Below are 122,932 nucleotides of genomic sequence, written 5' to 3' on the forward strand. Positions count from 1 at the left end.
AAATCTTTGCTAGCTCTAAATAACTTCAAAATTAGTCCAAGAGGAGCTAAATTAACTGACACGGAATGTTGCGTTAGCAACATATTAGCCATCAAACAGCTAATACGGCTAATTTAGCAATAAACTGAAATCAGAAAACCTAATTTAACGTCCTAAATTACATACGCATGCACAAAATATTTATTATAAATGGAGTACTTACAGAAAATGTTCTGATCAAGGCATTTGGATGTAAAAGATGTTTGGTCATATCGTGCTAGCATGGGCAACAATGTCAATTAAACTGCAACTGCTGTGCAACTGCGGGGTTACTACTGGCAACAGATCATTAAACTGAAAATAACTGCTGAAGTAATAACTTACATATGTTGCGCAGTAATAATCAAAGGTGTCGCTAACTCAGTGTTTTATTTTGAAGGCAGAATTGCCTGATTTCCTGTCTTAATGTGTCTGTCGTTTTCTGGCTTGAAGCTGCTCGTGGTGCTGAATGCAGCCAGTGGTTGAGGCGGGCCCTCCTCCCACACTCCCCATCCCGTCTGCTGGACCTGACCTCAGGCGGACAGGCGCTGCTGGAGGAAAATTATGGTCTCTCTGATTTTCCAAGTCAGTCAGTGATTCTTGACAGTAGCTACAACTCGCCTGTCACATTAGCAGAATCTATTATACTCTTGAGTTAATGTGATTTTATCTGATAAGCGGAAGACAATATGTCCAGCCCCTAGGGTGTGTATGACTGCCTTGAAGAACTTTGTGGGATATGCATTTAAGGGTAGAATTTTAGTTCTCTACAATCTAGAGTAGACTACTACTCCTTTTTCTCTCTGCAGTGACATACCTTCAAATTAGGTCTATTAAGATCAGAATCCAGACACGATCTAGAGACACACAGACGTAGGCGTTCCTCTGTAGTTTCCAGAAAGCACATTTCTCCTGCACTGATAAAAGCGGGAGGTAAGAGGGCATTGGCCAATTTACAGCACCAATACTCTCAAAACAAGGGTTCTGAAATGATTCTTCCTGTAGGACTGATGTTCTACCCTGAATCATGTACTTCTGAAGAGCCATTTTTTTGAAGAAAGGGTTTGGTATGGGTTCGTTGTAAGACTAAGGGTTCCACCAAGAACCCTTTTCATCCAAAGAAAGAGTTCTTCAAGGATTGTTGAATCCTTGAACAACTCTTTTTACAAGGGTAATTTGTACTATAATATAAGAACGGTTCTTGCTACAACCTCCTGCGTGGGTTCTACACGAAACCACTGGAATGCAAAAGGGTTCTTTGTAGGACCTCCTGGGTAGAATATAAAGAGCTTTCGGTAGAACTCTTTGGGTGGGTTTAAATAAAACCAATGGAAAAGAACTGGGTGGGTTCTAGATGAAACTACTGCAATACAAAAGGGTTCTCAGGAGAACCCCCTGGTGGGTTCTTGTAACAGCCTTAGAGGGTGGAAAGATTCTTGATTGAAAACCCTAGAAATGGTTCTGGGTGGATTACATAATAGTGGGGTCCTTCCTTAGAACCTTTCATTAGGGGTTCTGAAATCTTTTACAGATGGTTCTAAATAAAACTCATTATGTTGGGTTCTTGGTTGAATCCTCTGAGATGGCTCCAAAAGTAACCTTTATAAAAGGTTCTCCCTGGAACCAAAAAAAGGTTCACTTATAAAGACAAGCCAAAGAACCCTTTATGGTCCTAGTCAGTCCCTTTAGTTCCAGGAGTGAATAGAACATGGAGATAATTATTCAGTCATTTCTTAATTATTTTTGAACTGCTGAGTCAAAATGTTCCTGCATCTAAAAAACACTATGGACTTCATGAACTCCATGTTTTCACTTCTCCTTAAGCCTAAATGAAGATAAGCAAGTTGGGATGAAACAAGAGGGAAAGTTATTGTGTCCTTTACTTACTTTTTTTGCATTCCTGTTATCACAGTTTGGTGTATGTATGTATGTATGTATGTATGTATGTATGTATGTATATAGAAATCTCCAACAGATCTTTTCTTCCCCCTGTGACTTCAGGCTGTTTAGCTTGCTGGAGTTTCACTGCCTCAGAGAATGGCAGCTATAGGTAATTGTTTTGTTGCGCCGCTTTGGGTCCCTTGAGCCAAAGTGTCACCATCACTGTAAGATGTTTTGTTAATGTGAAGGAAACTGGGGCTTCTATCAGTGAGACCACTGAGAAATCAGCAGCACGGATACTCAAGTTACAACATCAAAGGATATTTTCAGCGTGTCACAGTGAAAATAATGGTTATGACACTGGGTTGTTTAAACTGAACAACAAAAGCTATTGAGCAAATATTATGGATAGTCCACAACGGTCTTGCTGAGCAAGTTGAACAGGACCATGAAACCTACCAGCTGGAATCAAGCTCATAATACTTCAAAGTCAGCATCATTATTTATTATTATTATTGTTCTCTGTACATGTATTCATAACAAGCGATTTTCAACCATAATTTCAGACAAAAACTGACCATTGACCTACTACTGCTGCTGTAAACCTCCTACCTCATGGGCCTCTATAAGGATGTGTCATGTGTCAGTGATTATAGGATTTAGGAGCACTGTGTTGTCATAGTATACTTAATCCTGAAAGGAAACAAAGGCCATCACAATTGACATGATGTGCTGAACTTAACTCTACGTGAGGCAGCAACAGCTCTTCAGGATGAACATCCTGAGAGAAGCTGAACACCCTGAGGTGACAGGGTGATCACACTATTTCTGAACACTTTGCAAATAACGTCTTTCACAACCTTAAATTTGACTAATAGATTTGAGAAAAGCGGAGCTGTTCTGACACACGTCGGGACATGTTCCTGAGTCTGCTTCGCTCTGGATCACTGCCCACAGGAAATACTGCAACAATGGATTATCTTGGTTAGAAGTAGCTATGTCATCACTGAACCACAAAAAGACCTATATCTAGAGAACAGAGACAACAGTTTATTTCTCTTTTGAAAATTATTGCATAAATATTAATTCTGCACAAATACTATAAGTTTTATGGCAAGGACCCCTATGTGAGACACCAGATGTTGATATGCTTTTGGGACAGACTGGCCAGCTGTTTGCTCACCACTGCTGCATAGTGATAACAGTGGCTTTGATCAGAACAGCTGTTTCTTCTTTCTTAAAATAAATAAATAAATTAATAATAATAATAATAATAAACATCTTACCAAGGATCCCGAGGGTGACCCTTATGAGTCCATGGATCCCAGTTTGGACACCACACCGGTCTAAAGAGACAGTTCATCCCAAAATCAAAAATATATATTTTCCTCCTGGTCTGTAGTGCTATTTACCCATCTAGATTGTTCTGGTGTGAGTTACAGAGTTTTGGAGGTATTGTACAGATGTCTGCCTTCTCTTCAATATAATCACCAAAAAGTTCAATGGAAAAAAAACACACACACACACACACACACTTGAACACACAACCCCAGTGAAAAATACAAAACAAAAACATTTGAAAAACTAAACAGCAATGTCTCTCTACAGAAGTAATGAACCATTTACTCAAGATAATCCACAGACCTTGTTGTGAGCAGTTTCATAGGAACTACTTTCTCTCTTTTAGAAAGAATCATGATTTCTGGAAAGAGACATTGCTGTTGACTTTTTCAAATGTATTTATTTGGTGCTTTGAGGGCCACAGGACTAGTGCCATCTCATTGCATTATATTGTTTACATCTTTATGGTTGATATTTCCAAAACTCAGCAACTCACACCAAAACAGTACAGATGCATAAATAGCACTACAATGCGTATCTTTGATTTTAGGGTTAATTGTCTCATTAAAAATCTGACACTAGCCCAAAAAAGCCATAAGAAAAGGTTCTGGGTGAAAACAGCGCTGACCTTTCTGTTTACATTTTACAATTTATACAAGGTGTTGTCAGGTTTAAACAAGTAAAACTGAAGACTTAAATAGGATACACGTGATTCAAATGTAAACAAAGGTGGAGTTTGGCTGCCCAACATAAAAACACAAAAACAGAGGATGTAGACTGTTGTAATAATTCCTTGCCTGATATCAAACAGAATTGTCAACTGGTCACACTATTTCTATCTTCACAGAGAATCAGTGGAGTGGGCGGATTCAAATGTCTGGACGCAGGCAAAATATTTCCTGTTGGACCTGACTGATCCATCGCCTTGCTGAGGTGATAAGCCAATATCGGCTTATCAGATATATATGTAAGGGTGTTTATGTTGGCTATTATACAACAATGTAATGGAATAGGCCCACGTAAATACTGAAAAAAAGCTTGAAGTAATTTTTAGAGACTGTGTTACATAATTTATCAACTGCAGAGCACTATGTACTTGTTACAACAATGTGATGCACCAGAATTGGCAATCATGCAATGAGCAGATCAGTAATATAACACGTCTTTAATATGACATTTGGGGAGTCTTGGTAAATATGTTTGTTAATGTGCATGTGTTCATGTGGAAAAATCATGACGGCCAATGCATCCCTTACTGTCTGTCTTACTCTCACTTATGAATATTTCATCCTCACACATCCTCAAAAAACAAAACTGTTATTATACTGTGAAGTTTGTTGTTGACATAAAACTATTGATTTGAATAGTGGCTAATAAACACAATGCAGGTTTTCCATTTATGAATCGATCTGTTCCACTGTGACCATGAATGTAGGTCAAATTTGTATGGTTAAAAAAAACTGCTGAGAGACGTCATTCACAGCAGCCATTTCGACATGAAATAGGGTAAACACAGTTCACTAATGATACTAGTAAAGGTTCATCCAACAGTATAAGGGCGCTGCTATTATTGGTTCATAGAGAAGATCTACATTAAATGGAGCAGGACCTTCACTAGTATCATCGGTAACGCCGGTTTTTACCCCTCTATTATATTTCCCACCTAAATTATTTTTGAAAATGAAATGACCTGTGCAGTAAAACATGGCATGTCTTATTTATGACTCGTCAACAGTCAATACAGACACAACAAAATGTTTAAAATGATTTAAAAAGTTAAAGAGCAAGTAACAATGCTGAAAATCTTAACGTATTTACCCAACCGCGTCTGAGACGCCACCACCAGAAGAAGACCACATTTCCCAGGCTGCAGTGCACATCCTAGTTGAAAGGTCGATGACGTCAAACTCATGCTGCCTGGAAGTGGAACAACAACAAACTGTTGAATTAGCCAAACGTTAACATTGCGTTTACATTTAGTATTTTTTCCGTGGTGGTACTGTAGCTCGTTGTTGGCAGACATGTCCGGAAAGGCCAAGGATATTTTACAGATGGACCTGTACGGGTTACTCGGTATTGAAAGCACTGCTACAACGAAAGAGGTGTGTAGATAAAGCTAACTATTAGCTAGCCGGTCGTTAGCTGCTCTATAATAAGATCGAGAATGCTTCTTTTTGCAGACAGTTTATCCAAGTGTCAGCTAACATAAAGGTTAAAAGCAGTTATGTTCATACAAGGGAAACTGTAAGCCTGTGAGGAGATTTTTGTCTGCAAACAGGAGACCATAGATTGATATCTAATGAGGCATTAGAAGTGTGTGTTTATAATGTGTGTGCGTGCACAATAACGTGACATAAGATGTATTTCTGTTAAGAGAAGCATCAGGTAAGTAAAACGAGAGCTCAAATTTTAGCTAGGTCCAGTGAGACTTCAGGTAGCAGAAGATAGACAAACCTGCGTTAGGCTGAATGGCAAAGGTGTAATACATGTAAATGACCACTAAGTGGTGACGTTGCTTCACTTAAGTCTTTAGTGTGAATTCACTATGTGAATATAAAGTCTAGGGCCGCCGCTAACTACTTTTGTTTTAACTATTAATTAATTTGCCTTTGTCTGTTATTTTCTTGATTTATCAATTAATAGTTCGATTCATGAAAAAAAAGAAAATGTCTCACAATTTTGCAGAGACCAAAGAGACGTCATGAAATTGCCTGTTTTGTAAAGGTATTCAACTTACAGTAATTTAAAACAGAGAAAAGCAATAAGTAATCACAATGAAGAAGCTAGAAGAATTGTTTGGCGTTTTTATTAAAAAAAAAAATGCTAAAACCAATCAAGCGATTATCACAATTGTCGCCAGTCTTCAGTTACTCGATTAATTGATTATTTTACCTCTAATAAATACAAAAATAGTAGCAATAGCAGTAATAACAGTAACTTTATTTACATAAGCAGAGTGTTTGTTTTGACAGGCAAAGCAAGGTAGGGTAGTCAGAAAGCAATATAACAATTGAAGCCAATTGAAGGCATTTTGAAAAGGTTATTGTTTATTTTTGCCAGGGATAGTTAACTTTAGGGTGTTTTTGATACTGATAGTGATAGTGCTTATTGATACAAAAAATGTAGATCAATATCACTACTTTCATTGATATTACTTGTCATAATAACAGTTATTATCTGAATTTTTTTTTTCAGAATTAATAAAATTAATTGTTTCCTGAGTTAACATTGTGCCTTGTCAGTTGTGTATGTAACGTTTCATAAATACCAATAGCAGTATTGTTTTTCCAGGAGCTTATCAATATTTCAGTATTGACCAGTCAGGAACTGGTACAGGTTTAGTATCCGCTCTTGATACCCATCCCTATTGTTTGCACATGTCTGACTACAAACATAATTTTGCCTGAATGACATTTTATGACCACATGGATTTTGAATCAAATCTGGGAAGGTTCTGGGACCCTCCTCTTCCTTTCCCAGTACAGAGCAGTTCACCATGTCATCCTGAAACCAGCCTTTTCCTTACAACCACCTCTCCTCACTGTTTCCAGCATTTAGAATCCACAAGTCCAAAGGGGAATTAAAATCGCTGCCAAAATCATGGGAAGAAGTTAATTTCTTAATTGGATTTCAAAGTCCTGTCCTCCCCAGAGGATTATCCTGGAGGAAGTTAGTGGTTGTGGCTTGGGTAGAACTGAAACTCTAAAGTGCAGAAGGCTGGTTCTGTGAGGTCTGTTGATGGTCGAGGGAGATAGTGAGGGTTTGTGTGTGTGTGTGTGTAGTGCATTGAGTCTGCAGGGGCTCAAAAATCAATCAAGTGTGTGAAGACAGATGTCATCAGATGGGCTACTTATCCCAGTTGTTTGGCCCGTTGCTCGACCACCACTATCAGGCATGTTGTTTATCACAGAGGGATGGGAAGAAGCTCATCCCAGAGCCTGTTTATGTGGGCTTAGCCACAGCTTGTAAAACATTGCCTTGACGTAGAGGATTTGCGTTATGCATCTCCTCCTGGTTCTATTTAGCATCTCTTTCTGTTATCACTGCTGTTGACCTTCTTCTGAGCTTGGCTGTCTGATAGAAGCTGGGGAAACTGGCATGTCCGAGTCTGTGATTTAATGTCTATGGGTGCATGACTGGGGTTTACTTCATCCTTGTTGTGCTGAGGGAGGCTGTTGCTGAAGGCTAGCCACAATTTAAAGACTTATGCTCATGCATATCAGCGGGGCTTAGGTAATAATCGCCTAAGTGTGTGTTTTACCTACCACAGATTGCTTGGTGAAACAGTGTCAACAGCCAAGACCACACAACATTTCTTGTGGTTTATTCAGCTACTTAAATTGTAGTGTACCTGATGTGCTGCAGTGTATGCATTAACTAACATTCCTGCCTGGATGATTTACTTACAGACTGAGCATCCTAGGAGAGAAGACGTACATTACAATGTAACAGTGCATTGTGAGATCATTGCTCTTAATGCTGAATTACTTCTTTGAGTGTCTGGTTGGTCAGGGCAGGTAGATTAAGATTGCTATTGCATCATATGGTGCACTGGAGCATGTAATCAGTGATGCAAACTGTTGGGTGTTTCAGACAGCATCTCCCTGGTTATTAATGTTTGATGCCTTTATCTGTTCCATACTTATACAGTTTTATATCACATCAGACAAACCTCTTCACATATGATGTAAATATGAACCTGAATAAGAAATATATTGGGTAAGCCACGCTTCCACCCAATCACATGGAGTTTCAGGAACTACTTTTCGAAGAACTAAAATGATCCTTCACCCTGTTGTTGTCTGCGTTTTCACCACGGTCTAAAGACAAGATTTTGTAGCCTAGGCCATCTATGAAGCACTACAGTATCTCATTATAATGCTGTTTTCTCATTTTTCCCTTTCAAAATATTGCAATTTGCAAATCTGGTTCTGCGATTTGGATATTGCACTTGGTCATATTGTGATTTTATTGGAATTGTGATTGATTGTGCAGCCCTAGTCAAAATAATTGCAGTATGATTTTTTTTTACCAAATCATGCGGCCCAGTTAACTTGGAAGAGATTCAAGTTGTACTGCTGTTGATTGTGATTTAAAATTGTGAAAATATAGTTGGGCTGACGGACCATGTCATCGTCCATCGTGATGGCTGACAGCCATCGACCACTGAGCCCTCTGTAACTTTGTGATTTAAAAGGAGAGAAAATGAAAAGCATCTGTTGCTGCTGTTCATTGCACTACATAACCATGTCCAATATTATATTCCTTTTAAACACAACTAAGCTACAGACATGTGGTGCCAAGATGAAAACCCTTTCAAACCCAGCAGCTGTATCATTGTCCATCGCAATATTTCACTGTAGACATCGTCATATGCCAATTCAGTAGACATTGCCTAAACCTGCTGGAAAAGAGACTTTAGAAGTAAAGTGGATTCAAAATGTCTGAAATGGTAGACTTATGACGTTTTCACACCTGCCTTGTTTGGTCCAGTTAAAATGGACTGTGGTCCGTTTGCCTGTGTGGTTCATTTGAGCTGGTGTAAAAGCTGTCAATCAAGCCCTGGTTCAGACCAAAGATGCAGACTGAGTTTGCCTAAAAAGGTGGGTCTCAGTGGGGTTCTAAATGAACTCTGGTGTGGTTCATTTGTGGTGTGAAAGCAAATGAAGCAACCGCAGGATTTTATGATAGCAGATGTGACTTAGCATGATTTCAAAAACTTAACTGCTATTAAAGCCATATGCTGATTGTTAAATCTGTTCAGGAGGTGATTTATTCATTTACTAACAGGTAAGCACTTCCACGCAGGTATTTTCCTGGATTAACAGGCCAAAAGCTGTTAAAACTGCTAGATTAAAAAGAGTGTGACAGTGATCCTACAGTAATACAACTGTATGTCACACACATGAAAAAGTCGGGTGAAAGGCAGATGCGCTCCCTCCTCCTCCTCCTTTTCATTCTGTTTCTATCTGCCAGTTATTGTTTAGAACATTTTGCGATTTGCTAAATAATGCTTATAATTCATTATTTCTTTGTGAGCCCAAATACACACATCTGAAACATTAAAGTTCCTCAAAAGGTTCCTAGTCCCTGGGGAATGTTCTTGTGATGGAAAAGTGGCTTTAGATTGGAATCAGCTCAATCAACAGAACTTTTGATAGCAATATCAATTCAAATCATTTCAAGATGATGCTATTCCATTAAAACTTAATAAAGTATGATTAATTCCCAGTTTGGCTAGAGGTTTGATAAGGTTCATAAGTACATAAGCACATGGAAAGTCAATCCCAGTGTCTCACTGTTTCTCTTCATTATATCCACTTGTTCTTCTTGCTTTTAGCTCTCCTTTTCTCTGTCATGTCCTCTTTGCCCCTATCCTTGCTTTTCTCCTTTCTCCTCCCTGTTGTGCCTGTTATTGTTTTCCTCCAGCTGATAATGTCCCGTAAATAGCAGAGCATTGTAATTAAAAAGGATGGGCCCATGGCAGATCAGGCAGCTAATCAGCCACATAGGCTACAGGCCCTACCCAGCCTGTGCTGCGGCTACACTAGGACCAGTTTGTCAGCTATAATTGGCACCAAAGACTGGCGTAATGAAGACAAGATGTGGGCATGCAGTTAAGACGGTGGCAGGCAGGGATCAGGGAGTCACAGAGAGTCTGTTTTTTCACCAGGCATTAACCATTAGGCTACTGTTGGCCTGCTGCTGCAAGATCAGAGTCTCCTTGTTTTCGTGGTTCCTCCTTCCGCAAACTGAAGTGTGGGAAATAGCTGAGATTTCTGAATTTCAGTTTGTCATGTGTATGAGACAGGGAAAATGGCCATGCGACAATCTGAAGTAATTAGAATTGGAAGAAAGAGAAGCGACAGCAGAATGAAATACCAACCTTTTTTCTCATTTGTAAACACAAGGGACAGCAGTTGGTTTTAGCCCAAGAGTCCTTATTTTTTCTCTTCACATGGTCTTACTCATAATTGATTCAAGAGCCAATCCTAAAAGGTCATGATGAACTGCACAAGGATAATTGCTGCAGTAATTGACTGGATTAGTCCTGTAAGAAGATGCCACTCTATCTGAGAGCTTTTATTCTCACATGTGCTCACCTCTTCAAAAGTTGGCCTGCTTTGACTTCTAGTTTGTAGGACCAAGGGGCTTCAGGGTCTTCCAGCATCAATTAAGGCTTGCGTGTCACGGCATTGATGGGAGTAATCATGTATTATTTAACAAAACAGCACTGGAGGCGCAGTAGAGACAAGATATCATGAAGGATGCGAGAGAGAGTGAAAAGGGAAAGACAGGAAGAGGAGAGACATAAGAGAAAGGGAGGTCAGATAATTAACTGAAATATATGGAAGTACGTGTGTTAATAACATGAGCCATAACTGAACTCAGTGAGAGGAAGATGATGACGTACAACATGGCTGCTGTCCGCCAGATCAACATCCGTGATGACAGGTTGTACTTGTCAAACAGCTCAGCTGGCCAGACTTTTGTCCTGATAATGTCAAAAACATCTGCTATGTTTACAGCAGATGTGCAGACATGTTTATCTTGTCAGCTGGATGCAGGTGATGAAGAATGTGAGAAGTGAAGTGAGTGTGAACTGAGGAGACAACGAGAGCCCTTAAAGTGCCATGGCAGCGGTTGTAGCCTATTTCATTTCAAATCACACATACTTAACTTCACAGCTGCAGACTGTTACATTGTTTTAGAAATATTAATATATTTTTCTACTTTTCCAATTTCTGTACGGTTTAGAAATGCTTCCACACCCTTCTAAAACTTCCTTGCCTGTGCATTACAGTAAGGGTGGCACAATATGGCAAAGATATATTGTGATTATTTTGACAGACACTGCAATTGCCTTGTGATTCACGATTAGTGGGAATGATCATTTTTGCATCACAACTTTTATTTTCACTGGAGAACAAAAACCTTAAAGTCATGTTGATGTGACATTTGTTGGGGCCTGTGCCAAACATATTTTTTGTAAGTCAGTACTTCATTTTAATGCTGTTTTATCACATTTTGTTCAACTGAATGCCTGTGTACAGATGAATGATAATAAATTTGAACTTGAGCTTGACATTTCATCTTCTGGCTTGTACCTTACCAAAAGTCTTCAGAGAGAATTAGGCAAAGCTATGACATCAAGCACAGAGAAAAGAAAAGGGAGCAGCAGTCAGAAGGAGGCTAAAAAGGAGAAGGAGTAGGCTTAGGCCAACAGTAAGCATATGTTTTTGGAACCAGTCCACAGCTGTGTGTCAGTCTCAATCTGTAGGAAGAATGTAGGATCTGTAGGGTTCTGTGTGCCAAGCAGCCAGACTAAATATCTCTTAATGAAGTCTAGTCTCTCAAAGCTCTCTCAATGAACCAAGTTCTCATTTACTTTTGGAACTATAATGAGAAAAAATCTGATGTTGACCAAGTGATAAAAGAAAGCACTTGTGACATTTAGGAGCTCTCTGAGCCATGATAATCTCCAGAGAGCTCACTGGAGGCTTGTTGGTTTCATATAATCGTCTACCTTGGTCTATGGGCATCCAGCCTAATGTGTCTAGGTTGACTGTCATGGAGACTCATTGGGGTTGCCGTTTAAAAGGCTTGGACACTGATGGATTGCACCATTCTGCTCTCTTCCCTTAGAGTCGAGTTTTGTTTTCCCCCCAGTAAAGTCAGCCATGTATGTTTTGGCGTGCATTGGAGAGATAAAATTGTGCAAAACAACACACGGGGAAACACTGCATATGCCAGAGGACAAGGCGTCCAATGCAAACGTTTCCCAGACATGAAGAAAGGAGCTCCCAAATTCTGTGGCCCGTAGCATACTGGCAGGAGACTGATTTGCGCAAGGGGGGGTATGTGAAAACACGCAGAACGTTGGCATGGCTGATTAAGACTGGTGAGAAAGTGTATGTCAGTACGTGTGTTTGTGTCGGTGCTTGGAGGTACGTGCCAAGTCCTTAGCATGCAATGCATACTGTATATATGAGTGTGTGTGCAGAAAGCTTAAGCACTGCACTCTACAGCCCCCTCTGGTCTCCACGGAAAGTTTTCCTGCTTCCCTTCTTTCTCCAGAGGAGCAGAGATCTAATGAAAACCACCTTGTCATTAACTGGTCCCTAGAAGGACCAATGAATGGTTAACATTCCAAGCAGTGACCCAGAGTTAAAAAATCAGCTATAACTAAAACCTCATATGACATTACAATACTCCAAAGTATTGTTTAGTTTTTCCACTTTGGTTCTCTGAACCCCCCAAAAGTTCTGGCTACCAGCCTAAGATATTAATGGCAGCCTTCTCAGATTTGTTATAGACAATGGCACTCTGTTTGTGTATGTTATTGTAGCATTTTTTGTAAGTTTGAATAAAGATGGACTAATACAAGGCTGCAGCTCAGGCCACATTTATCTTGCACACTGGCAATAGGCCTGAGAACAGTTTGGAATTCTTGTGCAGATAATTCAATGTGCGGTATGTGCCGTGGTGGTTAGATTCCATTAACAACATGTCGAAAGGACACGAAGCAGAGGATCAGCTCAGGTGTTGATTTGATCCAAACAATACAATCCTTGATTTTTATTTAAATGCAGCCCACATGTTAGCCCCCTATGCTTTCATGTCAGACTGTTACCATTTGTGCCATTATTTCAATAGGACCATCATTTTTTATTCAGACTTTGGTTTTCTGGGCCAAGGACGACAGGATAAAGATAATTGGTACTGAGAGTAAGAATTTAACTTTCACATGGCCAAAATCTGTGCTTAAGTGGATGATTTTGTTCTCTTTGTGTCCTAATCAACATTTTCCACTCTACATAACTTTAGGGGTTCTTCTGTTTTTCTCTTAGATTAAGAAAGCTTATCGACAAAAAGCCTTGACATGCCATCCGGACAAGAACCCAGACAACCCAAAAGCAGGTGAGTGAGCCAGTTAAGCTCCTTTTACACTGGACAAAAAAACATCCACTAACATCTGGCTTTTGTCTTCAAGGGAAGGGGCACAATTAACATTTATCCCTCAGGTCAAATGACTCTGCAGTAGTCATGGGTATTTGTCAGCTCCAGGACCAGTCGGCAGTGTTGGAAACATGACCCCCTGTAGAACATGCTAGTTTTCAACCCTGTCCAACATAGGCAATGAAGGCTTTTCACCTCTGTCTGTAATTTCTATGACGCTTTTGCTCCTTCTTCATACATGAGCTGCTTGGCTTGATTTGGTTTGACTTGGTGTATCAGCCCAGCACAGTGGAGTTTGCACCTGCTTGAAGGTGTGTGTTTACTGATGGTGAGTTCGTCTTTAGCTGAGCATCTGGACAATGGATGAACATTTTATTTCATTTAATTTTTTCACAATAATTTCACAATATCTAAAAGCTTTTAGTATTAAGTAGCAACATCAGGAATCAGAAGTAACTTAAAATGGCTCTGAAAGCCAATATGAAATGAAAAAAGTAAAGCAGATAACTGAAAGCACAGCAGTGCAGGAGAGAAATTTAACTTCAAACCACAGAGATTCAGTTTGGAGCTACAGAAGTACTGAGAGCTAAATGAAAAGAAAACTCCTTTCTCACACATCAGAAAAAAACAAAAAGGCAAATTTGGCAATGTGAAAAGCGTCAACTACCTATTTTTGACAGGTTTAATAAACCTGCATATATGCACTAATTTTGGTGTAAAGACGGTATTAATGTGTTTATCAGTGTTTGTTTATTTTCACCTTCTCTGCACTCTGAGTCACACACACCCCAGTCACACAGTAGAACTGGAACAAAATTTAATATTTGTTTATGCAGTTTCTTCATTGTTTTCTGAAGAATTAAGGTTAAATCATCTGATCAAGTGATCATCAGGCTTCTTGACCAAAAATGAATATTTACAGTCTCAACAAGTTATACCATGCCAGACAGCATAGCCACAGTGCTCTGTAGGAAGTCTAAGCAGTGCCTGTCTCACCCGCCAGCTTTCTAGCCAGACAGGAACAGCCAAACACCACCGTCACCACCAATGTTTCCACACTTTGTCCCTCCTTGGCTTTATGAGTCCTTCCACGGCCTGTCGCCAGCCAGCATGTCAATAATTAGACCAGGAAATCTCAGTGTAGCTTTTTGTCGGGAGAGGGAGGAAAAAAAGGCACCTTGGACAAAAGACTGGTCATGAGGCATGTTTTCAAGTGAGGTTTATGTGGTTGCTGGATGCTTCAGACAATTCCTGATTATGTCAGGGGGAAAAAAAATGGGAAATTGGTAGAGGTTGGGGGGTTGAGAGGGATAATACAAAAGCAGGGGGTCGGTTTCCCAGAAATGGAAAAGAAGTGGTTTGGAGGGCCTCAACACTTGAACCCGCACATGGACAGACTTTGTCTCTATCGCACGAGAGCGGAGAAAGTCTTGGGACGTCCTGGCCCTCAGGGGAAGGTTGTATGCATGTTAGAGGTGACTCGGGGGTCATGATTTCTCACTGAATGAAGACGCCCCCCAACTATTCCCTCATTTTCTTAAACCCCCCATGTTGTGACACTTCGAGCTGCCTAGTAGGCATGGCAGGTCTCCCCCAGTTGGATTTCATTCCAGCCTATTATATGTGTGTAGGTAACCTGACCGCCTCCGCTGGCAGCATGATCACCAGAGCCTCCTGTTAGTGTGCACTGCCAGTCCCCAAAGGGAGTAACAGTATCGGTCCGTTAGGCCTCCCATAAGTGAATGATTAAGCCTGGCTAGTATAGTGCAATAGTGTGGTGGTTCTATGATGGGGAGTGGAATTGTGATACATTTGTGTGTGTGTGTGTGTGTGTGTGTGTGTGTGTGTGTGTGTTAAATGACAACGGGGGGCGGAGTCCTGCGTGGTGGTGGTGATTGCGGCAGCGGCCCCTTGAGATGCTCTAATGGAAGATAGACGTGGAGGCCAAGGGTTCTGTGAGGGAATGCATGGCTGTGTCATTGGAGGAAACAGGTTTCGTGAGACTTACGGCAGCTTTTAAAAGCTAAAATGTCTCAGTTTGTCTCAGCCCCGTGTCCCAGCTTCAGCTTGAAGATATCATGCCGTGGACGTAATGCCTCTTTTGGCATAAGCCTCCTGTCGATGTTATGTTCCCCTCACTTTCATGTCAATATCATCCTCTCTGCTGTCTCTTGTGTGTAAGGTGTTACACTGACAAAATTCCCAGTGTTATAGCTTTGTGAAATCATAGCCATATTTTTGTTTTTCAAGCTCATAAACTGTTGAAAAAGTAGAGGAAATGTGTTATTTCAAGGCAACTGTCTTGCCTTCACTAGATTTTTGAGTTTTGAACTGATAATCTTTTTTTGAGATAATTTACTTTTCTTGTTTAGATAATAATGAATCTTTGAGTTTTAGAAAATTTGTATTTCAAATTCTGTCCACAGTGAGCTGTGAACTGGATTTGTCATAATTATCTACTTGAAAATTAAGTGGTTGCAAGTGAAAATATTGAATGATCCATTATTCACCCTCATGTCAGAGTTTACTCAGTGTTTGGGATGCCAAGTTTTGGGGTTTCTAAAGCTCAAATATTCAAGTTTATCTCAAGTAAATTATTTCAACAAAGTTAGTAAAGCTTTTTCACAACTCCTTTAGTGTATTCCACATGTAAAATAATGTATTCTGAAGCAATAATATAAAAACTTGAACTGAAAATGTGTTTCTGTGTGTATTCAATATCAGAAATTTCTGTTTTCTCACTTATCTCATCCCTCTCTTCTAGCTGAGCTCTTCCACCAGTTGTCCCAGGCTCTTGAGGTGCTAACTGATGCTGCTGCCAAGGTAAACCTACTGATGCCTCCAAACCTGTCATAAATGTGCTGATACATTCACACACACACACACACACACACACACACACAGTTCAACCTGGTGTCTAATACTGTTTTCAGGCTGCCTATGATAAGATTTGTGCTGCCAAGAAGCAAGCAGAAGAAAGAAACAGGAAACTCGATGACAAGAGGAAGAAAATTAAGCTTGGTGAGTCACTTTCTCACAGCTTTTCAAGGCTCTTGATGTACTCTTTGTTAAAAATAGTTGGAACGTGAATATATTTATTTAAATCTGTTTCTGTTGTCATCCATGTTCCAGTATTCCAGAAGGAATGTTCTGTATGATGTGAACTTACAGGTCCATCGTATAAAATTTAGTGGGATCTATCGGCAGAAATGGAATCTAATATTCACAAGTTATAATTAATGTATAATTTCCTTAGAACCTTAGAACAGAGGTAGCAAACATACACACGTTCTTTACTCAAGTAAAATTATAGATATTACTGATACTTACTCAAGTAAAAGTGAAAAAGAACAAGCTCTGAAATGTTCCTGAAGTATAACAGTAAACATAATTTAACAGACCTCTTCTACCAGCTGTTTCTGTGCAACACTAATGGAACCTCATCTTTCCTTGCTGATCACATCTCCCTCTCTTGTTTCATCTTGTTAAGTCTTTTACATCATTTTGCTTTTCTTATGTCTGTCCCGTGTGATGATGGATGCACAAGGAACTGTCTTTTCTAAGCGTTATTGTCCTCTCCATTTAGGCTGAAATTAGTCTTGATGTTGGGAAGGCAGCTCGCAATGGTGCAAAATAAATATGATCAATGATTTCCCTCAAATTCATTAAAGCTAAAGTAACGAGCCTGTCTTGAAAATGTAAGGAGTAGAAAGTGCAGATATTTGTGTTAAATATAGGGAGTAAAAGTAAATAGTTATCAGAAGAAAAATACTCAAGCAAAGTACAGATACCTGAAAACTCCTAAGTACAGTAGTAGTATTTGTTACTTCCCATGTCTGCCTTAGAATGAGCCCTTTATATCTAGAGAGGGTGCGGGCCCTCTCCCACAAGGGCTGCCATTTTGAACCTCCATGTTTATACAGTGGCCCAGAACAGGCAGACCACAAACACTAGCTCTAGATAAGGACTTTAGCGTTCCGCACAAGTTTGACAGTCACTGTAGGTTCTCCTACACACTTGGAAGGCGAGAATGGGATGGCGTGTTTGCATCATACAAGCTCACTAAATTCTACCCACTTGTCCGTAAACACAAGGACTTGTTTAAGTGCAGAGGACAGCTGCATGGATTGTCCAGCACGAAATAAAATAAGAGCAGCTGTTAGAAAATAAGTAGTTTATTTAGAATAGTTTTGTCTGTGTTACTGTGACAGAGATTCAGTTAGAGTACTAGAAGGTGATAGGGACTCATGTATGTGTGTGTGTGTGTGCTCCTATGACAGACTTGGAGGCCAGAGAACGACATGCAGAAGCTCAGAGCCAGGAGGAGGTGCAAATCACTAGAACACTTGAAGAAGAGGTAGGAGAATTTATAGAAACCATATGAGAGACGATACAGCACCAAACACTGCCTGGAGAAGATGTAGAAAATTAAAAATAAAAATATCACTATACTACAGGCCTCATCTGTGTGCTGGGAACAAGGTATTCCCGTGCATCCAGGAAACTCTGAAGCACAACCAGGTGCTTTTATTCTGCTTTTCGTCAAATACTCCCTCCTGATTGAATTGAAATCTTCCAAAGACTTGGGTCAGGAACAAAGGCTCAGTCTGAGAGAGGCTTTTTTTCACTGCTATATCATAATTATCAGTACACCCATTAGGTGATATTGCATGACTTGATGCACTTTGTTCAGAAAGCCAATGATAAATAAAAATGGTGTGCGTGCTTCCATGGTGAGTAATGGCATGTGCTCAATGTGCTTAATGCATGTAAATACATGGCTGTGTGCCTTGTAAGGAGGAAGTAACCAGTAGGTGGCAGTGTTCCATTTTCTGTTTCATCCCAAGGTGTTTATTGCCTTAACTGAAGAAATAAGGTGGTCTGCACGCTCTCCTGGAAACAAAGAATAGCAGAGACAGTGTCTTAGAATGTGAGAGCAACACAGGTGTTGAATTACATCAGTGTTTAATGAAGACTAAAGATGTATAATTTCCTGTCCCTCAAAACCACTATGTCTATATGTGCAAATTACTGTATCATATGTGTCTTTTTCCACCAGATCGCCAGATTGAGAGAGGAGGGATCCAGGCAGCTTGAGGAAGAACAGAGGCTCATCAGAGAGCAGATCCAGAGAGAAAGAGAAGCACAGCAAACAGGAGGCAACACAGAAAGATGTATGTCCACTTCCAATATTTATAGTTTATGTTGCATATCATATTATACAGTTTAAACTATTTGAAGTTGGGATGTATGAGGTTCTTATCAATAGTTAGTGTATTAACTGCGGTAGATGGGGGTTTGCACGCCCCCAGTTTGTGATGCAGCGAGGGGCACGATTAGAGAAGCTGAGCGATGAACTTCTGTGGACAGGATCAGCAGAAAAGCATTTTAGCCACTTAAGAAATGGTCCACCCAAAAACATCCATGTCAAGTATCAGACAGCCTTTTCCTGCAAGAAACTGCCATTATATAAACTTCTTATATACCCTTATACTCCTTAGTTATTGCACCACGTCATTGTCCACTTTGTTTACATCTGCTTCCCCATGAGATCACGTAAGATCGTGCTCCCTCTGGTGCGATAGTCTTGATAATACCCTGTGCTGTGTGATGAGCCATTATTTTTGAATCTTGTAGTGTGTACATATTTGAGACTAGAGAGAGAAGTTTCTCCTTATGGGCGTGATGTAACCAGATGTAAAAATTGGTTTGGGATTTAAAAACTCCTCCGTCTGGTCTCTTTTGAGGAAGTGATAATTGGCTGTCTGACAGCAAGATAAAGTGGTGAAAATATTATTAATATAGTATACAATCAAACTGATATTGAATTTTTGGGGGTGGACATTTTTTAAGCGGCTATAGTTCATATTGTTGATGATCCTGTCCACAGCAGGACATTGCTTATTGCTTATAATAGAGTATTGATAAGTATATGATACAACCCTGTTTCAAAAAATTTGAACTATCCTTTAACCTAGTCCAGTCCGCTCCAGTCCAGTTTAACTGAGCCATTTCACTGCAGTCCTGTTCTGCCTTGATAAATCAAGTTTGAGTCATTTTACTATCCTGAAACCTCAACTGTGTGAACCCAGTGTGCCCCAACTTTCATACTGTCAGTCCAACCGCAGCAGTCACCAGGCACCCTGTGGTTCACCAGATATTATTCACATTAAAAAAAACAATAACAGTAACTGAATGTATATTTGAATTTATGTTTTTCTTGAAGACTTTGAAGAGGCCTATTTTAAGTTTCTTGGCAGGGAGACATAGTTGTCCATCAGACTTGAAAATAGTTTTGCATTAAAACCTTGGTGCCTCCATTCCGGAGACATGAAAAAATCAAGAGTCTTGTAAATAAGACTGTGGAAGTGTGGGTATTTAGGGGAAGTACTGATTCTTGGCCCTAGACGAGACCCCTTTTTGTGGCTGGACAATTACTCATGCGTAGTCAGCACGTCTTTTGAGTCTCTCTCATTTGCACGCAGGCAGGCCTCCCCAGCCGTCCTCTGGATCAACACTCACAGTCTGTTCCGTCTCGAGAGGCACTCAGTGGATCATCAGATTGTAGCAAAAACCATACAGTGCATTTACCATATGACAGCTGATTTTAAATGGCTATCCATCTGTACAAGTCCCTCAACTGTTATCTCAAGTTCCCTATTTCTTAGCTCAATAAAACAATTGTTTCATTGTCTTTTCATCGAACCCATCCCGTCTCTCCCCTCGTGTTTTTTCTCAGACTCAGGAGTGGGGCGATGTTCCAACAGCAATGTGACCCCCAAATTGAAGGTAAGGCTTTTTAACTATGGGGCTTTTTAGACAGTGGATGAGACTGGGATGAGAGGTTGGGTTGATTATTCTTGGAGAAGAACGTAGGAAGATGGAAAAGAGGAGAGGGGCAGCATATTCAGAAGGAACTGCCCCATTTGAGTAAAAGTGCAGGCAGAACCTCAGCGAGGATTTTGATAGAAATTTATACATTTGTAATTCATTATTCGGAGACCACATACGCACCACTGAGCACACAGGCTATTCTAACGCCCATTTCTCCAGAGTAGGCCCGACGTCGTCAGGAGACCTGTAACTGTGCCAAGAAAACGCTTATTATATTTCCTCCTGGAAACGGCCTAGCCTACGCATATTAACGGACACTGGGGATGTTAGCTAATGTGTTTAGACATTAAATCTGGTTTTAAAATTTGATAGCCATCTAGTGCAGCACTGTGTTCCACGACATTTGTGTATTCAGCTAGAAAAACAAACAGCAGCCGTTAAGACTGACAGTATCATGGGTCATATTCCAGGACATGGGAACATAACTGCAAAGATCTGAGATCAGTATCTCAAAGGCTGTTGAGTCGTGACTATTAAAAAATATTTTTATATTATCTTTTGTGAACAGTTTTTTCATTAATGGCTTTTGTCTGTTGTCTTTACACTCAGATTGACAACAGTGTTTTTATTTGTTTTTTTCCTGTAACAGTAGTATATCTTAAACTTGGTTTAAAATTAGGGATACATATCAGGGTCGCTAATGGGGTTACAAGGTTCAAATAATAACAACGACTAAAGTTAATTGTCACTAAGCTAACTATGATGTTAAATCTAGAGCTGCAAAATCTGTAAATTGTCAGCAAATTATGGAAAATGTCCATCCCAGTTTTTCAGAGTCCAAGATAATGTCTTTAAATGTCTCATTTTATCCGTCTAAACTCCAAATTCAGTGCCATTTTGCATGAAAACTTGATAGTCAATTGTCAAAATAGTTTAATGGTTAAATTCTTGTTTTATCACTTGTCTGATCAGGCAAGTAAGTTGCGTGATTTACTAGTCCAACATGGCATTTTATCTGTCCTGGCCAAGTGGGCAATCAGTATTGATGAACCCTGATTTATATTATTATTTATTATTCCGATAACAAAATTATAGCTGTTAAATATTGTATGTCTTAGAATGCAAAAATGTGGAATCATCACTTATTGGTATTTCCCATGAGAAGCAGGTAATTACTGGTTATCAGTATCAGCAAAAAAATATATAAAAATTATATGATGCATTCCTATAGAACCTGATTCTTAGTTTATGTCAGATCTCTGGGACTATTACCTCATTGATGGATTGGGGAAAAATTACAATAAATCTGATGTTTGACATTATGACAGCACTTTGAAATTTTATAATATTCAAGATAAGTGAACATCAAAAGCAGAAAGAGCCATTTGGTTTGGTTCCACTAATGTCTTTCCTTTCTGTTTATTTATTTAAACTGGGAGCAGGAGAATAATTCAGTTTGTCCGTGTTGTGGGCTAAAACCGTAGACATCACATCATGCAAAAAACATCTTATTCGAAGATTAATGGGTAATAAGGTTATCAGCGGGTACAGGAGAATGCACTTGGAAGGAGAATACACATTTTCAACTGTAATTGTTGGTAAAAGAGGCTATGTAGACATGAACATTCCCAGAAATCCTGTTCCTCTGACAGTGAGCAGAATGCTGGAGCTGAATCAACACTTAGTGCTTGCCATTTATAATACTACTTAAAGCAGTTAGTGTGATATTGGCTCGACTCTATGAGGAGTTGCACAATATCTCTTTTTAGGAGTACGGGAACTCACATCAGCATTTTGTGACAGGACTCCATGCAAGTCAAAAAAAGTTAATAAATTATCTTTTTGTCTTTTGTGGAATCTGTTCATAGGAGCCGTTTTGCTCTTGTGCAGGAAATAGTTTTACGGTAATTTCTGCTGTGCAATATGGCAAGCATCATGACTTCAGTAAAGGCACAGAAACATGGTTACACAAGCAAATAAGCTAACCACAGTTCAGTACATTCCAGAGGAGAACTTCCTCTCTTTGGGCTTTGACCTGCTTTGGATTTCTTAGTCATTATTGTGTCTGGTGTTATGCTTTATTCTGTGGAGCTTTAGTTAAACAGGTGAGTCACCGTGTATTCTCTGGTCCAGAGCTCTGTGTGTTAATTTTCAGCCTTTTTAGCCATCCAGCACCCTCGGTATGAATGGAAATTGACTGCAGGTGTCACAGGTGGTGCTGGAGTGATGTTCCAAGATCAAGATCGTGAACAATGTCTTTCTCCTGTAGCTCCAATCTCCCCTGATGGTTATAGTAATCTGTGTGTCATCAGAGCCAAGCAGCCTGCCTGGCACGCTTTGTCTCCTGGTCAGCTGAGTTTGATCAACTGTACTATGCTGATTATACATCATCGTGCACTTTTTTAATTTTTGAAAGCCCTTGTGACTAACAGAGGCCTCTCCTTTCTGTCTTCTTTGCCATTCCAGTTGAAGTGGAAGTGTAAAAAGGATGACGAGACGAATGGAGGCTACTCTCAGGACATTATTTTCAGACTTCTACAAAAGGTACACACCCTGAACATTAAATAAATAGTGTCACAATTATGAAAGACTAATCTTGTGAGTTGTGGACCGGGATTCCTTGTCTTCTCAAGGTAGTGGTCTTAATGTTCATCTACTGTGGGGGTCCTTGATATGAAAACATTTTGGAACCCCCAACTAACCATTTAGAAAGCAAAAAACTTTTATTGGCTTGCTTGAGGACTTGTTTTTTTCAGGACTGAGTTGCAGTAAGGAAACATTTGATTTGGGTAATATAGTAATAATAATAATACTAATGATGATAATAATAATAATAAATAAACAGATATATTATGCTGTATAAAAAACAATACAGTGCACAAAGCAAAAATAAGAATATAAATACATTTTTAAGGAAGTCCAAAAACAACTAAAATAAGGGAAGGCTCTCCTTAAAGGAGATCACTGACTCTTCCGACTTTAGGCAGACTGATTGAGAGCCTCAGTTCCCTGACTGTAAAAGCTCTTTCCCCTTTTATGATTCGCTTTTATGGTATATACCTTTAGACTACTGAGGTAGCTATCCCTTTAAGATATCTGGCTGTGTTAGGACTTCACAGGCAATGCTGAAAACTAATGAGCAGGACTGATTTACAGGAATTTTGCATCAATGTGATGAAGTACTTAAGTATGTGAGGTCTTTAATTGACTGGATTAACCAAAAACAGACATTCCCATCTGGGTATTTAATCTATGAATTGTTTCTCAATTACATTTTATAGAAATTCACTATATTAGGATATATATTGCTATTTCAGTATAAAATTACATATACTTAATAATGATAGAATTTTATCTCTTTCCCTGTCCCAAAGCAGAGCTCCACAGTAACAAATCTGCCTGCAGAGTCCGGTCATATTTGAGGTCTGCATGACATCAGCCCTGTAGATTGTTTTATTCTTCCCCTTAAACAGGGCCCATTAAGTTTTGTTGCAGTGAAAGTGCTGAGGGCAATGTTGTAGTGCCCTTTTAAAGCCGTGCACGCCATTGTTTGTGCCCCTCTTACCATGTGATTAAGCAGTGCCAAGGGAGGCATTAGGAAATGTGCTCTTCTCATGCAACCCAGTACCACCTTACGCTATGATCAGTCACACGGGATTTTTGGTGGAGCATAGGTTGGCCTGAAATGAGGAGAGGGCAAGTGTCGCTGACGTCAAGCTGTGCGGAAAAGGGCGTTTGAATTTCTCCTCTGCACGAACTCAATCAATAGGGCAGGAGGGCTCTGTTATAATAAACTGTGGAGAAAAAAAGTGTTGTTCGTTTTTGCATTCTTCAGCAAAGGGAATAATTTTTAGGAAAAAAAAAATTTGTTTGAGATGGCAAGGTCCAGTGAGTGACAGTGAAGGGTTTGGGCAAGTAGACATAGCTCCCGCTGCGTGGGAAAACAAGTATAGTATGTGTATACTTCTGCATGCGTACGTGTGTGGACTTGTATACTTTGGCCGCTTAAAATAATACATCTTCATTTAACAGGGGGGAAAAACATGTTAAGATATTTATATTTTATGAAACAGAGGCCTTTTGAGAGTCTCTTTTGTCACTGTTGGCATGCTCCAGAGTGTCCTTAGTAAGCATTAGCATTCCTGGACTTCCCCGTTCCCAGAAAGCTACATTTACACAGGATGAGATTGTCAAAGGCCATGTTCCTCCTTCTCTTTACTCCCAAGCCCCTACTTTAGGTGGGGAGAGGTTAATGATAGAAGGAACTCACTTACAGGTGATACAAACCGTGAGAAATTTAGAAGCACATTGCTCTGTTACTTGCTGTTAAGATGTATTTCTAGCCTTCTTTCTCTCCTCTCTGTCTCTGTCTGAGACAGACTGAGACACTCTTTGCCCCACTCCCCATTTTGGACAACCTTTCCTCCCAGTTCTGATTCATGACAGGGAATTGGATGAGAGCTGTATCTAATTTCAGCTTCCATGCCAAAAATATTGTTTATCAAATGTTGTCACTGCACAAGGAGTAGCTGAAATCCTGACATCCAGTACTGCCTCTCTGAGAAATCACAAAGGTCTCACTGTTGCACAAACCCCAGTTCCCAAAAAGCTGGGATACTGTGTGAAACCTAAATAAAAACAGAATGAAATGATTTGATAGGAATTTTTTCAGCTTGTATTTAATTGAATACAGTGCAAAAACAATACATTTATTAATATTTTGTTCTGATAAATTATATTGTCATTTGTAAATATACAGTCATTCTGAAGTTGATGCCTGGAAAAAGTTCCAAAAAAGTTGGGACAGGGGCAACAAAACACTGGGAAAGTTGTGGAATGCACAAAAAACACCTGTTTGGAACATTCAAATGATAAACAGTTTAACTGGTTGCAGACAATATCCTGATTGGGTATAAAGGGGCATCCTCAAAAGGCTCAGCCGTTCACATGCAAGTATGGGACCAGCTTCACCACTGCATGGTGAAAAACTTTGCTTGAGTGCATTTCATTCATTTCATTTCAACATTCTTAACACAGAATTGCAAGGAATTTAGGGATTTCAGCATGTACAATAAAATATATCATTAAAAGATTAAAAAATCCTGAAAAAACTCGTAAGGAGCAAGACTAAAAACCAACATTGAATACCCATGACCTTGACCCTTCAGGTAACACTGTGTTAAAACCCACATAATTGTATAAAGGATAATACTACATGGGGCATGGAAGCGAAAATGTTGCCCGTAAACACAGTTTATCTCTGCAGATGGACTGATGGAAAGTCGAAAAGGACAAGTCCACTCTTCAGATTGTTTTTGGAAATCACTGACGTCATGTCCTCTGGGCAAAGAGGAAAATGACCATCTGCTTTGTTAGCATAATCTTCAAAATCCAGCATTTGTGATGGTATGGGGGCGTGTTACTGCCCATGGCATCATGGGCAATTGTCACATCTGTGAAGGCCCTATTAATGCTGAGAAGCACATATGGGTTTTGTAGCAACATATGCTGCCATCCAGACAACAGCGTGGCTTTGCTGTAAATGGGTTTGGGTACAAGATGGACCTGCTGGCAGACTAGAGCTGTCTCATACTGAAAATGTATTATGAAGCACAAAATACGACAGCAGAGATCCCTGACCGTTGAACACCTGACGTCATTGTCAGGCAAGAATGTATGAACGCTTCGCTTTCAGAACTTCAACAATTAGTGTTGTCATTTCTCAAATATTTACAGTGTGTTATTAAAAGAGAAGGTGATGAATGACAGTGGTAAACATGCTCCTGTCTCAACTTGTTTGGAACATTTTGCACGCATCTAATTCAGAATGAGTGTGTATTTACATAAAACAGTAAAGTTATCTTGTGTTTGTACTTTGTTCAATTGAATACAGGTTGAAAAGTGTTTGCAAAGCATTGCATTAACTTTTACATAATGGCCCAACTTTTTTGGAATTTGAGTTTGTACATGAGGTTACTTGACTGTTGTTTGCAGTATTCTTGGCTCTGTGCCAAACATACAAACCCTATCATTAGAGATTAGGTTTAATAACGAAACGCATATTCAGTCCTAACTTTTACCCCAGAAGTCTGTTATATTCACCCTTGTTTTGAGTTTTTCAGTCTGCATATGCTTTGTGTTTTTGTGGTTATGGGTTGTGCTGTGAAAGGAAATACTAATTTGAATGTTCTGCATGTCTCCTCTTCCTCCATTTGACTTTTATTTTATTCTCCCATTTCTTACCTCTAGTACGGGGATGTTTTGAATGTGATTGTATCAAGCAAGAAGAGAGGAAGCGCTGTGGTTGAATTCGCAACAGTGAGAGCAGCTGTAAGTACCTAACTCTTCCCCTGTCAGTGTCCTCATTCTGTTTGTTCAATAATGAAAATCTTTGCCAAAGCAGGCATTTGCATAGAACCACATTTGTTTACCACGCGAAGTCTCAGGTCACCTGCTGAGTTTGATTATTACTAAGAATGACACCTGTCATAGACTTCCCAGCCTCAGGACAGTTCCTGCTGTTTTAGTCATTCTGTAGTGTAGAGATCTTTGGGCTGATGGGAACCATTGGACGGAAGGACTTGAGCTGCCTCATTGTTCCACACTGTCTGGATCCTCAGGCCGTTCGTCGCGATGGTGTACTTTTTTGTTGTGGCTTCCTCACCGCAACAGCGTGTGGTTTCCCTCCAGAGAACATGTCTGCCAGTTTACAGGGATCTGAGCACAGGTTCTGTGGTCTCTGCCTGCCCATATCCAGGTCCCTGCCTTGCTCTGGGAGTTGGCCTAGTTACAGTCCACCTTTATCCCCATTTACATGTGTTTTCCATACATATTTTACAAAATGAGGAGTGTATTTGCAACAACAAATAAACCATTATTGAGATGAATAAACCAACACTGGTTTGATTAATATTCTCTGAGTACACAATGAAAAGGTAATAAAAAAGAGATTTTTACATCAAAACAAGCCTTGGACCTGTTTGATATTCCTTTGAATGCACAAAAAGACATGATTTACAGAAATAAACAGAAACAGAGGTATCTGTTTTTGCAAATGTAACCTTCAACAGTTGCTGTACAAATACCCAGCCTTAAGATGTGTAATTTTACGGTTTTCAGGAAGAGAAGTTTTTTTTTTTGTCCCAGAAACCATCAGAAGATCCACTCTGATTATTTTGTGTTTTTAGGAGCTGGCAGTAAAAAATGAAAGTGGCCTGAGTGAAAACCCCTTGAAGATTTCATGGCTTGAAGGACAGCCCGAGGTTATTGCTCCAGCATCTCAGCTCGGCCAGTTCGTGTCTTCACAGGTACGAGCAACTCAGAAATGCATTGCTGTAATTCCCTCCCTCTCTCATAAAGCATGTCAGCTCTATGTTACAAAATCTTCCCATGTACACAGTTTCCAACACAAATACTATTGCCTAAACATTGTCCCAGAAAGAGAGGTATGTAAACCTTCTGAGGTCTTATTTTTGTATCAGTGGTGCAAGTATTGCCCCAGTGATTGTGCTCCCCTCGTCTGGGATAGAACATTGTGTTTGGTGAAATGGACCTCAGTTTATTTGCTTTGGAGTGGGGAGACGCTGGCCCGGCACTGGCCCAAAGCCCCTGGTCGGGTCGCTCATTATTGGGCCTGACCTGGGTGACTCCAGGAAAGCTGTGTTTTAGATAGCAGCTCAGAAGTGTGAAATAATGTCAGCCTGGCACGTGAGACTGACTAAATGCCTGCATTGGTGCCAAGTAAGCCTGTGTCTCTGTTGCTATTGATTGATTGATAACTTAGATTTTTGTTTCTTCCATTTTGATTATTGAGTTTCAAGAGATAGTTTGGGTTTTTTTTGAAGAGTGATTGTATTAAGTTCTTTTTTGTTTTATTTTGTGTTTTAGATGTTTCAGAGGGTTAGTTTTGATTCACTAAAGTTACACAAGAACACAAATAAACTATCCAGTCAAGGCAGCATTAATCCAGCAACTCCCATGTTCAGCAAGGTAAAATGACCAATTTGCCAATTTGGAGAGAGCAATATTTGACTTATGTAACGGACTGCCTTAAGGTCTGGTCTACGGTGGCGTGCTAACCACTATCTACTGTAGGTAATACACTGACTATGGAGTTAGTACCTCATACAACTCGATTTAAAAAAAAATCTGAACTATCCTTTCCATATCTCCAGTTGCTTGGTTTGAATTTGAAGAATTTACTCTCTGCAGGCCAGAACTGTGCTACACAAAACTAGCTGTCTTAAACATTTTCCCTGTGCATTGTTGCCTCTTGTGATTTGGAAATCACAGTAGTACGTTTTGCAACCTCAACTTTTTTTTAATTGATTTTGCACAAGTAATATTTTGTCTCTTGCTGCCAGCACACATGCAGACACCAAAGGCACATTAACTGTTTTCCTGTCCAAGGATAATCTCATTTCAGTTATATCCACTGAGAGTGTAGTTGTTCTTTCTTGTCACTCAATTAGTATGAAGTAATGTATTTTTCCCTGTGTCCATTTTACTTCTCCTACGTTGTGATCTTTACCTGTGAGGGATTACAGATCAGTAGACTCTCTCTGTCCACTTATCTGTGTCTCCAGAGCTGCTGCTGAACTGTGTTTCACCTCTTAGTCCAGTGCAGTGTCTCAGACCCCCTAGTCAAGGCTAGCATGTGAGATTCAGCCTGCACACTGGGACTTGTCATACTAATCTCCTTAAATGTTATTATGGTAACCCGGTTTGTCTTGCAGATATCCAAAGCTGATTGCTTCATCTTTTTTTTTTTCAGTCCTGCCCCTGAGAATGAAAACAATACTATGGCTGGGTAATTTTTGCATTAGCCCTCAGTGCGAATACTTCTCGCTAAAGAGGCCCCACATGACATAATGGCTTAACCAGGGTAGATATTAGTAATGTTGTTCCACATCTGGCCGAGGTCAGTGGACATGGGGGGGCATATCAGAAAGAGAGATAGAGGTAATAAGAAGCCAGAGCAGTGGAGGTCCTTCTACTTGGACTCAATCTGAAATCTAAAAATCAGATTCCCCTCCTGTCATTTACCTCTCCATCACTCCCCCACACCAGCCAGCTGCAATCACATAGGAGCAGCTTGGGTGAGGACTTGCTTCTTTAACCTCATCAATCCAAACATAGTGCTCGGAGAGTCAGGGTCTCACTGCAGGGAGCTCAGAGACACAAATGTATGACTTCAGCCTCAGCTTCAGTTCCAGCTCTGCTGGGCTTAGCAAATTAATCTGGATCCAATGTGAAAGACAAACACAGTGTAGGGTTCACACACCCATGAAACTTCTGCAGATTCAAAAAAACAAACGGATGGCAAAACAGACAGACAGACAGAGGACCCACACACTGCACTGCATAATATGTCAATATTTTTAGGCTTTTCCACGACATATGATGTCTATATATATATACATATCTATATCTCTATCTCTCTGTCTCTCTCTCTCTCTCTATACATGTATATATATATATATATATATATATATATATATATATATATATATATATATATATATATATATATATATGTATATTAAGTAACATACAATAAATCCTTAAATAATGCAAACATATGATCTTATTTTAGGGCTGGGTGATATGGACAAAATCACAACACAGTATTTTTGACTAAATACCTTGACATTCATTTTGAGATGATATTGTAGGGCTGAGGATTTTTGATGAATAATCATCAGTAATGCAGATATAATAACTAAGACTGTAAGGTAAATAATAAAACATGTTTCACCATGATACAGTTTTATATCAATTCTGCCACAACTACATGCTACAGCTTTGATTAAATTCATTCAGGGGCCTGCGACTGATATCAGACAAAATCATATGTCCATCTAACACATTCAGTTACATTTATGATGTAGACATGCCATGGGAATTTCAAAATAAAAGCGAAACTTATAGATGATGATATAGATAGATATTTTCTCTTTGCATCAATCACACTGGATCACTAAACATTGAATTGATAATTTGATCCAGATCAATGTATTGTTACAACCCTATTCCTGATATCTAAAACGATATCTAGTCTCATATCTCAGTTTTGATAGAATATCAATATGTTGATAAAACATATTAGTTTTAGTCTTATTTGCTTACTTAAAAATTATTAAGTCACTTTCTTTGTTTTGTTATGTTTTAGTCCAGATTTAGTGAGTGGAACTCAGTTTTAATTTTAGTCTAATTTTGTAGTTACAATTTTTTGTCAGCTTCAGATACTGTAATGGAATTGTTGAAGGATATGTCTCCTGACTTCCAATGACAAGTAATCATACTTTGAACTACCTGTATGTGTTCAGACATCAAGGCTAAGATTGTGTTACTGACGCATTCTTTCATAATGAAATAAAAAAAAATGAAGTCATGATGGACGCTTCATTTGAGTTACCAGACATGGATCATTTTCATTAGCTGGCAAAACAGATATTTTATATTATACTAAGGTCTAAATTTGGCATCACGTTTTACTCAGTTGACCTCTCTTTTAATAAATCGGCAGCAAAAAACTTTAAACAGTGTCTTTTATTCACTCTATAATGAGACAAAGTTGTTACCAAACAACTTATATAACTGATACTTACCTTGATGGACACTACAGGACTGTGTATTGGTGTATTTTCAGGTTTCTTTTCGAGTGGTTGTGTTTGTCCTGCACATCTTTAATCAACAAGGCACCCTGTCCTTATTTAGAACGACATAGCCTTTCTTTTGGTTTTAATATATGAGAAAAATGTCCATGGGTTGTCTTTCTTCTTTCTGTTCTTCGTACCTGACAGGTCGCTGGTGATGTAGCAAATTACTTTTGTCTTACTTAGGTGGTCCGTCTGAACAGAACAAACTATTTTACAGTTTAGTCATGAATTAAAGGGACGTCACTGAATACTTAGTGGGATAAAAAGATAAAATCAACACTGGTGCTAGCTCCCAGCAAATTTAATTTAGCAGAGCAACATTTGGATCTAACGGAGATCTTTGTCAGGCAAAGTCAAATAACCACCTCAAAGCTCTGCTCTGATTGGTCCAGACATTAAATTTGCTGCAAGCTGTTAGTGAAATGTGTGGATCCTTTGGCTGTTTTTGCCAACCTGAAGGGAGGGGGGCACAAAGTTCCCTTGAAGACCCCCCTCAGGTCCAGAGACCTTGAACATTACTAAATATACCACGGTGTATTAGATTTTCACTGCTCTCACAGACAGATACTGAGGAGACCTGTTGAACTGTTGGCTCTGTTTTTGTTCTGCTTGTCCAGAAAGCCGATATGACATGATTTATAACAGGGCCCCCACTGAATTCACCCAGTTTTTCTCACCATGGATATTAAAAATTTCAAAATAGGGAAGGGCCATATCTTCCACACCGTGTGGAATTGCTCCCTTTGCTCCTGACTTGATTCAGACCCCTCTTTTGGGAAAGGATCTAGTTTCATCTACAGACTGTTCTTTGTTGTTTCTGTACCCTTTGACATAATAAACCGTCACAGTGAGAGACGGGAAAATGGGCAGGTTTATGAAAGAAATGTTTGAGTCATTCTCATTAGTGCGGACATAGCTCGTAGCATTGTATTGTACACAGTTGCATTTCTCAATGAATCCTGAATGAGTCATGGTGCCTGAATGAAGCTGAAGTAAAGCTATAAACAGTTGTTTTATATTAATTGTGGCCTGCGTGTCAACAGAAACAGTACAGGGCTCAGATACTCTACATGTATGAGCAGTGATTAATGAGAGCTGCATCAAAATATGATTTCACATGTGTGGCCAGCTTTATGGATTCCACAGAGTCTGACTAATGATTCATATCTCACCTCCCAGATTTTCTCGGATAAGGAATCACTATCTAACCATGTGCTTTGTTTTTGCCTGATGTAAAGTTTGAGTCACCATATATGTAACACCATCATTAATCACTGTGTCGTGATTCATAGTTTATTGCATACTTCAGCTTACTATGTTATTTAGACTGAGTCTGTTGTAAAGGATTTAAATGTGAGCTTTCCACGCCTGCTTCTTCCATCTAGAACCATCGCAGGCTTGTCACGACACAAACCAGATGCTGAAGATCAACTATTCTGGGATTGTTTTTCCAACCCGCCGGTTTCCCTGTGCTCGAAAAGTGCACTCTCACCTAAAATAGCCCCTGAGTCTGGGAGAGATGCACTGTATGTGGCCATGTTGTTGGCATGATCAACTCTGGCCTGACCTCCTGTCTGTATGGAGATAACGGAGCTCTAGGAGGGAGGCCAGCAGGCCTCTGTATTTTGTTATTACCAGACAAAAACTGAGGAAATTTTGTTATTTCTATTTGTTAGTACCTGCTATTAAAATTGTGTTCCAGGTTTAAAGGGATATAGGAGAGAGACGGGCAGTATACTTTAAAATCTATGAGGCTGGAGCTGTTGATGATATATTTTTTATGTATAACCAGACCCTCCAAGAACAAAGGACCACACAGTTTATAGAAAAGATAAACTAGTTTAGGATAGCTTGAAATATATAGATGTGGTTTTGCATTTTTTCATTAGACACGGCATAATTTGCCTAGTGCAATAAAGGTGTGGTCAGATTTTCAAAATCATTATGTTACATCCAAATCACGCATGTCATGAGAGGGTTTAGCTGTTGTGAATTTGTTTGGCCCTAACCATCTATACCTTGATAATATGTTCTGACATGATACAGACAGCATAAACAATATCAGTTTCACAAAAGCCCTGTTTGTGTGTGAACCAATGTCAAACCACGCGGCATACTTCAGCAGCATCGTACTGGGAGGTGCCACTACAGCAGAAGGACACATCTCTTATTTGCCAAAACAATATTTTTAGTTTTTTAGTTAGTACCTGACAAAATAAATAAGTCATAAGAGCTACTCTTCAGTGAGATGACAGGGTTTCTTGGTATTCTGCATGACAGCAAGTTTAGATTTTTGGAAGAGAGAAGTGGTACCAGATGTGATTGGGATACTTCACAGCTCGGGCAGTTTGCGCAGCGCAGACAAGATAATTTGTCTTCAATTACAGGCTCTTTCTTCTCACATCCGTCATGTGGCTGAAAACTTGTTGAGCTTAACTTCATGTGATTCTTCACACCGAGAACTCAAAGTGGCCAAGGACTCTGGTCTACAGGAAAAAAAAAGATACTTTTTGAAGGTTATAATGAATTAGGATGGATTTTTATAAAACGTGTCAGTGGTTTTCTGGTTTTCTGTTTTTTAAAATTTGTGTTTTCATGAGTACTAAGACAACCTTAAAAAATAAAATGGCTACTCTGTAAGGAATTAGTACTTTTTCAATTTAAAACTGCAGTCAAAAAATTCTGGATATGCCATGTTGCTTGGCTGTCAACTCCATCATAGAGAAGTTTTTTCCTGTTATATTTGTTACATATATGTTCATTAGGATTCATAAAATGCACACCTAATGTTTGTTCTTTGTGTTATATGTGGTATGATATGTTGTTGTAACACAAAGACAAATTACATTACAAACAGAAATTATTATTATTTATTTCTTGACTGAAATACATAAAAGTTTTTGATTATACAGGTAATTAAATAATCTTAAAGATACGGTTCTGTCAGAATTCTCAAGAATGAGTGATAAATGTCTGTCTGACATTGCACAATTCTTGCTCTTGTGAATAAATAGGTTTTTTATTGTTAAGGGCAATTGTAGCAGGCGGGTGAACACTGTCCAGTGTAAAGTCTGTGTGCTTATCTGTAAAAAGTAGCCTGAATACAAAAAGTCTGACAAATAGCAGACACACCCTGGTTAGCCATTGATTGTCACTTCTTTATGATAGGTGTGCCTCAGAGCCGCTCATGCCTAACAACTCAGCTGCTTCAAAGTCCAGTTTACTGTTAAACAGTATTTGTGTCTACATGAAATCCTGCTTGACATGCCTGTTTGATTTAGGCTCGTGTGCCTCTCCACCTTGAAATGTTATTGTGTGTTGTGTTGGATAATCCAAGGCTGTAATTTCTCTAGAAGCTGTTCAGTTATAAGTGACTGACAAGGTTTATTGCCTCCACAGTGGCTGCTAATGGTTAAAAAGCCAAATAAATGTCTGTCCATCAGAATGTGTAAACAATGTCATACAAGCTCTCTTAAAATGTTGACAGTTCTATCCACAAAACCACCAATCGTGGAATTTGAAAGATATTTTTCTTTACTTCACCAAAATACAAAACAACATTTTTCAATGCAAAAAAAGTTTCACAATGTGTTATTGTCATAACATATACAACAAAAATGGGCAGTGATACCTAGTTTAAAATTGGAGATGCGAAAACAGATATAGAGTGCAGGCGTACCCACAAACACTGCTGTTTCTGTTTGGACATACATAGAGTTTCAAATCTATTGCAAGAAGCGAGACACTTGTGGTTCGTGCATTTTGCAGCGTGACCCGTGTGGAACGTAGGAATTCAACGGGTTATGGGTTTTCACCACAGCCTCTCATGGCAACCCCCCACTAAGGCACAGACTGGGGCTCTGTCCTGACTCTTGCCTCTCCGGACCCGGGGAAAATTGTCTCAGTGTGACCATGCGTGCTTGCATGTACATGCATGCGTGTTTCCCTTTACTTCTGTGCTAGTATATGTGAGATGCAAGCACTTATTTTTCACTAGGTAGAGGGAGGTCTGTTTGGTCAGAAGGTAGTGTTTAAACCCTCATCAGGACTTTTGCTGCCGTAATGGATGTCTCTGGTCCTCCTCCCTCGACACCCCCTGCATGTGTGGAAGTATCACATTACCTTTTACCACTTTCCCTCTCGTGTGCCACTCTCCAGCGCATCGGACTCTGATTTGCAGCTAAGAAAACAGCCTGCCCTGGACCTCTTGGACCTGTGGCCTGGCTTGGTCCACAGCCCAACTTGCCACTACTGGCGGGCTTTTATTGGAAGCAGAGCTAAGTGTTTGTTTTCATTGTATTGTTTGGAATGAGAGATGGGGGGTACCTTGGTCTACCTTTGAGTGGGGCCTCTGGGATGCGTGCGGAGGAAAAATTGCCCTCTGCACACAATAGATTGGCAAGCACGCCAAGAGCCAAGACATCACAGCTCGAGGACCTTGGATTCCAGCCGCAGCTTTTCTTTTCTTAAACACAACACTCTTAAGTCTTAACAGCCGTCGTCAGTGCTGTGCCGTGTGGTTTGGTGGATTACAATACGCAAAGGAGGAAAGTAAAAGAAGGTGAAAATGCCCAGCTTGGAGTTTGACATCAGACAGAGTTCATTTATTAACTTAAACATTATATCTGCCTCTGCAAGAGGTGATTTTTCAGAGAACATTAACTTTGTGCAGTCCTTTTTTAGTTTAACCTTTCAAACAAGTTGATGTTTACTTTTTAACAAAAGCTGTGGAACACTGTGAGCAAGACACAGTATTTAGTGTTTTATAAAAGAAGTAAGTAGTAAACTCTAGGATTGACATAAACACTGGCCCGTGGCCATCAAATATTCCATGTAGGTTTCCCCCGTGGCCACCAAATTTTATCCTTATAAGCCAACACAATGTTACAGTTCTATAAACATCTAGTGTGCTTCCTTTCCATTCTACGAAAATAGTGAATAATTATTGTACTACCAACCGATATGTTGAAGTAACTGAAGTCTGGGTTTACTAAGCCTACTCAAACTGCTAACACATTCCTTACAGAAGAGCCCAAAACACAAAAGGCCAGCTATAAAAAAATTAAATGACAACAAAAATTTAGTAGTTAATGGAGGCTTGAGGTTAAGTTGCAAGATTGTGACACATCTAAGGACGTAATGTACTGAGGTGTGTTTTGTTCTTCAACTAGCCAAGAAGTCTAGCTCATATTTCATTAGAAAAAATATATATATACTTTGTCCACCAAATATATGGACTTGGTAGCCCACATCTATCCCTGAAGCTCCTTATTCCAGAAATGTGCTGTGACATCTGATTCAAAAAGTAAAAACATTTACTGAAATACTTAAAAAGACCAAATTTTCCAACCTGTGTATCGGTCTTTTCAGTGTAGTAGTTAACCTACGTTGAAAGTTCTTTTCAGAGATTGTTTGTCTCTACCTTTTACTCGGGGATCATAACAGCAGATATTTCCAGTGTATTTGACCACTTGAGGACATTTGACTGTAAAAACAGAAATGTGTCCCACAGAACAGTTCTCCTGGGATCTCTTCTCCATTTTCCAAACTCTTTGTAAAGTCTTCCTTGGCTACTATCTTGTTTAGTTGTGGAGTTTGTCCATAACCTGGAGAACATCATCCAGGATTGAAGGGCCCAGGTCGAGGCTAAAGGAAAAACCACTGTCCTCATCCTTTTGCTGGCCGGCAGTATTGTCACAGGTGTCTGTGGAGTCTCCATCCTTGTCTGAACTCAGGCTGCCCCATCCAGGTCTGTGAATCTGACTGGAAGGAACATTACTCTCTCTTTGGTACTCTTCCTCCTTTTCCATCTCTTCATCTCCTTCCTCGCTGTCCAGAAGGGGCATAGAGCTGCATTTCTTTCGCTTCTGGGATGCGTTGTGGCTTAAATGCCAGTCAGGGCTCTCCGAACCCTCTGCCTCATCCAGGTTCAGACGTGGGGGTTTGGGTGGCGGTGAGCAGGCCAGGAAGAGATTCTGCTCACTCTGGGAGCTTTGTAGAAGAAGACCGTGGCCCATTTTCAAGAAGGACAGATCGCCAAAGCTGTCTGTATGGACGTCATTACCAATATGTGAGATGTGGCGGAAATCAGCCAGTGGTAGGCTAATCATATTGACAGACAAGACCTCTCGCCGCTTTCTGCTCGGCCAACGACCAGAAGATGGTTTTCTGTACAGCGATGCTCTAAGTGGCATCTTGGAAGATCTGGTCGATATATACTTCAATGTTTTTGTATATCCTTTTGTATTTCCTCCTTTGTTTGACAATGAATCCTTAGGAAGTGGTCAAACTCCAAGGTATAATGCCATCTGCAACAAAACACAGGAAAAGAGAAATTATATGTAGTCTATAAAAAAAAAATTCTAATTGTTTATTCTAGACCTCAGTTAAGTTCAGTCTTTACTGTCCTTCCTGAAATTTAGCTCGCAGCATAGCAATTCCAGACGCTATTCAGTGACTTTTCTGTACCGGCACTGTTTGCAGGTTGTTATTACAAAAAGAAAGAAACAAATTGTCAAATTGTGTGCCTTGGACTTTTGTTCTTTTTGTCATGGTATTGAAAGAAGTATTCCATATCATTCCATTTTTTTTACACTAGTGTTGGACTGAAGTTCCATTTTTGATCATTCAGGTTTCTCTCTCATCCTGCTAGAACATGGAGCAGGTCTGTGCTTGTCATGTAGTTCAGTGCCAGATGTAAGTATTGGACCATATCACTTGGCTTGATGTGAATCGGCAGCCATTGTTTGGAGATTGCACCTGCTCCCCTCATTTTTGATTTAATGAAATTCAGTGTTATTTGGCAGCATGTCTCAACAATGCTTTAAAGCTTTCATTTCTAAATATTTACTTTTCAAATCCCTGTTTTTTTCCCATAAGCGCAGGTGTGGTCTGCTCCCTGTCCTCTAAAGGAAATCTATTAGCTTACTTAAGACTTCCAGTAAAAATGCAGATTCCCAAATGGTTTTACCGTAACTCCTGTCAGAAATCATTCTGATAAATTGTCTTTGGAACATATGTTTATGATTTTGTGAAAAATACAAATAACTGGGATGCAGTTAGTTTATTTTTCTGTGGCAGATTTATGCAGTGACTCTTGATGTGGAAAATCATAAAATAAGATATTTTTTCTCCATAAATAACATTTCATTTCAGAACAAGTTATCCGTTTTGTAATGCAGTTTGGGGATTTTATATTATTAAAATTGCACTTCCACAACAAATCTTAAAAGGAAACGTCCTGGTCAAAATGAAACAATACAATTACAACAAAATTAAAGTTAAAAAAAAGAAAACAATTTTGCGTTCCGTGACCTGCAATCATTTTATTGAGTAAAATAGAACTCAGTTCATCAACGCTGGCATGTCGATTAGATAATCTGTTCAGTGTCTGTGATTTTACGGCCTCCCAAACAGCTTTGCCCATATTAGATCTGTGTTCGTGACTTGAAACACTCACTCTGTAAATTTGTAAGCCACTACAGCAAACAGGTTTTGTTGGCCTGTAAAGGTTTTACCGGCACTTTAGTAGCAGCGGGAGATTGGAGAGCATGGACACAACAGCATTCCTTTCCAAATATGTCAGTTTGGCCAAGGAGGAGTCTTTAGGATTTCAGCCATGAATCTTATGTTCAGGAAACACTTCATGGCCAAGTAAAAATTAAAGAAGCTCATTAAAGCAGATTGGCCAAGAAACTTTCTTTAAATTATCTCGGTGCTGCCATAAAGGCTCTAGCTTTGAAACGGATGAGGAATCTGTCTGATGAAAACTTTAACCAGGAGTTAAAACTAATAAATATTTCTTTGCATGCAGTTGTTTGTGTAGTAGCATAAATATCAGTAGAAAAATAAAGAAAGATTAGTTTGTTCTTACCTGCCTTGCTGAGCAGACACAGGGTTTTGAATCCCAAACATTAACACACGTCTCTGTCAGGAACCTAGGCAGTGTCTACCTGCACACCCTGACAAACTCTCCCTTAACATGATGAGGCTTGTTCAGCTGCTACAGAGAAATCCTCATTGCACAGCCCTGAGACAGAGAAAGAGAGTCAGTAAAAATGCTGTTTCCCCACTGACACAAACAAGTCAACTTTTACGTTAAATTGTCACATTTATCTTTCAAGAGAGTGTCTTACCTCTGCCTGTGCTCCTGCTTAGGTGTGTGCTGGCAGCCCTTGGACATTTGATCCTCCTTTTTTTTTTCTTGCTAATCTTCCCAGCTTGAAGTCCCTCTTGCAATGCACAGCTTTCCAGGTGTGTTGAAAGTCTTCTTTTGCTTAACAGATAACCAGGTGAGGTCAGAGTACGAGAGCGTTAAAGTATCCAGGTGGAGCCTTTTCTTCATTTTTTTTCCTTTAAGGCTTTTTTAAAGTTTATATTAGCAGCCATGCCCCTTTAGAATGGTTGCCAGCCGTCAGATGATATCATCCTGTTTGCTGTGTGAATCGGCCTTTTAGTCATAAGTGTTAAACTAAGTCCTGATGGTTGGTTGGCTGCACCCATTACCTGTAAGACGGTGGGTGCAGCACAGGAGCTGCTGATTTAAATCCTGTGATATTGAAAGAGACAGATACATGTGAGAAACTTCAGAGGCACACAGCTCGTTTCAAGAGCTGATTGTGTTTGAGAGGGGGCAAGAGTGAGAGAGTAGGTTAGTGATTGTATAGCACGTTGTTAAAGAGAGTGTGTGTTTTTCATAGATTGTGTGGTTGTGTTTAAAAGGAAGTTGTAGTCGGTGAGCAAACAGGTCGGTCGCTCAGTATAGGGGGTTAACTGATCTCTAATCTCCATGTCATTGTCCCTCTGCTCTGCTGATTTCCTGATTTCCTGCTTACTGTTTGCTTGTCTAAGCCCACTCCATTGGCCCGTCTGCCTGACTAGAGGCCTATCGCTTCTCTGTGTTATCAAAGCACACTATCGCGCACAGACATGTATGTACAGGCTTGCCGGGTTGCACAAGAAAGAGATGGCTTGTGCATTTCCAATTCTCACGCCTCCAGCTTGTTGTCATTGCTTCTGGAATGTACAGCAATAATGTAATAATGAAAACTGTGTCAAAACAGCAAACATTTTTTTTCTGCTCTTTGGGGTTTGTTTGTGTTAAATGGCACGGTTAGAGCATTATGTTGTGTTGTTACTTGGTTTGATCGTGCCCTTTTTGTTGTGTTACGCTTTGGAAAGAATCTTTTTTTGAACTACTACAACCTTTGTCCCTGTGTTTTAGAGCCCAACTGATACTGGATTTTTTTTTTTTGGGCCAATACAAGTAAAAACATTTTGATATCAATATATTAGGCAATATCCTTTATACAGTATATAATATACAGAATATATACATAAACATGTATTACACATATCAACTTGTTGAAAAGTTGGGACAATTTGACCTGAGTGATAAACAGACTTTACTCAGCAACAGTAATTGGTTGAGGTAACTTTATATTTCAACTTGAAGAAAAGAGAGAAGAAAATTAGTTGAGCATACTTCGATTTTTGAATTTAATAGAAGTTCACTTAACATTTTGAACTGTGTGCACATTGTGTCAGCAAAATGGTAGCGTTAAATATTAGACTTGGGCAGCAATTGTTCTAAAAACTGAATAAATTGAAGAAGTTTTGCAACTTGTTACTAAACTCTTTTTAAAAGTGGTTAATACTTGTGACAAAGATATGTAATGGAAGGAGGATATTTTACAGTTTAAGAATAAACTGATATCGGGGCACTGAAACAGTAACTTTTTACCTAATTATAAATAACTATAAATAAAAAACACCATGAGAGCGAGAGATATGTATATGTTAAACCTGAATTAATAAAAATGATCAGATATACACAGAATACTGCCTAGAAAGCTCACAAATAAAAACAATCAGCATTATGTTCTATTAAAAGTTTTCATGTATGCGCATATTTGACATATATGCCATACATACTGATAGAGCTGTGATAGGTCTGGGCCAGTACTATTGGTTGACCAATCCATTGGTTAGGCTCTATAATGAACACTGTGTTTCAGCAGAAAGGAGGACACGGCTGTGAATCTCTTTGTCCAAAGTCTCAATGCCTCTCCTTGTTCTCTAAATGTAACCATGCAGGGTGTGAAGGAAACATACAAATTGTATCTTTCACTGCTCCTCCAGTCCTTTCAAATTGATCCAATAAACAATAGGCGTGCCGCCTGATCCTCTCTTGTTCTCCCGCTCTGCGCTCCAGCGCCAGAAACCGTCTGCAAGACCAGACACAATTACTCACGCAAATGAAATTATCATAACATTTACTCAAGACTGAAACAGAACATTTCTGCACATTTCTCTTCTGAGAAACCCCCTCCTTCTTCCACCTACAACCACAAAACTGCTTTCATGCTAGGAGACAATCAGGGTGAAGAGTTAGTGTTATCTGCGGTATTTCAGAATGACCTCACAAGACCTGCCGTCTGACCAAGGTTGGGCTCACACTGTTAGTTGTGTTGTCATGCTATGTAGCCTCTGGGCTGATGCGTTTAGCCCTAGCTGGATTTCTGTATAAGCCTCTTTTCTAAGGCCTGACCATAGCGGGCAGTGTGGTTTGATGTAGCTATGCTGGGCCTGAAATCTGGGATGCTGCGTGTTTTTGTTGTTGCAGGATAAAAAGTGTTTCCAGATATTGCTTTGACTGGCGCTAGAAGCCCAAACTGAGGCTTTGGTGGATATTCTTCTGGCCCTTTGTTGTGTGTTCTCCAGCTTCCGCTATAGCGAAGCCCTTAGACAGCCAGCATTTAGACTAGATTTACAGCAAGAACTGTCTGATTCTTTTATATGAAAAACATTTTTGGATTATGGCAAACATAGGACACACTGTACTACTCTGGATAAAGTTCAGCTTTTAGTGCATCCATGAATTACGCAGAGTATGAAAAGCACAAGACTAGACAGTAGCTTTGTAATGTTCCTTCTGGTAAGAACACCCAAGTTTGCATTTGTCAACATCCTAACCATTGTCGTCACTGTTTGTCTCTATAGTTATGACTCAATGATGAGCTTTTTGAAGGAGCTCCAACAGAAACTTGGCAGTCTGGTTGCTCAGAGGAAGTAAAGACACTCACAGTTGCATGACTGCCACATGACAGAGATCTGACAACTGCCAAGGTCCAGGTGTTACATTATCTATACCAAAAGCAGACTCTTAACACATGACACAGCTTACAGAAGCCTCTAATCAGCAAAGTAAAGTCACGCCAGGTCTATCACAGTTAGGAGGTGAATAGGCTGGATAATTGAAGGACAAGAGAAAATTCTGATGAGGTAGTACTTATTGATGCCAAATATCATAAGAATATAAAACAGGTTAATTATTTCTGAGTTAAGTTTTGGAGAAAAATGTGTTGTGATGCCTTTTTGCCCACTAGCACCATCCTACATTATTAACCATCTAGAAATGAGCTTTGTTCAACAGTAGGCTGAACGGGATAGCTTGTATTATTTGAAGTGGGCTTGTATGAGGTGGTTGTAGATCGTCAGTGCACTACCTACAAAGGACACCAGGACAGAGGCTAAGCAGTAAATTGCTGTGGACGAGTCAGCAAAACACATTTTATCTACCTAAAATAAAGCCCACATTAAAAATTCAATATTTGTGTAAGTTTATAAGTTATATTTTGAATGTTTTCACCACTTAACCTTGTTATCAGACAGCCTCTCTGAAGGGAAACTGCTGTCATGTAAGTCAAATATTGCTCTCTCTATCTTATTTAACCAGACTCCTTTGAAGAAACAGTAATTATTCCTTGCAGAACACTGGAGTTGCCGCTCTACAGCTGCAAAATTTATGTAAAATTTCCAGTGAGAATCATGCTGTCCTCAGTTGGGGACTGTTTTTACAGAGGAGACAACTGTTTTAGAGCTGAATATGTCACAGTGAAGTTCACCTTTGACCTTTTGGATATAAAATGTCATCACCTCATCATTTTATCCTGTTAGATGTTTGTGTCTAGCATTTTTGTCATTTTGTGCCATCATGCAGAGAAATCTTATACTTCTAAAATATTTTGAGCTCTCCATTTAGTTTTATCTGGACAGAGTTAAAAAAAAAAAAAAAAGTAATGTACATATGCATAACTCATAACATACTGCGTTTTTTCCAGTGAATGTGGGCGGTCAGTCTAGGCAGAAAATGTACTGCTTTGTCTCCTGGCACTGAATTGTTAGTAATTATAAGATCATGGTTGGGATATTTAGATAACTTTGAAGACCGGGGATATGATGTAAACAGAGTGTTTGTTCTGCACATTAAATAGATAAGGAACCATGTTAATATGGGAACACATACGTGCATACACAAACCAAACAAACTTTTTTTTTTTTTTGTTTGGAACCTTGATTTAATTTTCCTTTTTTCTCCCCTCATAATGCCTCAGCTCTTTTTGACATCTCCAAGGTTCAGACTGCATTCTTACCAGTCCTGTGGCCTCTTTGTTTTAATGGGAAATCTGTTGCAATCAGAGGGCTTTTCCCGGAAGGCCAGGATGTGAAAGACATAATTTTGCTTCTACAGCGAAGTTTTGTTGGATAATAAAGAGGCCAAACCCCCACATCTCCCTATTCTAGGATCCCTGAGCTCATCCATCATAAAGAGAAATGCCAGGGCACCAGGAGTTCAGGTCTTTGCTGCCATTTCTCTTTTCACTGTTTATTTCCTTTACTTTAACAGTTTCCAAAGCCGCTCCGCGTCTCCATCCAACAGGCTGTCCAATACCGTGACCACATACAACCACATACGTACACGTCCACGCATGCATAGACACCTATGTACATGGCACTCATATATGGACTCAACGAGGATGAAGTGTAAGATTGTAGTGGCCAAAGTTCAAGGTCACTGTGACTTCAAGACTGTCCCATTGACGCAATTGCTTCAAATTGGCACAAATGTCCAGTTAGATGCTAGGATGAACTGATGAAAACTGGTGGCCAAAGGTCACTGTGACCTCACAAAAGATATTTTTGGCCATGACTCAAGAATTCATATGCTAATTATGTCAACATTTCACACATATGTCCTTAGGATAAAATGATGAAGTGATCATGTTTTATATCCAAAAGGTCAAAGGTCAACTTCACTGTGATATCATAATGTTCAGCTCTCTATCAGTCCTCTGTACTCGTGGAATCATACATGGCAATGTAGTGATAACTTATGTTTTGCCAAAGAATATACTTAATATATTTTATTAAGTTCCTACAAAGTCTACATACATTATATGAGTCTGTACACACATAGATGTAAACTGCATCTGGTTGGCAGAGGTATACAACTGTCAGGCAGTAATTCTAGTTTGAATAGCTGTTTTTCACATGCAGTGAACATGTTTCTCAGTGTAGTTTCAAGGATGTCTGTAAATTCTGGAACTTGGATATAAAATAATTGTCACAATCAGTGATCTGTAGACTAAATCTGCAGAATTTTTCTGTTCACACACATGAATCTCGCTGTCAAATAAAAGGAGGTCTTGTCTTGGAGTTCCATTCAAAAACCAGATGTTGGCAGGACACATGCATGTAAAGGGTTAAATACAGGAAGTCGATTTGGGCCTTAATCTCTATGTAGTGTTTGTTCTTCACTAACAAAAACAGTATAATAGACCAGACCTTTGGGGTTTTATGTCTGCCGAGTCTCATAATGAATGATGATTAATCCAGTACCATTTACAAAGCTTGAGTTTTGTCTGCACAGGAATTTCACCTTGGCTCCAGTGTTGCATGTGCAGTACCCCTCTCCTGCTGCCTGTTTGTTTGAGTTAGCTCGGGCACTCACACATACATACACATATATATACACACACATGCGCCCATTCTCGCACAAATGATCTCTAAATACGTGTTCGCCTCTCATAAATCACCTACGCCATAGCTCAGTGACATACACACACATATAGAAACACGCACTATGCCGCCACACACACTTGAAATGAATAGTTCCTTGATTAACTTCACCAGACTGCATTAGAGGCAGAAATGTTGCCTGGACCCCATAGAGTGCCATTTCTTCTCTTGGCAGCAAAGATCACTTCTTGGCTCAGTGACCACTGAGTTATAGAGTTAGAGATATCTTTAGGCTGATGGTGTTAATTAATGAGTAATTCAGTTATTAAATACAAATTGATAACATCACAGGCGGCAAGGTTAAGACACAATAAGCATGAAATGTCAAGTATATAACTTAAAAATGTTTTACAGGTCACTGCAGTGCAGTTTCAGTAATGCAGTCAGCCAAGAGGCACTGTTTAACTGTTAAATGTTTGTGAGAGGTGTTAACTTCGAGCTTTTAATGTTCAATTAAATACTTTGCTAGATTCTTTGTTTATCAGGTTGCTGCACACACACGTGTTTGTCATATGTCTCCCTCGCTGTTTATCCCTTGTGTTCATTTACATTCACATTTACATTTTAAGCATAGAGCTGATGCTCCTGCCCAAGCTGAGACACAGTCAGAACCAACACTACAATTAATTCAAATGTTAAGGGACAAGGTCAACAGCACTGTCACTAACAGTGCATAAGAAAATAGTCACAAGCTTTGTACCATGTGATTTTAATTAGTTAAAGTAAGGAAAATGAGCAAAAGGGTGTGTGTCTCCTTTTTCTGGCTGGCATCAGGGTTTCCTATTTAGATGTGTATGGATATACAGTGAACCCATTAATCTACAGTGTATATACAGGGTTTCCACAGGTCCTTAAAAAGACTTGAAACAACTAGAATCCAGTAATCTGAATTTTAGGCTTCAGAATGTCCTAAAATGTCTTAAATATAACTTTGACAGGTCTTAAGATTACAAAGTTAACTTTACTTATAGTCTTGCTTTAAAATTTTTGGAAAGAAAAATATTGATCATGCTGTAAAAAAGCTTCAAAAACAAAACCAACATGGAACCAATAACCACTAATTCAAATTGTAGCGTGATCGGAATTTATTGGAACACACCCAGCTAGAGGGTTGCAATGTGTTGTCTGGGATAACGTGACATAATATTCTTATTGAATGTGAATAAATTTGTTACTTTGCAGCTAATTCTGGGACTTTTTTTTTATCAGCCTTCATATCCTTCCCTTTTTGGGAGTGTGGACAAAAAAGGTGTTAAATTGCATTCATAATGGAAAGAAATCTCCCCGTTTGACTGTGATAATTTGCTTTTTTGTTTTTCCATTTAGAAGAGAGAGTGGCAGTCTCACTTATTTCCTCACTCACTTGCTCACACTCACTCATTCATTTACTCACTCACTCATGCTCACACCTTTACACATTCACACACGGCTCACACACACACAGGGCTCACACAGACACAGTCAAAGAAATGGTGTAATGTGCAGCTGATCTGACAGCTTGTGCTGGGGGAACACAGTGGCCACCTGCGCTGCGAGATGCCTCCTGCTGCGTGTGGGACGGCGTGTGAGAGTTTGCGTGTGTGTGTGTTACACTGCCTGACTCACAGCATTGGTGGTATTCATGATGTCATTCCTGGCCCCGGGTCAGGCTGGGCTGTGCTGTTTGGAGGCCTAGCCATGTGCTGATGTCACGTAGCTAATCCTCAGCTTGTTTGTGTGTGTGTGAGCATTTTACTACCATCCTACCTTTGCGGTGGCCCTGTGGCCTCCTCTCATGGCTTTGTACGGGGGCCCGTTGTTTGTGTTCTGCGGTTTCCTACTCACCCCTGGGCCCCAGTGTTACTGCTACACACACACACACACACACACACACACACACACACACAGGCATGCATACGCACACAACCAAGTGTTTAGTTACAGAATGATGCACTAGCTAAACATGTACATTTTAAGTTAACACCCCAGGCAAGGAAACATCCGTCATCGTGAGAAGAAATGCGTCACGCTGCCCATAAAGCACCTGTTAATGCTCAGAATTCCCCTACATCATTAGCCTGGTACAGTCTTCCCGTGACCACTCTGGCTAGAGCAGGGTTTTTTTTTTTTTTTGTTTTTTTTTTTCTCGTTATTGCATTATATTTTTAAATGCTCGTTCCTTATGATGTTGCTGAGAGGTGCTTCCTGACTCTCATTCCATTCTTTAGTTTCTTTTATTTTGCTTGAAATTGCAATTGCATCACAATTACAAATTGTTACCTTGCCGAGTTCGCTTTTTAGCTATGTATGTACCACAACTGTAAGGTATTGAAAAGCTTCAAAATGCACCTTAAAATTTCATAAAAAGTGCTTGACTTTGACTTTGTGTTTTATCCTCCATAACCATCTAGCGACCTTATGAAATTATTTCACGACCCACTTGAGGGTCCCAAACCCCAGGTTGAGCACCTGGCCTAGAGAATGGGTCAGACCAACACTGACTGAGATTTTTCAGGTGCACTTCAGCGTAGTGGCCAGTAGAGGTCAGGCCAGAGCGAAGACATATCTGCTGAGGAAGAGGGAGCATTTTCTCCAACTTGCTTGTGTACTTGCTTGTGTTTTGTTTAATTTGAAGATGCGAGAGTTGTTTATTTACCTAATGGTGTTCGCGTGATATTTCAGAGTTACATGTCAGACAAGGGCTTGAGCTCACATTACTGGAATGATAATAGCAGCTTTCCTGAATCCAGGGGCGGGCTGGAAGGGGGAGAGTGGGGGATAACTTCCCCCTCACCGACCCTCTTCTCTCTTCTTCCTTCCATACTTACCCTTTTTCTCTCAGCACATGGATGCTGGAGTCCCCATGATGTTTTCCAGATGCCTCAGCTCAGCGAGCGCATTGACAAAAACCTACCTCTCCTCCTCCAGTGTGCACACTCGCTCTCTCCCAGTCTGTCATGCACACACTCACTCGCTCTCTCCTGCAGCTCACTGTCTTGTTAAAGAGACACTTCCTTGGCCTGGCAGACTTCCTGGATATAATCCTATAAAACAATGGCTTACTTTGTGGACACATGGCTTCCCTCCCCAAAACTGGATAATAGTCTTTGTGAGTGCATATGTTTGTGAGTGTGTATATGTGTACACATATGAGCATCATCTTAGGTACTGGGAGAGAAATTTTATTCTCTTATGCAATATTTTCCTAAAAAACCCAAAACAGTATATAGGCTCATATCAACATAATCCCTCTCAATCATCACTTATGTCCCACTAGAAGTGTGTACTGGTGGCTGTATCTGCAGTCAGCAGATCTTCTCATGATTCTACTGTGCTCAGGACGCTTTATCAACCAAAAATGTTGGAGTTTGACATCCTGGGAATGCGACTCAACAATCACATATCTTTTTGGTGTGTTTTTGTCAATTCTACTTTTAAGAAACATGATTCTTTTTTTAGGATTCCTGAATCGATTTTTTTGATTGCTGAATTGATTTTGTTTTGAATAACTAATACAGAGTCTGTTAGCTTGGTGCTAGAGAATTTCCATGAATATGCTAATGGAAATTAGCATTGCAATTGTGGTAGTTAAGCAGATCCATTTTACTTCACATACTTAACATAAAATAACGTGTTTACTCAGACTTTCAGGCATATATTTCCTGTGCTCTGTGGAAACAAACTAAGCGTGCTGACTTCACATAGCTACCTCAATCTGCTACTATGGCTTCAACACTGTACACTGACCTGCGACAGCATCCTCAAAGGCTCAAAACTTGAACACAAAATTTCCAGTGGGTTTAAAAATACAGCCACCACTTGGAAATGACATTGCATGCCAGGAGAGGGCAGCACATATCTTTATATTTTCTAATGTATTTATTGTTAATTAAATGATGAGCAGGAACAGCTAAATGTAGCACTTTAATTCAAGAACTATATATTCTTATTCATCTAATTGTACATTTATTTGCCACCTTTATATACAGTCAAGTCCAGTGTTTTGAAATGACAGTTTTCAAGTTCATTTTTACAAAGATGTTCATTTAAAGGCTAGCACTCGCTTGCTGATCAGGAACAGCTAAATGTGGCAGTTTACTTCAAAAAGTATTATATGCAGTATAGCGATGATGCAGCCTAAGTAAACCTCAGAAAGACTGATCGTCTCGTAAATTTCTATTGTTTTTGGAAATATGACTCATAATATACAGTCTCTAGAAGTGTATGACTGAAGTCTTTTCCATGGTCTTGTGTTATAAAAGCAAACAAAAATCACAAATAATTGTAATATTACATTGCGATACTTAGAGAATCGTATTGCATATTGAACTGGCACACAAGTATTGTGATAGTAATGAACCAGGAGATAATGGTGTGGTCCCAGCCCGACTCGGTGCATACTTTATGTCTTTTTGCTTCGTTAGAGTCCTCCTTGTGCCTGGGTGTGTGTTGCATTTGTGACCACACAGATCGTGACCTGTGTGTGTGTGTGTGTAAAACATCTTGGCCTGTGTTCCACCCTGCTTGATTAGCCATTAGCCAGTGGCTGCCCTCTCCGATTCCCCCCACAGTAAGAGAATCTCTCACCATCGTCATCCAAAGCCCTTCAAAGAAATCACGCACACACACACACACACACAGTGAGATCCCGGGCCGCTGCCAGGCTTAATCCCAGCCCTCATTTTGGGGTTTAATGACCTCAGGCAGCGGAATTACCCTGTCACAGTTGCTCTGTGGGCTGCTGTCTCATGCATGTTCACCCTGCCGTCATGCTGATGTTAAATGAGATGAGAGCATCTGTTCGATTCTGCCTCTCCTCCGCTGAGCACCCACAGGCCCGGTTGTGAAAGCAAACACACAGTGGACAGTGACAGTGGTGTCATTTGCTCCATGTGCTGCCCTGAGTTGCTGTTGTCATGATATAAAATACAGACATGTTTGACTCTTCTATGACTCAGTGCCAGTGTCATGACTCATTACAAATGTTCCTTGTATATTGATTAAAGGGCCATTCCACTGGTTTTACACATCAAGATCATTTTTCTGCCATTGAGAACTAAACATCCTGTGAACACTGTCAATGTGATATTATAAGTGTTATCTCAGCTCAGGTTTAGAGACTACATTATTAACAGAAAGTCTGTCAGAAAGAAACTGAAGGTGTGGAGTCATTTTGTTTTTATTTATGCTTTATACAGTGTCCCAACTTTCTTGAAATTGGAGTTGTGTTTTTTGTATATTGTGAAGTAAAGCTGCTAATAATGATTATTTTCATATTTTGAATTCACTGCTTGACTGTTTGGTCAATAAAATGTGAAAAATGGCCATTACAATATCCCATCAACCCAAATTAATATCTTCAGTTACTTGTTTTGTCCAACCATCAACCAACAATCCAATGATATAAAACATATTTCTTATTGGAAAATGACCCGAACAATTAAACACTTATTGAAATTATAGAAAATTTAGGCTTCGTAAGCATTTTCGTAAGTCTTTGTAACATTTTCTGTGTCATAATAACCCTTATTTGACATTGTGTGTCTGTCTTTCTCCTGCAGGGCTCCCTGACACATGAGCGCGACTATGAGAGTGTGGTGATGATGAGGATGAGGCAGGCTGCTGAGCGACAGAAGCTCATAGAGCAAATGCAGAGAGAAGATGAAGAGGAAGCTGCTGGATCATAGAACACATAGCAGGAGCCAGTTTGGTACCAGCCTGCAACTATTAAATGAATACCTGTTTCAGGTTTTAGTTTCATAAAGCCTCTTAAGTGTTTTGTTATTATTTTTTGTATGTAATACACTGTAAGGCAAAATAAATCTTTTTAATATCTGTGGTTTTCATCAGTGAATATTGTCTTTTCCTTTATTGAGAACAAAGGATGACTGAGGGAGACACAGAGTAGAGAAGAAGTGAGGCGTCCTGCAGGATTCAGTGTCAAGCTGTGAGTCCCAGAGGAGGTAGGAGTTCAAGCTGCAGGGATGAATCAGTCGTCCACACTGTTTCTGACTGATACAGAATTTAGTCTCTTAGCTGTTTAGGTGCTGCAACTGAACTGAATAAGATTTTCATTTAAATGTATTGGAAAACATTTTTACATTTTCTTATTAGATTTACTGATACTGATACATTTTCAATATATACATAATACTCAGTGTATGTTAGAAATATTTCATCCTGGCTGGTGTATTATACTGTGCTGCCTTGAGATTTTTTCATGTAACTCGGGCTGAACAATTAACAAAACTTTTATCAAAATTGTAATATGGCCTGCTGCAAGTGCTAAGTTCAACAGCCAGAATCTGTGATGGTATGGGGTATGTTAGTTCCCATGGCATCATGGGTAACTTTCACCTCTGTGAAAGCCTCATTCATACTAAAAGGGACAAACAGCTTTTGGAACAACATATGCTGCCATCAGGACGTCTTTTGCAGGGACGTCCCTGCTTATTTCAGCAAGACAGTGCAGAGACACATTCTGCGTGTGTTACAGCGGCGTGCAGTCCAGACCTGTCTCCCACTGAAAATGTGTGGCGCGGTATGAAGCGCCAAATTACGCCAACACTGGACTGTTGAGGGACTGAAGTCGTATATCAAGCAAAAACTGGAAAGAATTTTGATTTCAAAACTTCAACCACCGGTGTCCTCACTTTCCAAACTTTACAAAAAAGAATAAAGTTTATTAATTTAAACATTAAATAACTTTCTTTGTACTGTACTCAAGTGAATATATGTCCAAAATGATCTGTAAATCCTCACATTTGTTTTATTAATGTTTTATGCAGCGTCCCAAATTTTTTGGAATTGGGGTTGGAGTTGGTAAGTTATTCGAGATTTAAGGAATCCAGTGAGTGTTCAGTCTTTACTCATAGTGTTGTAGAAGAGCCAGAGCAGATTGGCCGTGCAACACCACATGTAATTAAAATGGTATGATGTAATTTTCATCTGTCAGCCATTGTCTGGTTAGCTGTGACAACTCATTACCTCATTTATGTAGTCTACTCAGAGTAATGTCATGTAGTCAGTCCTTTTGTTGTCTGCATATGCAATCAGTAATTCTGTGAAATGAGTTGAGCATTGAAACAATCCAAACCACAGACCATGCAATGTGACTTTGGAAATCATTTCTCCCCCATGTTTAACCAGTAATCAGGCTGAGATAGGAACATTAGCTACCTAGTGTTCCTATCTCAGCCTGATTTTAAGTTTTTGTGGGAATTCTTGTGGCCTCATGTGATGAAAAGTGAAAATACTCTGAAGCCCCCCTATTATAGGTCTGGTGGTTTAGATGATTGTTCCCTAGGTTTTGTATACAACATATCGAAAGCTCTGCTTCTGATTGAAAGGCTTTGGAGACTGCAATCTCTATGTAAACCATTTACTTTACAATATTGTTCAATATAATGTATCTTAGATGTTCCCAATCTGGGGGGTCAGATGATTATGAAAGTGGCAGTAAAGGAAAAATATTCATGTTACAAAAAAAGGTTCATTTCCAACTTTTCTCTAATACTTGCTTTTTTTCTTGCTAAATACTGGACACTACCTCAAAACTTTAAAAATGGTTCAAATTAAGCAATTCAAGAATGATTCTTGACTGATAACCACACTAAGGTCATAACCTGTGGTTAGGGGTTACCTAGTGGACAATGGGCAAGGCTTCACTATAACCAATATCCCACAGAGAAAAGGTCTTTATAATAACTTAATATTGTCAAGTGTAACAATCTACATCCTACACATACTTAAATAGAAATAAAAATCCTCCTTCAGCACCAGCCCTTTATCATTAGACACATTATCAACAGAATGTTAAGAAAATTGATATTTATGTATTATGTTGCACAGATATCAACTGCAGTTAGCATGCTAACCATCTAGCCCCAGCCCATCCTGTCTTGTAGTTCCACGTTATACCTCAAGAGGCAATAGTCCATCAGTATAGCACTGCACCCACCTCCCATGTCTGCGTGGTACCCATAGTCAGAGTTCTGGTTGGATCCCCTCTAAATCACCTCTGTACTGTATTCTCTGTTGTCAAACTAGCCTCTGTTAGTCTCAGAGGCTGTGTTCTGTCCTTCTGTGTTCACTGGGAGGCTGCTGAGGCCGTTTCCGTTCCGTCCCCCGCTTGCCTGGCTCCGGCTCTGGCTCTGGTGTCCATTCCGGCGCAGCTCCCTGCTACCAAACACCTGAGAATCCCTCCCAAAGCCCCTGTGCTAGCAGTGTGAACACCATTACTTTCATGGTGCTCTATACTGGCAGTCCCAGCACAGTCAGCTACTAGGACCACTGGCTCCACAGCTGACTGAGCTAGTTAGCTAATGGCGCAGTTAGCAGTTACTCTTGCTATATGCTGCCACCAATTTGTTTGCAATATGCATTCAACAGGTGGCCAGTTCTTTCATGTAGCTGATTTACTTTACTTCACTAATTCACTAATTAACCAGTTTTATCTAGTTTGTTTAATCTCAAAACCAAACTGTATAAACAACATGATGCAGTTTGACAGGCGGTTAGGTGCTGAACTATTTCTTGGCAGGGAGAGGTGACTTTCTGGAGTCTTGTTGTCACCGATAAAATTCCCAGGCAACTAGTGGAGACTCCGGGAAGTCACCGCTCCCAGCCAAGAAATTGTCTGGCACATAAACTCCTGTACAACCACATCTGGCTCCAGCTTAAAATTGAGTGGACAGACATGAGAGTACTATCAATCTTCTCATCTAACTCTCAGCAAGTAAGCAAATTGCTTTTTTTTTTTACTTTGAAAAAGCAACAAACTATTGCTTTAATCACAAGCTGATCAGCTTTTGTTTAAGAAGTCCTGAAACAATTTCTCGGGGACTTCTACACAAAGCTCGAACAGTACATGAACATCCATTTTTCCTTCATGCATGATATTGCAGGAAAGCGTAAAGCCACAATTTTGCAGCGAGGGGTGTGCTTGTTTGGGGCAACCAACCCAACTCAGTGTTTCCATTTCATACTCTGCGGGCCGTGGGTCAGCTTACACTGAAGTACAAGCCACTTGCTTCAGAAATTGTCTGCGTTCTGTCCTCTGATACTGACCAAATCAAATGTTCTCTAAGTTAATCTATTATTGTTCTAAGCTGTTTCACAATACGCTTATGTAACAGATACGTAGAAGATACTCTGTGTTGCTTATTTATGTTCACTGAAGTGACATGCTACCACTCTGTGACCCACATTAAGTCAGACGTTACACTGCCAAACTGCTGCGGTCACCATGAATTTTGTAACAAGGTCCTCTGCCTGTGGAACATCTATCCATCCAAATAGTCTTATTTTCCTGTCCCTTGGGGGACTATGGCGTAATGGTGTGTCTGTATTTGTGGGCCTGTGTGGCGACGCTTTCTTCTGTCATTGTGTTATTTAGGAGCCACATGGCAGCTTCACGAGATCCAACCCAGTCATCCATCTCTCAGCGAGTCCTGCGCTGCCTCGCCGTGGCTCTTGTTACACAATGTCCAGCTGTGGAGCAGTGCGGTGTGGTGGGAGACATCTGCTCCTCTCCTCCTGCAAAATCCCCTCATCACATGGTTTTGTTTATGCGTAGCCTTTTTCATATCCCGGCAATGTGAAAAAAAAAGCCCAGAAACACACAAACTCTGTCCAAATGACAACAGAGGAAATACAATTACAGGAAACACATTCACCACCAACCCTGCCCTGAGCCCACAGTGGCTTGTGCTGCATGCGAACCAGGATGGGAGGATGAGCCCGTTGTAGGCTCAGTCCTATCAGCGATTACAGCAGAGCCTTGGAATCTTCACACCACCTTCTTCCTCCCCATTGTCCGTACATTGTCTGAGTCGAACCTGTCATGTTTATGCGGAATCTCCGCGGTCACAGAACGGGGAGGCACCAGCACCTTTTGATCCTCGGTGCGGAGGTGGAAGCAAAGTCATGTGTCAGGCAGCAGGACTGGTAAGAGTTTGGCTGTGAGCAGGTTGGCAGAGTTTCTTGGTTTGTGGGTTAGTGATCCGGGCTGGCCCCAGACATACACTGGCAGACTTGGGGCTGTAATGAAACCACCCAGTGTTTCTTGGCTCTCGTGACTCTTGCACTCTGCGTGCCTGCACTGCTTGTGCCTCATCTCTGGGCATGCAGCATCCCTGTAAGGTGCCACAGAGCTGCGATGTCTCCCAATAATCATCATGTTTTAGATGTGATGTTTGTTAAGTGACTGTTTAATGGATTATCATCATGTGTTCCATTTTGTTTGTGGTAAATATAATAAGGATTCCAAATTGTTTTCTTTTGGTAATAAGTACACAAGCAATCCACATCATTACAGCATTTAATCATGAGCATATGATACACTTACAAAAGCTTCTTTACACAGCGCTGTCAGTACAAATATATCTAGTGGTTTATTTACTTTATTTACTTATTTACTTGGGTGAGGCCTGATTTTTACAGACATGCCTTTAATTATGTCGTTCTGCCAAATGACATATTAACAGTAAAACTGGCCCTCACTCCCTATACTTGGTCACCAGCAGTAAATAGCAAACAATATAGGCAAGGACTCTTGTAAAGTCTCTGGAATGTAATTGAGTTTTCCCCTGAAATTGGTGACCTGTCACCAAGATAATCTGAAACCTTACGTGTAGGATAATCTCAATTTAAAGGGATTGTTAGGATTATTTGAAGTGGGGTTGTCTGAGGTTCTTATCGATAGTCAGTGTGTTACCTACAGTTGATGGTGGTCAACATGCCCCCAGATAGGAGCAGCAGTGAGGGACACCAGCACAGAAGCTATTTTAGCCACTTAAAAAAAAATCAATACCAGTTTAAAGTGTATGCTATATTTAGAATATTTTTACTACTTAACTTTGCTGTCAGACAGCTTTTTCTGACAATAGACCACCATTATATAAGCCAAATATTGCTCTTTCCAAACCAACCAAACTCCATAGGCAAAATTTGTAATTTTACCTCACAGGAACATGAGAGCTGCTCTTCTACCACTGCTTGGGTCTGTTAGTTTCTTTGTGTTATTGTGTGACAGTGTGATGTGTGATGTGTCTTAAAAGAATAGTTTGGAGTCACTGAAGTTACACACTAACACAAACTAATAAATCAAGGCAGCAGTAGACCAGCAACTCCCTTGTTCTGTGTGGTAAAATTACTGATTTCACCTATTAAGTTTGGTTGATTTGGGAAACATGTAATTGGGTTACATAACAGCTGTTTCCCACCAGAAAATGCTGTGAAAATATTCTTAATATAGCATAAAGTTAAGATGCTATTGATTTTTTCAGGTGGACCTATTGTAAGTGGCTGAAATAGGCTTTGTTGCTGTTTCCGTCAGAGCAGCACATTGCTTAACTTCCATGCCAGTGACCCCTCTCTGCTTCTCCAAACTGAATGTCAACTGGCATGTACTGCAGGTAATACACCGACTATGATAAGAACCTCAAACAACCCCACTCTAAGTAATCCAAACCACCCCTTAAAGAAGTTTATTTCCACTGATTCAGTAGCTGTCAGCGTTTCGAATGCAGAGCAGAAAACCAAAGTTTAAAAAAAAAACTTTACAAAGTTCTACATCATGATTCATTCATCCTTTTAAAGGCTCATAGAGGTGTTTTGATCCAGTCAATGCTCCCATCACTCCGTCTCCTTGTGGAGGCACCACACCAGTGTCTGTCCCACCCCCGTCATCGTCAGCACACGGAAGCCGATCTTCTCCAGCTTGTCCAGCACCAGGCGTGGTGGGTCGTCCACATGGTACTCGGAACTAAATGAGCATAAACACAAAAGTAATTCTTCTTTCCACAGATGTGGGATTTCTCTGTCTTTTTGTAAACTTTGCTGGGAAAGTAGAATGCTGTTAATTGTTCTGGTGCTTGTTCACTTCCTTCCACACCTTGGTTCATTTCCCAGCAGCATTTGAATCAGATTGCCAATGACAACACTTCCCTGATCTGTGTTCCATCAGCTTGAATGGTTTATTCTGAAATCTGCAAAGCAGCAGCCTTCCTTGACCATGTGATCTGATCTCAGCTCTGTCGTCAATATGTACATATTCACTGCCAAATTGAAAGAAACACCAGTGTTAAGTGCCTAAATATGGAAATATGGCCGGGTGTGAGCACATTTGCAGCACACCTGGGAGTAGATAATGCATCTGAGTGTGTACAGTTTACACATTACCGTTTACTGTTACATGTTTGCAAGATGCTGGTGGAGATGGTTTCATATGAATGATCAAATCAAGATAGAAACTCATTTAAGTCTTGGTGGTTTTGTGGATTTTGCCCTGAGCCAAATTATGCCAACAAACCTCTCACTTTACTTTCTATGTTTAAGGGACAGTTCACCCTAAATACATATACTCTGGCCTGTAGTGCTATTAATCTATCTAGATTGTTTTGGTGTGAGATGCTGAGTTTTAGAGATATCGACTGCCTTCTCGTGACTTTAATGGAAGTAGATGGAACTTGGCTTGTGGCAGCAGTTTATTTAGGAACTACTTTCTTTCCACAGTAGAAACAAAGTACCTTCTTCATGAAACTTTGCACAACAAGGTCTGTGGATTTTCTTGAGTAACCAGGTCATGATTTCTGGAAAGAGACATTGCTGCTGAGTTTTTCACATGTATTTTTGGCGCTTTGAGCCCCACAAGCTGAGTGCCATCTACTTCCATTATATAAAGTGTTTGCAACCACATCACAAGGTACTGGGATGTAAACAACAGAATATATATTACGTGCTGAATATTCAGTTTGAGCCAAATTTAGGATGTCTACACCACATAAAAGTTCAGGAAACTTATAGAGAAGGACTTAGTCAGCAGGAAAGGGCACAATATTTTGAGAAACTGAGGTTAATAGCTGGTTAAGATCCATACAAGTTGGCTTCTTTGTCATGGAATGACTAACCCCACATTTTGCCTTCTATTTCTTATCCCAACAGAGTGAACTACCTTTTTTGCCAAGCCCATAGACAGCTGAAGCCCTTACAAAGTTTTGATGGTGTGGATGGTGAGAGAGGCACTGTATCAGCTCATCAGTGATGTGTATTGTGAATGCCAAGGTGGACGATCAACTGATCTTTACATTTTTGGAGATCTAACTAAATTTCAAGTCTAATACTAATATAACTTTTTGGATCAAAATGCTGATTTTTCATAAACATATAAACAATTAAAACGCCCCTCTTCAACCATTTGACAAAGGCAGCTGATGAGAAACTAGTTTATTCTCACAAAGTTGTTTGTTTTTGTTTGACCTCATTTTGTTTTGTTTACATTCAGTACCTCCAACATGGCTGACCTTACTCTCTGATCACTGCACTGCAAGATGTCAGATCTGGAGCATATCTTATCTCTGGATTGGGACTACTTTGACAATTTTATAATATGTTGTTAAGATATTTTTCTGATATGACTGATGCAGTATTTTGAATCCCACACACATGCTTCAATGACAAAGAGAGTCCGCACATTTCAATATATAGCATGAGGGCATATTCAAATATTGTATTTAATGTGTAGGCAACATTAGATGAACACTATCTGAACACAGTTCACTGTATGAGGCAAATGCTAGCTTCATATTTGACCTTGTACAAAGCATATTAGAACATGTTCAGATATGCTCCAGATATGATCCAGATTCTTGCGAGAATTTCAAAAAGACATCTCTGGATCATGGGGTATTGACCAGAGGAACATTTTTTGATTTTGGTGTGACTGTCCCTTTGAGGTATTGCCCAAGTTTGAATAGTTGCTCTCCAAATTTAACTTCATCCATCCACTAAAACAAACTGATCACTGGATTTTCAATACTCACAAATTGTTTCCCAGCATGGTTGTTTTCCTTGCTCCCAGGTAATTCATGACAGCTGGATCAGAATATTCATCTCCCACGTTTGTTGGACCATTTTCCTGTAAGAAGTAATTAAACACATCACCCAAACAGCTGATAGTTTGTTTTATTGCTTTGCTACAAGAGTATCTGCTGTAGGGTGTTATTTGTGCAGGATCTAGCTACAGGTCCCCGGCTACACCTGCAGCACTCTGTCAGGTGCGGATCATAATCTTTAATAACTGCACAGCCTAAAAATAGATCATCCAATACTCTCAGGCTATAGAATTAGGTTGCTCGAATCGTCCTGCATGCAACAGAATGAACATGCGCATCAAGAGGCCGATAACTGGGCAACATGTGTTTTTAATTTATGGCACCATGGCAGAAAAGAAAAAAGAAAAACACAAGCATACGCTGGCTGCTTGTTCCGCGTGTAGCCTTGAATGTTATTTGTTTTCCAGCATGCAGAATATCACAGGCCACTGCGTAACTATAATCTGCAAAAACCTTGATTGATTAGCAGTCTGCGCCGTGTTGCTAAATAAACAAATCTCTGAATGTCCAAGTCGAGCGCGCCTCCTCTAAAACACGAGTCATTCAACATCTGCAGGATACACACCAGTCGGATCTGCGTACTGATGAACATGTACGGCATCCCTGCTCCCCTGGCGACGGACGGCTATTCCTGTGGGAATCACTGAGTGCTGGAGGTCTCTGCACGGACGCGACAGTCCCCTCTCCAACTTGCGCCTCTGCTGACAGCTCTGTGCGGAATGCGGAAACACCCACCGCGCCGGACCAATCGCAGCTCTTCTCTCAGCATCTGTCAACAGTGCTGCCTGCTCGGTGCATGAAGTCTTGCTCAACTGATGTGATCAGTAGTTTGTTGACATGAAAAATGCTGGCCAGTGTGCACCAGGGGAAATGTTTCACAGCTCGCAGAAACAGTTTTCATTCAGTTTAATTATACAGCTTACTTTTTTTTTGTCTTTTAAATTATAAATCCTCAGTGCAGAAGTCTCTTGTAAATTCTCATCATTCTGTGGTTGGGGAATTGTACATATTTTGTCTGGTGTTTTAACCTGCATGGATGTCAAGCAATTTGTTATGCAAGACACATAAGGCTTGAGTTTGTGACAGGACTGAATAAGCATTTTCCTTTTATTCCAGAGCACATTTTCCTGCTTTAAGTTCAACAGCATGACTTTGAGTGGGATATTGCTTTTATAAAACTGTCCAACAATGGCTATTTATCAGTTAACAGTAGTAAGCAACAGCAGATTATGATTTGTTTATTTATTTAATAATTTATTTGGTTCTACCATCACAAACAGTTCTATAACAAGACTGGGGCTGGACTGTCCTGTTGCCATACATAAGCATTTTCCTCGGTCTCCTTAACAGACTGAAGATCAAGATTTACATTTTTGAGCAGAACCTGGTGTGGACCAAACAACCAGACTGAGCCTCAGCTTTTCAAGCGGTCTCTGATGCAGTTTGTTTGTGGTCAGAAAGCAAATGAAATAACCACAGGATTTTATGATAGCAGAAATGTGATTTTAGCATGATTTCAAAAGCCAAACTACTAATAAAGCCATCTGCTGATCAAGAAATCTGTTAAGGAAGCAGTCTTTTAGTAGATCTGGAAATCTGATCTGCAAATCATTTAGTGACCATAGTGACACAATTATTTTTCTTTATTGATAGATCAAAAGCTGTTAAAACTGTTGTTTTGTATTCATACGCAGGGGATTAAAGATACCAGTTTAAATATGTGTGATTGCACAGTTATGTAACCTTTGGACTCCTGTAAAGTGAAGTGATACATGCAATTAAAAGCCAGAGTGCTGTTGTACTCTATATCAGCACTCACTGAACGTCGCTTGTCCAATCAAATTACTTTGTTTGAACTAACTATTGTACAAATATTTTTAAAGCATAATTTTGCTCATTCTGTCCAAATGTTCTCACAGATTCAGTTTACGTAATACATTTGCTTAAAAGGGGGGGGGGGGGGGGGGGGGGGGGTATTTGTGTGCATGCATGTATTACATTGAATCCACACCGTCTGGAACTCTAATTTCCTCCTCAGAGATTTATTAATTTCCTCCTCAGCGCAACAATAATAAATTTGGATCACTCTGGTGACTCAGAGGGAAATGAAAGACATAGACCAAAGGCAAACAACAATGGCAGGGACTCTGATAAAATCAGCAATATAAATGTAATGTCCCACTGATGCCGCAGGAGCCCGACGGACATTCAGTTAGGCTTGGCATGTCAAGCTCAGTGGGAAGGGTCATTTAAAGCCTGATCGCAGCTTGATATTGTGGGAGGCAGACATGAATCTGAGCAAAGCAGGGCTCACTCAGAAATGTCCCGTAACACAAACAGTGTGGAACATAGTCTGACAATAGGGACTACAGTACCAAGGTGGTTTTTTAGGGTTTGGCGCCTGGTACCCCAGGGCTAAGACATCCAATTAGGCGGCTAGCTGGATGGCTAACCAAGCTAACCAGCTAATACCAGCTACAGACAGCAGAAGACAGTGGTTAGCCTACTGCAGCAATAAGTAAACTTTTTAACTGATATCTGTCAGCTAATTCTGCAAGCTAAATCACCTTAGTTCTGAATTCTGTCATCAAACTGGCCTTATAACATTTATTGACATTGTTATGATAGCTGAAGTTCAGGAAATTATTCATTACATGGTTACAGAAGTTTTTGACAGTGTAATAATGCGTAATTACATCGTTATGACAAGTCCAGATGGTAACACTTAAGTTGAAGTCCAGGAAATTATTCATGACACTGTTACAAAAGTATTTGACAGTGTAATAAGACCTAATTTGTGACAAGACCAAAATGTACTACATTACTTGAGGTCAAGGAAAATATTCAAGACACAGTTATAATGCTCTTATGACAGCCAGTGTCAAAACCAACCACATATTGACAGTTTAATGTAATGTTAACACATTAAGTAGACATCCACATCAACAGGTTCTGTTGTGTTGATTAAAGTCAAGGTGTCACTACAAAGACATCTCAAACAATGTCAACTTTGTATTAAAAATGACATAATTGACTGAACAACACTTAATGACAACAGTCATAGACGTATTAAGACTCCTCATGACATCTTTATGACAGTGTAATGGAAGTCTTATGCATACCACTTCAATTTAATTGTTCCCCACGTAATCTTTGTGGTTTACCACTACATAATGCGCTGTTTTTCTTTGTTGAGATTTTATCATTTATTGTTGCTGCAGGTGATTCAGTTCTGCATTGTGATACTGTTTGTTTACTTTTGAATATGTCTGCCATGGCAGTGTCATTACTGCCCTCTGAAGTGACCTACAGCCTATAATCTGTAGACCCTTCATTCAGAGGGACACAGGTGCTTGCTGAGAACTGCTGAAAAGATTGCCACCTACTGGCTTCCAAGGTCATTGTCATAGAGTTTGTCTTGCTTGTCTCTGACTCTTTTTCCTCTCATTGCTCAAAAACATTCACATACTGTTCATTTAAATGAATAAAAGGTGTCACATCGGTTTCCCATTTGGAAAACAGCCACTTATTGATTGACAGATCCGTGTTTTGGCTTTCAGCATTCTATGAGATGAATGAGCTTCAACATGAATCATTTGTGGTGTTAAAAAAGGAAGAGGTGTCTTTTTTCTTGTGTTTTATCTGTCCCTGTTGACTTGAGACCTACTTCAGGAAAGAAAACAGGAAAGCAGCAGGGTTGTCGCCGAGGCCCCAAAAATAAACTAGAGAACCCCCTCCTTGTGCCAAAAGAACACTCTCTCCAAACATGTTCCTACCCCGAGCCACTTCCTGGACTCCCGCAGTGTCTTCCTGTGCCGGCTCATCTGCTGCTGGTTATTGAAGTGAGGGGTCATCTCTTCTGTGACCTGTGGGGACAGTGGAGCTCGTCCCCAGTGGGTCCACAGGAAGCAGTTTGATCTTTTGATGAGGCCTTTGCCTTCACCTTTTCAGCTAAAGTGTGACGGCCTGTTGCAGGGACGCTTCCATCAAATGAACTACTAGTGTCATGTCAAAGAATCTTTTGCAACTATGCAGACCTGTCAAAACTTGCAAAATAAAATGCAATATCCACTGCAGAATTATTCAAATATTACCACAAAACTACTAAACTTAAAGCACTAGAGCTGTTCCTGCAACAGGAGTGAATTTGGGTCTCAGCATAAAATATGCTTCCCCTTCCTCACGTAACCTGATAATGCATTTTTGTATATTAAAACATGTCTCTACAAATAGTGAAACACAGTCAGTTATTGTCAGTGTTGGGCAGTAGCGGCGTAAAACTAGTAGTTTAACTACACTGCTGTTTTCTACATCAAATAGCTTTTCAGTAGTGACGCTACTTCAGTGATCAAATAACGCGGTACCGTCCACAGAAGCTACATTTCCCCACGCATTTCTAAACCTTAAATGCGTCTCTTCCATGTGACGTCACGTACCTGCCCTCCTGCTCATGCCCGCCATAGTGGACATAAAAAGATGCCCGCAAATTGTCGCAGCGGGAGACCGTGGTAGAGGAGGGGGCAGAGACGTGTACCTGTTGTGAATCTCCATGGCCAAACCTTAACAAGTTCATGTTACTTATCGAGTCCTCACAGAACAGTTACACGTTCCGGTGTTTACTGTGGAACCCCAGAATGAAGCTCCTGTCAACATCCAAGACGTCCAACACAGATTTAAGGACACACATTCAGGTATTTCCGGAAGTTAACACAACAATCGCTAGCTAAGCTAATCATCACAACTCAGTCAGCAAACACCAACAGCTAACATGGCGCTAACATGGCAGCAAAAGAATACAACTGTGTGTGTGTCGCGCGTGTGTGTGTGTGCGTGTGTGTGCGTGTGTGTGAAGGGAATTTAGGGTTGTATAACTTTGGGTTATGTTACTCAGAAATATTACTTGTGCAGGTTTTTTTTTTTTTGTTTACAAACTTCTTTACAAAACTTTACAAATTTCTCTGGTGGGTAGCTCCAGTGTAGTGAAGCGTCATTTAATGTTGAATAACTTGTAGCTTAACTCACTACATTTTCCAAGTAGCTTGCCCAGCACTGGTTATTGTACTTTATTCCATGCAGGACAACCTATTTGAAGGGACAGTTTGGATTATTTGAAGTGGGGTTTTATCGTCAGTGAATTAACTAAAGTAGATGCCAGTTGAAGAAGCAGAGAGGAATCCTGGTATAGGAGGTTAAGTAAAGGGCTGCTGTGTGTGCTATATTTAGTGAATTTTAACCGCTTCACTTTGTAGTCAGACAGCCTTTTTTGACTGGAAACTGCTGTTATGTAAGCCAAGTATTGCTCTTTCCAAACCAGAAACTCCATGGTTGAAATCAGTAATTTCACCTTGCAGAACAAGGGAGTCACTGCTCTACTGCTGCTTCAAGTGGTTAGTTTGTTTGTGTTGACATGTGACTTTGATGTCATAAAAGCATAGTTCAGATTCACCAAAGTCACACAATAACAAAAATAAACAAGCAAACGATTGAGGCAGTCCACTAACTCCTGTGTCCTGGAAGATAAAATTACTGATTTTCACCATGGAATTTGGTTGGTTTAGAGAGAGTGATATTTGGCTTATATAAAGGAGGTTAAAAATAAAATACTCTAAATATAGAACACACTTTCAGGTGACTACAAGACATCTTGTTGCTGACCCTGTCCACAGAAGTATATGTTGTAGCTTCCTTTACCGAAACTCAAACCCTTACAGAAACTCAAATCATTCTTCAAAAATGAACTTTATGTCTCATACCGAAGCCTCAGATGCTGCACACACACAACACGGAGCTCTCTATGATAAATATGTCTGACAGATTTACTTGCTGTGAATGTGTGTGGGTGAAGACCTGAGCTTGATAGCTGCACTGCAAAAGCAATCACTTTAAATCACCGAGCAGGGACTGAATAGGAATGAATTACCCAGCAGCAGGCAGAGTGTGTGTATATGATGATTTACTGTAGGTGTATGTTGGAGTGATATTCCGTTATTCAGCGGAGATATTTAAGCTGTGGGAGAGTGGAGACACCAGGCAGCTCTCTGATAGATTGGGTGTTAAGGTTACACTCTGTATTGGTTTACATCTGGTTAATTGTGATGAATTGCTGTATTGTTGAGCTACGTATTTCTTCTGGAGACTTTTGTACTTGTGCACATACACTTGTGTGTGTGTGTGTGTGTTTGCATCTGTCTGTGCAGTGTAGTTCCCCTCCAAGGTGACTCGCAGTCCCTCCTCTGCACAGAGATACATCACTGACCTCCTTTCCTTTGCTGTTTTCCAGATTACACCCAGCAGCTTACATAAAGTGCCTCCAAGCTGTGGAGATATTACCCAGCAGCCTTTGCAAGGTTAAATTCTCCTTTCCGCCTCTCTCCCTTTGTCTCTTCTTTTCACCTTACCTCACCTCTTCCAACTTTTCCACGCTTTAGGAATTACACAACATATCAGAGCTGTACGTCCACCCCTGTGAAACATTTCAAGCTCTGTCACCAGGTCAACATTTTGTTGAGAAACACCAGGATGCGGTTTCTGTGGCTGCGCATGCTAGCAGGCTTTGTTTAGGGAGACTTTCTCTCTGTGATTAAGAATAATGTCATCAGAAATTTGGAACGACACGTTCTTACATGCTGTATCTTTTCTCTCATCACCTCGACTCAGAGCTGGATTTTGTTCGAGGAACATGTCCCTATGGGCTACCACAAATGGGACCAATTGGGCTATTAGTAACAGGAAACAACATGATGCGTAATAAACACAAAGGAACAGAGATGGGATTTAAGAGGGCGAGAATGTGTCAACTGTAGTTTGTTGGTCTGCATTCCTCTGTCTTGTCTGTGCAGCATCCCAGTGAGTTTGACCACAGTAATGTGTATTTAGTAAGACTAATTAGTACTGCTTAGATACAGTTAAGACTGAGTATGGATGCTTCTGTTAGACAGGAAAAAATAAAAAATAAATAAATAGAAATAAATAAATAAATATATATATACTGTGTATATATATATATATATATATATATATATATATATGTGTGTGTGTGTGTATATAAAAAAAAAATAAAAAAAATTATCCCCTTTGATAACTGTGAATTATCTTGACCCGAGAGCCATATCAGTTCATCAAACAGCTCCCGGAACAGCTGTTCAAGATAGAAATCCTTTTGGATCTATTAGCAAATTAGTGGCTATAAACTTGGGATAGAAAAATCAGATGCATTCACACAACAGTCACTTTTTCACAGCATGATTAATTACCGTAGCCCAACTTTTGCTTTTTCCCAGCGACTGCAATGTCAATCTCGGGAGAGACTTTAGATGGACTGAAAGGACTCTTAGTTCTTAGGAAATTAAGTAGGCTTTCTAAAAATCCTAACTATCCCTTTTTAAAGACTCTGGTTTCACCACCATTTGTCAGCTCATTCATTAAATTTTATTTCCTCTCATTACCAGATCATTTCCAGAAGCGTTTATTGCCATCCAACCCCAAAGTCAAGCATTTGTTTGACTATCCTGAAATTAAATACAGTTAAAACAAAACGAAGTGACCAATGATGATACTGATAAAGGTTTATAAAAAGAATAAATTATTGCTAAAATTTAATACCTTTATAGCATTTTAAGGTATAATATGCAACACTTCTGCAATAAAGTGTTGTTAAAATGTTATATACTTTATTGAGTTGTGTGCTTACATTATCTCAAATGTTTCTAAAATGTTAAAACCCAAAGACATCCGTAGTTTTGTTCAAGGTAATGGTGTGTTTGGTTGCCTGTTAAATGCATCATATCCCCTTTACTCTCCGTGTTGCTATAATATCGGGAAACATGGGACATGTCAAATATTGAGGAAGGAAGTTGCTGAACATAACTACCTATAACCTGAATTAAACTTTACCTCTTCCATGAAGATTATTTTTGTATGAGTCACCTCGGATAGATTTCTAATGGCAATGGGGGTTGTTTAACAATGAATACTCCCACGATCCCACGTTACTTCACAATGTCATCAAAATACATATTTTGTTATTGTTTTAATGCGAGCGAGACAATGCAGAACTTACATGTGCATTGTGTGTTTAAATACACTTTCTCCTGAAGAATGCCTCATTACATAATGTAGAGCTGCTGTTTTAATTTTTTATGTTCTCTAATCCAGTGGTTCTCCCATGGCCTGACGAGGCTCACTAGTGTGCTGTTAGCCACTCCAGGTGTTCCTTGGGATTTTGTAACAAACATATAATATTATTGCAACATACAACTATACAAAAAACGTTATGAAATAATTTTAAATCATGCACTCGTTTCCCAGTACAGAGTTCTATACCTTGACAAAAGTGTGTGACACGTGACGGACTGACGCTTTTTTTCCCACCCACATTCCGGGAACTCTGCCTCTGATTGGCTAGTACTTGATTTCTCCGTTGGTTAGGTTGGTTATAGAGGCTGTTTTGCACAAACATGAATACAGCTGTGCCTTGAGATTTTGGCTTGCCCTTTGTCGTGACTTAGGCAGAAAAATTTTGAAAACCACTGCTCTAATCATTGCCGAATAGTAATGTGATTATTTGACAGGTGTGTTAACTTACAGTACATACTCTCAGTAAGTTACTATCTAGATTTAGTAGAACTGTGAGTATACTGACCATCACAGCATGTCAGTATCTCTGGAAAAGTAGTAGCCTCTATAAGACGAGGAGATGGATGTCTGAGAGATGGATAATTGGACAGAGAGAGGAATGACAACATGGATGCATACCGCTGGGACTGAGTCACATCATCATTCCCATCAGGCCTGTGGTTATTATCATGTTTTTTATTATATGTTGCAGCATGTGGTTGTTGTTTATGAACAAGTCCGGCAGAGGTAATCTGCTCTGTGTATCGACGAGCTTCACTACACCAGGAATGGCTGCTCCTAGAAAAACAACTACGACAATGAGTTTGGCAAGAGGGAAGGGACAGCTTGACTTTGTTTAACGCATAACAACAACAGCAAGGCTGCACAATAGCTGCCCTGGCAGCTGCCCTTTATTGTACAAGGAGCTCTGAGGAGTTTTGCTGGTTTACACAGAAACTTAGCAGCTGGACAGCACTGCGTGACATGTGCCGTGATGACATTTTGAAAAGCAGCTGCTTAATGTAGTGGTTGCTATGGATTCACATGGATTGAGGGGCCGTATTACAGAAACTTTACTCTATCTGTCTATCTGTCTATCTGTCTATCTGTCTATCTGTATATATGTATAATATATATATGTGGGTGTGTGTTTACAATGAAAGCCCAACGAAAATAAGCGTCAGTATTCATTTAATTCAGTTAAAGTTAAACTTTCACTTTTCCACCTGTAGTAGTAGTAGCTAACTTACTAACTAACAATAGTGATCGCTAAGAGAAGCTAATTGTAGTGTTGAACAGGTGGTCATGAGTATGGTTCTTGTGTACTCTGTTACAGTTCACATCAGATGTGAAAACTTACCATCCCAATACAATGAATTGGACAGCTTTTGGGATCTTGCAATTGGCAGGCTTCTTTGCATCATAGCAACCATATAAACAAATGCAGTGTAGGTGATGATGCAAGTGTACTCGGGTACAAAACAACCTTACTTCTGTGTTGGGGAAGTAGAGAGTGGGGCAATCATACCAATCATAACAGCCTTAGATTCTCCTTAACTTAAAACTTAAGAGAGGATGTTTCTGTTCTGTCTTTTTCTTCACCCATACCACTTCTGGTGATTAGTTGTTGCCATGGTAATTTTGCTATCTAAGGCTAAACACAACCTAATGTAAGAGCTGAACTGTTTGTGATTTATTTGGGCTGTTACAGTAAATCCTTAAAGTGTGTGTCAGCTACAGAAGCAGACATTACATTGTCCAATTCAAAGCCCAACATGATTTTCCATTAATAAATCAGGAGAAGTCCTTGAAACGAAGAGCCAGACTGTCTGCTAAATATCCGGTTGGGAAAGAACTGCATGAACAGAATATCCAGACGTATACTGGTCTTTAATATTGCTACCCGCAGTCAACAGTATAATCACGTGAGGGAGGAAAACTTCAATAGCTGTGGCCTCCACTCGCCATGACAACAAAGGAGGAAAGAGAGCAACATACGATGAGAGTCAATTATGTGACAGTGATGTCATGGTAGAACTGGCTCTGATCAGGCCCATATGTGTTATGGGGTTCCCTCGCTATCCTCCGTGCCCTCCATCCTTCACATCAGAAACTGTATTTTCACAATGACATTGATTGGAAGTACAGGTGACACATACAAATCATGAACAAGCAACGTTACACACCCCAGACATATCAGTGAACACAGGTTATATTAGAAACAAGCTATCACCAGGATCATTGCAAAACACCACTTTAGCACAGGGCAATAGTAAATAACCATCTGGCAGTGTGATTTTATTGTCTTGTTGTGACAGATAACAAGTAAATTACCATCTTGGGTCTGATTCCATGAAGGGAATGCATCCGGAATCCAACCGTTTAACACGTTTTCGGGGGTTTTGAGGTACGCTGAGACTGGCGTGACTATCGTGAGTAACTCAGTGGAAAGTGGATATGTTATGGTTTTACAAGATGATAGATGAAGTTGAGGGCAGAGAGTCACATTCTTAAATGTAATGTGGTCGGGATGGTTGCTGTGTTCCCAGACCAATAGCTCACTGACACTTATCTAATTCATAATTTGCTGCTTTATTACAAGCTTCAACTGAAGCACGAGGTCACAGGGGAGACATGGACACCCACACTGCAACACTCACACACAGACACACACACGGTTATATGCTGTGTGCTATTTATGTTTGCATTTTCACTCTATTTCTCTGTCTGTCTCCCTCTCCCTCTGTATTAAACTGAGTGGGAGGTTGAGTAATGAGGCTTAACATATAATCCAGACCTCCCTTTCTTATCTTTGCTTATTCTCTTCTTTGTTTTCACTCTTCCTCCTATCTCTAACTGCTTCTAGGAAACGTCTGGGTTATCTTCAGCACTCCCTTTTTCAGCTTAAAACGAAATTGCATTCCACATAAGTCAGATCCTCCTTATCTCCTATCAGCACTCATGTTGGCGGGTCATTTTAGGATGTTGGGATGTCCCAGACAGAGCTTTGCATTCTACTCTGTGAACTCATCTACATTCAAAGATGGGAGTTTGGAATTACGAGCTTAGAGCTTATGTAGACTCAACAATGTCAGGTTTTGCTTTCAAGTCAAGAGTAGTAAATTAGTTGACTGTTGGAACATCTTCAGCGATGCAGTTTCCTCAATTTGGCTTCCCAGAGGTATTAAATCACCCTGTGTTCCAGGCAAGATGAATAAGTATACTAAGAAAAGGGTGATAAAACACCATTCTTTGACAAATCAACAACAACGTCATCAATAGGCGGATGTCTAACATCATGCAGAGATGGAGATTTGTAGTTTAGAGAGTCCCATTGCTAGAATAGATCATGTAAAACAATTAAAAGTAAAAAGTAAAACTGTTTTATTTGTAGCTGCAACCAGCAGCTTTACTGGCCTTTTCACACCACTGTGCAGTGACCAGACCACTGCGCAGTGACCAGAAAACTGCCTGTCTACATGTGTGGGCCCCTTTCTACTTAACTGGCCAAAGCAGGGCAGAAACTGACAGAAGTTCAGTATGGTAAAATTTGAGCGGCAGAGCAAAACCTGTGCATGTTCACATGGGCAGGAGTCGCCTTTCCAAATGATTGTAGACTAGAAAGGTTGGTCATGAATCAAAGGACAGCTGAGTGACTGAATGTGTGGATGCATGTGCATACGTGGTAACTGCTATTGTGAATTCTTGCTTGTTTAAACACATTTTTGGTAGATCAGTTTACCCAGAATTCTGTAAAAATTATATATTTATTTTACATTTAGATCAAGCTAACGGTAACTGCTCCTTTTGTTACATAAATGTATTATGTTTTGTTTATATATGTTAATGTTGGAAGGTTTCCTTTTGTTGCACCTGTCTGTGTTGTTGTGGCTGTGTTATTGTTTTTAAATGGACATAAGCAGTATATATATCAATGAAAAGATGATCAACTGCACAAAAAAAAAACAAAAACAGACACAGTGTTAAGCAGGGCAGAGTACTTTGTGATTAGCAACTAGTGGTTCTGAGCTATTGAATTGCATGGTTTGGGTACATTTGTGGTTATAATAAACTGTGTAATCATAAGAGGGTTATTCATCAAACTCAGACATTACCTTAGTTGGGAATCGCAGCTGTTCAATAACGCATGGGTGTTTCTTGAACGCCCAGACGCTGGGGATCACAGAGGGAACTTCCGATGTCCGACTTTTAATGGAACATAGTGTGAAATCTGAAATATTTTCACAGTCCACGCTGTGGATTTTTCCTATGTTTAATTATGAGTTTCTTGGTGCGTGGAATGCAATAAATCCTCAAGCTAGACATGTCATATACAATCAAACACAACCAGATAAGAGAGAGAACTGAAAAGAACAGCTATGTCTAACTGCATAGCCATCGTACTGCAGTCAGTGGTCGCATTTCTGTTTAGTATTTTCTGATTTAATAATAAATCAAGCCACAAAATGCTCATCTGTGTATATGTTGGCAAAAGTTTCCCAAGTGTTGCAGTGCTGACACAGGATACTAAAACAATTGACAAAGATGTGTGCACGATGACCTCAGAAAGATTAGTACACAGCATTATTCTCTTTCGTGCTGAGCGCTCCTGTGGTGTTCCAGGAAAGACGAGCTTGTCTGGGAGCCGTTGTACTGTTGACTCAAAGCCACAGAAGCACCCCCCCCCCTTCATCCCTCCATCTCCTCCCCAGTCTCCTTCATTCCAACCTTCCTCTCCTCCAGCTCTGCCTTTCCAGTCCTCAGCTCGTGTCCTCCTCTACCCAGCGTGTCCTTCATGGGCTGCTTCCCATCTTCCCCTTCGTCTCGGTGCACACTCCAAATGCACCAGCCTGGGGTGAGTGGCTGCTTCTTATTCCATGTCAGAACGATCCCAACTGGGCCACAGCCTAATGAATCATTTCCTCTGAGATACGGTGAGAAAATCACTTTCAGAGTTTGGAGCAAGCAATCGATGCAGCATGAAGCTCACATGCCCTCTCTTCTCTGTGGTGGAGCCAGGCATAGTTTGTATACACGTGTGCATACAACCGGTCACACACGCACATAAACCAACACAGAGAGACAACAGATTTTGTGTGCCTCTTGTTGTATTTTTTATTTTAAAGGCAGCTACTTTGGCTCCACGAAGCCACAAACTTGATTAAAATGGTTTTAGCCAAATGAACATATGGATGTCAGATGTTGTGCCCTCTGTCTTATTGCACCATCTTTTCTATCCTTTCCCCACCATGAAAGCAAACTTGGGCACATAATTGATTCTTCCTAAGCCTTGCCCCTTTTCGCTCTGTGCTCTGGAACCTTGATCAACTTTCTTTTTTCCTGTTTCCAGTAGGCATTTCTTTTTTTTTACCCTGGGTGACAAAGTCATGAACCACTAGAACATGTTGCCGTCATTGGTTTGGCTTGGGTTTTGGATTGGGTTGGATTGATTCTGGGTAGATTTAGGCATCCTGTTGATATCCTTCCAGTTTTTTTGTTCTTGTCATAGTATGCAATTCTCGAGGTCAGGTTTTGGACATACTAGTAAATCTCATACTATACATGCTGTTTTAGCATAATAAATATCATGTTGTTAAGAAACTTTGGACACAGCCAGTGGCTGAATGTTGGCTAACGCTAGTAAAAATCTAAATGTAAGCTAATGTAAATCAAGGCATTTAAATCTCCAACTTCTCCAACTAGTTAATTAATCACCTGAAGATGTCGATAAAGGTATTGATGCCTCATCCAAAGTTTTGTCTGCATGGGATGGTTAGTTAAACTTTTTAGGTGCTAATTGCAGGCATACTAATGTTGCTGTACACTCTTTGCCTTTTTAGATATATTTTGTATTTGTTGCTTTACATTTTACAGATATTTCAGGAAGTATCATCAAGTTGCATCAAGTTTTGAAAAGTATAAGTGCATTTTTGGCCCATTATGGCCAGTGACTTGAAGAAGCTACAAGGGTGACTCTAAGTTAAAGTCTCACCCAGATACCAAAATTTGGCTCCGACTGATTTAATATGAATTGATACACGGTAATACGAGCGAAAAGGGGCGGGACTTAGGAATGGTCAATTGTCAAAACGCACTGCCACTCGCCATAAATATAGCATGTTTACCTTCATGCACGTGTGCACAAACTTTGCGAGTGTTCACTAAATTTCCACTTTGACTCCTCCAACCTGAGACACACAGACACGTTCATACACAGCCTGCTTTCTGTCACGTACCATCTCCCTCTGGATTTCTGGACCTCCCTGCTGCTCAAGCTGTGTGACTTGGCAGTACATACCGTTGTGCAGAAAACACAGCACCCAGGAGGTCATCGAGTGTGTGTGTGTGTGTGTGTGTGTGAGAGAGACAAAGGAGGACGGCAGCGATAGAGATACTACATGCACTCTACAGTATACAGCATGTTTTCATGTGTGCAGCATGTTTGTGTTTGTGCACGTTAAGCACCATTAAACAGGTGGCTCCGTATCGCTGTGCAACCAGACCCCGGTCACCCTCCTCAGAGGAAACACTCCTACAACTCCTAGCTTCCCTCCTGGCTTCTCATATTTTCATTTCTGCACTGTAATGGCATTCGTCTCGCCTTGTCCTGTCCAACCTCCATATACTTTATTTGAACTCCCCCATTTTCTGACTATGGCTTCCCCTTTGCCCCCTCAGGCTGTTTGCCTTGGCCGCCCGCCCAGATTAGTACACATTCTGTCCCCCAGTCATCACGGTCATTTGGGAGGGCTATTTTCCTTCATGCATGTTCAGTGTTCCCCCTGAAGTTCCTCCATTTACTCCCCCTCGTTCTCCTTGTACCACTACATTAAACAGAGGTCTCTGGCAGCCGGGTGAAGGAATGAGCCAGAAAAAGAACATGCCACATGGAAAGCTTTATCTGTTTCCTCCCAACACTCATCTGAAAGAGATGTCACAAGCTTATCCAGAAAATTGGGTAAGAGTTGCTGCTCCCCCTCCCACATCACTGAGACTTAGATAAAGTAATTCTCTAACGATATGGTTCTGTTTTGTTATGCCTCAAAATACCTTATAAAACACAAGATAATGTCAGATAATCATGCACAATATTTTCATTGCAAGCTATTTGACCACATGAGATGGCATGTAGGGGCTGAGAGGGGTGTCCAAGGGATTTTGAATTTCAGTCCAAATGCAAAGAAAATGCCAGCAAAAGCCTTGTTGGTCTTCTTGCCAAATTCTTGAAAACCATTCTTATATTACCAAGGTGAGGACCTGCCAAAGTGGAATATGCCTCAAGGTTTTTTCTTTCCTTTACCCTTTCAAGTGAGCTACTTCCTCATCCCGTTCCACAAACCCCTGCCTGCTCAATCAACAGTTTTGGCTGCACAGATTCTCACATTGGCATCACGCTGCTGTTGTGTTTAGCTGTTTCTACATCCAGTGATAAATGTCCTTGGCCTTTATGGAATTCCATCAATCCAACTCAGTCATTTCCTCAGTGTGAGTGTACAGTTTTGCACGTGTGTTATAGTTGGCATGTGGAGCAACAAGGTCTGCTTACATCTAATTAGCACTCTGACAAATTAACACTCTGTGTGCTAAACAAATGTCTGCCTTATTTCCAATCACAGCTTGAAGGAGCACAATTCCCAGAAATGTGTTGAGCTAAGGATGGTGCTGGCTCTCCTTATACTGCACTCTTTTCCTGGCTTTTTTAAATCTGTTATTTTGATTTTTCTTTGTTGCCATCAGTGTATAATTATTTGAAAATAAGTCAAGTCAATTTGTATAGTGCCAAATCATAAGAGAAGTCATCTCAGGGCACTTTTCATATCAGGTTTGGGCCGAACCCTTTATAATATTATTTACAGATTCAATAGTTCCCACCAAGAGCAATCACTAAGTCAGCAGTGGTGAAGAAAAACATCCTTTTAACAGGCAAAAACCTCAACTAAATCCAGACTCTATGGTGGGCAGCCATCCACTGGGACCAGTTTGATTTAATAAGAATCTTTGTGTTTTTGTAGAATTATTGGTCGATGGATGATGCAAAAGTGCTCTCTTGGGTACCATTCCAATGGAGAAAACATAATATAGTGCCCTCAAGGGTGCCCTTCCAGTGGAAAAAAATGTGATGCAGTGCCACTCGGCCCTTTATGGAATAGTTTGGACATGTGGGGTGTCCTTCATGCTAGGCATGCATGCTTAGTTGTCCTCTACGTGTCTCTAAATGTTTAAATAGTTAATACTTCCCTGTGTGTTTTTAATACAGGTCCTGGAGTAGTTTGTCTACTTTCAGTCAGATATTAATGCAATTTTAATCCTAACTAGGGTCTGGGATTGTTTTACCATAAGTACTTCAAGAGCTTCAGCACGCTGGTGCCCCACCACATACAGCTAGTGCCCTTTTTATTTTTTCACCCCTGCTCATTAGTTAGACTGTGTCCGCTACTGCTCAGGGCACAGGTCCTCTTCCACAGAGGCCGGCATGTTGCACTGCCATGTTTCTGTAATAGTCCAGAAAGGACAAGGCAAATACTGGATCTAGATATAGCCTTTGTGCAAGTTTCGTGGCACCCGTAGGTTCTCCTACATGCATGGGAAGGGAGGTTCTTTAAACTTGCTTTATTGACTGGACATGTCAGTGGTTGAGCACGCAGGTTGAGCAATGGGCTCTTAATGCACTGATTACTGTCTGTGTGAGGTCAGGAGGTAACAAGGGTGAGTCACTGAGATGTTTTTGCTCCCTCTTTACTACGTGACTCCCATTCAGCCACTAATCTTTTCTAAATAGGCTAAATTGACACAAATCTAAATATTGGACTGTGATAAAAATAAACAATCTGTGAAAATACTTCCCGAGGCAACTAAAGTCCCATTTTTTTTTAAGTGAATTAAATTCATTGTTGAGTCTGCAGTATCTGTCATTGCTATATTGTCTACATTGTTTATAGATACTGTAAGTATTGTGTCATTCTTTTGTTCGTTGTATTTACAATGTCTGGAGAGACCTGCAAGTAAGCGATTAGACTTTGTTACTAATTAGCCTGTACTTTTTGAACTTGCGTGTGTGTTACAGAACATGATAGAGTGTTTCATAAAAGTTAAAATGGTCAAATCATGCCTGTTTCTTAATAAGATCCTGGGATAATGGTTAACATCACTGTCATGCTATTAAAACCACTGTGTGACCACACAAGCTTTATGAGTAGGGACATGGTCATCCTCAAGTCACCACAGCCATTGGGAAAACAGATGGATTATGGGATGAGGGCTAGAGACCAATGTTAGTAGTGATTAACATATGTAGCTCTTATGGCGATGACTGCAGTACACTCATTCAGCTGCAGTGTTTGCATCTTAGCATCTCTGCTCAATTCTTTTGTACTTTCTCATTAAACTACAGTGACAAACCACATATATTAATACGTTTTTTTTTTTTTAAAGCTACTGCAAATTTCATTAGGGCTCATTCAAGTTCACATCAGGAAATATCCTCTCTGCTCTCCTTATCAGCTCCATCAGCTTGTCCTGACATTTGACCTCCCTTGACTCCCTTTATTTGGAAAAATTCTGTTCTTTGACCTCAGCTATGTGAGGAATATCATAAATCCTTTGATTAAAGCTTTTGTCCACATTTTATCTACAAATTTATAAATTACACTTGGCCAGCTAATTAATATGAAAGTTTCCAAACTTTTTTGACTTGGGACCCAAATCTTAGGTCTGAATATTGCTCATGACCAAGCTACTTAACATTTTTTTTTGCTATTAGGTACTTCTTTAAATGACAAGAAAGCATCTGCTCAAGCACAATACAGTATTTCTAACTTTAACTCACGCCTGAACTCACCAGTTCTAATGAAATGATTGTGCTTGCATGTGCTTATCTCTCACGTCTGTCCTGGACTGACCTCTTTGATTGAAATCCAGCTTCACACAAATCCAGCTTCACAGAACTAAGTGCTTGCAGAGGGAAGCATATGTTTCAAAGCCCACAGTTTTACCTGGGTAATCCCCTCTTGCTTAACACCAACGCTCCTCTACTGACACTCGCCAATGAAGTCTTTATAGGGTTTGATCACATAACAGCTCAGTCAGCTATTCGTTGGTGCTGGTGGACAGATCCACACAGATTGCTTCAAAGTTGAATGGGTCAATTAAGCAAAACTATTTGCTAGCTTATCACACTTGGTATGAAGGCTTGCTCTCTTTGCAACATATACATCTGTGCTAAATGATAGGTCTCGTCAGCATTCATGAGGTTCAGTGGCCATGCAACATAATTTAAGCAATGTTTTAAACAAATGTTGTTTTCCAGTTTAAACTAGAATTACCACCTCACAGTTGTTTACCTCCACCAACCAGTTAAATTGCTGTTTAGACCCTGGCCAGAATCATATAATACTGTATATATAGTGAAGACTTGAAAGAAATTTAATGTTTTGGCAAAATGGAAGCTATCACTATAATGACATGCACAATGCTAGTGAATAATTGCCAGAGAAACATGCTGTCTTCACTTAGAGACTGCTTTAACAGAGGAGTACAAAGGACTGATAGGAAGCTGAACATTAGGATGTCACAGTGAAGTTGACCTTCAACCATGTTTTTTTTTAAAAATGTAATTGTTTCATTATTTCACTTCACAAGAGACATTTGCGTGAGTACGAATTCTTGCGTTATGACCAAAAATGTGTTATGTGAGGTCACTGTCATCTTTGACCACTATGGAGGTTTGTACCAAATTAGAAGAAGAATTTCTTTCTAATTTGTCTTCAGATGTCTCTGAGATATTATATTCACAAGAAAGCAACAGACTTAAGGTCACAGTGACTTTGACCTTTTGAATACCAAAATCTAATCAGTTCACCCTTGAATCCAAGTGGAAGTTTGTGCCAAATTTGAAGGATGTATGTGTGCTGCTATGTTTTCAAAAATCAGTTTTTTGTACTGCAGTACAGCAGAGTGTGTTTTCCCATGTTATCCACTTCACATGATGGAATTGGATGTGACTGAAGTGTGGTGTTAAGTATACATTTTCCTGTAAAATCACCTGACGTCCTTCCTTTTCTCACTCAAAAGCTGACATGCTGCACCAGAATCGGTACTACCTTTTATGACTCGTCATAAATCAGTCCGTGAGGTACTGCATCCCGTGGCAGTATGTTAAGAAATGAGGAGTAGGTGTGATGTCAGCTTCAGGCCAAACTAAATGGGTGCCATGGGATGTGAGTGATGGAATTAATTTTTTTTTTTGGGGGGGGGGGGGGGGCGGGGGGTTATGTTGCAGAGTGTCCAGCGAGGAGTGTTTTGTCAGCTGGTCTGCTCAGGAGGACGCAAGCAGCAGTCCCTTTGCACTCAAATGTCCACATGTTCGCAGTGGGCCTAAAATACAGATGTATCCATTACGTCAGTGAACATTCACGCTTCAATACATTCAAGTTGGTCAGCTTCAACATGGGTGACCTACCACAAGTACAAAGACAGATGTCATGTCTGCACACATGTCTGCATGTAGCTGGTGCCGATTTGCCCTCCAGTTTATCCTGGCTGCCTGGAAGTTATCAGATATGGAAGTGCTTTTAGATCTTTTATTAGAAACTTACTCACTGGATGTAAAAGTCTGTAAAATTTGCAGACATTAAAAGACATGATGCTCAACTAATTGTAGGTTAGAGCTGGTTGTTAAGACCCTTTAAAGGCAAAAGCGATGAACCGTTGAGGTTGCATGATATCCGGATTTCTCCTTACACCAAATGTGCTCTGCACCATAATGACATTTCTGTGTTGTTTTTCTTCTTTTTTCAATCTATGTGATGATGACATTTCCATAAAGGAATATAACTAATATCCTCTAAAATTAGAAAGTCTTGTCATTATTTTGAAAAGTGGCTGCTCAAGGATTAGTGGTTTGGAACAGAGTTATAATTAGACTTGGGTTAAAGTTAGGGTAAGGATTACTGTAGAGCATTTCATTGTTGCGGTTACGATTACTTCCTCGGGTTACAGCAAGAGCATGAGTCAACTACATGTCCCCACTGCTGACTTTGTGTGTCCATCACAAAGTATATCTGCATGCCAGTATTTGTATTTTTTCTACCCACACTGAAAAAAAACAACTAAGTGGTAAGTAGACTGAATTTGAAGAGACAACTTGAGCTTATGTTGTAATGATTCAAAACAATTCAGCTTTCCTTCAAATAAACTTCATAGTAATTATGTTGTACTTGAGAAAATATGGTCAATAAGCTTAAAATATTAAGTTGAACCAACAACTCTTCAGTCACACTGATGAACATTAACAAAAAATAATTCCTTTCTCATTTCTCAGTTTGAAATTCTTCATTTTAAACAAAGACTTTCCAGTTTCAGCTGCTCCTGTAGGAACTACTTAGTTTAAAGGAGTAGGAAATAAATTCAGTACCAACCATTATCATTATTTCTTTAGAAAATTAAGACATTTAATGAGGTGACTGAACTCTGTACAGCACATTCATTCAATTCATCATTTCAAGTCAGAAGACCTCAAGTTGAAGTTGAAGTTCTGAACACTGTAAAAGAAAAATTGTAATTCAAAAATTGAGTTTTGGATTTTTTTTAAATTTTAGTGCTTGAAAATGAAATGGTTGCCATTGGAAATATTAAATAAATAACCATTATTCACTTTGACTTCAATGAGTATAGTGAACAATTTTTGAAATAATGAGAGTTAATGAGAAAAGTTGATTCCACTAAATTTCGGTATGATTTTTTTTTTTTTACAGTGCATATCTTTGAATAGTGCTGAAGATATTGGCTAATTCTTTTTTTAAAGTTTAATCTTGGACTGTTTCTATCTGTTTTCAAACACGGCCATACTCTACAGCCCATGTAATTCCCAATTTCCAACCTAACAACAATAAACGCAACAAGTAGTCTACTGCTGTGTACATAGCAACAAATCTCAGAGAACACACATTGCCTTTGAAAGCTGGCAGACCTCTAACTACATAAATTTTCTTGGGCAAGGTAAATTTCTCTCAGAACCAGAGGGGGAAAAAAGAGGGCAAAACAGAGTGTAGCTGTTGGCTGCAGCTTCTGGCAGCTCTCTGACCGCTGTGATGCAGAGGGACTTGTGTTGCTGAGCTGGGGATGGGGAGGCGGGAGAGAAAGCAGAATGTCTTATTTTTGCTGGCAGGGGAGAGAAGTGCTACCTTGGAGGCGGTTCTCTGCAGAGGCCCATACATCTTAGTTCCTGGCACCCAAGCCAACGGGGGGTGGGAGTGTGCGTGGGAGGAGTAACAGAGAGAGAGAAGAGGAGAGGGTCGGAGGGGAAGGGGGTGGTATGATGAGGGGCCTATGCTGCTGGGGAGTCAGCCAAAGTCCAGGACTCGCTTAATGGGTTCTCCTCCGCTATGTGATCCTAGTTTGGAGAATTGGAACAGACACCCGGACTCCTGTCTCCCCAGCTCTGCTTACTGCGATGGGGCTTGGCATGTGGATGGTGGTGGTCGGGGGTGTGTTCGATGAGGCGTTGTGGATGCTTCTCTCACGTCTAGTGTCTCCTCGTCACAGGAAAGGCACTGACTGTCAAAACCAAAGCCACCTGTGTGCGTGCGCAGCAACCTGACTCACTGGCTGTCATTCATACCAGAGCTCCCCTTCCTCTGACTCATCAAATGGCACCTCACTGATTTGAGCGACGCACATCCTGAGTGAAACTGCACTTGCAACAGATGAGAGCACACATCTTAACATACAAAGAGCTGTTGACTCAGACACTGTCGCCATATTTTGTCAGGTGCTGTTTCTGTGCTCGGACACAGAGCAGAGATGGGCTTCAGTGAACTTCAGTTTTTACGTTTTCCTCCTACAGCTTAAACCTGGAGATAAAAATGTGTCTAGCTGAAAATAAAATGACATATTCGAGGTTCGAGGTTTTGTTTTGTTTTTGTCAATATTTGACAAAATACTCAAAAGTAATTAAATACATATTTTAAATACATTTGTTTAAATACTGCTCCTTTCTGATACAGAGCTGCACTGTTCATAAACAAGCAAACGCATGGTGAAGCAGTTTTGATCACAAATTTCCTGTGAATTGTTTGCACTCAAGCAGCTTCTTGGACTTCTGTCTAAATGTGCTTGGGTGTAAGGTTTCTCACTGTCCTCAGCTGCCTTTCTTCATTTTCATTAACTAGCCCTTTTCCACTTTCTAGTTCACACACTCTGAGATCACCAGAATAATGAGAGCCAAATCATAATTAATCTTCCACCATGTTATTGTGATTGCAAATCAAGTTATTTATCTTCATCTAAAGAAGCCAGGATCAGAAGTGATTTTACTGGGTTAGAGTTTGGGCAAGTGGGTGCAATATGCACAAATGTGATTGTATTTGAAAGCTGAGAGGTCTCACAGCTACTATGGTTCAAACAGAGGTAGCTCACTGCAGATGTGTTAACTCCTTCTCTGCCTAAACTGAATTATGTAATCATCAGGAGCTACTGTACTGATGCTGGAGAGTTTAAACTCTTTACGTCTATGCTTTTGTTTTATAGTAAACATGAAAACTTTAATTATTTCGAACACATTTCACCACCCCACCTCTTATAAAAGCTTGGCTTCAGATTGTTATTGGGGTAATCAAGTCGAGCAAGCTCAACCAAGTATTTCCAAGTATGGCAGGCAGAGAGCAGAGCTGCGTGCTCAGCGGCATGCACCTGAATGTCTCCCCTGCACTCTGTCTTAGGGTCTGGCACGGGCACCGCTGTCTTACATAATGCTATGAGATCATCCTCCAAAGATTTAATGCTGTGATACATATTTGTTGTCATCAGTTGCCATTCAAGTGTGAGCTGGAGGTGAGTTACCGTTTTACAGAAAATCATCCATCTAACATATTGTCATCCCAGTCCCTCAGATTAATTTCTCTTTGAGTGGATACGATGCCACTGCATAAACAGTCACAACATGCTCGGCTTCTGTGTCCTCTCACTTTTTCCCTCTGTGGGATTGTGAGGAGGAGAAGAACCACTGGCCAAGTCCTGTAATGCTGGCAGGCTGAGTAAACGGTGTCTCCGGAACCTTTTGTTAGCCCCAGCATTTCCATAAGCACCCTTCATCCTCACTCTGTTATTCTTTATGATCCGCACCTCCGCTCCAGCTCAAGCTGTCTTCCAGGACCTCTGGTTTTGTCCTGAGCGGCCCCCTGCACCCACTCGGACGCCTGTTTACAGCGTGAATCCGCCACACGAGGGTCCACCGGATGTGTTATCCTGCAAAACCAGCTGATAGCCGGTGTGATTAAACTTGCAGAGTCGAGGCACCCACGCCCACACATTTGACATCCTGTCGACATCTGTTTTCTAGGAACCATTGGACGCTTGTCTGAGTGAATATCAGTGGCGCCTGTGTGTGTCCCTAACAAACATGCTGTAGATTCTGTTGAAAGTGTTATGCTTAATTTCCAGTTTCAGCTATGTGATGCAGGAACAAATGTTTATGCAATATCTGTCCCATCAACACTCACATATTCACATGATCAACAGATCCACAGAGAGAACAGCTTCAGAGAAAGCTGAGTTAGGTAAAAAAAAAAAAAAGAAAAAAGAAAAAGAAAAAAGACAGATGGACAGCAAGAGACACACCGACAGAGGGATGTTGACCTCTCCTGGTGCATGTGAACAGCTTATGCACTGCTGGTGCCCTGTGTGCTGTCATGAAGCTAATGAGTGTTGAATAAAGCATAGGGTACACACTGTCTTAGCATGTATATGTGTGTCCGCATGAACAAATTGAACTCCAGGTACTCCTACAGATGTGTCAGCTGCATCATCAAAGTGTTGTTGATGAATATTTTATGAAGTCTTTACAAAAAATCCTAAACCAAAAGTACCATATATTTAAAGCAACATTATGTAAGATTTAGTAACTTTTGTGATTTAGCATACAATTCACTTATACACTGCTTTTATAAACATGCAAAGCTATACATGTGCATTATGTTGTGTGTTATGATCACATTATTTATGATAAAAAAAATAGAAAGTCAACAACTTTGTTAAAGATATAATATGTAACATTTTCACATTAAAATGTCTAAAAACACTTGGTGTGTTATATTTTGTAGAGATGTGTGCTTACATTATCCAGAATGTTTCCAATAATCTTCATATGCAGAGAAACCTATAATTTATTCAAGGTAATTTTGCATTTCTTGCTAGTCAATGCAAGCTAGTTGTTAGCTGCTATAACTTCTGGGAAAACACGACATACATTGGATACATACGAGAGTGAGGAAGGAAGTCTGAGACCGAGACTAAAACTAACGTGAATCAGACTTTAATATTACATCATCATATAGATTTTAATCAGGTATGATGGTTGTTTAATCAAACATCATCAAACGATGATATCAACAAACAATGATAACATCATCATAACTGTTGTTATGGCAAGTTGGCAAAAGCAGCTGGATTCACAAGATCACGCAAGAATCCACTTTGTCAGGTTTCATGTTGTGTCCACTCCAAAACTGGTGCAGCCAATCAGCATCCTTGAAGGGACTACCGGCAGCTACGGGTTTGGTTTTGGGTGTGATGACAACTAGAAGTGTCCATGGGAGTGTTGATCTGATTGGTTGAAGTTAGCCTGTGTTAGACATTTCTGAGGACGCCTTCCCAGTAATTGTTTAAGTTGCTGGAGCTGAAATAAAAACTAGGTTAAAAAAAACAGTGTAACTGAGCTAACAGCAGCGACATTTAGCAGCAGTTTATTTCGCAGTCCATCAGGACACTGTAAATCACAAAAAGTTTAGGCAGGGCAGCCGGAAGACATCAGAGGGAAAACCAGAAAACATTTTCTCCACAAAATATGATCCAGTTTCACCAAAATCAGTGACATAGTTGGGGGTATGTGACTTCATGCAGTAAGCTTTCTGCACTTGCTGTAACCCGGTCACTGAAGTTACATAGTGCGAGAACAGGTGTATGGAGCACAGAGTAGGGATGACAAAGGCATTTTTCACTCTATTATAAATTAGTTTAGCATGAAAATGATTTTTGAAGCTCTTTGAAGCTAGAATAATTAAATTATGTTGCTTTAAGCATATAAACCTGAAATTTACAAGGAGTATTCCTAAGAATGATGAATTAAAATATACTTTCCATTGTTTGTGCAGTCCACATTTTCACTTTTTCCTCTTTTCAGTGAAACTGAGCCCCCTCAAAATAGGCACAACACGCAGACTATGTGAAATTGTCGTTTTGGATAACAGAAACTGAAATATAACAGCTCACACTGTCAGCAAGGCGACATGTTCCAAGTGTAGACTGTTCCAAGTCTGAACTGAGCAAGGTATTTTCAGTGGAGTGGTCAGCTCCAGCAAACCGTTATTCTCTTAGTGAGTGGGGAATTTCTGACAGGCAATCAGAGCCCACTACAAACGGAGAATGTAAAAACAACTGAAAATGAATCCCTACGAACGCAAATAGCTTATTGCTAAATTGTTTTGGTCTGGCGTAAAGCAGTGCCAAGAAGAGGGCTTGAAGTGGGATGGCGTGAAAGCGAGGGAGGGAAGGAGAGGGGTTTTGCCACAGTGGAGAGCTGAATTATGGGTAGCTTGTTTGACATGGGAGCATGTGACATTTTTTTTGTCAGGGAGATGGCTACAACATATTTCATTACCCCAATACATGAGCTAGAATTTCAGATACAGACAGCATGAAATTGAGGCAGATCATGACAGATGGAGGGTCATTAGTCTTCTTCAGTCACCAGTGTTCATCATGAATAATGACGATTACACATAGAGAGTTCTGCCTGATTCGTCTGTTATTTCTCTGTTTCTAACCATCATAAAATATTACTTATTCATTGAGGATTCAGATGATTAACCCAGCAGCACTATGCCAGGGCCACTGTTTCAGACCACAGACACAGACTTTTGGATTGGCATCCACTCGGGATGCTCAGACTTCAGACAGACAAGATTAACCATTTATCGTCTGTAAAACACTAAATGGCCAAAAGTACAGAGACACCCTATTCTGCTTCCTTTTGTGTAGTTTTGCTGTTGGTCATATTTCACGGTTTGGGCTAAATCTCTTTAAGTCAAAAGCATCGGAAATCTTAACGGTGCCATCGGTGCTAGTGCTTATTTTGGTGAATAACTTAGCAGTGAGGCCACTGAGTTTGGGGGTGGTGGGGGGAGGTTGTAGTCTGGTGCTGCTTAAAGCTACCCACTCCGATTGTTTCACTACAATAAGCAAGGCTCTCTGGCAGCATCTTGTACAAATGCTAAAAGGTATCTTGTACATCAGTATGAGATGACGAGGGGCGTGACAACGACATCTGAATTTAATGACCTGGGATGAGAACGGGTTGAGGTGACACTCTTTTAGAATAGCGCACACGCTGTAAATTAAACAGTCTGAGGGTTTTGTGCTTCAGTTGAAACATGAGCTCTCAGTGTTTATCGCGTTGTTATGTTTTGTCAGTCTGGTTATGTGCCAGTTTATGCGCTAGACCTAATTTGATGATGAGCTGTGATGCATGTTAAAAAGTACGTGTTGTCCCAAGAGGACAGGGTTAGATTTTGTTTGGTATAGGACATTCCTTTCTTAATCTCTCTATCTTCAGAGCACCGTACGTGGTATGACTGTCTATCCACAATTTAGGAAAGCAAATAAGTAACCTACTCAGAGTTAAGTTTTAGTTCATTTTTTCCAACATCATTCTCCTACTACTAATCTTTTTTTTGTACTTTTTAAAATAGCGAAGAGTAGCAATTATTTGCACGTCTTCAAATCTCTCTCCCACTCACGCATGGGATATCACTCCGTTGAGCTTTTCCAACATTCTCATGTTACTTGAGAAAATACACAGAGCAATAATCTGATTTATTTCCTCCCTTTTCAAAACAAATCAGATATGTCTGCTTCTCAGAGACACTTGTACACGCCTCTTGAAGAAGTTCCAGTCTGGGTTACACAACAGTGGTGCCAGTGGTTCGTTATCGTCTGAGCAGACGCCGCTATCTCTGAGGGTGCAAAAGATTGATGGCTTTCGTGAAGGTGCTGGACCTACAGGGAAGTACCACAATCTCACTGTGAAGGTCCACCAGGACTGATTCATCACCAGATAAATGCGATCACAAGCTATTTGTAGAAGACATACTATAAGTAATCTAATTTGCTTTCTAGGTTTGGCAAATGAAGAGGGAGTTTTTGTGTTTGCTTGAGCTAAACCTTGCCAAGTCCCATTGTTCGTAATAGAAAGTAAGGAAGTACAGCTGTTTAGACACTGAAGAATGTGAATAGGCCCTCTTAGCCACATCACCTCTCCGCAGTGCACACAGGAAAAATTTGAAAATCCTGACACGACCTCAGCCTCCACATCAGCATGTCTCAGTGGTGGAAGAAGGCAGACTGTTAAGTTCTGGTATTAACGTGCATCCTGGATCATCCAATCACAAGTGGACCCTGAGAAAACCCATGTGGACAACGGTAGAACATACAAACTCTGTACAGAAAGGCCCTGCCCCAGCCGCAAACCCCCCAGTCCCCCAACTGGCTAGGGGATTTGGACTTGAACCGTCTTGTTGTGAGGCGACAGCAGTACCCACTGCGCCAGCTGCTGCCTTTTACCTGCAATATCAGCAGACTGACAAAGATGCTCCATGGTGTGCTGAAATTTTATACCACAACTATAATCAAGACAATGTGCACTTTTACTTTCCCTGACTGTGTGGAAAATTGCTGTTTTCACATTAAAGATGACATATTAATGTATTAATGCCAGAGCCAGACAAAGCAAAAGTCTGTCCCAGCGCACCATGGAGGCTCTCTCCTGCCCGCTCTTTACAGTAACACAATGTTTTTTATAAGGACCGAAACAACTTAAACAACTGGGACAAAAAGACACATTTTCCGCAGAGTAAGAAGTTACTTAATGTATAACGTTTGCCAAATTTGTGATGGCCCAAATAATTAAGATTATAAAGTTTATAAAGTTTCTCCTCACTCAGCAACTCTCAATATTGCACATTTTTAAAGGAGACTGGGGTAACAAAACAAGTTAATGTATTGCTTTTAATACCAAATTTACAAGACGGCAATGATTAAGAATTCACCATAGCCATCTCATTTCCCCGGCATGGCTCAAGAGCCTTAAAACACTGGGACAAACAGTCTCAGGAGTCTGGGGTTTCTAGAGTGTTCACAAACATCCATTGCAGATAAGAGAGCCCAAACATGTAATCTGCATTACAATGAACCAAATGATGTACTTGCAGGATATCATGTTGAATAGGTGGTCCCTCAGTGTGGCTCAGGCCACACTGGCATACACACTGCTAAAAGTGGCCGATATCACCTCTGAATGTGGTCTGAGCAATTGGTGCTGTTCTGGGTGTGTTCTCACCTGTACTTGGAGCTGTACACTTGTGATCATCCAGGATTCATGGTAATACCATATGGACAGGGCCTGGTGCGGGGTTCTGCAACCTGCAGCTCCACAGCTGCATGCGACTCTTTTGCCTGTGGCTTTGGCAAAAAAATATATGGAAATGAATAACAATTAATCGAGAATCTTTAATCAGTTGTTAATAATATGGTTGATTAAGTAAAATTGAATCGACATGCTATCAAATAAAGATCTGACATGTAACAGATTATTTTTATGAATGTGCTCCAATGTTATCTGATATTCAAGTCTATGTGTTTAATATGTAGGCCTTTTGTCTTTATGTTTCATGGGCAATATAATACTGTCAGAGAACATGCAATCTGCTGCTATGGAAGTAAAGCTTTGATTGAGGAGGGGAAAAATGGTTTTGATATTGTTTGGTATTTGCAAACTTTTTATGTTTTTCTGACAGAGATTAATCAATTTGTTGATTGTTAATGTTACCAATGATTGATTAAGGAAAGTGCTTACAATTTGCAACCATAGTCTACAGCACCTCAACGCTGGCATTTAACATAAATCATAGGAGACTGGGTTGCTCTGTTTCCATATTGAACAAAGATGACCATTTAAACACAGTTTATATGAGTGAGTGTTTCAGACCATGATGTGAACTCCCATCCATGAACAGAAACCACATGCTTAGTGATGTTCTCATACTGACCAACATGGATCACTTCCTCATGCACTTCCTGAAAATAATTGTTTGTTATATGGAAAGAAATGCAAATGGTAACTGCACATTGTGTTATTTTATATCAAAGTTCCTCTCCCTGCCACCGCTCCAAAACACAAACCCAGCATCGACAAAACAACAAGTGCTAGCTGGCCCGCCCTATAATAATGAGCTGTGTAACTGTTTATTGAAAAGGGTCACTTCACATGTCTTTATGATGGTTGCGTGAAGTAGTATTCCAAAACATGAAGTGAAGGGTCACTCATTTTTGAACTATGTGTCAGTAATGTGTTTAAATACAGAGTTTATAGCAGGACACCAAACTTAAAGGTGGCATGACTTGATCATAATGTCAACTGGAACATTATGACAAGTCCTGCACAGTGTTTATGTCTATGACATAATTCCACAGGGGGCTTCAAAAGAGGGGAAACATTTCTTGAGCTAACAAATGGAACATCACACAAAAACTCTGGAATATATTACACTGAAGCTGAATGCAAATTACAACTATTTCCCCACTTAAATTATTTGTACTTCCAGACACAACTTGGAGCCATACTGTAAACCCACCAAGAAGTCATCAATTTTGAATTTTGTGTGCAATGTTTGGCTACTTTTGGCCACTTCCAGGCACTGTACTTACATGAACTCTTCCTTGCAGATTGGTGTGTGTTATCTACAAAGATTTGTGATTAAAAGTTTTCAAAAGCTTGACTATCTTTATGACAATATTCAGTCGTAGTCACAGCACGACATTGTGGTGACAGGAAATAATTTTTTTGTTCTTTGAAATGCTCCTCTCAGCAGGTCAACCAGATCCAGCTCAAATCTGGTCGGATAAGCCTCAAGATGTTGATTAAGCCATGCGGTGAGGCTTGTGAATTTTCATTCAACAGCATTTCCATGGTGTCACGGTGGACTTGATGGTACATGGTCGAATCTGCCTCACAATTCACATTTGATTAGCACCCTGGCCGGAATACATATACAGGCAAAATTTCCTGCAACACGTTTCACCTACATGGATGAAAATCTGTCAGGACATGTGTCATGTTCAAAAGCTTGAGTTTTTGTTGAAAGGTGTGTGGATGTGCATGTGCAACTACACACTTTTTGATGGGTGTATTATCTTATTTCTGCACTTGCATTTTTATGGTTGTGTCTGTGGCGTAGCGTTGAATTTCAGTATTTTGCTATGGAGCAAGAAGTTACTTTAACTTCAGTGTGCATTGCCCAGTCTGCCTCGACCATCATGTTTGAGTCCTGGCCTGAAGACATGTAAGTGACAGTATTCGGTCACAGTCATAGTGCCACCTACTGACAATAGGAAATTACATGTTGTACTTTGATGTATAATCCGGCTTGATGATATTGGAAACACTGAACTCCTTCTGGCTGTGTACAGAATACATATATGACAATTCAGAGCTATGTCAACCAATGGGGGAGGGCCCATTCATCGGTACTTGTAGCTTTATATATGTTTGTCTTTATTATGGTTGTTTATTGGGATTTTTGTATCTTAGGGAAGGTAGGTACCATCGGGAGGATGGATGGGGTTCTGTCTAGATGTGTTTATTGTTTATTGAGTGATTCCACCTTCTTTCATTGTCATTTTGTGGTGAAAAATTCAATAAAAAAAAAAAAGATTTGTTCTTCTCAAAGTGCTCTGATGGCAGTCTTTTAAAACATGGAGCATCTGTCAGTGGGAGGGTTGGAATTATTAAAGTGTCAGTCATTTCCCATTTGGAGTCAAATTACCCCAGAGAGAGTTTTTCTACAAACTGAGGCAAAATAAATATGCTACTGTAAATAGAGAGTGGAGAGACTGAGTATTCGTTGACGTCTGGGCGATCACGGTTATTTGACTTATTGGAAATGTCACCTTTGTCAGTTCAGTGTGTTCTCTGGGAAAAAGTTGATTCATAGTTACTTTGCGTGAGCTTCTTTTTTTCCCCACAGGCTATTTGTTCTTGTTATTCAAAGAAAAATGTTTACTGGGATGCTTACTTCCATTTTTTGTGCAAAAGAATGATTAATGATCTGCTTTGATGCTTTGGGCCAGATTGAAGCGCACGCAAAATTACAGACATATTATTTGTCTGCAACGTTTTGGATTTGGAGTGTAGCTGTGGTCAGTGTGTTGGTGTTGAGGGTGGTGTTATAGGAAAGAACATGAGGCCGTTTCCAGCCAATGATCAGATGCAATGTTCCGCTGTGTTTCAGTGGAGGATGGTGTTGGACAGGAAGAGATTTTCTGGGGAATTGCATTTTGTCTGCCTCCAAGTAATACTACCTCACTGTGTGTCATCTACCAAACAGTGACTGCAGTTTGCATGTCTAACCTCTAGCAGAGGAGAGCAGAGGGGGTTTTGGATAGAACGCTGAGCTGTATGTGGCAGAGAGAACCTTGTGGGAGGTCACTCTGCGGCTCTGCGTACGTGCAGAATGTGAGCTGAAAAACTGTCAGCCTGTACACTTTCTGTTTTACTTTAAGGAGTGAAACGGCGGGTCGAGGTGCTGTGGGGTATGTGGAGCGGGTGACTCAGGGTGAAAGGGAGTCTTTCAGCTGGATGCATTTCATGGATGTTTTGGGAAGCGGTGATGGAAACGGGGGAGGTTAGGCGGCCCATTCCTCCCCCTAGGGTCCTTGTGGTGTCAGAGCAAAGAAAGAGAGGGAGGGAGGACAGAATGTCTTCAGGCTGCTCTGTATTAACCTCAGTAAAAACAAGCCTCCCTCAGAGTTTAGCCACAGCGCTGCTCCCGCAAGTACGCAGGTAGACTCCGAGGTACAGGACCACTCACTGAGGAAACGCTCCCATGTGGCAAGCAAAGGGAGATAAAAGCAAAAAAGGGGGATGAATATGATAAACTGCTAACCCACACTTAAACTAATATTTATGTACCATACTTACAGCAAGGATTAATGTTGAGCATTGGGTGGTTTTGGTTTTCCCAAAATAAAGAGACTCAGTCAGGAGGAAAAATTTTAGGAAAGTTGTTTATTGGAATAGATAGATCTCATGATTGCCATGAAATATCTAATGATAGTGACAGTGATACACCATTAACCACCATGCACAATACAAAAACACTGGATTAAAATTAAACTGGATTAGTTTGTCCCCAGTGCCAGTGAATTGTTTTTATTCAATAACTCTCCAGTAACATAAAAATAACATGAACACTGCGTCGAAACACCCTGCTGGTGCTGGGTCAAGTTAACACAGTATTACATCTTTGTAATAGTCACCCACACAGGGTAAATTTTCGACCCAGTGTTTTTTAGTGTGTAGCAACACTTAAACACAGCTGAGCCATGTCAGGTTGAATGCTGCTAAGCAGCATTTGACAGTCATAAAAGATGTCTGGTCATCATCGCTTTGGTATGTAAGTCTTCAAACATGTGAAAACTAACAGTGGTGAAAATAGTACTCAAAGTACCAGTACATGACTGTAAAAATACTGTGCTGTAGTATTGTAAGTGAAGGGTCTTCATTCATTCTTAATATACACCATTATTAGATTGTTAATACTTATGCATCGATGTGTAAGTAGCATTTTAGCTGGTCAAAGTGTAGCTAGTATTATAGACAGGAGAGTAGTTTAGTCCGGTGGTTCCCAGTCTATGGGTTGGGCCTCTCCAAATGGTGATAATACAAATCTGAGGCACGTACAATTATTAATGGGCTGGAAAAGAGAAAAAATAAGGTTCTGTTGCACAAATTTGTATTTGTATTTTTTTTTTAAGTTTGTATTTTTTAGTGAACTGTTGATTTATCCTCTATAGCCACACTTTTTTAAACTCACGAACAACTTAAACGTGACAAGGAACCTCAGCCAGACACAAACCAAAGGGTCTGAGAACCTCAGAACCGTTTGGTCTTAGACATTGTATTTTATGTATTTTAAAGAACCAGTGTTTAGGGTTTAGTGGCACCTAGTGATGAAGCTGTAGAATGCCAACTGAATACCCTTCACCTCACCCTCTCCTTGTGTGTTTAGGAGAAACTATGGTAGCCATGAAACTCACAAACAATGTGGAAGGCCCTCTTTAGAGCAAGTGTTTGGGTTCTCCTGTGGAAACATGGTGGTTTAACATAGTGCACTGCATGGAAGAGGACCTGAGCCTTCTGCAGATACAAAGGTCTCATTCTATGGTAAATAAAACACAATGATTCTTATTTTCAGGTGATTATACACTAATGAAAACGTGAATATTATATTCCATCCCTGCCATATTCTGGCATAAGTTACAATATGTTTTTTAAATGTAGAATCTTCAATCAAGTACAGGTACTAGTAGCTGTAGCTGTCAGACATATGTAGAAGAAGAATAGAAAGTAGGAGAAAATTAAAGTTTTGACATGCAGGTACCTCAAACTTATTTCATGTTATATCATGGAAAAACAGATGCCAATCCCAAACTGTTACAAAAAGAGTAACAATGGCTACAAAATGAAAGCACTTATATGATGTGATACACGCATGTACCGCAGTATAAAATGGTCTGATGAAATATTGCTTACTCGCATGAAACGTAATGTGACCTTCTGTAACAGTGTTTGTTCAGGTGTTTTGGTCCTCCACGAAGAGTTAGCATGATTTGACTCCCTAATAAAAAAAACTGTAATGTTTTATATCTCTAGTCGTAACTATTGCACACTTTGTATTAGTCATGTCAGTTAAAAGGATGAAAAAGTTCTCAGTGTATTGATAAATATGAGGGATAACACTGGCTTGGCTGAAACTGAATGCTTTCGTTCAGAAACGAATGACACAGCAGTGAAAAGTACAGCGTGCTCCATGTTAAATATTGACAAGCGGCTGCTTACTGTTGCCTGAACTGATGTCCCGAGTCACAGCCTGCTTGTAAAGGGGGGAGAACAAGAACATGCAGGGCCTGTAACCCATATTAATCTTTCACTACAACACTGAGACCAGACATCATCATCTATTATTATCTCTTTGACCTCTCTGGCCTCTGTGATTCTCAACACTTTGGCTGCTCTGAGTGATACACGCCACAGATTCAGGTACAGATCAATGCAAAATTTTTATTGCACATCCAAAGCTGTAGTCAGTCGAGTACAGACTGTATCACACTCGGTCATGGACATTCAGCTTATTATTCAGACAATGCTGTATGCGCCATAAATCAGGTTGCACAGTGATGTATTATGGGTACGAGAGGAAGAAGACAGTATAACCATAACCATAAATATGTGGCTTTTAGACATATGTTACACATGATATGAGTTATTATCAGAATACAACAGTATTAAGCATGATTTAAGAGTACATGAATGTAGATGACTTGAACAGTGTATTTGTATTAAGCTCAAACATGAAATGGTTCAACACACACACTGATAAATGAGTGTCTGAGTGAATAATTATCCAGAGGATTCAGTTGAGACCACACAACTGGCACATAATTTCTCCCCATCAGCGAGAAAAACAAAATGCTTGGAGTGACGTTTTTTCATCACCACCGGTTTATATTGCAATTTAGGGTGACTCCGCTAAATACCCTCATATAAATAACAATACATACTTAAGGTCTATTATGAATTGTGGTTTTGGGCAAACACATCAAAGCTTTCATTGCATTTTTTCTGTTTGTTACATGAAGTGCAGAGCCAGTATAGATATATTTAGCTATTGTCAGTCAATCACTGTTTTTTTAGAGCTGAGGAGTAAAATTGCTGTCGAGTTCAGATATGACTCACATGTTTTTTTTTTTAATGTAATTTCAATACAGAAACTAGTAGATGTTATAGCTGAGTTAAATAGCCGTAGGGGAGAGCAGGGACGAAATTAACAACAAAACTTTTTTGTATTTCCCTCTTTGCACAGAGATGCATTTAGTTAGAGTAACCATATTTCATCATAAACAACATACACATGTCCTCTACTTTTCTTACTTCTTAAATTAAACTGTCACTGATACTTAACCTTTTTTTATTTTACAAAGAAATTTTTCTACTGATCAGCTTTTCACCTGTGAACTCAATGACATGGTCTTCCTCATGTGAACCTAATGGAAAGTTTCTGACTTCCATGTTACAAGACAAAATCTCTGTGTTACAACCTCCCCCTCTCTACTTTAGTCCCTTATTGTCTTTGGTTACGAAATGTCAGCTGAAGTAAAAAGGCTAATTTGCAGTTTTTGAGTTAATTAAAGATTATCATATAAAAATTCTTAACGATACAAAATATAGCTATTTATTTTAGAGCACATACCTTATATCGCTGTTCTTTCACTGAATAGTGTTTTTTATTGGCTTAGAAGTAATTCTCCCCTGAGTTTGGCAGCGATCTTGTAATCTAAAGGCTTCAGTGTTAAACCATAGGTGCAGTTTAAAGACAGGTCCTCATTGGCACATCTCTCAAAACTACACTGATGGAGCAGAATTGCAAAGAACAGAAATATCTCAACTTTGGCAATCTGGTCGCCAATACAGCGTCTCTTCCCTGACGAAAAAATCATCACACTGTTGGTTATGTCCTTATCCAGGGCCCCGTTTTTGTCAAGAAAGCGCGAGGGGTCAAAGATGTGTGGGTCTTTCCACACCAGGGGGTCATGGTTGACAGACCACTGATTGATGAAGACCACCGTGTCTTTGGGGATGTGGAGACCCTCAATGGTGACATCCGAGGTGGTAGAGTGGGGGATGGTGACAGGGACGAAGCTGGTGAAGCGCATGGTTTCGTAGATGAAGGCGTCCAGGTACGCCAGGCGGCTTCTGTCCTCGACAGACGGCAGCCTGTGTCGCCCCACCACCTCATCGATAAGATTGTGGAGTTTTGTTTGTAATTCGGGATGTTTAACCAGCAGGAGGAGAATCCAGTGAAGAGCAGTGGAGATGGTGTCCAGCCCTGCACCAATCAGATCTGACACCGTGCCCTCTGCATGACCTCTGGTGAGCCCGTTGTCACCATCAGTCTTCTCAATCCCCCCAATAATGGCATCACTCATATCCCTCATCACCTCTGGATCAAATGTCTCTCTGTGCTCCTCCACCTTGTGCTGGATAAACCCAAAAAACTCTTGATTGAGGACTTTGAAGCTCTTGAACATACTGCGGACCGGATTGGGGAAAGACTGAAGCCATGGCATCACGTCTACCAAGCTGCCAGCCCCGACTGTCTGGCTAAACATATCTATCCTCTGTAACAAGGCTCTGAATTCAACATCATCATGTCCATAACGCTTTCCAAAGCACAGGGCACAAATCACATTTGCTGCAGCTACTGTCAGCTCATGGGCGGGGTTGAAATGCTGGCCCTGAGCACTGAGTTTAAGGAAAATCTCAACTAGCTCTGTGGCTTCTGCCACAATTTGCTGCTCAAAGGCTTTTTTGGTCTGGCTGTTGGCAGATGAGAATGCTCTGATCGTTGATTGAGCAATTTTCCTGTGCATCTTCCACTGTTTGCTGTAATTGGTGAAAGTCATACTTTTCCCCCCTGAGACAGACTGAAAAGAGACAAAGTTTGGTCTGCCTGCAAACTCTGTGCTGTGCTGTATCAGAGCCTCACGTATCACCCTCTCCCCATTCAGCACCACAATATCGCTGCAGCCTAGACGTATCTGGTACACATTGCCATATTTCTTGGCCAGCCTGGCGAAGGTGATGTGAGGCATCTGGCCCAGCTGCATGGCGTTGCCCACCACGGGCCAGGCAAAGGGTCCCGGGAGTCTTCTCTTCAGACGGAGGTTCCTGACCCACAGACAGGCTTCCAGACAGAAAAGGAAAACAAAGGAGGCGACCAGAGCGGGCTGGACCTGTCCGCTCCATTCCTTGATGATGCTGCTGCCCTTCACACCAAACTCTGCATCCATTTGAGCCATTGTGTTATCCAGTCGTTTGTCTGTCATCCACTGTGTTTAATAAAAAGGCAGCATTCACTAAAAATGGGAAATCATTTCAAGTGTTCCCCCTTGGAGTGGTCAAATTCTTGATTTTCTTATCCTATATTATACTCAGACTGACAAAATATATATAAAAAAAAGGACTCCAGGAGGCGTTCACATGCTGTCTCCCCCCCTTCTCCACACACGCAAGTGAGAAGGACTTGATCAGGTTCAAGCCTTAACATTTTGCTTATATGTATCTCAAATGTGGGAGGGGTCAGCGACTCAGGTTTTTTATTATCTTTCCCCTCCCATTTTGACCACAGCCTGCAGACCTTAGTCCTATTCCCACTCAGGCCTCCTGCCAGCAGCATCCCTCACAGGATGACGGAAAAGGAGAGCAGCTACTTAATAGGCCTTGATGCCAAAAACTACAGATTTACAGTTTTATGGCTAAAGGATTTAAGAGATTACCACTTTTAAAAGATAAAAAACAACAAAATATCTCATATAAATTTGTTAAGCTTTAAAAGTTATGTGATGGAATGATGACATGTGGCAGCATGTGATTGGAGTCAGGCTGTGTGGGAGCATTTAATGTAAATAATGGACACTAAGCTGGAATTGATTGTTTTTTCCGCTGGGGTTAGGTGACTTTGCTGTTTCCTATGGACTTTCCGTGGCCATTTTAAACATGATTTGGTCTCTGTTATTTACAGCCAAGCTGTTAATTATAACCATACAGGGGGAAAGGGCTCTGGGATATCACCATGAAAGCTGTGGGTTTCAGATCCAAACACTGAACAGATACAAACTGCACAATTTATGATGCTCTATAAAAATATACATATAAAGCGTTATTGTAGGCATAATAGCCCTTTAAATAAAGGTCATAGAGAAAAAGTAGCTGGTAGGGGTTATGGCCACATCAAAATAGTTTTGAGCAGAATTCAGACGAGAGGATTTTAGCTGTAAATCTGCTTATGTGGGTGCTTGTGTGACAAAAGGAAGAACTTAAAAAAGCATCAGCTTTACGTGATATTCAGCCACAAGTCAAGTCTTCATGAGGTTTCTATTTCTGGAACAATGTGTAAAGACAGCCATCTATTGTTGGCTCATGTCTAACCGTGGCCGCACTAGTTAAAACACTTGGAAACTAAGAAAGCACTCCAAAGTTCATAGGTCATAGGTGTAAGAGTGAAAACTGTAAAAAAGAAAAAAGTTGAGAAAACTCAGAATTTCAAGGCAACTACCTTCGCTGGATTTTTGAATTTTGAACCAAACTCTTGAAATTTGAAAGTTTTTCTGACCTATAATCTTTTGTTCAGATGATTTATATTTCTTTAGATAACCTTGAATCTTTGAGTTTTAGAAACTCAACATTTGTATTTCAAAAATTGTTCACAGTGAGCTGTGAAATTAATGGTTGCAACTGAAAATATTATTTATTAACAGTTGTTAATTACTCAGTTTTGGGAATACAACTTTTTGGGTTTCTAAAACTCGATGTTTCAAGTTTATCTAAAGAAGGAAAAAAAATTATCTCAAGAAAACATTATTAGTTGGCAAATCTTTTAAAACTCAAGAGTCTATTGAATCTATTGAGACAGGTTGCCTTGAAAGCGCAGGTTTTCTCTTTTTCATTTTTACAGTGTGGAATACCCAGTGGAATACCCTAAAACTCTAAAGTGACAATCAAACTGGACACACAGACCATTGACAATTCACTTTATTAACTTCAGATATAGCTTATTTTCAATTTTTCCATCCTATAAAGCCAACACACTGATAACAAAATATCCTCTATGACAGATGCTTAAACATTCAAGGCTGAGTGAGTTTAATTCGTTGCCTTGACACAGACAGAGACACATCCCTTGGGTGTTGTAACATCAATTCCTGAATGTGGAGGCTTTAAGAGAGTACAGTGACATCCATGTAGCTTTGAGAAGATTGCTTTGTAAACAAACATGTTTTTCAGAATGCCTCACGAGTGACAGAAATATGCAACACATGTTTTTGTTGTACTGGTGAGACTTGTGTGTTTGGCGTTGGGTAGCTGCAGTGCTTGTACAGTAAAGACTGAACCCTGGGTGCACAGTTTGTGAAGCCTTCACGGCTCATGACAATGTCTCTTCTTCATCCTCAAGACTGTGATGGACGTCCCTTGATGAAAGACGTCTTCCTTCACAACTATTTTTTTTCCCCACTTTGATCAGCATTCTTTGTTTAATGTGTTCATATGCTTTGAGTACAGTAGATAGTGAAATACATTAACTTGCATTACATTTATTTGTCATACCTGAAATATGAAATTATAAAAATAATATTTTGTAACTGCTTTACATGACAAAGGTTAAATATATTCTTACATATTACATTAAGAACAATGAGTCATCAAGCCACTTTTATAACATTCACAAGCATTTCATATACAGTTATTTTACTTTACATTAACATTTAAAGGAAGTAGCTAATTCCTGCACACACACCATAAGTGTACATGCTCAATAGTGGATGTGAAACAAGCACACAACTCAGAATTATGTACAAAATCTGATCAAGTATAAAGTATTTTGTGAAGCAGAAATTTCCTTTGCCCTGATCCCAGCAGTCCAAACATTGAATTCTACCTGTAGCTATTCTCAGCCCTGCACTACCAATGCTTCATATACAGTCCATGTTGAGATACCCATTAAATATCATTATTAAATATCTTACAACAGTAGGATTTAGTGCAGGTACTGTACGTTGATACTCACTGGTGGGAAAGTGTTTGCTGGCCTTGAGTCACAGTACTGGGACACACTGTTCATGCTGGGGAAACTAAGCCGAGCAGCTTCCCCCTGAGCTTGGCGTTCACACAGAATCGGAGAGGCTTCAGTGTGAGCCCGTAGGAGCAGTCAAGAGTGAGGGGCTCAGAGGGGTCGCTCTCAAAGCTGCACTGGTGCAGCAAGATGGCTGTGAATAAAAACACCTCCACCTTGGCGATCTGGTCACCGATGCAGCGTCTCTTACCCGAGGAAAAGATCATCACACCGTTTGTTATGTCTTTATCAAGGGCCCCATTTTCATCAAGGAAGCGCAAGGGGTCGAAGATGTGTGGGTCCTTCCACTTCAGAGGGTCGTGGTTGACCGACCACTGGTTGATGAAGACCACTGTGTCTTTGGGGATGTGGAAACCTTCAATGGTGACGTCTGCGGTGGTGGAGTGTGGGATGGTGACAGGGACAAAGCTGGTGAAGCGCATCGTCTCGTAGATGAAGGCGTCCAGGTACGCCAGGCTGCTCCTGTCCTCAACTGATGGCAGTCTGTCTTGACCCACAACTTTGTCAATGAGCTCCTGCAGTTTGGCTTGCATGTCTGGGTATTTGACTAGCAGCAGGACGATCCACTGCATGACAGTCGACATTGTGTCTTGACCTGCTCCAATCAGATCTGTCACTGTTGATTCGACGAACTCTTTGGTCAGCCCGCTGTTCTTGCCATGCTCAATCACGTTGATGATGGCATCGCTCATGTCCCGGGTCACATCAGGGTTGAAGGACTCTCTGTGCTGCACCACTTTATCTTTCACAAAGGCAAAGAACTCCTCGTTGAGGTTCTTGAAGTTCTCATAGACACTGCGGACCGGGTTAGGGAAGGACTGAAGCCAAGGCATGACGTCTACCAAGCTACCTGCCCCTACTGTCTCTCCAAACTTGTCCACCTTCTTTAACAGGGTCCTGAACTCCAGGTCCTCATGTCCGTATCGCCTCCCAAAGCAGAGAGCGCACATGATATTAGCAGCAGCTACTGTAAATTCATGAGCAGGGTCAAAATACCGTCCTTCTGTGCTATGGCGCAAAAACGCCTGCACCAGCTCCATGGCCTCAGCTGTGATGTGCTGCTCAAAGGCTTTTTTGGTCTGACTGTTTGCCGAGGAGAAGGCTCTGAGGCTAGACTGGGCTATTTTCCTGTGTGCTTTCCACTGTTTGCTGTAATTAGTAAATGTCATACTCCTGCCTCCAGAGATCATCTGGAAAGAGACAAAGTTTGGTCTGCCTGCAAACTCTGTGCTGTGCTGTATAAGAGCCTGATGTATTGCCCTGTCTCCATTCAGAACCACAATATCACTGCAGCCTAGACGTATCTGGTACACATTGCCATATTTCTTTGCCAGCCTGGCGAAGGTGATGTGAGGCATCTGGCCCAGCTGCATGGCGTTGCCCACCACAGGCCAGGCAAAGGGTCCCGGGAGTCTTCTCTTCAGACGGAGGTTCCTGACCCACAGACAGGCTTCCAGACAGAACAGGAAAACAAAGGAGGCGACCAGAGCGGGCTGGACCTGTCCACTCCATTCCCTGATGATGCTGCTGCCCTTCACACCAAACTCGGTGTCCAGTGCCATGATAGGAAATTTTCAAAAAATAAGAAATCTCCACTTTTTTCCCCAAAACAAAGTCTGTTTAGTTGTATTTTTAGGGGGAAAAATCAATAAAGCTCTTGTATATCCATATCACATGAGAAAAATATGTGTCAATCAAATGCCAGTGAGGTCATACTTATAAAAAACTAAAATAATTGAGTTAGTTCAAAGTTTTTACTCTTTAGTCTGTCTTTTCATCAAGATTTAGGGCTTATGTGCCTGCCTTTTGCTTCACTCCAGCGTCTTATATGTTTTGCACTAGGTGGGCAGGGCTCAGGGTAACTTTCATACTCCTCCCATTGTGGTAGCCCTGCAGACCCCACCACTACACTACATTATCTCTGTGTTGTCGGTCGCTGTTGGAGGCGCGCTCTTGTGTGAGCGTCGATGGGACACCGGGAGCGTGCAGCCTGAAGTGGTCCACTGACTGCAGGGAGAAGAGAGACTCAGCAGCAACTGGTGACCGACTCAGTAGTTCAAACGTGTCGAGCCAATTTGTTTTACTAATTGGAGGACTGGCAGAGAGTTTGCACATTACAAAGTGTGTCTTTCTAACATGATTTACTTTCTGGCTGCAGAAGACTCGGCGGGCTCACTTTGGAAAGAAAAAAAGTGTTTGCGCACGGTTTGTCCAACTCTAGACTGAGTTTATAAATTTAATTTGAAGAAAATCTACTTAGACGTAATTATATTTTAAGTAACGTAATCGTGGAATTATTTATTTATTCAGCTAATTAACTTTTATTTTTATCTGCTTAAAAGTTACTTTGCATGCGTAAAATGCCTCCTACGTTTGGAAAGTTAGAGTCAGTGAATTTACGCACATCTGTATGCAGCACCGTGTCTCTAATGACATGCTCAAATATTTTTGTGTGTGTCTATAATGATCAGTTTAAGAATTTGAAAAGCTTATGTTGTCATGTCATTGTCTTTTCCTCTAACTTTTACTCCAAAAGTCCCGCAGGTTGAGCAAATGATCAATTTGTTAGGTTGTTATAAAACAAAACATAATTCGTGCATAATATAAAGTTGAGAGAAAGTTGCGCACCAAACAGCCGGACCCCAGAGAGTCCCAGCCGACCGTGTTTTATATTGGACTTATTAACGTTTTATTGATTGTACAGCTTTGTGATTATTTGGACAGCTCTATCACAAAATCTGTCATTTATTCCTGAGTTCTGGACTTAACACGGAAGATATTAAACTGTTTTAAAAAAACTGACTTAAAAAAAAAAATCACAAATCAGCTCCAAAAATGGAAAAATGATGGATGGATATGAGTCACATATTTTAATCTTTCTTTGTTTTTTTTGCATCTTTCTTTCAGTCTCAGGATAATGTGACTGAAACATCACAATAACTCGCACAATAACTCAGTGCGGACAAGCTATAAAAAATTGATATTTGAATGCTGGTGGTGAACACATAATCTGCAGTTTTGCATGACACTCCAGGTTACATCATACCACAACATCTTCAGGTGCCCCCCTCCTTCTCTCCTGTTAACAGTGTTTTTTTCCTTGAAGTTACTGTTCCCACAATAATAGGGGAAATTCTGAAAAAAAAGAAAAGAAAAAGAAAACACTGACTGGAATAAACAAAGAACATTCTGAGGCCAAATCTTGGTTATATTTAACTTTTCTTTTTCCCCCTTTTTTCTTCTTTGTTTAGGAATGAGTCAAAAAAAAAGTCTTTTTATTAAATGTTCTGTTAGATAGATTTTTCTTTTTGCTTCACTTCAAAGCGATGTGATGTCCCGAGGTGAAATATTTACCTTCTCTGTGTGGAAGACAAAATTTGTTTCTTGTTTTCCCACCAACTGTGAAGTTTATTTTTGCAGGGAGGTAATGACCCTAATTGAAGGTACTAAAACATTTCCGAAGTAAAGGCACCAAGTCAGAGGGACAGAAACCTCACCGCCACACAGCACAGTCATTCATTATCAGCAGGAAAAGAGGAAGATGATAATCATTGGGTAGATGTACACATTGCACACATCATTCTCCATAAGACTAAGAGTTATGAGTCTATTACAAACCCTATTATAAAAACAAATATTAAAGACACATATATGTATTTGTGAGTATGTACACACATCTATCTATCTATCTATCTATCTATCTATCTATCTATCTATCTATCTATCTATCTATCTATCTATCTATCTATCTATCTATCTTTATATATATGTATGTATATATCAAACAAATCAGTCTCAGTTTAATTGTCTGTTCTATTCTCTATTTAGAATATTCTCACCATGTTCCTTTGCTGTCAGACAGCCTGCTGTTATATAAGGCAAATATTGCTCTCCCCACACCAAGCAAACCTTTTCTAAACCAAATCTGTCACTTTGTCTCACAGAGCATGGGAGCTGCTTGTCTACTAAGCAAAGCACTGAAAATATTCTAAATAAAGTGTGCACTTAAACTGATATTGATTTTTTTTTTTAGGTGGACTATTTTCCGTGGCCAAAATTTGTCTTGTTGCTGATGCTGTCCACAGCCGTACATTGATTAGCTTCCGTGCTGGTACTATTTTCTACTTCTCCAAACTGTAGTTAAACACTGACTTTCGATAAGTGCCTCATACAACCCTACTTGAAAAACCTGAACTATTAAAAGTTTAAAGTCATGCAACACACGTCTCATTAGGCAAACAGAACATTAGCATGCACTGTCTGTATATTTTGCCATAAAATCTAACTGTTTTTGTGACAGCGGATATTATATAACCCTTTAATGAAGTGTCTGGATCTGCAAAGTAAACATTTTCAGTTGACAGACAGTTACATTTTCAGAATCCAACTGTAATGTGTAACAATTTCTGATTTAATATGCTGATAAATAACATGTCTTATAGGCACAGCATGCTTAAATTGTGAAAACAAACAGAAAGGCAACAATAAAAGTAACCTAAGTGTAACTACATTATGTGTTATGTGTCATTCTTTCACAATAATGGTTCTTATGAGCAGCCTTTTACAGATGTCGAGAGTTTTGCTGGTTCAGAGCTCTGCCTGAGAGCTGTTTGTCTTGAGAAATGCGGTGTGGCTGAGCACCAAAGCCTCCAGAATGATTCCTCGGTTAACCAGAGACATAGCAATGTCTTCGAATACACTGCTGCCTGCACTGGGGATGACTGTTTCTTCTCTCTTCTATTCCTATAGGGGGAATCCCCCCCTCCACCTCCACCTCCACCACCACTACCTCCTCCTCCTCCTCCTTGCCTGAGTCTGTGCCTCATACACATGTGGCCACTTGCATCCCCATCACGCTAATCAGAGCCAGGTTTGTGGCTGAGGAAGGGGGTGGCAGGAGAGACGGGGGGGGTTGTAGTTTGTGTGTATGTGTGTGGGAGAGGGTGGAGGCCCAGCTTGGAGGTGGGAGGGGGGTGTCGTGTGTGCGTTTTGCGTGTGGCTGCTGTGTTTGCCTGTGATTACCCCTTGTAACCTGGCTGTGAAAGGTTGGCCCTGACCCTGCGCTGACTCTGGCTGAGGGGGGAGTAGTCATAGGGGGCCGGGAGGGAATGGGGGCTGAGGAGGCGGGGAAGGGGTCTATACACCGCTGCATGTCATGTGCTGGCGGGTGGGCGCTTGCTGTGTGGAGACAGGACCAATGGTAGACCAGGCTGGCCTGGCTCTGGAGCTAATCATTGTTTACTAGTCTCATTTCCACTTCTCAGTGAGCTACTGTCACGCACAGCACCAACAGGGAGGAAGGAAGAGGGGAGGAGGGGGCAGGGGTTTTGGGGGGCAGCAGCAGGGAGAGGAAAGCCAGGGGTCCAACAGGCAGTTGGGGATCTGGTGGGACTTGGGAAATGGAAGAGCAGAGAGAAGAATTTGTTTTTTTTTTATATATATATATATATATTTTTTTTTTTTTTTCTTGAGAGAACAAAGGTGAGCCAAGACTGAAAAAGCTGCAGCCAAAAACAACCCGACAAACCAGTAAACAGACCAACAAAAACATCCTCTGGGCCCGCGCCATCTCAGGCGGCCAGGAGGTAACCACCGGACATTGCTAGTTAGAGATGGTGATGTTTGAAATGAGAGCGTTTTCTCTTGCCAGACCACAATACGAGGAAAGAGAGATACTTGGAAAAATTGTCACTGTCTGACTTGATTGTTGTTTGTGAGCAAAAAAGCCTGAGAAAAGACAAGGAAAAGGCACAATTCACTGCAACAGGGAGATAACAAATGGGCTTGTGGTGGTATAAGTAAGCAGTATTGTCACATATCCCAAAAAATACATTTTAACTGCGTTTTATACTGGACTGTACAGCTTTGTATTTAATTGTACAGATTATTGCAAAAACTGTAATTTTAACCTTTTATTATTGAGTTCCTCCCTTAAGTCCCGGAGGTCACATGGTGTTCATTATATTAGAAAGTGAAAAGCAGACAAATTCAGTTTGTAGCAGCCTTTATTTATTAAAAAAGGACAATTCCAGTGTGAAAATATAACAAAGAAGTAACATAACTTAAAGCAACATTATGTAGGATTTGGTATTTTTGTGGAATTTTATGCCTCTACAATTTCAGTTGCATTGTTGTAAATATGGACAGCTGTGCATGTGCATTGGTTATGATTACATCACTTGATCAAAAACTAGTGAGCTGACAACTTTGTTGAACACAGTCAAACATCGAACAAGTGCAACAGCACAAGGCATAGTAAGCCAGCTAATATTTGCTCATTCAGCAGCAACAAGGCCAGCTCGGCGTCTGTGTCGCAGCTTTTTTTTTGAAAATCTCTCGCCAACAACAAGCCTTTCTGACTTTCACTCTTTACCGACGTCCGCTCATGTGCTCTCTTTTTCTCTTCTTAGCTTCATCCGTCAACATCATCTTCAGTCTCTTCAAGTCTGCCTAGACGTCCACTGTTGAAGTTCAGCCATCGGCCATCCTGGTGCAACTTTCCGTCAGCATTCCTCCAGTGTACCATCGACATGATTTTAAAGCTCTAAGGTAAAATAATTGCATAATATTGCTTTAAAGCTGCACTAATCAACATTTTTATATCAACAATGGATACAATTACCACCTGTAATATGAAAGGTGTTGTTGAGCCGACAGAGAATTGTCCCCTGATGCTGCTTTTTTTCCATCTTTCAGCTCATTGTTTTGGTTTTTTCCAGACCACAAATTTGATGTTTTGGTTCACTATCACAGCATCATTTATAGCAGCAACAGCAGGCTCACAGATTAACCCACTTCATGCTATCTTGCCAGCACCAAACAGCAGACAAAAGCCTCATTTCCATCCAAAGTCCCCAGAACTTTAATCCCAGAAACTATTTAAAGAACTAAAAGGCTTCCTCAGCCCATTGTTGTCTGCTTTTCCACCGCAGTCTAAAGACTTGCAAACATTAGGCAAATTAGCCCGCTGACGTATTAACCAGCAACACGTCAGATGGCTCCTCCTTGCACTGTTTCCAATGTTCAGTTCACTTAATTTACAAAAATGATCACATACAGCTTATCTTGCAGGACCTCATTTCCATTTCCCGCTGGATTTCATCCTCAGCATAAATGCTCAATAATGCAGGGACTTTGATGTCAGTCCATATGTTGTATGCTTTATTCTGTCACAAACAAGGCTCCAAATGAATGTCAGGGTTGTTCCAAATCTTGTGTATGTGTTGGCAACTGTATGCTTATACATTCTCTGTAGCAGCTCTTAAATATGAGAATATGTCAGTGTTGTTTTTAAAACTTGCTGCACTCCCCCCTTATAATCAAAAACATTGATGAATATTTTTTTTTTTTTATTATTTTAATACAGATGTAATCCAGAAGTAGAGCGCTGATGATTGCATCCAGCATCAAAATGGTTAAAAATGAAACTACTGAGCTCAGGTTAAAAGGCATACTTTTGGAAAATGTCTAAATCCATGCTGAAACTGAATCGTAGTCTAATGCATATTTGATACCGTCAGAAAAGGGGAAAAAAATTACAAAGCATTTGTAGACTGTGACCATTCTTCATGTCTTGTGTTACATACATCTGACCACATACAGCACAATGAACCCCAGGCGTACAAACAAGATTGAATTATTGAGAATTCAATTCCATGTTTGTGTACTTGTCGAAACCTCCACAGTTTCACTTGTTCCACAATGAAAAGAGTCTACAGTGAGGCACAGACAACCTGATGCAGGATGGGGTGAATTACAGTATCACAGCGGGTCCAGTGTCCTGAGTCCATTTAGATTTGGACTAAGAGAAAGAAAATACCGTCCCAAGGAATCTGGTTATCTTTGATAGCTCCGCTGTGTTAGACCTGCTGTGCCCAGAGATGTGTCGCCGTAGGCAATATCAAACAGCCCACATAAAAGAGGACAGCGCTGCTTTTGGAAAATGCTTTCCTGGAATGATTTAAGGTCCTTGGTTAAACCATGAAAACATGGATTCAGACCCTCTCCAAAAGTATGATTTTTAACGTAAGCACAATATTTTCTCACACGTCTTGCACTTTCATGTGGTCCTGTAGTTGAATATAGCAGCGATGTATTCAAGGTTAGTGGTTTGATTCAGTGGCCACCCACATTACACTTTTAATACCACATAGTATTGAGGAACTCATTAAAAGTGAGATTTTTTTATGTAAGAAGGTAAAAAACATTTTCTTGTGTTGCAGACATTTAGCAATTTTAGTATGAAATGTTCTTTCAAAGTGGCACACGGTCATTTCTTTCAAGATCCTCAGGAATCAAAGTTGTCCTTGCATGTAAATGCGGATGAAATTTCAGCTCAGATTTCTCCCTAAATATCAAAATAAATCTACAGGAATATTAAACTAAGCAGTGGTTAAAGAAATATTCAAACCTTTTATTTAAGAAGAAATATCAATACCACACTGTGAAAATACTTCACTATAAGTAAGAGTCTGCAAATCTTACTGTCACTTTTTTATTATTATGGTCTGGATTAATATTACTGCTGCATTAATTTGTATGTTGAATTTTACTGCTGTGATATATAGTCAGTGTGCAATGCTTCTATATACACTTTTTACTTTTACACAATCCTCATCTTCATAGTGTTACAGTATAGTGATACTTCTTTGATACTTTTGTTTACACTTGTCACTTTCACTTTACTTTTACACACAAATCCTCACTTTCATATATTTATCTAGTGTTATATATACTTATATAGTATATTTATACATATTTATATAGTGGTACTTCTTCAATACTTCTAGACACTTGTCACAAATCCTCTTTTAGATACATAATTATATTTTATTTATCTAATTTTATTTACATTTTTCTTTTTTGTTTTTCTTCACTTATTTTATCTTTATATGATTATACGATTGCTTTTATTGCGTCTAGTGCTCTTACTGCTGAGCTGAACTTTTTTCCGTGTCTAACAAATTTCATTCTACCATTGACCCTGTGCTAACTTACACATTTCTAATAAAACTGAACTGAACTGAGCTGTAGGTTTTTAAGGTTGAGCTCATCTTCTCACTGTGAGATGATTATGTATTATGCATGATGTCCTGAGAACCACTTATCTCTAAAAAGTCAACTTTTCATGAGCATTCAGCTTTGTGACAATGAACTTTCCAGCTAATCCAAGAGGGTTTTTTAAGAGTTTGTTTAGCTTAAGAACCAGGAGAATTTTCTCAACCCATAAATGAACACTTAATCTTCAGTTTATTAGAAACATTCAAAATCAAAATCACCATATTAACGTTGCCCCAGTGTCTCATTCTGTTAGGTCTGAGTTTATGTCTTGTTTTGTCAGCCCCTTGTGTTTTTCAGTGGTGTTATTTTGTTGACTTCTTTTAATGAACCCTCGAACCCTGTTAAGTTAGTTACCATCACTTATTGGCTTTGTGAACATTTTGGGTAAATACTGTATAACTCTCAGATGTGGTGGAGCAGAAGTGTAAAGTTGCATTAAATAGAAATAGTTCAATTACCTCAATTTTGTACTTAGTCAAACTAGAGAGATGACAGTCTGCACATGATCAGTTCTCTGCCTGTGGAACAGAAGCAAGAACATTTCACCTTGGCAGAAGTTTAAAAAAGAAAATTGAGGTGTGAAAGTAACTTTTTTGATGTGCAGTATTTTCCCCCTGCTTTCAAAAGTTTTGATAAATACAAATTATATACTAAAAATATGTTGTAACAAGTAACATCAGTTACTGAAGCAGTAATGTGATTGCTTTCAGGCGTGCTTTTTTTTTTGACATTATAGTCTTGTCCTCATCCGTGGAAATATAAATTTTATTGGTAATTAGTGCATGTGCATATATGTTTCTTACATCAAAACATGACTCGTGTGTATTTGAAATAGTTTGTGAGTTATAAACGAACATGTTACATTTGTCCCAGGTCTCCCCTACTCGAGTAAAGATAGTCACATTCCACCACTGAAGCTTAAAGGTGGTAAAAGTGATTGAGTGAACGCAGTTACATCATAAGAAAGTTAAATATACCTGTCACATAATGCATTAAACTGTAGACAAACCTAAATTAGTTCTTCTATTAATAATAAAGTTAGTTATGATTATGGCTTCATTTTCTCACTCTTGTCCTGAGTGGACAGTTTTCCTCTTCACCGTGTGCAGGCTGAGCTGCGTGATAGATCTTCACTTAATGTGGCACCCAGGACAGGAGCCATGTATTATGTACAGTATATGGATATTTGTTTCTAATCCCGTAGAGTTTTTTGCGTGCAGGGGGAGCGGAGCGGGGATGAGCTTGCGTGCCATGCCGGCCTGGCGTGCGCGCAGCTCGGTCACTGAACTCCGGCTTCCCTAGGGAGCCGGGGGCGGGGGGGAGGAGGAGGAGGTGTGGGGCTGCACTGAGAGATTAAAATGAGACGAGGGAGAAAGCACAAGTAGAAATGGCTTCCAGATGACCCCGACTCTGCGAGCTCATCTGAGACAGGCGGAGAAATCGGTAGGACACATTTCCCACCTCCCGCACCATGAAACAACTACGTTACCTTATTTGTCCAGTAGTTTAAAGGAAACTGCCACCGCTGCAAAGTTAGAATGAGGTGTGAGGAGAGTTTACAGATGTAAAAGAGCAGAAAAAGTGAGTAGAGCCAAATCTGGATATTGTTCTGAAATTGTCTCCTGACATGACACTCAAATTCTTACTTTGAACTTTCTCTTCTGCGTTTTTCAGCTCAGTTACTTTGCGAAATGAAGTGGCCTGTGTATCATGACATTCAGTTTTTTATGTTGTTTTTATTCAAATTTCTTTATATTCTGGTTTTGGGAGAACATTTTGTTTTGTTCAAGAGAACTTTATTTTTTGAAAATGTGGCAACTTTGATGTTGGGGTGCTGCTATGAAACCAGGAGATTATTAGGGGAGACTGGGGACAGCAGTTAAAACTGTTCATTTGAAAATCTATAACTCAGTGGTTGTTCATGTTAGATCTTTAATACACACAGTTCTCATATACGTCTGCTACAAATAAAACTTGCTTTGATTATGTGAGTTAATGTAACATGCAAAGAATTCTGGGTGAGTAACATTTCAATCCACACTATTCAATTTACGAAGAATTTTATTGAAGAATAAGGAATACATTTTTGAATAAAATTAACAATTTAACGTGTAATGAACTGACTACTTCTTCTGTGAGCTCAAAATGTAAATTAGAGTGTATGATGTTGATGACATCACCACAGGTCTTTTCTGGTCGGTCAGACTGACAGTGTTACAACTAACCCAGGGTTACAACACTCCCTGGTCCCCCCTATACTATTTCCAAGGTACACAAAGAGTGTAAATGAAGCATTATTATAATTTTCTTGGTGCAAGATAATATCACCACATCATCTGTGTTGGCTGATAAAAGCTTTAAAATGGATATTGGTATCGGCTCTAAATGAACATTTCTGTCCAACGAGCCCATAAGATGACGCTTAAATTATGAGAACAAGACACGAGTATGTTTGCGGTGCTGAAGTGTCCAAAACGGATAGTCTCGATCTGCAATGATTGCTTAGTGCTGGTCATGAAAAGAAGCCAGATCACTTTACTTCAACACAACAAATTTAATTGCCCATCTGAGGAGTTGTTATCCCGAGCAAATATGTGAAGCACAAAGTGAAACAGGCACCGGCAAAAAAAAAAAAAAGAAAAAACACAAAACTATGTCTGTATGTGCCAGCGGACCATCACAATAACAGCTGGCATAATACTATGTTACACTACTGGACAGACTTGATGTTCTGCAGTAAGGTGGAAAAAAATGTGTGCAAATATAGATATCTGCCTGATGAAATTCAGCTTCTACAGTAACTATTCTGCATTATAATCTTTACAGTGGACAAAGATATGGAGGATGGACAACATGCCATTGTCAGTTTGACATTGACTTTGTCCTCTGGGTTACTAGAATGCACTTTTAATTAACACTCAGGTCTCCATAATGCATAAAACAACAACAAACAAACAGTGGAAGTCCAAACTCTCATTGCAAAGTGTTTAATGCACATATTCATCACATGTAAAATGCCTCAAGTCTTAGTATGGGACAGGGCAGAAGTGCATTACATAAACTCATATTTTTGCAATTAATCTTTCATAGAAGCTTGACAAAAACATTATTTCACCTGCTTCAATTACATAATGCTATTGTAAGCCAGCCAGTCATACTGTGAATCATTAACTGTCAGACTTTCTTACTGGCGTTGTGACACATGGATGAGTTTTTGAAGATATTGTCTTTTGGGTCATTACAAAGAAAATTAAAGTGGAAATCCACCTTGAAAAATAAATCACTTGCACATGGACACATGGACACACAGCTGGAAACTAGACAGACACCACTCGTCGATGATGTTTTCTGAAGCTATTCCAGTGATTGTGAGGAGAGTCTTCTTAAATTTCATTTCTTACACTGATTTAACGGTCTCTTTATAAACGCTGTTTATATACCACAATTGAAAAAAGTGTGTTTTCATTTGTAGACCAAATGAAACAAAAAAGAAATGTACAATAGCAGATGATAAGGAGAAAGCAAAGGACAGCACTTAAATAAAATGATGCTACCTTTTATTTATATGGATAATTGTACAGGATAATTGCACACATGTTGTAATACACACAGCATTATACTAAGAGAAAAATATGAAACAAATGCCCTGTCAAATGGATAATGGCACAGCACAGAGATTTAGTTACACAGGGTGCAAGCAGGAAATTCACAGGATAGTTGCACAGTGTGGATAGACATAATTGCACAGGGTGATTGCACAGTATAAATATATGTTGCACAGCATAATTGCACAGTAAAGATGTAAAGGATTTATTGCATGTACATATATATAAGTATACTATATAAGGATATATATGCTGCAGATGCCTGCCCACCATTAAAAAAAAAGTCTGGATCTGCTTGAGGTTCCTGACTGTTAAATGGAAGTTTTTCCTCATCACGGTCACCAAACTGCTCGCTCTTAGTTGGATCTATTGGGTGTTAATAATTATGTAGAAGTACATTTTAGACCTGCTCTATATGAAAAGTGCCCTGACATTAAGTATGATTTAGTTATGATTTGGCTACTATAAAAATAAAAGTGAATTGAACTGACTAGTATATAAACTCTTATGTTACACCTACCTTAGTATTGATGTTTGCTACAGCTGTGAAATGACAATTATTTTATTTAGGGAAAAAAAAAAAGTTTGTATACTGCCATGCTGTGACTCTCACGGTACTTTGCATACAGAGCATATAGACCGTACTGTTTATAAAACCAATAATTTGGGCTGCATTTTATGTATGAAATATTCTATATAAATAAAATATGAGGAAGGAAAAACTTATGTATATAAAAGGATAACTGTTTAAGTTCAAGTTTAAAGTATCAGGATGACAGCACAAAGATCAGGACCTCAGGCTTACTGTGCATTAAGTTTGTGTACAGCACCACATGTGATCAAGATTTTCCACACTGCAAGGCCAAACTTACATATTTGTAAGCTACTCTGAGTTTATTGTTCCAGATATTTTACAGTCTTTGTGGGACAAAGTAAAGTGATTTACCAGAGACATGGCTACCTGTCTGCCTTGGATACTCTTACTTCACCACTTCTTCCCAGCTGCCATTAGTCATTTTCCAGTGTTTCCAGTGTTTTACTCCATATTTTCTATTGTAGATGCAGTGTTGCAGCTTCGCATGGACTATAACCTCTCACTACCAACCAGCACCACCTGTTGCTGCTGCACCTGCAGTCCTGCTAATTTATAAAGTCACCTGCATTGTTAAGTGAATTTATTATAACTGTATATAAAATACTGAGATGAAAGGCATATAAAACATTTAAGAATGCAGAGGTAATGTTATGACTGTGTCAGAATTAAACTAGATGGATGACCCAAAAATGCAGACCACAAAACAAATCCAGTTCAAATGTATTTAATAAAGTCAACAAATGAACAAAGGAGAATGAAGGAGGGTCGAAACCAGGGTCCAGAACAACAAAAGAATCCACAAAAGGCAAGACGCAAAAGCAGTCCAAAAACAAGAGTCAGGTCTGACAAGAAGAGAGAGACAAGAGAGGGCAGGAAGACACACGGGGCAACGTCCAACACAAGGAGGCATATCAGGAGGCAGGTTGACACACAAAAGGCAACAACAAATGGACAAAGAAACAGAGAAACTTAGGGACTAAATAGAGAAAAAGACCCTGAGTTAGGATATTTTTTGTCAAACTAAAGCTCTGATTATTCTGAGACTCTAAAGTAACTGTCATGAAGTATACAGAAAGTACAATTATTTCAATTTCTGCAAACATGCATGCAAGCCTTTATACTTCCTTCAGGTTATTCAGAGTTTGTGTCATAATTTGTCAAATCATTGCCCTCCTGAGCCTTGCTGAATGAGAACAAGCATTACTTGGTATTCTCATGACAACCAAGAAGGATGAGGGTTTGTCATGCACAATGTTGGTTAACCATGAAAGCATTTTGTCTCTTGATACCCCAGAAATCACATCATCTGTAGAGCATCTGCTCAGTTTGCTGTGATAGGACATGAAGTTACTTCTTTTTGGAATATGACACAGGATGTTCCTGTTTCTTCTCCATACTTTTTACCAGCTCATGTATTTACGAGCTGTTTTGTGTCTGTCTCTCATTGAGACAGACTGTCCCAGGCTGGGATCCCTGCAGGTGGGGAGGCTGAGCCGGTCTGATCAGAGCTGAGGGGGCCGGTGGCTCAGCCACAGGCACACTGAACATTACGTGCGGTATGGATACTACCAGCGGGTTGCTCTTCTCATTGTGTAATTGGGCGGATAATGTTCCGTGATTCCCTCTCTTTTGCACCTCCATATGTTCCGCTTGAGCAGCTCGGTGCATTTTAGTATCCTGAAAATGAAGCGGGGTCAGCGAGCGGTCGGGTTACCCCCCTTCACTGCTCCAATTCTGCAGATGAGCCGATGGCATCACCACGGCAGCGGGACAGAGACATCAGAGGGCAGAGTTCATCCACTGTCCTGGGCCCTGAGGAGCCCTGCTGCAATCTCACTGCTGCAATTATAAGTGCAATATTAACGTTTTCTTTGTGATTTAATTCATCAATACTTAAAAAAAAAAATTAAGGAAAAAACTGTGTTGATAAACAGAAATATATACACAGAAAAACACTTAAAATCTGTGAAAGTCATTGTGTTCTGAACTAGGAACAAGCAAAGCTGTCTTAGAGGAAATTTTTCAATAAGTGTGCGGTGTTGGGTTTGTGCTTTAACACACCCCATTTTCACACCACAGCCCAGCATATCTTGGATTGTAAATTGTGAAGCAATTACTGTTGAGTGGACTCATTACCAAGACCAGGGAATGAGCTTGAATTACTTTAAATCACACTCAATCACTACTGACAACTGTTTCTCAGTTTTCCCAACTATTGTAATTTTTCTGCATTGTGACAGTAGTTTCAGAAATACACTGAATGTGCAGGTGATACTGATGCTGCAGCTCCGTTTGCTTGACTGACATTTCAGTTGTCTCAAAGCGCAAAGATATCGGAAACCCAAACCCACAATAGCCTTCTAGTTATTAGCATTAGTTTGAACCCTGGCTGCAGTATACTCCACCGCCTCCGTGTTACAACATGGGGTAAAATTACTGTTTTTGTTAAAAGAGGGCATAGACCGCAGTTTCTCAGTGGAAAAAGGTGTCTGACAGCAAAGTAAAACTACGTAAAACAAAGTAAAAATGGTCTAAATATAGTGTCTTTTGTTGAAAATACATTTTGTTGCTGTTCCACAGCTGTACTTTGTTTAGCTTCCATGCTGGTAACCTGAGGGTGATGTCAATCAAACATCTGTCTGTTACACCTACACAGTCTTAAGAAATAGTAGAGCTTTTTTTTAAAACTAGGTTCTTGTGGATGCTTAATGATGCACCCAGCTTTGATGTGCATTTTTAGTATTTCAAGCCAAATTTCCAGCTTTGACTTCTTTCCCCATCACTCACCTGGTTTTATTTATCTATGCTCCATGTTCTGTAAGTCAGCGAGGGAGACTGTTCTGTCTTTTCATAAAACTTTTAATGGCTGTCAACTCACTTATCAGAGTTCAGCTTTATTAGTCCGCTTCAGTTCACACGTACAGATTGAATCTCTCATGTGATCTGCAGACATTCAGTACCCTGCTGCTGCTGCTTGAGGAGCTGAGATCTCTCGAACAAGCCACTGAAGTGTTTATACTTCTGTCCATGAATGCAGAAAGAGTGATTACAGCTCTCAGAACAAGCTGACGTAAAATAACAGTGTGATCCTTGGAGCTGACACAACTCCATCAGCCTCTTGGCCTCACATGCTCTTCAAAAGTGAGAGTTGTCATATTTAGCTTTTGGGTGACAGATGGCCGTGACCACCTCACATTTCCGTGGGTCAGAGCTTTGCATCAGAGAGCATTTTTGTGCTGCAGAAAGGCAGAGAACAGCACAGTGTGTCTCTAAAATGATTTATTTTATAAACTTGTCCGCCCTTTGGACCCTTTGTTCTATTGTTACTCTGCAAAGATGATGATTAAGAATTTAAAATAACATCCTTTCATTTACAAGTAACAAATTAATGCCAGATATTTCAACTTTTCTGCCTCTTTTTTGTGGTTTTGTTGCTGGTTACAAGTATGTTACATTGAGAAACAAAGCTTTACAACACTCGCTTGTAAAAATCAGAAAAGTGATCAAGAAGTAAACATTTTTAAGGGATAGTTTGGATTACCTAATGTGGGGTTATATGAGGTACTCATTGATTGTGTGTGTTTTTCCTACAGTAGATGGCAGTTGGCACACCACCAGTTTGTAGAAACAGCATGATCACGACCGTACATTGTTTTATTTCCATCCTGGTGCTCCTCTCTGCGTCTCCAAACTCGGGGCATGCCGACTGACATCTACTGTAGGTAATACACTGACTATAAATAAGTCTCTCATACAATCCCACATCAAAATGTCTGAAGTATCCCTTTAAGTTCACATCATCACAACCTGGATGAATTGCATGACGCTACACAGACATTTTTTTTTATGTCATTAGGTTGCTCTTGAAGAGAAATGAGGACTGACATCAGATGTCTGATTAATGTTTCAGAGTGAATAAAACCTCAATCTGGGATACAAAGACAACGCCAAGAACTGCATTTACTCACTAAAATGAAATTCCTGTAACACTTGTATCCTGTATCATTTCATACAAATCACCGGTCACTTTCCAGGCTTTCTTTCACTCTGGCGTGTTCGCAGGTCCCAGCTGCACTGGAGTCCATCTCGTCCTCTCTGTCAGACTGCAGCGCACCCTGCGGCCCGGCCCATGTGGAAATAAGCTGGAATCATTGACCAGTTCAGCTGTTTGGCTGAAACAGGCTGTACCGGCGTACATACTCATGTATTTATCTAATGCCAGCAGACTTAAGGAAGCTTTGAAGCAGTCATCCACATACACATAGACACATGCTGTTTGTGTAACAAGGCCTGCCAGCATTATTTTATATCACTGTACCTTCCCTTTATAGTCAGTCTCTGGAATCTCATGCTGAAGAAAAAAAAATTTACAGTGATTGTATCTCGGCCATCTCCTCTGTTTAGGTATGGTGCAAGTTCAAATGCTCGACCCGGTGGATTTTGTCTATATAAGGCGTGTTCTTTTCTGTGCTACAGTCATTTATGGGGGAATGTAAACACACAGCTGTTAGCAGACTAATAGCCATTAGCAGTCCTATTGTTTGAGGAGTGAATGTCTAAACTGAAGATCATCTACTGTCGATCACTTCGTGTGATGTGGTTGTCCTGCTCGCACACCATAAAAAGCGAAACGCTACGCATCATGTATGTGTTTTACACCTTTGTCATCTGTAACTTCCAGATGGATATACTCTCATATTTTACTTGTTCTGCCTCTGGAGTGGACGGACTGGAAGGTCATGGTAGTAAGTTATCACTAGCGAGTGTGAAGAAGTCCTAATTCTCTGAGGAGTTTGTTGGATTCCTGTTAATTTGCAGAACAGCCCCCGAAAAAGTTCAATCGCCAGGGAACAGTGAAGTTTTTTTATAGTGTTTTCAACAACCCCTGCAGGCATGGCTGTGAAGCAAGTGGCCTTCTGTCATTGTTTGGGAACAATTTCACAGGCAAGTGCAATGAAGATGGATGTTGGCCTGTATTTCATATGGGATGATATGCCTCTTCCGCCCCTTTCGATATGCTTTGGTAATTTGCTGACATTATTATAGGAACCTCAGGGAGGAGCTGCATTTGAGGCAGATGTGAGGACTGAAGCCTAGATATGTGAAAAATATAGAGATGGCCAAATAAAGAGGTCATGTTATACTCATGTAGTTCTTTTAATTGTAAGTAACATACACACTGTAAAAATCATACTGCAATTTAGTAGAATCAACTAATCTTTTATATATAGTATATATATAATATAGTTTTTTTTTTCAGCATACTTCAAAACTTATGAACATGAGTTCTTCTAATCCAAATAACTGTCTCTTAAGCAGTTCTTAAATTGTGATTATGCAAGCCAGGTATAGCTCTCTCCAAACCAACCAAACTCCACAGGTGAAATCAGTGATTTTACCTTGCAGAACATGAGAGTTGCTCGTCTGCCACTTCCTCGTTTGGTTAGTTTGTTTCTGTTACAGTGTGACCTTGGTGTATCCAAACAAAACATTTAGAACAAAACGTCACACAATTACACAAACAAACTAATAGATCTGGTCAGCAATAGACCAGCAACTCTTGTGTTCTGCAAAGTATAACTACTGATTTTGACTATGGAGTGTGGTTGGTTTGGAGAGAATAATATTTAGCTCATATAACGATGGGTTCCCGTCCCACACTGTTAAAAGATCGGAACTGTCAATGCAAGTTCTTATAAATTGAAGTCTTTTTACTTGAATTGATGAGTGAATGAATTTACTGTACAGAGACCAGTCAACTCATTAACTGAATCATACAAAATTACCTCAACTGGTCTTTTCAAATTCAGTCAACCTAAAATTTTAAGTCAAAAAATCATGCAGGAATTTAGTGGAATCACTTAAAATGATTAATTAAATGAATGAAACATAGAGAGTTCAACCAGTTAATTAAATTAAGTTATTTTGAACTGAATTACTACAAAATTAGCTGAACTTGTTTTTTCAAATTCAGTCAACTTAAATTTTTAAGAGAGCCCAGACACTAACTTTTATTAATTATTAATTATAAATATAATTTTACTAACTTAAAACAAATTTATTTTTACAGTGTGCATTTTTTTTTAAGTATAGGCGTACAGGTAACTTTGTGAATGGCATAACTTGAGACATCAGTCCTACCATCCCCAGGCTTCCCATGGAGGCAGACCCAGACACAAACAATCTTTAAGTGTGACACCCACCCCCCCACGTGTTCTGCTGCCCCCTTTTCCTTGTAGCACCCTCCGCTGAAGGTGATACATTTCTAAACCCCACAGTTTCTGTAGGGAAAAATGTGGGCTGCCTCACAGCCCAAATAACTTAAGAGAGAGCAGTCTCCGAGGAGTCCCCCATGCACAATGTATTCCATATGCTCACTCAGAGGCCAAGAGGCACCCTATACCTCACATCTGGCATAGACCACCTATGCTAGTTGACATATTCCTCCTCAGACCATCAGACCGACTGCCTCTCAGTGGAAGGAAGCTGGCCTCATCAATGATCCCCTCCTCCTCTCATCTTTGTATTTGTTTCTAAACTAAAGACATCCAGGGGTAGTGGGTTTGTCCAGCTATGATGAGAGGAAATTGATTACTTTTTCACTTTTTCATTATTTCTTGTGAACGGCATTGCATCTATTATTTTGAAATTACGGGATGATTGCAGAATTGTTTTCACATCGCCCCAAGAGCAAGAAGTCTCGTCTTTTAATCTCAGCCATAGTCCTCTCTGTGCTGAGTTGATCTCCCTGTGTAATTTTGCCTCTTTGTGTCCTTTGGTCTCCTCCTACGGTCTGGAGACATGCAACTGAGGTGAACTAATGACCCTAAATTCTCTGAACTACTCTAAAGGAGCCTTACAGTGGTTGTGCAAGTAGATGTTCCCCTTCATACCTGGTCACACTCCCACATTGTGATTGTCTATCAGCAGCTTTATTGTTAGCAATGTTTCCTGGACCTTTCATTGCTCCAGTTCTAAATAGAAATACATGGATCGACTAAATATGATGGCTGCTCAGAAAATGTTATATTGAGTAATGAGATAAAGCAAACCTTACTACAGGGCAGGAATTATACCATGGTCAAACAGCTTCGCCTCTCAGTACCCACAGTGTTCTCCCACTAAATAGCATGGCATCAACAGTTGCCGGTAACGATGTGATGTGACAAAATCTAAAATGTAAAGTTTATACGGAAATATTGTTTATCTTAATGGATTATACTGATGTTGAATTAACAAGAAGACTGCCAAGATATGACGCCTTTCATGTGTTTTATGTGTTTTTGCTGATATGTAACAAATTGTTGGTAGTATGTCATATTTCTTAAAGGGACTTTGGTGTACTATTTTCCCCAGAGAGCACAAGGAGCTTCCATTTAATTCAAACTGCTTATACTGTATTTTCAGCCATGCACACAGCACACTACAGAAGCACTAGGTAACTGCTAAATGATGATAAAGTTGTCTAATACTGACTGCAGTTTGTTATTGGTTTTGATTAATGGTTTACAGTCCAATATTATATTGTATGTTTTATACACCATTGGTTTTGGCTGTGATGCCCCAATAAGTTTGCAAAGAACTGTTAGAGTAGAATTCAGAGTAGAGTAATATAGTCAAGTAAATGGGCTTTTCCATAGCGCTTCTGAGAAAAAGGATGAGGCAGACCCTTGCGTTCCTTAAGTCTGGTTTTCTTAAAAGGTTAACTGAGGACATGAAGTGTGTGAGTTACACAGATCTGACTGCTGAGGCTTCACCATGCAGACAGCCCGCCACTCTGAGGTACACTGAGGTCACCAGAGCTGTTTGGTAAGACTTCTTCTAAAAGGTGAACAATACCTCCTCCCTCTCACTTTTACACTCTTTGAGGAGAAGGAGGGGATCGCTCTTCTCCTCCTTTGCTCCCTCGCTTTATTACCTCCGTCAGTCCTAATTTGGGTTGATGGGGTGGCTGTTGCATGACAAGACACATGTCTGGGCCCCTGCGTGAGAAGGCTGGCTCACTCTTGCTGGGCTTGTTTTCTTTGCGTGACCATGTCCCTCCCTCTGTCACTCCTGGCACCTCCCGGCGAGCCCCCCTCTGACCCTGTTCATGCCCTCGTTAGCTGGCATGTGGCTAGTTTATTTGCTTTGGCCAGCCGCCCGTGTGAAAGGCACATTTTGACCATGCTCAGGGAGGGGTCAATTTAGAGTGGAGCAATGGCAGAGGTGTTCGTGGAGGTGGTGGTGTGTGTATGTGTATGTGGAGCTGGAGACAATCTGAATGGGGGGAGGTGGGATGAGCATCTGAAAGAGCTCTGTGCTTTGCATGTGCGTGATAATGTGTGGCTGGTATATCTGAGTGTGTGACATCCTTGCCTGGTCAAAGGGAAATATGCCCCACTGTAACTGCTTTTGAGGAATGGCATGCACAGCAGGGTCACTCAGAGTTTACTGTCCCGGTTGGCGTCCATAGAAGAGTGCCGGAGAAATGGGAGCAGGAGGATCGTGGCAGTGTGTGGAAATTTCACTTGTTCCCACTGATTTAATCCAACGAATGCTCACGCTAACATTCATGTCTGTGCACATTCTGTCTCCTGCCAAATCTCCTCCATTGTATTCTGAGTGGGTACACCAATATAGTTAGGAGCAATGAGACAGGACCAACACGAATGTGCAAAATAGAGTTTGTGCAAGTTTTGCATTTAAAGGCTTCTCTCGCACTGGATGCTGAACCTGTACAGATTCTGTGCAGTCCCACAGCACACTGATGATACAGAGTAAAAATTATGTAAAATAACTTTGAAGGTACTGAATTACAATAAAAAATCAGTCAAAATAATGGGTCTTAACTTTGCCATAACAATAACCTAACTCACTTGACTTCTTTCCTGTTTCTTGAACACAGATATGTTACATGTTTCAGACTCGTCTACGTTTTATTAGAAAAACAAATTTTGTTGATGTTTAATGGATGTTGCTGGAGGACCTGTGAAACTGACATAATGTTAGCAAATTGCTAGCTAACAATTGATGTAGATTAGCTTGCTAGTTAGCTAGCATTTTGCTAACATTAGTGACTGCATGTAACTAGCTAGATAATGATTGATCTAAATTAGCTAGCTAGTTTGGACTGATAATGGGGCAGGACAAAAGGGGCGGGACTTAGGGAGGGTCAGTTGCGTAAAGTTTTAAATCTATGTCATTTAGACATGTTGAAATCGTGAGCGGCTGCAACAACTGTGAGAGAAAGCAAAGAGAAGGTTTGACACTTTTACATATCTTACAGAAAAACAAACCAAAACAAAATCTATGGGGGATATTTACCTCTGTAGTGTAAATGATCATTTCCCATGTAGCTGAAATGGCATGTTTACAGACTAATGCCAGATCAGTGATGAATAATGCACCTGAATCTGGGCTGATATGGTTCCAAAGCCAGCCAAGAACTGCCAACAGGAGCTGATTCATCCCAAGGGCCCACCTCCCCAAAAAACCCATCAAAGTCTGGCAGCCATATATGGGCCTGGGCTTGACACATTTTGGTGCTCCAGTGCCAGGACGTGGCAGAGTCCTCTGATTCAGCTCCAACACAAATCAACTGACTCCCTGTATTTTAATCCAGTGGCTGTCAACCTTTTTGAGTTGGCCCACAATGGGCTTACCTAAAATACCCATAACATTCATAAAAACTCCATGTTCATGACAAGTGTCATGGCATTGTAATGACAGTGTCATGGCAGTCTTGTGACACCCCTTCAAATAAAGTGTTTCTGAGCAAATATTAATCACAGGTTTGTGATGGGATGCAAACTCCATGTCCTTACTTTGTGCCTTGCTACTAAACAGTGACGTGCAAATGATCCAATGTGGATGTGATTCCCAGGGATACTGGACTGGTTCTATTATACCTATAGTCTTATCCCTGACTTCAGGAAGTCAAACCCTCAAAATGGCACAAGAGCAGTCATCATGCATAGATCTTAGGCTATTTTAAATTTTGCAATAACTAAATAAATAAAGACAGTGAGAGCAGGAGAAAACAGCATGTAAGCACATGTGGTCTTAATTCTCTGGATGCAGACTGTGTTTCACTGGTTGTGTTGATTTTACTCTCCACAGTGTTTAGCGAACTATCATTAGCTCAACACAACAGCATAATGAGACGGGGAAAAAAATAGTCTTATCGTGAGGCTCTTATCATGAGGTGTGGGAAATGATTTGCATGACTTATTGCATCTAATTGCACCTGGTGCAGGCTAAAGCGCACACACACGCCTACACATGGACACCTTCACCTGCAGACATTTCTGAAAGTTATGAGCACAGACAGAGAAGCGGTGAACTTAAGCTGACGTCACTTCCCACTAATCCTTTAAGTCAGAGAAAAGATGTGGTGAACAGCAGCAAGATGAGGCCCATAAATCAAGCAGGATGTTGGGACAGCAGGATAACACAGCCCGACATGGTCACAAGTATGTTCCAGATTAACCTCTGCCACCGCTTCAGTCAATACCTCTGCTGGGATGGAATCACTTGGAGCAGTCTGGCTCTGGAAGCTGGAAGTCATGCTTTGGCTGTAAACACAGACACTCGTCTCTAACGAGGAGCCGTGGAGGAGGAAGGAGCCCACAGACCCGCGCCACTCTTTGGTCTCTCGTGTCCCTATAACTCATATTCCCAGCACAGAGTTGTGAGATCTTCACATGATGACTTTTAAACATGGTATTACTGACCAACTGCTGCATCACGGCTAAAAGCCGTCTTTCATTGCATGTATTTAATGGACACATTCAAAGCAGCATGTTAAGAAGATTTATTTTTTCCAAATGAACACTCATCAAGCCTAAACTGTGCGGTTTGTCCAATGCCATTTTGTGAAAGAGCTGGACCACATATTGGGACAATACACGAATTACTTAGAAGAGCCACATCCTTATGTTCTGAGACTGCCATGAATGACAAACAAGAGGCATTAAAAATGAACCATGGAGAAGATGAAAAAGCGACGTTCCTCTGCTGCTCCAGGAAACAAAACTTTTCCGGTGGTCCCTCACATTTAACTGCCACTAACCCAAATGCTAACACACACAATACAAACAAGATTTGATTAGGACTGGCACGAGAGCAGATGCTTTCCGTATTTGTCTCTTCTTGTGATCTCAGGTCGTTCATTTACTCAGAGGAATATATTCTCACATTTGGATGTGTGGAAGGAAGCAGTATATGGTGATTAAGGGCTCCCTGCGGAGTGAGGAAACAGACAGAGTTTATCCTGCTTGGGCAACAGTGTAGCTTACCTGAAATCAGATCACTGTGGACTCAGGTTGCACATACGACACAAAAACAC

At 40.2% G+C, this 122,932-nt stretch overlaps 5 protein-coding genes across 5 annotated transcripts; 1 reads left to right on the plus strand and 4 right to left on the minus strand.

Moving 5' to 3' along the window:
- The first annotated feature begins 5,119 nt into the window (after positions 1-5,119).
- dnajc17 (DnaJ (Hsp40) homolog, subfamily C, member 17) lies at positions 5,120-50,380 on the plus strand. The gene is made up of 11 exons (XM_084742240.1): positions 5,120-5,342; positions 13,092-13,161; positions 15,965-16,023; positions 16,134-16,221; positions 17,481-17,557; positions 18,260-18,374; positions 19,940-19,989; positions 22,501-22,578; positions 26,284-26,364; positions 27,222-27,341; positions 50,096-50,380. The coding sequence occupies exons 1-11, from the start codon at positions 5,262-5,264 to the stop codon at positions 50,219-50,221; spliced, it is 945 nt and encodes a 314-aa protein (XP_084598366.1). The 5' UTR covers positions 5,120-5,261; the 3' UTR covers positions 50,222-50,380.
- LOC146310603 (cdc42 effector protein 3) lies at positions 34,212-39,297 on the minus strand. The gene is made up of 3 exons (XM_084742242.1): positions 38,831-39,297; positions 38,569-38,724; positions 34,212-37,003 (listed from the first exon to the last, which is right to left on the minus strand). The coding sequence occupies exon 3, from the start codon at positions 36,887-36,889 to the stop codon at positions 36,278-36,280; it is 612 nt and encodes a 203-aa protein (XP_084598368.1). The 5' UTR covers positions 36,890-37,003; positions 38,569-38,724; positions 38,831-39,297; the 3' UTR covers positions 34,212-36,277.
- Positions 50,381-55,414: 5,034 nt separating the features above from the next.
- gchfr (GTP cyclohydrolase I feedback regulator) lies at positions 55,415-59,152 on the minus strand. Its single transcript, XM_084743100.1, has 3 exons — positions 58,995-59,152; positions 58,358-58,452; positions 55,415-56,301 (listed from the first exon to the last, which is right to left on the minus strand). The coding sequence occupies exons 1-3, from the start codon at positions 59,028-59,030 to the stop codon at positions 56,172-56,174; spliced, it is 261 nt and encodes an 86-aa protein (XP_084599226.1). The 5' UTR covers positions 59,031-59,152; the 3' UTR covers positions 55,415-56,171.
- A 34,721-nt stretch (positions 59,153-93,873) lies between these two features.
- On the minus strand, positions 93,874-95,722 carry cyp1c2 (cytochrome P450, family 1, subfamily C, polypeptide 2). The gene has a single exon (XM_084743097.1). The coding sequence runs from the start codon at positions 95,537-95,539 to the stop codon at positions 93,938-93,940; it is 1,602 nt and encodes a 533-aa protein (XP_084599223.1). The 5' UTR covers positions 95,540-95,722; the 3' UTR covers positions 93,874-93,937.
- A 1,504-nt stretch (positions 95,723-97,226) lies between these two features.
- On the minus strand, positions 97,227-100,131 carry cyp1c1 (cytochrome P450, family 1, subfamily C, polypeptide 1). Its single transcript, XM_084743099.1, has one exon. The coding sequence runs from the start codon at positions 99,903-99,905 to the stop codon at positions 98,328-98,330; it is 1,578 nt and encodes a 525-aa protein (XP_084599225.1). The 5' UTR covers positions 99,906-100,131; the 3' UTR covers positions 97,227-98,327.
- Positions 100,132-122,932: the final 22,801 nt, after the last annotated feature.

The sequence above is a fragment of the Lutjanus erythropterus genome, chromosome 18, assembly GCF_056507025.1.
Source record: "Lutjanus erythropterus isolate fLutEry1 chromosome 18, fLutEry1.hap2, whole genome shotgun sequence".
Lineage (NCBI taxonomy): Eukaryota > Metazoa > Chordata > Actinopteri > Lutjaniformes > Lutjanidae > Lutjanus > Lutjanus erythropterus.

Excerpts from the sequence above, each read along its gene's own strand:
- dnajc17 (XM_084742240.1), top strand. The coding sequence starts at position 5,262 with ATGTCCGGAAAGGCCAAGGATATTTTACAGATGGACCTGTACGGGTTA. Across the intron at positions 19,990-22,500 it reads ATGTGACCCCCAAATTGAAG|TTGAAGTGGAAGTGTAAAAA; the intron begins GTAAGGCTTTTT and ends TTGCCATTCCAG. Across the intron at positions 26,365-27,221 it reads TCGCAACAGTGAGAGCAGCT|GAGCTGGCAGTAAAAAATGA; the intron begins GTAAGTACCTAA and ends TTGTGTTTTTAG.
- LOC146310603 (XM_084742242.1), bottom strand. The coding sequence starts at position 36,889 with ATGCCACTTAGAGCATCGCTGTACAGAAAACCATCTTCTGGTCGTTGG.
- gchfr (XM_084743100.1), bottom strand. The coding sequence starts at position 59,030 with ATGCCGTACATGTTCATCAGTACGCAGATCCGACTG. Across the intron at positions 58,453-58,994 it reads TCAGTACGCAGATCCGACTG|GAAAATGGTCCAACAAACGT; the intron begins GTGTGTATCCTG and ends TACTTCTTACAG. Across the intron at positions 56,302-58,357 it reads ACCATGCTGGGAAACAATTT|TTCCGAGTACCATGTGGACG; the intron begins GTGAGTATTGAA and ends ATGCTCATTTAG.
- cyp1c2 (XM_084743097.1), bottom strand. The coding sequence starts at position 95,539 with ATGACAGACAAACGACTGGATAACACAATGGCTCAAATGGATGCAGAG.
- cyp1c1 (XM_084743099.1), bottom strand. The coding sequence starts at position 99,905 with ATGGCACTGGACACCGAGTTTGGTGTGAAGGGCAGCAGCATCATCAGG.